The sequence below is a fragment of the Schistocerca serialis genome, chromosome 9 (genome assembly GCF_023864345.2).
Source record: "Schistocerca serialis cubense isolate TAMUIC-IGC-003099 chromosome 9, iqSchSeri2.2, whole genome shotgun sequence".
Lineage (NCBI taxonomy): Eukaryota > Metazoa > Arthropoda > Insecta > Orthoptera > Acrididae > Schistocerca > Schistocerca serialis.
Window position 1 is genome coordinate 225,514,968 of NC_064646.1, and position 144,179 is coordinate 225,659,146.

The following is a 144,179-nucleotide window of genomic DNA, read 5'->3' on the forward strand; positions in this document are numbered from 1 at the left end:
TAGTTCATTTAAAACAAACTCGACGGGATCCGCAGCATTTACAACCTGCCTAACACATGTGGAACACCTAGAAATGGAAGAGGTAACGAAATGAATCTTCACGAGTTGAGAGGCTATGTGATGTTATACAACTAACTACGGTATCGCAACAAATTTACAAAGAATTTCACAGTATGTACCCCACGTATCAGTATGACGTTTCACCCCCTCATGGCCTGAACGCATAAACTGATTCATTTCGGAAGGAAGTCTTAAGGTCTTTGTATCTTCTCCTGAGGCAATGAGATTCACAATTTTTGTAATTGGTCCTTACTATCTTGGATTATGGCACTTTAATGAGTGGTCTCCGAGCTGGTCGCAAAAATGTTCTATCGGGCTAAGTATGAGGATCTTGCAGGCTATGGGAGTATCTCAATATTATACACACAATTAATAGAGACGCTCTCCACATGTGGACAGACATCGTCCTCTTTATAAATGGTACTATGATACTGTCCCATGAGAGGAATGACATGATGATACACAATATCCAGGACGTACCATTAGTAGTAGACCAAAGCCATTTATGGTGCAATTTGTTAGTGACACTTGCCTATATTTGTGGCAGGTACGCACTAAGGGCAAACCTATTGTTCTCCTTTGATTGACAGGTACTTAACCTATTGTTCTCCTTTCATTGACAGGTTCTTAATTTGTTGTTCCCCATTCCCTACCACTCTCCTCACCCCCTTAGGAAACAATCAATCCACCCACTCCCCCTCACTGCTACAGGTACACTTTCAGGTCTCAGTTACTGGAATAGCCCCTCCCACTCTTATAAATTTGATTGAATACTTGATTAGACCGATCAATTAATTAATTTCTCCCCCTCTGGTAAACCCCCCTCCTGAAAATTGGCGGGAAAACACTCAGTGGATTGGTCATTTGGAGGGAATTCGAGGCGTGTACATTATATATTTTGGAACAGTTTATTTAGGGAAGGATTTCATGTGGTTTATTTATTATGCTGATACAAAAGACTCGCCATGACGTGCTTGGGGTAACAGTAAATAGTCTGCAGACCTGCGAACTACTCATAAATCACCGAAACAATGAAGTACACTGATGTATAGACACACAAACGTCTCGTAAATTACCGAAAAAATGCATAGCACACCCAACAAATCTACAAACTACCCGTAGATCGTCCGCAGCTCGTGGTCGTGCGGTAGCGTTCTCGCTTCCCGCGCCCGGGTTCCCGGGTTCGATTCCCAGCGGGGTAAGGGATTTTCTCTGCCTCGTGATGACTGGGTGTTGTGTGATGTCCTTAGGTTAGTTAGGTTTAAGTAGTTCTAAGTTCTAGGGGACTGATGACCATAGATGTTAAGTCCCATAGTGCTCAGAGCCATTTTTACTCGTAGATCTCCGAAATAATGCAATACACAAAAACAGCTCGTAAACTGTCAAAAAATAATGTATGTGTAAAGCAATGCAAACGCTTACAACGCTTAAACAGCCAAAAATAATGCAGTGCACGAACAGTCATTGCACATAAAATCGCTTCAGAAGTATAGTCAAACGCGATGTATCAGCAAACAGCACCCCCTACAGAACACCAAGGTGCACACGTCAGGTGGCGCATTCACGCCAGTCCCATGTGCAAGATGCCTCTGGCCTGCATGCATGTGGCCGTTTGGAGTGGCCAAGCGGTTCTAGGTGCTACAGTCTGGAACCACGCTACCGCTACGGTCGCAGGTTCGTATCCTGCCTCGGGCATGGATGTGTGTGATGTCCTTAGGTTAGGTAGGTTTAAGTAGTTCTAAGTTCTAGTGGACTGATGACCTCAGAAGTTAAGTCCCATAGTGCTCAGAGCCATTTTTTTTTTTTTTTTTTGCACGCATGTGTTTACTGTTGGTAGCGCGATACCTCTCTACCTGTGGATAGTGACGCCACAGGTCGCGAAATATAAATCTGTTCCAATGCTTCCTAGAATAGCACAGGGTGCATTGTTCCTGGTGATCCTAATGGGACATGTGAGCTGCATCTAGCGGTGCACGCGTGCTTATCTGTCCAGTGTGGCTGATGCATTACCGCGAAATGTTCGTACAGCGACGAGGACCTGTTTACGAAAATATCCCAGAATAACACCGATTGCATTCTTCCCAATAGTCCTAATGAGACATCACATGATCCCTTCCTGTAAATCGAGATGTCCTTCTGTCAACATACGTCTCAGAAACATTAAACGTTCTCACCATGAAAAGCCTTCTCATGCCTGTGCGCGCTCAAGAAATCACCATTAATCAAAAAAGCTTTCTTGTTGTTTGGAAAGAGAACAATGTCTAAGCACAGATAGGGGGGGGGGTGAAATCAGAACAATTACGCAAACAAAGTTCTAAGCATTGTCTTACAGAAGAGAAAAATGGCGGGAATTTTCTGTATCCTACAGCTACTGGTCTGGAGGTGTCCTATTGCCATAGTGGCGGATGAGTGATGGCATCCACGTCAGAGATGCAACTTGTCTTTGAACACTTGCTTTCTCAGAACTGTCTGTAGATACCCTGCCTCCATCTTGTTCAAATCAGTTTGTAGATGCTCCTGTGCCCCAACACAAAGGACATCTCGTGAACGAATGGAGCATTCTGATTGAATTTTACTGAATTTACCCTCCAAATTACCGATGCTGCTGGTGTGGAAACACTGTCCGCCTTTTTTTTCCATTCTGCAGACGAGACTTTCAATGGCAAGACTATTTTTTACAGATCATTATATTGCACAGACAATTAATCCCTGCAATGTGGCCTACAGATCGTCAAATATGGATAGACTTACTCAATTACACTGCTCTGCCTCTGAGGACAGAAGCTTGAATATTGGAGTCTGAAACAGATGTCCAACCAGATAATGTATCACCTCATTTTGTGTCGCTGTAGTAAACATACAAATCTTCCAGTTTCCTTATGTTGTGACTGTCTTATTTAAAATCATCCAGTGTGTGTTGCGTGTTATGGTAGGTGCGGTAACAACATGATTTACACTATGCGATGTCTAGTTTTCTGCAAGAGGCAATGGATCAGAATGTATTGATGTCAGTTTAGAACCTGACACAGTCCTCGAAGTCAAGGAGGAAAAAATAAAATGTATGACAGTGTACAAAGCACGTTACAGCAGAAAAAGATCAATGTTTCAAACAAAGACACAGGGTGACAGGGAGGGTCTCTTCGACTAATAGTATAGTTTGTGTGATACGGTCATCCACCTGCAGTACAGATGATGCAACTTTACATTGGTCTGTGCAATGGATGAATAGCTATATATTTAATAGGATTGTCACATGTGCTCAATGTCGCCATGCTGGTGGTATGTACGGTATTCTTTTTCGATGTATGGGAGGAGAGAGAAGTACTAAAAATCTTATCGAGTTCTCTAGCCAATGAAGGTAGTGGAGCTTTTAAAGTTCGTAATTTTTCTCTGTTGAATGGTACAGAGTGACGAAGATTGCATGTTGAGCTGGTAGACCTGAATGGGCCCTGAGAGATGCGGATCTGCTTTGGACTGCAGTACTGGTATGTAGTTTGGGAGCATACCACAATGCAGTAGCAAAATCCTCATCCATCCCCCAATTCGCGTACTGTTTTTTATACTTTCTCATGTTGCAGAAGCAGGCTTCATTTGGCAGTGACATTACACATTGTACACTGTTGGCGGAGCTATGACAATATGTTGCCATTTCCACCGAATGGTCAAAACACGATCCTGTCGCACTAACGTAGTTCACTCTGTTTCTACATGGGCTGAAGAAGGTGTTGGATATAGCTCTCTCTGACTTCTGCTCAATCCCGACTTAAATTGGAACGATTACATGTGCAAAGCTGGATAAATGGCAGCAGTTGTAGAAGGCCTAAGGAATATATAAAATTTTACTGTAGCTGAAAGGTTCCAAAAAGATGTCTCGTTTCAAGATATGAGAGTGCCAGAAATATGATTCATTAGTGGCAGTAATAAAGGACTTCTCCATAGGATCCAACGCAAGTATGTCGTTGAATGGAAAGACTTGATTCCTAATCCCAGACAGCATTTCTACCCGAGAGTGTAACGGTAGAGATATGAAAAGCCTGTGTACATTTCTTACGACCTCAGTCACCATATTTTCTACGGTTTGTGATCCTTCTCAATCACCCTTTGCCTATAATCCACTGGATATATCACAGAACCTCTTACATGGCATTGAGACAGAATACATTACAAATACTGGAGAAATATCTAGTGGTGGCATTAGGGGGGTTGCCAATACTGGTTTCATACCACGTTCCTTAGCCAAATCACTTTATAAACTCTGTGATTTTATCACGAGGTTGCATCGTGGTCTACGAGTAACCACACAGTTGGTCTGATAATATATACACTCCAGCGATCACCGTCTATATTCAGTGTCGCGCTATTTGTATGGAAAACCAATTCCTTCGGAGGTAATGCCATAAGTCGATTTATAAAGCGGGTATAGCCTTTAATATGGATACTTGTATGAACCTGTAGAATCAAGATCGCTTTGTCGTCCTCTGGACGGCCGAATAACAAACTAATACTTAGTATGTGTTGGACAGCTTTCGTGATCACGTGGAAGTTTGAGAAGGTTCAATATGGACTTGTGTAATCACTGAACCATTATTCCTTCCCATGTAAATTGTTCAGTTGACTACTTCTGCACATTTCCTGCCCTTATTTAGTTGAGGCATAAGCCAATATGAGTTTGAGTGTTACTCGCAGGAGGTAATCAGTACGAGCCTGCTCTGTAGTAAAGACGAAGTTCCGAAGAAGCTAACAATAATTCAGTTACCTTCCAGTTCTGTTTACGCCAAGAAGTCAGTTACTTTCGCAGGGGACCTCAGCCGTCTGATGTACATTACGCGTCATTGCTTAGAATACACATATTAATGGACATAAATGACCTTAGAGCATTTTGTAATTTTCTTCAAATAAATATGACGAGCATTGTTTGATCAAAGTACATTATTATTTGCAATGTACTTCAAATGTATTCGGAAGATTGCAGATGCTCTGAATAACTGTTTCAGTTGCGAAACTGACACGTAAATTGAAACATCGGTGGTAGATAAAATACCAAAAAATACTGTCGTTCCAATTTGCTCAATATTCCTACTTTAGAAGTAAACACGAACTTAGATACTGTTTTGTTAGCTGCTGGAATGATTGCTTTATTTACAGGGCGAAGAGTAGTCTTCAGCAAGCAAGTTCCGGGCGAAGGGTTGTCTTTAGCAAGCAATTTCTGGAATGCAATAAACAAGACAGAAATGAGAGATAATTGGCACCTAAGGTAAATGAATAATTTTGAAATGAAACTGACGACCTGATGAATCAACATTGCTCTGTGCTTTCCTGATACAGAGCTAACGAAATGGTTCTTGAAGCAGTGAAAATTCCTACATACCTGGAAGCTTGCATTAGCGTACACACCGACAATATCAAGAAGTTCTGTGGAATTTTCTCGGACGGATTCCACAAGATTCCCGGAAACAATTTCGCAAAAGAACAAGTGCGCATGTTTCATTGTATGCACATGTGAGTTTATACTGGTAATTTTCACAGCCGCGTTCCTCCAGGTTCGCGGAAATAATTCCACTTGAAAACAAATGCAACCATTTCATTGTGCCATTTCAGTGAATCTGTAAGAGCGCGTACACGTACGTATGCGAGTAGTACTAGTGAAAGTAATACGTCTTGGATGCTTCAAAAAGACAGAAAACTTCAGATAGAGCAGAATCTACTACCAAGTAATTACAGTGTCCCGCTAATACATTTATATCACTTTACATCATTAGAGAACACTGGATGCAAGGAAAATGAAAATATACGATTGGCCACTTCAGCATCCTGGTACATCCCTGGAGAAGTATCCGGGAATGCACATTGTTGAAAAAGTTCTAGTACTGATTTTATTCCTTGCTTGTAAGCGAGGTCAGCGCAGTAGCCGCGGTGGCAGCTTGAACTAACAACTGAACAATGGACGTGCGTTCCAGCAGTCAGTTGTGAGCATCCAGTGCGCGGCCGTTGTGTGTCAACGTTGTTACGCCGCAAATTGCGATGAAACACTATTTCTAAATCAAATGTTCAACAAGATATTTTCCAGAATGTTTTGCAGACGAGAAAAACACGTGCGATGTTTGTCCCTCAAACCGTAACTCCCTACCAAAAACAACGACGCATGGGCGCCAGCCGCGACAGGTTGAAGTGCAGGTGCAGACAATTCTTTTCTGAAAAAATAATCGGAGGAGCCGTGGTGTTATCAGTATGAACCTATCATAAAACGACGAAGGTGAGAAATTCAAGTGAAGGGTCAACGCTTTGACGACACAACCGACATTCAACCCAATGTATTCACAGTATGTACGTCTTAAAAGTGGAAGGACACAATAGTGAGCTGCAACATTACCTGACACAGACGGATAAATCATCTGGAGTAAATATTTTCTAAACCGAGCTCGTCAGTCGTTGTCGCCATGGAACAGTGAAGTCCAGTCGCGAGGCAAAACGCAGACATTGCCTCTTTGTGACTGACTGTTAGGGAAAGAACATTAGTAAAAGTGCAAGCGGTGTCTCCCTTGATCGCATAGTAGAAATAAAAATTTGTTCAGTTTATAATATGAACTTTGTGGAGTTTGTCATAAATAAAAAAAATCTTTTATCTCCTCTTCCCCCCTTCCCCCTCCCCACCGTCTTTACTAATTACTGGTTGCTACTGCAACCTGTTAACCAGTTCGTGTAAACGCGTGTCGAGCTTGCTTGCGAGACATGGAGGTGGGCCAGAGCCAGACTGAGTCCTAACTGCGGATTAACGACTGTTGATCTGGTACAATGGTCAGTGTGAGTGTACTTTTACGCGGTTAGCCACACTGCTTTAGGCAAATACTGGACAGGTTCCCAATTTTCACCTCAGAAAATTCGAGACGCAAAAGAGTTAATACAATAACACACAGAACAAAGTTCAGAAGATCCGCAGACTTCCTCCCTTATGTTAACAGACGACCACGGATACACAACAGGTATCCGGCCACTAAGTTAAAATAAAATTGCCAAATGAAAACGGTAGCCGCCGTACGTCGAGATAAATGCTGGGAAAGAGAGAGGCTACGATTGAGACCGATGTAATTTACCAGTGAGTCATACAGGACTACGATTTGCTGTATCCGTTAGTCTCGATACTTACTTTTATCCACGCCGACTCTATACGAGATTGATGTTTACCAAAATTTCCAATTTGTCAAGTGTTGTTTCCCACCTCCGTTGATTTTTTGAGACTAAATGCGATATTTTCTAATAGTTCATAGATTAATGAAACAGTTCCGAAGTGCGGCCAGAGTCATAATGAATCTCTTGAGTGTGAGGTCACAAGTTCAATCTTTAGTAAGATCATTTGAAAGTGTTGTGTTAAAAATTATGACAGGAAAAATATTAGCAGCTAATGAGTCCCCATGTGCATCTGGAGGGCGACTGAAAATAACGTCTGGGAGTGCAGAGATCAACCTTCTGGGGGATGTATGTATTACGCTTCACAATGGACGTCGTTGACATTCAAGAAAACTTCAAATGAAAAAAACCATTAACCTGGACCATGAACACCGAATAGAAAATGGAGGTATATAATGATCACAAAGGGTCGCACCATCAAGATCGAAGGCTAACTTCTTGGGAGTTACAAATCGTGCAGTATGTTCAGCTAGGTGTCCACTCTTATGGAAGGCATGTAGAATCATTGGTCTAACGCGGCAATAGGAACTGATGGAATGTGTTGCCATGCAACCGAATGTCGTAGAGCTATCCTTGAAGCGGTAGCTGCAGATAGTGCGATAATATGTTTTACAGGCACTGTAAAAGCAAGTATCGAGAGGCTGAATTTGTCCAGTACTTCCAGGTGATATGAATTGCCATGTTACACACTTTTCAGGAGGGGTAGTTTGCCCTAAGGAAGTATGACTTTTATGCGCAGATCAGTAATTAAGCAAAAGAAAGTTATTTTCACCAGGTATTGGCCAAAAGCAGCGCTCGTACCATAGGTGTAGTTCTCTTACGCCAATTTTCCCACTCTTACTTGCTATGACGTAAATATCCCTTACTGGCCTTGCATGATCACGCACACGAGATAGAAGCGTAGGGGGCAGAGTACATTCAACTCCTTGCAGCACAATAGCACAATAAATAATTTTCCAACCAATTTGCCATCCAGATTAACAGTCGGCGTAATTGTATACGAATGCTTTAAGGCATTGCTGTTAGTTCATCTTGATACAACTCTCTTGGTACTTTGGTACATTTCCAGGGTTCCTTTCGTATGCGTTTCCTATTTGTATCCCGATTGGTCGGAGTTGAAAACAAATTTCTTACTGAACTATGGGAGAAGTTGGTTTATTTCATCTATAAATTTTCAGGCAGATTCAGAAGTTTGCTCCGAGTCGTAAAGTTGAAGCTTTGTTTGAAATTTCGTTACCTTACGTCTTCCGGTTTTGTAATACTGTTTGAAGTTACGCAACCATCCTCTGCTTCCCTTGAAATGACTAATCTACTTCGCGTGCACTTTGATGTACGTAACGTAGCAGGTCACTATCATGCACATTCTGTAAATCGTATCGAGCATCCTTGAAACGCGCAAACCCCGGTTTCTGAAAAATGTGCCGGCCGCGGTTGCCGAGCGGTTCTAGGCGCTTCAGTCCGGAACCGCGCGACTGCTACGGTCGCAAGTACGAATCCTGCCTCGGGCATGGATGTGTGTGATGTCCTTAGGTTAGTTAGGTTTCAGTAGTTTTAAGTTCTAGGGGACTGCTGACCTCAGATGTTAAGTGCTATAGAGCTCAGAGACATTTGAACCAATTTGAACCTGTAAAATGTGCACCTTATCCTCTGCTGAACATCCGTAAGTTTTCTTAAGCACTACACGTCATATTGCTGAGGACTTATTCGAGATCTGTTCATAACTGTTATTTTACTATGCTGAGGATGATCTTCCATGTGCGTAATTATATTTAGTACCCTCTCCTTGGACAATGACTGTCCTTTACTGTATTTCGTTGGATACAGTGTTCATGGCACCCCGTCTGACTATGATGATGAACTACATGGCTCGACACCTCTTTCAGTATCAATTCACTTGTTAAGCACGTATCGTCATCATTGTACTTCTCATGTACATTATCCGCACAGTCGAGCGCATACCGTATGACACATTACACTTATCCATCTTGCAGAAATGATAATATTTCATCTGCCAATTCTTTCTCAGTCTGCGAAATTCCTTGGTTTCCTTTCTGATGAAATGTTAACCTGGGCAAATGTTGTAGGTATAATGCAATTTTTGCTTTGTTTATCGTAGCCATTGCTGTGCTTTCTAACAATACCGCTAGCGCTGTTGTGAGTTATTCGTCGATTAAGGGTTGGGTTGTTTTGGGGGAGGAGACCAAACTGCGAGGTCATCGGTCTCATCGGATTAGGGAAGCATGGGTAAGGAAGTCGGCCGTGCCCTTTTCAAAGGAACCATCCCGGCATCTGCCTCAAGAGATTTAGAGAAATCACGGAAAACCTAAATCAGGATGGCCGGACGCGGGATTGAACCGTCGTCCTCCCGTCGATTAAGCTGTTAAATTACACTCCTTTGCCTCATGCCGGATACCTCTAGTCCCGCCCCCTGTTACCATTAGCAACTAATATTGTGGTTGCCTTGCAGACAACATGTGGGGCGTCGAATGCTGTAGACATCCCTGGCCTTTTGCGACCTCGCATTAAGTGGGCTCCTTGTCAGTTTTTTTCTAGAAAGACGCTTTCTCCGCACGTTGTTGTAAGTCTTATGAATGCCGAATTAGCTAACTGACTGTTGTTTGTTATAATCTTCGACTGATATCAGTATAATAAAAGCGCTGCGTTCTGTTACACCACAGTTAATATAGTCTACGGAGTGTGCAGGGTGTTTACATCACTATCTTCAGGCGGGGAATGTGGTTATGTGTAGAAGCGATTATGCGTGCCTGCAGCCTTGTAGTGGGTCACATGCTGATGTGCCTTTTTTTTCTTTTACTAAGTAGACGTTTTATACAGGATTACTATAAATGATTAACTTGTTTTCAGAGTTCTGTGCTTCCCAAAGTATTGCATGTACAAGTACGATCGATATATGAACAAGCCGGCCGGAGTGGCCGAACGGTTCTAGGTGCTACAGTCTCGAACCGCGTGACCGCTACGGTCGCAGGTTCGAATCCTGCCTCGGGCATGGATGTGTGTGATGTCCTTAGGTTAGTTAGGTTTAAGTAGTTCTAAGTTCTAGGGGACTGATGATCTCAGACGTTAAGTCCCATAGTGCCCAGAGCTATTTTTGATATAGGAACAGACAATAAACTCACCGAGCTTGCGTTGTGCCCAGCAGTTGGTTTACGTGTGCACTGCTTTGACAAAATGGCGACAAAGCAAGAAAAGAGGTTTTTGTGTTGGAATATGTATGATGTTCATCTTTTGCAAGAGTTCAGCAGGCTTTCAGAAGAAATTATTGAAAAGAACAGACACGTAAAAAGAGCATTGGAAGTTAGCATCAACAATTTAGGAGAGGGTGAGGATAAGTTTCTTGCGCAGCCCAAAACCATCAACAGTCCGCGGAAGCCTCGAACGTAGAATACAGCTGTAAACGCTGAAGATTTTGTGATGACGGTCGTATTTCAAACCCTATCGTCTACAGCTCGTTCAACAATTACAACCGGAAGATAATGGCCCGAGTATTCAGTTTCACGTCACAATGCTCGAAGCACTTGAGGATGAACATTTCGTCTCCAAGCTGATATTAAGCGGCGGAGCAATGTTTCATTTACTTCGGTAGGTTAATCACTGCAATACGAGAGTGTGAGGCACTGAAAATCCCAATGAAATTTTTGCGCACGAATGAGGTTCACCGAAGTTAATGTTTCCTGTGCACCGTCACAGACGAGCTGAATGGGCCGTTTTCTTCTGTGAGGAGATTATGGCAGGTATCTCGTACCTCGACATGTTACAGTTGTGGTTGTTTCCACAACTGACTGTTGATTCCGAGAATTTCATGTTCCAACAAGGCGGGACTTGTCCTTATTGGAGCATCAATCTTCGTCGCTAACTAAACGAAAACTTCCGCGGCACTGGGCTGGGTGTAGTGCTGAAGATGATATGTGTCTGTTCCCTTGGTTCCTCACATCGCATGACCTAACGTCTTGTGACTTTGGGGCTATATTAACGGCCATGTTTACGTAGTCTCACTGCCAAGAATACTGGAATAGCTCAATGGTGCTTTGATGACCGCTGATAAGATTTTGCTGCGTATGCTATGGAACGCTTGGACGTGTGTTGTGCGATTAGAGGGGCACTGATAAAACATTTGTAGAGTGCAAAATGCCATCTTGTTCAGCCTACGGTTCTAATCAGGATCCAGCCACATTTGGACACATAATACTTTGGAAATTACAGAGTTCTGGAAACGAATAAATCACTTACGGTAGTCCTGTATTATATGAAGACGTCGGTTGCAGCATATCACATTCACTGTATCTATATCTACATCTACATGATTACTCTGCAATTCACATTTAAGTGCTTGGCAGAGGGTTCATAGAACCACAATCATACTATCTCTCTACCATTCCAGTCCCGAACAGCGCGCGGGAAAAAACGAACACCTAAACGTTTCTGTTCGAGCTCTGATTTCTCTTATTTTATTTTGATGATCATTCCTACCTATGTAGGTTGGGCTCAACAAAATATTTTCACATTCGGAAGGGAAAGTTGGTGACTGAAATTTCGTAAATAGATCTCGCCGCGACGAAAAACGTCTTTGCTTTAATGACTTCCATCCCAACTCGCGTATCATATCTGCCACACTCTCTCCCCTATTACGTGATAATACAAAACGAGCTGTCCTTTTTTGTACCCTTTCGATGTCCTCCGTCAATCCCACCTGATAAGGATCCCACACCGCGCAGCAATATTCTAACAGAGGACGAACGAGTGTAGTGTAAGCTGTCTCTTTAATGGACTTGTTGCATCTTCTAAGTGTCCTGCCACTGAAACGCAACCTTTGGCTCGCCTTCCCCACAATATTATCTACGTGGTCTTTGCAACTGAAGTTGTTCGTAATTTTAACACCCAGGTACTTAGTTGAATTGACAGCCTTGAGAATTGTACTATTTATCGAGTAATCGAATTCCAACGGATTTCTTTTGGAACTCATGTGGATCACCTCACACTTTTCGTTATTTAGCATCAAGTGCCACCTGCCACACCATACAACAATCTTTTCTAAATCGCTTTGCAACTGATACTGGTCTTCGGATGACCTTACTAGTCGGTAAATTACACCATCATCTGCGAACAACGTAAGAGAATTGCTGAGATTGTCACCCAGGTGATTTACATAGATCAGGAACCGCAGAGGTCCCAGAACGCTTCCCTGGGGAACACATGATATCACTTCAGTTTTACTCGATGATTTGCCGTCTATTACTACGAACTGCGACCTTCCTGACAGGAAATCACGAATCCAGTCGCACAACTGAGACGATACCCCATAGGCACGCAGCTTGATTAGAAGTCGCTTGTGAGGAACGATGTCAAAAGCTTTCCGGAAGTCTAGAAATACGGAATCAACTTGAGATCCCCTGTCGATAGCGGGCATTACTTCGTGCGAATAAAGAGCTGGCTGCGTTGCACAAGAACGATGTTTTCTGAAACCATGTTGATTACGTATCAATAGATCGTTCCCTTCGAGGTGATTCATAATGTTTGAATACAGTATATGCTCCAAAACCTTACTGTAAACCAACGTCAATGATATAGGTCTGTAGTTCGATGGATTGCTCCTACTACCCTTCTTAAACACTGGTGCGACCTGCGCAATTTTCCAATCTGTAGGTACCGATCTATCGGTGAGCGAGCGGTTGTATATGATTGCTAAGTAGGGAAGTATTGTATCTCTCTCAAATAGGGATTTTTTCAAACAATCTTGGTCTAAACCTACATTCGACGCTAGTAAAAATGGTAGTACGTTGCTATATTTGACTTACTGAATCAAAAATATCTTAGCCTTTTTCCACAGCTAGCTCATAGACACGTGTACGAACCTAAACCTGCTTCTTTAGATAGAGACAAGCTAAATATAAACGGCGGCCACCATGAAACCGGCCAACACAGCTGACTACCCGATGCAAAGAAATACCGGCAGTACCGCGAATCTGTCAGCAGTAAAAAGCACGGGTTATTTCACGTAATTCTCGCACGGACGTCGTAAACAGACAACGAGAGACACGAGAAAGAGATCGCCGCTAATAGGCGAGTTTTTCCTCGCGTCTGCCATCTGAGAATTTAATACGACAGCGCGTTATTAGAAGGAAGACACTTCTTTGGATCCATCTTACGAGGGAACGGACACTGATGATGATTAACGAGCCATTCAAGCGTTCGTCTGAAGCAGTTTAGGAAGAGCACAGGAATTTCATCCCAGAGTTCTTAATACCCACTGATTTCATTTATGTGCACCCTCTGATCTTGTGAGAGCAAGGACTACGATGAAATTTCCATTTCCCCTTTTTTCATATACTGTTGGAATTGTATTTAACCTTGTCTAGTGCTGTTCTCTATTTTAAAGTTTCAAAAGGCCTTAAATTGTTAACACATCTATATACGGTTAAACTGAACAATTCTCATTAAATGTCTTCATCGTTAACTGTGGAAATGCTTCGACATGAGTTTATACACTCACCAGCCAGAACATTATGACCACTGCTCACCGCGACGAGACACGAACAGGGAATAACCCTAGCGAAGATATGGGCTGAAAATGGTGAAATCCATCGAGATAAGTGACTTTGACGAAGGGCAGATTATTATTACGCAGATCCTGTGAACGAGTATCGCGAAAAAGGCGAAGCAGATCGAATGTTCACGTGCTACTGTCGTTAGCGTCTACAGAAAGAAGTAGGACAATGAAACTGCCACTAGGCACTGAAAGGTTGGACGTCCACGACTCTTCACAGAACGTGGGGTTCGGAGGCTTGTCTGTTCTGTACAGTAGGACAGATTGTGATCTGTAGCATTTATACCAAACGAGCACAATTCTGGTGCACGCACACGTGTTTCGGAGCACACCATCCATCGTACGGTGTTGAACATGGAGCTATGCAGCAGACCATCCATTCGTGTTCACGTGTTGACACAACGACGTCGTGAGTTACGACTGTAGTGGCCACGGGACCATCGGGATTCGACAGCCGTTCAATGGAAACGTGTCGGCTCTTAGGGCGAAACACATTTTTGCTACCCTAGGTCGATGATCGTCTCCAAAAATTTCGTCATCGAAGTGAACGGCGTCTCAAAACATACAGCTCAAATGTTAAAATGTGTGTGAAATCTTATGGAACTTAACTGCTAAGGTCATCAGTCCTTAAGCTTACACACTACTTAACTTAAATTACCCTAAGGACAAACACACACACCCAAGGCCGAGGGAGGACTCGAACCTCCGCTGGGACCAGTCCTACAGTCACATAGAGCGCGCCACGTACGCAGGCTGGTGGGAGCAGTATTGTGCTATGGGAGGCATTCCACAGTGTTTGCATGGGAACCGTGGTAGTAATGGAAGACACGCACAGCAGAGAACCACTTACATCCCTTCATGCTTGATGTCTTCCCCGACGGCGATGTCATCTTTGAGTAATAAAATTGTCCGTGTCTCGGCACTAGAACCATGCTACAGTAGTTTGAAGAGCATTATAGTGAACTCACGTTGATTTCTGGGGACCGAATTCGCCTGATGTAAGTCTTATGGAAAACATCTGCGTCGCTGTCGGGTGCCATCACCTCGTACGCAAATCAGCGGCCCTTTATTTATGCGAATTACGTGACCTATGAGTAGACATCATAGCCAAGCACCCCCAGAAACCTACCAACAAACTGTCAGATCCCTGATATGCAGAATCAGTGATGTATTTCGTTCCAAAGACGGACAAACAAGTTATTAAGCAGGTGGTCATAATGTTTTGGCTCATCAGTGTACCTAACTAACTAACTCCGACCGAACAGGCCTCAGAAGGCCCAATCGCATTAACTGAGCGCCGTGTCATCCTCTGCTGTTAGACGTCACTGGATGCGGATGTGGAGGGGCAAGTGGTCAGCACACACCTTTCCTGACAGTTAATGGTTTTCTTGACCGAAGCCGATATTTCTCAATGAGGCAGCTCCTCATTTTGCTCACAAGGGCTGAGTGCGTCCCGCTTATGAGTGCTCGGCAGATTCGGTCGGTTAGCCATGCAAGTGCTAGCCCAGCCCGACAATGCTGAAATTTGGTGATGTGAGGGGATCCGGTGTCAAATGGTCCAAATGGCTCTGAGCACTATGGGACTCAACTTCTGAGGCCATTAGTCCCCTAGAACTTAGAACTAGTTAAACCTAACTAACCTAAGGACATCACACACATCCATGCCCGAGGTGGGAATCGAACCTGCGACCGTAGCGGTCTCGCGGTCCCAGACTGCAGCGCCTAGAACCGCACGGCCACTTCGAACCGGTGTCACCACTGCGGCCAAGACCTTGACAAGCCGGCATTATAAGAAGTCTTTTTCATACAGCCTGCTAGTTGCTTCGAATAAAGGATTTTATTCCATAAGAAGGTCAGGTGACTTTAATAGCACAGCGTCTACATAGCTGAAACAGAAATTACAATAAACAAAATTTTACCATTCGTAGAATAAAAAAGTGTCATAATGGAGTGATAAGTATGTGCTTCGGCCATTGAAACACACTAAACATATTAAAAATTGCGGCACATATAACGTATGAAATTACAATGAAATGAACACCCTTAGCTGCTTACAGGCGTTGACATACGTCAACGGGGACAGATGAAAATGTGTGCCCCGAGCGGGACTCGAACCCGGGATCTCCTGCTTACATGGCAGACGCTCTATCCATCTTCTTTAAAAAAAATTTTTAATCTCATTTCGTTCGTTTTCGTTCATTGTATCTGCTCGGGGCGGACGTCGCAGTTCGTCGTTGATCCATTAGCTCAGTTTTTTTATTACAGAGGGCAGCTAACCCTCTGACCGAACACGCTGAGTTACCGTGCCGGCATCTGAGCCACCGAGGACACAGAGGATAGCACGACTGCAGGGATTTATCTCTGGCACGCCTCCTGCGAAACCTACATTTTCAACGTATTGTCTCGCACTACATTCGCAGCGCCCCCGCCCATTATACTCATTACTCACGGCGCGTTGCCGATTCCCGTAAGAGTTCGGGCACTGCTTGTGGATTCGCACAGAAGAAGAAAATGGTCAAGTGGTCGGTGAGCCTTAACTATATATATACTAAGATGGTATCTGTTCTTTCGGACATGTCCGAAAGAACAGATACCATCTTAGTATATACATATAACGTATACCCCAATGAATACACATAGGGAGGATAGGCAGAAATGTATGTTAGCAATGTGTAATTAAGAATGGATAAAGACATCAAAAGGTACAACATCGGCATGAGTGGGACATTATGACATGTAACGGTTTCTGGCAGCATTGAATTTAAAACGCGATGTAGACTCCTACGAATTATGGACTAACTTACCAACATCAGGAAGTTTTAGGAGATGCTCGAGGTATTGCGCACTCTTCAGGCAATGTCACTGAAACTAAATAACAAGGACAGGTCACAAGGATCAGCACACAAGGCTGTGGAATGGAGGTATTAGCTCGACGACGGCAACATCATTCATATCTTCCATTATAATAACAAATTTATTTGTACAAATTTTCATCAATTACCGTATGGGACCCAAATTAAGAAATTATTTCTTTAAATAGTGACTAAGGACAACAAGAATCGCACAGGTTCACATTACATTATTTACGAAACGGGCCACAATATTCAGTTACATTACTGACAATCCTGCAAATTTAATCAACATGGCATTGGCCACTTGCGATCCGGGAAAACCTTCGATGGAAAGGCAGAGCCCGAAGGCTGCCGCATCTCTATCGTGTCCAGCGGTGATACTGGCGTGCAAGCACTTTACACGTCAACACGCAGGCCGCAACTGGCTGACGGTCAAACATAAAAAGCTGAAGTACCGTATACCATGTCACATTCAACTGTTTACACTGATTGTAGTGACCATACCTGTGGCAAACCGAACACCCCCCCCCCCCTCATCCACTATCTCCCAGGGAAAAGAAACATGTAGTGTAGTCAAATGTTTTTATTTCAAGAAAATGATTCAAAGTCAGTTTTATGCAGGTTTTTCACAGGATCAGAACTGCAGGTTTTTAACAGGATCGAAACTACAATTTCTTATGGCTACTTAGGATACTCTAAACCCACGGCTAGCAGCCCCCACCCCTTCTATGAACCATCTTATGGACGACCTTGGATTGTGGAATGTTTTAACAAATGAATTTAGGGAAATGTGATACTTAGGTTGAGGGAGGACAACTCACTCCCTAAGGGTATTCTTCAATATTGTTATTACAACGCAAACATCATTTTCTGTGAGACAGCAGAAAGTTGTTAACATGAACAGGCAATGTTGGGGGCATGCACATTGTTAATGAATGTGGGACCTTTACGGTAGCTCTCCTTCAAATAGCATTTTCTGGAGTTGAGAACAAGCAGTTGATTTGGTTATTTAACAGTAAATCATGGACTGGACGTTCAGGATTTGGAAGCCACAAGCAGCTGTTATGCAGAAGAGCATGTCGAAGCACTTACTAGGGGCACAATGCTGGTCCCAAAAATTTCTCGCATCGGTGTACAGAAAATGCATTCGTCCAAAGAGGCGAGCAAGTGCCTTCCCGGATCTAATTTTTGGGTGTTCTGACCAGGGCATGGACAGGGCTGCAAGAAAGAAAGTAGGTCACCTTGCCAAGGCGTTTCAACAGCGTCGTAAATGCCCGTTGCGTAAAGAGCTGGTTACGATAAAAATCGTGTCCATTTTCGCCTTGGATCAGACGCTACGGACGGAGTCATTAGGTGGTGTCATCCCTCAGCCTGGAAAGTTTTTTTGGGAAGCCTCAGGCCTTCAGAACAACTTTATAGTGGGACATAACATTTTGTGGCAACCCTGAAATGTTCTATGTTGGGACATTAAAGTACTTCTCACAGTTTATCCGACACCTCTGGTCAGTCATACTGCAACATTCAACCCAGCAAGATAAGGATCTCTGTGATAAATGTAGTGTTCACTCCAGGCCTAAACGACAACTCTCAAAAAATGCTGCCTAATGTGGCTGTAGGAGGTAGAATTCGGGAGTGTAACGTCTTCTCCTCCATGTGCGGAAATTTACCAGTCACTGATTGGCTGCTTCTCCAGCAGGGAGAAGAATATTATTAACTTTGGTTAGGATTGGCCGGAAGATAGAGCAGGAGAGCTAGAAGGGAGAGGTGGTGCTCAAGGAGTCTAGTGATTGGCACAAAATCCGCGTGGGGGCAATTCGTTTGTGCACTATTGGAGTTTACTCAGTTTCGATGGAAGCGGGTGAGCAGAGATATACTTCTTCTGATTTAGACTCGAGTCTGGAGAGAAGATTCTGGTCTAGATTGTTGATATGATTGGGTAGTACTTGGGACACGTGTCCTAAGCATCTTTCCGCTGGCACTGGTCTTGACTGGGGAGCCTGTTGTGAAGTATTAACTGTACTGACTGTTTATACCTCAATCGTCTCGGACAACTCACTGTGCTGAGGACAGTCTTATTTGTACATGTCTGCTTTGACGTTTGATCCCCTTGCGTACACTGCCTTTAAGTGAGTCAAATTGGTCTCTAGCTTGACCACTGAATGGGAGTGTCATAGTCTGGAATCTGGCAAGAATCCATTGCTCCATTAGAAGGTGATTGCGATCCATCTGACAGGTTGTCTGCACATGGCTTTGATTATTTCGTGACAACAGTAACGAATTACAGGCATCGCACATCACTACCTTGCAGGCGCTTACACCACGATCATCGCCAGAGACAACGCTACATGTCGAGGAACAAGTATAGTCTTGCTGCTCTGGATTGTCCGGACAAACAGAATCACAGTCTCACCACTTGTTCTCAGCTACACCAATATAGTGTAACTTCTGTGTAGTCAACGTCTAATCAGCAGTAGATAATTTCAGATTACGTTATCAATGCTTTGAGAGAGGGTAGAATAGATTAAACAGGTAACCCTTACTCTTTGCCAACCAAAGGCCATCCAGTGGAGTGTTAATTATTTGTTGCTTCTATGCTTGATGCCAACAGTTCAATATTTATTTATCATCTCGCGTAACTTGTGTTGTTTGTCCTCTTTTGTCATTTTTATAAGACATTAATCCTGTATTGATATATTAACTGAAAGGAATGCTGGTGAGAAAAAATAACACATTTTTATTAACTTCTGTCTGAAACTTCAATGTAATCACAAGGCATCAGAGCACGAAGAAGATTGAAGTATATCAATGCTGTTAAGGAAGTAAGTTCAGTGCTATCGTCACATCACCAAAGATACCTTTAGATATAGAGCAGAAGCTGGGACTACGGAAGGGTGGGGATGGAAGTCGCGGATGCATTTTCAAAGAAACCACCCGGAATTCACCCAGAGCTATTTAGGGAATTCAAGCAAACATTAAATCTGGATGATTGGCCTGGAATTTAAGACACTGCTCTCTCGAATACAAGTCTAATGACTTACCAATGTGCTGGCTTGCTGATTTAGCTCTAACAATCAAACAGAAGCTTACTTTATTGCTTCTGTTATTTGCTCATATAACTTCATCTGAAGCACTCTACCTTGAATGCTAGCTAGATCTGTTTTGAGTTGTGGCTTTAGGCGTTTACACACATCCGTTTATGGAAATTTGAAGCTTGATGATAGACGATCTCCACTGCTTGGCCTATGGCACTATGGCACTCTGGGAGGAAATGTATTCGATTGCAGTTTGTACATATAGTTGTAATCTGAATGAAAAAGTACATTCTAAAAATTCAATTTTCATCAGTTTATTATGGATGTAAATAAATTAGTTTCTTCACATTTTCATATTTTATTTGAAGAGATGAAATGTAAATGACATGTGAATGTTTCTCACAACATTCAAAACAAGATTTTAAAAGAATGTTATAAGTCAAAAACAAAGTATATTCCCATACTGTTATATATGGCGACTGCTCAGTGCCATCTCTGAATGAAGTTATGAGGTGCTTAGTGAAACGTCAGAATGTGAAAGTGAGATGGAGAAAACAGGAAAAAGTGGTGTACAGCCAGAGGCAGCATATCTCATTTCCTCTGATGGTAGCACTGAGCACTAATTCTGCTACTATCTTTCATACCTTCAACTTTATTTTCTACATCTTCGACTTTATTTTCTAAATATTGAATTTTATTATATAGTTTATATTCCTCATGTTTTCTAACTGATGCTAAAACTCCATGTGGAACCCATTTTCTAACTTGTTTGCCTTCTTCTTTTTTAGATTTTAAATTAACATATACAAGCCAGGTTTATTAATAAATATTGCTGATTTTTCATTGCCTTTTAAAGAATCCAAAGTGGACAGCTTTAATTTTTGTAATATAATCATCAATATGTTTAAATACTCCAATATCTCTGAAACATCCCTAGCCTTGAACCATGGATTATTTTCTATATCAGTTATCACAAGTACTTCTTTACTGTTATAAAAAAATTATCTAGACTTGTTTTGAGTGAAATGAGTAAATATGAAAGTATAAAATTTATTTGTGATTTAGGTTTACTTCATTTCACTAGTAATGAGAAACTGGATAATCACACATCAAGCTGTTTAGTAAACAAACCTTTAAAAGTAGAAATGCAAAGGAAGGTTCATATTTTCATTTTAAAATTTAATAACGAACACAACAGTTCCATTAGTTATTTATGCTGATTTTGAATTTTTTTTATTAAAAGTGGTGAATTTTTATGCCAATACAGAAAATTCTTATAGAATGAAGTACCAAAAACATGAAAGAAATGTATTCTTTTATTATATTAAGTACACTAATGGACATTATAAAGCACCTGTGGTTTATACAGGACCAAATTGTCATAAGAAATTTATTGAATATATTAAAAAAGAGGTTGAAGAAATAGGAAGAACTTATTCTAAAACTGAAGCAATGAGACCATTAACTCCTGAAGAAGAAACATGATACGCAAGATCAAAAAAATGTACACTGTCCAAAAGTAATTACTCAACAAAAATAAAAAGGTTCATCATCATGTCATTTAAATAGAAAATTTATAAATCCATTATGTAGTAATTGTAATTTACGGTTAAAACATCCTAATTTTGTGACAATTTATTTCCATAATTTATCTGAATATGATTCTCATCTGTCTGTAAAAGAACTTGGTTATGATAACAAAGAAATAGATTTAATACCAAGTAATGAACATAGATACCTTAGTTTTGGCAAGAAGACAGAAAGTCTAAAAATGAGATTTATTGGCACCTTTAAGTTTACAGCTTTTCACTTGACAAACTTTTATCAATTTTGAAAAAGGATGGAATGCAAAATATTGAAAAGCTTTTCAAAAAGAGTTATTCGATCTAGTGATCAGAAAAGGCACATATCCATTACATGGATTCTTGGAAAAAGTTTGAAGAGACACAATCACCAGCAAAAGAAGAGCTTTATAATAAACTGACTGACTATGAAATAAGTGATAAAGATTATAAAAATGCAAAATTAATTTGAGAAAAATTTAATATGAAAATTCTTGGAGAATATCATGATCTCTATGTCAAAACTGATGTAGTGTTATAATTAGATGTGTTTGAAAATTCTAGAAAAAAAATTGTATTGAAGCTTATGAATTAGATCCATCTTGGTATTTTACAGCACCAGGTTAATCTTGGAATTCAATGTTGATAAAATAACCACTTGATTTATTACACAATTATGATATGGTTTTAATGGTTGAAAAGGGAATAAGTGGGAGGAATATCACAGTGTTGTAAAAGATATGTCAAATCAAATAATAAGTAGATGAAAGATATTGATAATAAAAAGATATCAAATTATTTAGTATACTTACGTAAGAATAATTTATATGTTTCTGCAATAATTCAATAGCTACCATATGGTGGATTTCAATGGCATGAACCAAGTAGTTCTGATTGCACAAAATTAGGCAAAATATCAGATACTACTTTAATTGGATATATTTTTTAAGTAGATTCATAATATCCAAAAGAGTTACATGATTTACATAAAGATTTACCATTAGCTCCTGCAAATAAATTTGTCCCAGGAATTAAAGAAAGCAAATAGTTAACTATTTTAGAAAATAAAAATAATTGTGTAGTTCACTACTGAAATCAAACAATATCTATTGTTAGCAACTGAATTAACAAAAATACATGGCATTTTAAAATTTTAACAATTGGATTTGTTAAAGAAGTATATAGATTTAAATACAGAAATGGTTTTGGAAATGACTTCTATAAATTATTTGGTAAGACAATGGAAATTATTATAAACAGAGGGGATATAAAATTAGTGCCAAACAGATAAATGTGACATGAACTTATTGAAAAACCAAACTTAAAAGGGAAGAACAATATTTAATGGAAACCTTGTTGCTATTCGTATGAATGAAACAAAAATTGTATTTAATAAATCAATCTACATTGGACTGAGTATTCTTGGTTTATCTAAAGAACTGATGTATGATGTATAACGAAACTGAAATATGGAGAAACTGTTGAGTTACATTATCAAGATAAGGACAGTTATATCAACAATATAAAAATTGAAAAATTTTATCAAGACATGAAGATGTGATTGATAAATTTGATACTAGTAATTGTCCTGAAAACACTATTTATGGTGTTCCACAAGTAAAGAAGGAATTTATAGGAAAAATTACAGATGAATGCAATGGAAAAATAATGGAAGAATTTTATGGTTTAAGAGTAAACATATATGCTTATAAAGTTGGTGATAAAAAAGAGAAAAATGTAAAGGTATTAAGACATGTCTTATTAAAATAGAGTAAATGTAGAAGATTATAAAGATTGTTTGTTCACCAACAGGGAACAGTACAAAAAATTAATGTGATTTGAAGTGAAAAACATGAAGTCTATACATTTGAAATAAACTTGAAAGCATTGATCCTCATAATGACAAAAGATATATTTTGGAAAATAGAATAACTACTTTACCACATGGACATTATGACTGTAAAAAAGTCTAACAAAATTTCTTCTTTATAAATGGAGACTCTAATCAAGAAGCTGAACAATGGAAGTGTCTCAAAAGACATTAAAAAATAAGTGAGTTAGAGATAAATGTTTTATGTAATTTTTGGATATTAGTAATTAAATAATAATAATAATAGTAATAATAATAAAGGATAAACTATTGGACCTTAATGATGAGCTTAAGATTATCTTACCAGATAGATATTCCAAATTAATTTCTGATTGGGACTTTCAGTTAGTTGAAGGACAGATGAAACTGAAATATAAATGAATGAAGAAACTTAAAAATAGAAATAATGTATTTCATGATCTGGAATTCACTCTGTGAATTTTTAATGAAATTAAGTGAGATAGCCCTGAAACTTGGACTACAGTAGAAGACAGGTGTTGGTCCTGGGTAACGTTTTTAAAGAAGAGTGAGCGAGTGAAATGAGCGAACGAGTTAGCTGTAAAAAAGTGAGCCAGAACCCACACTTATCTTCTGCTAGTAAGAGCACAGAGGAAAGCTATAGACAAGCGAAAAAGTGTCCGTTCTGGTAAAATCTGCTATATCGTTCCTCCAATAACACACAGTAAATTGGTGAAGTAGCCAACTTATGATCTTATTGATTCCGCTGAAGTACAAAAATATAAAATATAAAACATAAAACATATGAAAAGCATTCAATTAGTACAGTCCAATAGTTAAATACGAGAGAGTGCTAGGACAGAAATAATGGAGAGCTTTGTTCACTAGTGTGAATGATAATAGAGGCCTGGGCAAAGCACTTCTGATAACTGATATGGTGTCATCTTAAGGGGACGTGCTCGAGAAAATAACCAAAAATTTGAAAAAAAGATTTCTTGGTCCATACAAAAGAGCATTTCATGCTGATTTCAAAAATCTATAGTTTATGGGCGTTATCATTTTCCATTTGTTGTGGATTGGCAAGACAGCCAACCCACTATGAGAGGAAGCCGAAAGGCACGCGTTTTAGCTCACGCAGGCTGGTGTGAGGTCTGGAACAGGTCAAGGAAATGAGACTAACAAAAAACGTACGTAGCTGCTGGAATACTTAACTTTAATCCATAATTGGTGAACATCGCTCTTGACGGTACATGTTTTACAGCATCAATAATAACTGGTAATGGCGCCTTGCTAGGTCGTAGCAAATGACGTAGCTGAGGGCTATGCTAACTATCGTCTCGGCAAATGAGAGCGTAATTTGTCAGTGAACCATCGCTAGCAAATTCGGCTGTACAATTGGGGCGAGTGCTAGGAAGTCTCTCTAGACCTGCCGTGTGGCGGCGCTCGGTCTGCAATCACTGATAGTGGTGACACGAGGGTCCGACGTATACTAACGGACCGCAGCCGATTTAAAGGCTACCACCTAGCAAGTGTGGTGTCTGGCGGTGACACCACATTCCTCCCCCGCAAATCGGCGTACGGTTGTGGCATAAGGCTTCCGCCCGCCGAGGGAAGGATCCCATGTTGACGTATGCGACGAGGTGGGGAGCCTAACAACAGGCGAGGCTGTGCCACCCGCACCCTGCCATTCGGACCGAGGGGAGCTAGGAAACGCCTGAAAACCTGCTCCAGGGTGCACGTCAATATGCGGTGTATGCGCCCGCAGAGAGACAGGAGGGGCCGAAGGGTCGACCTCCATCGGGCCGGGGCACCCGACGGGCGAAGACGCCATATGGTCCGGAGCGGGCAAGAGGTCCATGTCGGAGGACAACTGGTCACGGGAAGCGATCGGCGGCGCGTGACCCAGGGAGGCGCCCGGCGGTTGCAGCGACGCGTCGACTGCGGGCGTCGCCGGCGGGAGAACAGGCGGCGGCGGCGCATCGCCATGGGGCAAAGTGGAAGGCAGCGTCGGTAACACCTGGGGCTGAGGCGAGCCAGTAGATGGGTCCCCAGGGCGCTGACCGGACGGCACCGTCGCTGAAAGCAGACGGGGAGCGGCAGATACCATGCGATGTCAGAGGCGCAGCTGATTGAGATGCCGACGCACCTCACCAGAGGCCCCCAAAACCAGATACATAGCGCGGCCGAGGCAGCGAAGAATGCGCCCTGCGAGCCAACGCCGTGAACCTCGATAGTTGCGATAGTAGACAACGTCGCCTGCAGCAAAAGCAGGTGTCTGCCGCTGCACAGGAACCTGATGCGGCGGATGTAGCAAAGACATCAAGGTGCGATGAGGGCGACCGTGCAGCAACTCAGCCGGCGAGCGACCATCTTGGGGCTGAGAGCGATACGAGGACAAAAAGAGCAATAACGCGTCCTCCCGAGAATGCGACGCTTTCAACTTCAACATCTGTGACTTGAAAGCCCTGGCCAAACGTTCAGCGGCACCGTTTGACTGTGGCGAAAAAGGCGCGGACGTCAGATGTTGAATACCATTGGCCTTGCAGAATGACTGAAATTCTGCGGACATGAATTGTGGGCCATTGTCGGAAACAATAGTCTGTGGAAGACCTTCAATGCAAAAGATAGCGGATAACGCTTGGATGGTGGCAGATAACGTCGTGGAAGACATCCGGACAACAAAAGGAAAATTACTGAATGAATCTACCACAACCAACCATCGAGCATTCCAGAATGGACCAGCAAAATCGATGTGTAAGCGTTGCCAAGGGGAAGTGGCTTTTGGTCATGCAAAGAATTTCCGCGGTGGTGCTGACTGTTGTTCGGCACACACAATGCAAGAAGAGCACATATTCGTAATCGCGGCATCGATTCCGAACCAAGTACAGTGCTGACGAGCAAGTTGTTTCGTTCTCACTATACCCCAATGTCCTTGGCGGAGAAGCCGTAAGACAGAGGATGTAACGAACGTGGGACCACGACCCTGGACTGATCATTATCAGAACGCAACAGCAAAACACGACGTCGTACAAAAAGTCTCTCCTTGTGAGCAAAAAATCGGCGAACCAACGGATCCCCGATCCGTGACTTTGGCAAGGGCCATTGAGAAGCAACGAAACGCAGAACGGTAGCGAGGACAGGGTCGGTAGCTGTGGCTGTAGCTACACGACGAAAATCAATCGGAAACGAGTCGACCACGTCATCGGTTTCCGAATCAATGAACATGCAAGCAAGTTCGGAAGAATCGAATGCTCTATCCTCAGCAACAGGCAAACGGGACAACGCATCGGCGTTTCCGTGCTTAGCAGTGGACCGATACAAGATATCGTAGCGGTACTGCGAGAGGAAAATAGACCAGCGAATGAATTTCTGCGCTGTACGTGGAGGTACAGGCTTGGTCGGATGAAAAAGCGATGTCAAAGGTTTGTGGTCTGTGATGATGGTAAAGTGACGACCATACAAGAAATCATGAAACTGTGTAACACCAAATACGAGAGCCAATCCTTCTTTCTCGATCTGTGAATAATTTCTTTGCGCAGACGAGAGCAATTTGGACGCAAAGGCAATAGGGCGATCGTGCGATCCATCTTTGTGCGCAAGCACAGCACCGATCCCGAAATCCGATGCATCCACCATCAACAAAAGGGGCTTCCGGGGATCGAATGGCGTAAGGCAAGTATTGGAAAGCAACGCCGATTTCAAATGGCGAAAGGCGCATTCGCATTCTTTCGTCCAGACGAAAGGAACACCCTTACAGCGTAAGCGATGAAGCGGAGCTGAAATAGAAGAGGCGTGCGGCACATATTTAGTATAATAATTAATTTTTCCCAGCACACTCTGTAGCTGCTTCAGATTCTGCGGCGAAGGCAAGTCTTGTATAGCACGGAGGTGCTCTGGACTGGGATGTATGCCTTGGGCATTGAGTACATGTCCCAGATAGGGTAAGTCACGAGCAAAAAACACACATTTGTCCTTCCGCAAGCGAAGACCATTTTGTCGCAAGACCTGAAATAATGTTCTGAGATTGGCTAAATGTTCTTCTTCCATCTTTCTGGAGATCACAATATCGTCCAGACAGTTTGCTGCAGTAGGGACCGACCCACAAACAGTTTGTAGGTATTGCTGAAACAATGCAGGGGCGGATGCACACCCGAATGGCAGTTGTTTGATGCGATACAAACCAAGATGCGTGTTAACCACTAAAACGCGCTGGGATTCTTCGTCCACCGGTATTTGCAAGTACGCATCTGCTAGGTCCAACTTCGAAAAATATTTACCCGGGCACAGTTTGTCAAAAAGATCTTCCGGGCAGGGTAAAGGAAAAGTTGCAGTCACTAGTCGTGGATTCACTGTTGCCTTGAAGCCCACGCAAAGTCTCAATTTTCCAGAAGGTTTTTGCAAAATTACTAAGGGTGATGCCCAGAGAGAAGCCTGCACACGTTCAATTACACCTTGTGATTCCAAATCGTGTAATGTTTTTGCGACCTCATCACGGAATGCGTGGGGAACATTGCGCGCTCTGAAAAATTTCGGTTGCGAGTTGGCTTTCAGTTCCAAATGTGCTTTATAGTTCTTAGCGCAACCAAGGCCCGGTGCAAAAATGTCTGCAAACTCTTCACATAGACGAGAAACACTGTCTGAAGGCACAGTCTGGTTCACTGATAGGACCTAATTTACGATAGACAAGTTAAACAACTGAAATAAATCGAAACCAAACAAGTTCACCGCAGAAGGAGAACGAAGGACGTAAAATGACACAAGTTTTGTTTGTCCCTTGTATGTTGCAAGAAGGCTGCACTGTCCTATCACAGGGATCGCTTGTCCTGAATAACTACTTAGCTTAACATTTGCGGCACGCAACGGAGGTGTGCCCAGCTGTTTGTACATGTCGTGATTGATCGGTGAAATGGCAGCTCCAGTATCGAGCTGGAATGGTATCACTTTGCTGTTAATGTCCAAGTCTACAAAAAGTTTATCGTCCTGCTGACGACAAGAGCATCTGTCTCGTGCAACGTGAGCCGACACTGGTACAGAATCACTTGCGACTTGACGGGATTTCCGGCGATGTCGACGCACACTATTTGTGGGACGAACACAGTCACTGTTAGAGAGAGTGGCACTGGGCGGAGTGGCATGAACTATATGAATTTCCATGGGCAACGTTTCGCGAGCCTGAGTATCCTTGGTTCGATTCCGATTCTGGCACGAAGCAAAGGGCCTGGAATGGTTGTGAGTGTCCGATCTGAGCTTTTTCTTGCAAACACTCTGAACATGTCCTTTTTTACTACAGAAAAAGCAAATAGCTTGGCGTGACGGGCAATTCTCACGCGAATGGCTAGTAGCACACCGTGGGCATGATTTTAGCACTGCATTTGCTTGCCTGCGTGGCACACGTGGCTGAGAGCCTGGTGGCAGCTGCGTGGACGGGCGCGAGAGCTGTTTACTGTTTCGTGCAGCGCGCCCAGCGGGCCGGTTAATGTGAGACAGAGCTGGTGAAGTTTCAAATGATTCCTTAGCAAAGTCAAGTGTGCCCTGTCGATCCAATATGTCCATCACTTGTTGAAGGGAGGGATTGACTAGTTTCAAAATCTGTTCCCGTATACGAACATCAGAAACGTTCTGTGCAATTGCATCACGCACCATAGTATCTGAATAAGGGAGTTCACATTGACACTCAACAGCACAATCCCTAGTAAGGCCTTGCAAAGTTGCAACCCACTCCCTATTAGTCTGACCTGCCGTACGTTTTGTACAAAAGAAGGTATACCGTTTGGTAACTACGTTGACTGATTCTTTGAAATATGCATCTAATGCAGACAAAATTTCGTCGTAGGACAGAGTTGCTACGTCGCGTCGGGGAAATAATTTGACTATCACACGGTATGTTTGGACGCCTAAGGAGGAAAGGAGAAAAGGCTGCCGCTCATTACCTTGAATTCTGTAGGCGGCGAGATGGAATCCAAATTGGTGTGACCACTCCGTCCAGCTTTCCAGTGCAGCATCAAAAGGACGAAAAGTTGGTGCAACAGCGTGTTGTGGCTGCGGTAGCGGTGGAGCAGTGGCTGCCGCATCGTTTTGCATTGCACATTGACCCTGGACGAGCTGTCCAAGGGCATCCAGTAAGGCCTGCGTCTGCTGATTCTGTAAGCGGTAAAATTCGGACAGTACATCTGGAGATGGTGGCGAAGCCATTACACAAGTAAATCACGGCAATATCGATACTAACGCGAATTGGCCTCGTCGCCAAAATGTTGTGGATTGGCAAGACAGCCAACCCACTATGAGAGGAAGCCGAAAGGCACGCGTTTTAGCTGACGCAGGCTGGCGTGACGTCTGGAACAGGTCAAGGAAATGAGACTAACAAAAAACGTACGTAGCTGCTGGAATACTTAACTTTAATCCATAATTGGTGAACATCGCTCTTGACGGTACATGTTTTACAGCATCAATAGTAACTGGTAATGGCGCCTTGCTAGGTCGTAGCAAATGACGTAGCTGAGGGCTATGTTAACTATCGTCTCGGCAAATGAGAGCGTAATTTGTCAGTGAACCATCGCTAGCAAAGTCGGCTGTATAACTGGGGCGAGTGCTAGGAAGTCTCTCTAGACCTGCCGTGTGGCGGCGCTCGGTCTGCAATCACTGATAGTGGTGACACGAGGGTCCGACGTATACTAACGGACCGCGGCCGATTTAAGGGCTACCACCTAGCAAGTGTGGTGTCTGCCGGTGACACCACACCATTCATTCTAAGATTAAGGTTGAAAGTAATGTTGCACAGGGGGTACGCCCATTTGTTAGTTTGAAGTGCGTCAGAATACTTGGTGCATTATTTTGTTTTTCCGTTTTTTCCATCGTTAGTTACGGATCGTTAACACAGGTATATTCTAGAAGGCACTGACTCTCAGAACCAATGTACTAGCATGTCGAGGGGGCTTTATTTCGAATGTAAACAAAGATCTGAGAAAATATGATTTCGGAATTTGGTTTTGTAGTTATTGTGTGTTATTTTGTTTCTGTGTTAGTGTTTCCTGTGCTACAAATGCCAAGAGTGAAGAAATTTAGCCCCAAACGAAAGTTTCGTGACAACCACTTCCAAACACAACCGAATGATACACATCACTTGCTTCAAAGGTGTCCTGCGGATACTGTGTCTATAGGCAGTGCTTCTAGACATAAACTTTCGTTTTCTGAATGTAATAAGAACAAGGCTAGTAGTATTGTGGGCAGAAATAACGACGGGAGTGTTATTGTGAACCTGAATATGCTGTCAAGACTTTTGAAGAGTGCTGTGAAATGTAAGTACTGCATTTGTGAAATAGTATTGAGAATTTTGAGGACGTTTCAGCAAGTCTTTCAAGTCGGTTAGTGATTGCCTGTAACTCGTAAGATGCACAGTGATACTATGACATCGTCAGTAACTGATAGCCGACATTACAGTGTAAATATTCAGCTGTCTTATGCAATGCGATATTTTGGGAGAGGAAGGAGAGGTGCCCAAACTTTTTGTGCAGTGATGGATTTGCCTCCACCTCCACTGATGTTTGACAGATACAATATATTAATACATAATGCTTTATGTGGGGTAAGTGAACATCCAGTTGAAAGAGCAGCGGAAGAAGCAGTAGCCTTGTCTGAAAATACAGACGTTGTAACAGGATTTGATGCATCTTGGCAGAAGAGAGGTCCTACTTCTCTGGATGGAGTTGTAACTACTACATTTATTGAAACTGGTAAAATACTAAATTATCATTGTCTAACAAAGCACTGCCAGGGTTGTTCAAGTAAATTTATTGTCATTCATGTTTGCGTAAAGAACTTTGATGGCCCAAGTGGAAACATGGAAACGAAAGTTGTTCTAAACATTTTTAGAAGATCAGAGATCAGTCGTGGTGTGAGGCATATAGACTACCTTGGGGATGGAGACTGTTAATGACAGACCATATGGGGACAATCTGATAGTAAAGCTTGAATGTGTTGGGCATGTACAGAAAAGAATGGGAGCACGGCTGAGATAATTGTGTAAAGACTTTAGTGGAAAAAAAACTGTCAGACGGAAACCACATAGGTGCTCCAGGTCGTTTTACAAAAAGTTAAATTGATTCAATATTATGGACTAGCAATAACGAGAAATGTAGGAGATTTGTAGAACATGAGATGAGCTGTTTGGGCAACATAGTTTCACACAGTGTCAACAGATGGAACCCCACAGCATGGTTTGTTTCCAAAAGGGGGAGATCCGTGGTGCAAGTACTGGTTGAGCAATGCTACAGGCATACAATATACCCACAAGCATTCGTTACCACTTGCTCTAATGGAGGCAAGTATATCTATATATAGGGATATGGTCTCTCTCAGAATGCAATGAAAGCTTTAGCAGCTGTATATGGGAGAGAATACCCAAAATTGTATTTGTTGGGCTGACAGTGCTAAAGACTGGTGTAATGGATGCAATAATAACATTCAATGATGGTGCAATTACAAGGAGCAATGTTATGAAGAAAATGAACACCCAGACGGGAAGGAATATGGCTTCAGTTCTAACTGCTATTGATAAGTGGCAGGTAACTGAAGCAGAGACGGCAGCAGAAACTGCTACCAAGGAGACAAGGATAAAGAAAAGAATGAAGAGAAAGAGTATGGAGGATAAGGGAACATGAGGACAACTGGAGTATGCAGGTGGAATGTCCTAACGAGCATAGTGGTATGTTAATAAATCTGTAAATCTTCTTTTGCGATTTAAGGAAAACTTGAATTTTCCTCATTCAGGTACACTTTTCTCCTAAATGACTGGAGTTAAGCCCACAAAAATTTGCACAGATATTTAGAATGACCTCCTCTACCTCCCTTGCCTAGTATTTCTGAAAAATTTATTACATGATGATGATGATGTCGGTGAATATTTGAGCTACATTTTTAAATATTTTTGTTGTAGTATAATAAATTACTTGTCTTTTTACATATCACCATCAGGGAAGGAAATTGATGGCATAAAACACTTACGTGAATGTTGTCTGTACTCTGACTCTTTTTCCAAGCTGTGCAGTCACTAGTTGCAAAGAAAATGGTACCGCAGTGAAACAGTGTTCAGTTTTTATACTATTATAAATATTGTTGTCAGTACCAAAATATAACAAATATCTCAATGATTTTTTGCGAAATGCTTTGACTGATAACCCTAATTGTGTGTAAGGATTTTGGACTGTCTCTCATTTTTAGATCAGTTGCACTATGAGGGTGTAGATAATGCGAAAAATACAGCCCGTTCAGGAGCGTGCCCGCTGAAGCAGAACAAGGTCTATTGCGTTCCGAACGATTGGCAGCACAGCTATGAACGCTACTCAATGCGAACTCGAAGATGAATTTAACTGTCTGTAGCCTCCAGAGGGGAATGGTCCTTGCCGGCAAATGGCGCACTAAGCATGCTCGCCGAAGCTAAAATGGCCGCCGGTCCCGAACTCAGGACCCTCGTATATGCTCACCTGCGCTCAACTCGATCAATTAGTCACAGCTGGTCGATAGTGCAGTCTCTCGACACTTTTGTGGCCGAGACACCCTCGACACAGTAAGTTTCCACCGACAAGAAGAGGGCCGTATAGGCGCCCCAACCAGCGCTGCTGTGAACTTTAGCTTCCGCGTGGAGCAGTGAGAGTCCGTTGCCCACGCGTTGGGACTACTGACAAGGCGACAACCTCCGCGAAAACAGCGGGCAGGCTTGGATCCTTCCGCGGCACGCAGTCTTGCCCTGAATTTGAAATTAATGGCTGGGCAACCTCTGCCATTATTACCCTTCATGGGACATTGTACAATTACTGAAAATAGGACAGAAAAATTTCGTCTGCCGCCAGGAGCCCATACTCTGCTTGTTGGGCAAATCGACAGTGATATCATATCGTCGGGGAAAACTAGTCTGATAGCAAATATATAAAGATTAATTGTGAAGACTTTTGAAAGGATAATTTAATTAAGTCGAGACGCATATGAAACGAAAGGTACACTACCGGCCATTAAAATTGCTACATCACGAAGATGACGTGCTACAGACGCGGAATTTAACCGACAGGAAGAAGATGCTGTGATATGCAAACGATTAGCTTTTCAGAGCCTTCACACAAGGTTGGCGACACCTACAACGTGCTGACATGAGGAAAGTTTCCAACCGATTTCTCATACACAAACAGCAGTTGACCGGCGTTGCCTGGTAAAACGTAGTTGTGATGCCTCGTGTAAGGAGGGGAAATGAGTACCATCACGTTTCCGACTTTGATAAAGGTCGGATTGTAGCCTATCGCGATTGCGATTTATCGTATCGCGACATTGCTGCTCGCGTTGGTCGAGATCCAATGACTGTTAGCAGAATATGCAATCGGTGGGTTCAGGAGGGTAATACGGAACGCCGTGCTGGATCCGAACGGTCTCGTATCACTAGCAGTCGAGATGAGAGGCATCTCATCCGCATGGCTGTAACGGATCGTGCAGCCACGTCTCGATCCCTGAGTCAATAGATCTGCACGAACAGTTGGACAACGTTTGCAGGAGCATGGACTATCAGCTCGGGGGCCATGGCTGCGGTTACCCTTGACGCTGCATCACAGACAGGAGTGCCTGCGATGGTCTACCCAAAGACGAACCTGCTTCAAATGGCTCTGAGCACTATGGGATTTAACTTCTGAGGTCATCAGTCCCCTAGACCTTAGAATTACTTAAACTTAACTAACGTAAGGCCATCACACACATCCATGCCCGAGGCAGGATTCGAACTGGCGACCGTAGCGGTCACGCGGTTCCAGACTGTAGCGCCTAGAACCGCTCGGCCACCCTGATCGGCGACGAACCTGGGTGCCGAATGACAAAAAGTCATTTTTTTCGGATGAATCCAGGTTCTGTTTACAGCATCATGATGGTCACATCCGTGTTTGGCGACATAGCGGTGAACGCAGATTGGAAGCGAGTATTCGTCATCGCCATACTGGCGTATCACCCAGCGTGATGGTATGGGTTGCCATTGGTTACACGTCTCGGTCACCTCTTGTTGTATCACCCGGCGTGATGGTATGGGGTGCCATTGGTTACACGTCTCGGTCACCTCTTGATCACATTGACGGCACTTTGAACAGTGGACGTTACATTTAAGATGTGTTACGACCCGTGGCTCTACATTTCAGCAGGATAATGCACGACCGCTTGTTGCAGGTCCTGTACGGGCCTTTCTGGATACAGAAAATGTTCGACTGCTGCCCTGGCCAGCACATTCTCCAGATCTCTCACCAATTGAAAACGCCTGGTCAATGGTGGCCAAGCAACTGGCTCGTCACAATGCGCTAGTCACTACTCTTGATGAACTGTGGCATCGTGTTGAAGCTGCATGGGCAGCTGTACCTGTACACAGCATCCAAGCTCTGTTTGACTCAATGGCCAGGCTATCAAGGCTGTTATTACGGTCAGAGGTGGTTGTTCTGGGTACTGATTTCTCAGGATCTACGCACCCAAATTGCATGAAAATGTAATCACATCTCAGTTCCAGTGTAATATATTTGTCCAATGATTACCCGTTTATCATCTGCATTTCGTCTTGGTGTAGCAATTTAAATGGCCCGTAGTGTAGTTATCTGATTAATCCGAATCTGATATCGAAGGTAGTGATTTAATTTCTTCGGTACACTCTTGCTTTATCTCTAAGTTGGACAATGCAGCGTTAGAGACTGATAGCAAGATTTCAGGCCAGTCCATAAAAAATCTACGTTCTACACGTTCGATCAAATTTTACGTAAGAAGAACGTGGAGTGAGTGGTTCGTAAAAGTAAGTTGTTCTACATTTTTCATGTCCATCAGTTGTTATTTCGGAAACCACCCGATTGGTCTCAAACGATCACGATAATTTGCGTAGCCGGTTAGAGAGGGGGGATAAGGTTGAACGGCAGGGGTGCGTCGCTCCTGCAGCTGTGCGTGCGGCCTAGTGACAAAGACAGTGGCAGCCGGAGACGAGGCCGTCTCAGGCGGTCGCGACGGGGCACGCGTCCTTGCCCGGGCGGACGCGCCCTTCCCACAGCACCCAGCACCCGGCTGCCGGCGGCCTGCCGCTCGCCCTGCGCTGTCACGGAAGCTCCGCGCTCCATTGTACGTGGCTGCCGCCGTGACGGATGTGCCGCCCACAGGGTCAGCGCGGCGTGGCCAAGAGGTCGCGAGGTCGGGGTCTCTCCCACACTCCTTATGTAATTGGCCGCCTCTGTGGCCTCTTCTTGCCGAAACTACGCAAATTTCCTGAGATTTCTTTTCCTTGTCCCTATGTCACGCATTGGCGTTGGGTCGCTAAGGCTATTAACGGATTTGGCATGGTTAATTTAAGGGTTAAGGGTGGCCGGATGTCCTTCCTGTCACCCCCCCGCCCCCCCCCCCACCCCCCATGGGACAGAATGCGTGTACCCCAACCGTTTCTACGTAGCGTTATTCACGCTTCACTGAACGGAAGTCTTCCACACTGAAGCTCCAAAGAAACTGGAATAGCATGTGCATTCAAATACAGAGATATGTAACCATACAGAATACAGTCCTGTGTCTGGTGCAGTCGTTAGATCGATTATTGCTGCTACATTGGCCGGTTATCAAGATTTAAGTGAGTTTGTAGGCGATGTTATAGTTGGTGCACGAGCGATGGAACACAGTATCTCCGACCGAGCGAGGTGGGGCAGTGGCTAGCACACTGGACTCGCATTCCGGAGGACGACGGTTCAATCCCGCGTCCGGCCATCCTGATTTAGGTTTTCCGTGATTTCCCTAAATCACTCCAGGCAAATGCCGGGATGGTTCCTTTGAAAGGGCACGGCCGACATCCTCCCCCGTCCTTCCCTAATCCGAGAAGACCGATGACCTTGCTGTTTGGTCTCTTCCCCAAAACAACCCAACCCAAAGGGCACAACCGACTTCCTTCCCCGTCCTTCCCTAATCCGATAAGACCGATGACCTTGCTGTTTGGTCTCTTCCCCCAAACAACCCAACCCAACTGCATCTCTGAGGTAACGATGAAGTAAGAATTTTCGCGTACGACCATTTCACGAGTGTACCGTGAATGTCAGGAATTATGCAAGTTTCGGTATTCTACTATGCCATACTCAGGCCTGAAGATGGCATAGTGGAATGCAGGAGGATCTGCAGCGAATTGACGCATGGTGCAGGGAATGGCAATTGAATCTCAATGTAGACAAGTGTAATGTGATGCGAATACATAGAAAGAAAGATCCCTTATCATTCAGCTATAATAAAGGAGGTCAGCAACTGGAAGCAGTTAATTCTATAAATTATCTGGGAGTACGCATTAGGAGTGATTTAAAATGGAATGATCATATGAAGTTGATCGTCAGTAAAGCAGATGCCAGACTGAGATTCATTGGAAGAATCCTAAGGAAATGCAATCCCAAAACAAAGGAAATAGGTTCAAATGGTTCAAATTGCTCTGAGCACTATGCGACTTAACTTCTGAGGTTATCAGTCGCCTAGAACTTAGAACTAATTAAACCTAACTAACCTACGGACATCACACACATCCATGCCCGAGGCAGGATTCGAACCTGCGACCGGAGGGGTCGCTCGGTTCCAGACTGCAGCGCCTAGAACCGCACGGCCACTCCGGCCGGCAAGGAAATAGGTTACAGTACACTTGTTCGCCCACTGCTTGAATACTGCTCACCGGTGTGGGATCCGTACCAGATAGTGTTGATAGAAGAGATAGACAAGATCCAACGAAGAGCAGCGCGCTTCGTTACAGGATCATTTAGTAATCGCGAAAGCGTTATGGAGATGATAGATAAACTCCAATGGAAGACTCTGCAGGAGAGTTGAGACCATTGCTATTCTAAATATAAATAAATGACCTTATGGATGACATCGGAAGTTCACTGAGGCTTTTTGCAGATGATGCTGTGGTGTATCGAGTGGTTGTAACAATGTAAAATTGTACTGAAATACAGGAGGATCTGCAGCGAATTGACGCATGGTGCAGGAAATGGCAACTGAATCTCAATGTAGACAAGTGTAATGTGCTGCGAATACATAGAAAGATAGATCCCTTATCATTTAGCTACAAAATAGCAGATCAGCAACTGGAAGCAGTTAATTCCATAAATTATCTGGGAGTACGCATTAGGAGTGATTTAAAATGGAATGATCATATGAAGTTGATCGTCGGTAATGCAGATGCCAGACTGAGATTCATTGGAAGAATCCCATGAAAATGCAATCCGAAAACAAAGGAAGTAGGTTACAGTACACTTGTTCGCCCACTACTTGAATACTGTTCAGCAGTGTGGGATCCGTACCAGATAGGGTTGATAGAAGAGATTGAGAAGATCCAACGGAGAGCAGTGCGCTTCGTTACAGGATCATTTAGTAATCGCGAAAGCGTTACGGAGATGATAGATAAACTCCAGTGGAAGACTCTGCAGGAGAGACGCTCAGTAGCTCGGTACGGGCTTTTGTTGAAGTTTCGAGAACATACCTTCAACGAGGAGTCAAGCAGTATATTGCTCCCTCCTACGTATATCTCGCGAAGAGACCATGAGGATAAAATCAGAGAGATTAGAGCCCACACAGAGGCATACCGACAATCCTTCTTTCCACGAGCAATACGAGACTGGAGCAGAAGGGAGAACCGATAGAGGTACCCAAGGTACCCTCGCCACACACCGTTAGGAGCCTTGCGGAGTATGGATGTAGATGTAGATGCCGAAACTGTTAGTGAAAATGAAATAAATTAACATCCCAATTATTCGGTTGTTCGTTAATTTAGTTGCTAATTGCGAATCAAGTCTAATCTACCTGTGCCTGTGTTTTTGACTGGTCTTCTGCGAGCGGGTCTGACTCACTGTGATGTTGCTCTCTGATGGTGATTCTCATGTGAGACTGAGGTTACATCTGACAATTTGGCTTAGTATTTGCTTGCTGTATTTCCGTATCTTTAATGTACATTTTCTTGTGTTCATTATCAATGCTCATTGTTCAGTGTGACAGTGAGTTTAAGATGAATCTGGTACAGTCTTCAGTTTCAAATGGTTCAAATGGCTCTGAGACTTCTGAGGTCATCAGTCACCTAGATCTTAGAACTACTTAAACCTAACTAAACTAAGGACACTACACACATCCATGCCCGAGGCAGGATTCGAACCTGCGACCGTAGCGGTCGCGCGGTTCCAGACTGAAGCGCCTAGAAGCGCTCGGCCACTCCGGCCTGCTCTTCAGTTTCCGTTAACTCATCCGAATGGTCGGTGTGTTGAAAATACATCAAACACTCATTTATTTACATATCACACACTCGTTTATTTACATGATTCCAGAATTCTCTAATGTATCTAGACTTCTTCTGTTTTCAGTTCTTTCTTATGTGGTTGCTCTGTGTTCTACGTGGAGCATGTACAAAAAGTTGTACTCTTTCTTGTATGAATGATTATGGTTAGGTTGAAAATAATGACAAACTGAACTGAAGCTTACATGATTTATTTACATTTCGATGCCACTGATGAATTCACGTTTAAGGATACCACTATTTGCACTTAATTTCGAGTAGGAACTCTAATCTGATGCTGCATTCAACAGTAATGTTAGCCGATGCGAAGCACAGCAGCAGTGAGTACAAACAAGGAGAAACGTTTTGTTGTTCTTTGCGTGCTTTACAGATTATAAGGTAGGTGGCCGTGTGGTGATTCCGAGACTCCTTGCTGTTAATCACATCATGCTCGATATGACTCTTTCAGTCTTCATATTTCATGTTTTCTTCAGAAAGGTGTTAGGTTATCAGATGGAGATACGCATGCTCATTGCGCACGATTCATCTATAAAGCGTCATATATACGTTTTCCGAATCAGATTATTAATTTGCTAGAACTAACCGTGACTATAAATTTCACTCAATTATTCATTTGTGCTCACAGTTCTTTCCACTCTGCCAAGTTAAAAGTTGAGAGTGAGGAACTGGAGGTGGAAGTTGCCATGCCAAGAAAACATGTATTCCAAAGCGAAAAATTCTTTTAGTTTTTTAAGGCAGTACTGCATAAAAACAATAAAGGCTGTGCCGTCTTATTCCCCTGAGGTTAAACAATACTCATTTATTCATTTATTTACTGACATTTACAAATGACATGCCATCTTGTTACAGCTCGTACTTTCACAATACGAAATAATACATGTACAGAATATGACACTTATTTGTTTTTTCTTGTTTTTAAAAAGAATTAATAAAGTTGAAATTTTAAATTCTTATAAACTTAAAAGTAATTAAGAAACGAAAATCTTAAAATTAGCGAATTATAAATGGAAGATAGGAATTTATGAAGACGGTGAAAAGGTTATGACATATTATAACTTTAACACATATTATGAATTCGGAAAAAAATTTCTAAAATAAACAAAATTCTAACATTTAAGATGGATAGATAAAAGATAGTAAACATTTATGAAATTAACAAAATTTTGGAAAATCGAAATATAAACCACAACCGTGTTTTTAGGAAGAATAAAAACAGAAGATCGGAAAGATGATAGTGGAAGTATGTCCATTCAGCAAGTGTGTATGTCTATGAGTGTCTTGGAATTGTCCATCAAGCCACCGACCGCCGGTCACAGCTCTTCATCCAAATCTAACATCTGCTCTAGATTTCTTAGTAACAAATCGTGAATTTCAATTTTTTAAAGGCTGTTGAGTCGCTTATTTAGGGTATTTCTTCATTTCCATTTAAGGTCACGTCGGGATCAATGTCATCACCTGAGTCCACGTCTGAATCAATGTAGTTTTACAACCTGTGAATTGCTTCCTGTCTTTGCATATAGGCTCTTTTCCTGGCTCGGACATACTCTCTATAGGGCTCTTTGGATGTATCGTCAGTGAGTGTGTTTAACATTGGTCTTCGTCTCTGAGCACTGCGCCTATGGTGTATTGTTGAGGTTTAAGTGTACGTCTGATGTCTGTATACCGTTTGCAGAAAAAGACGATATGTTCTGGGGAGCCGTCTTCCCCACATGTGTATGTTGGTGTCTGCCTCAGACTCAAGTGGCTTAAGTGCGTGGGATAAGGGCCGTGTTCTGCTAAGAAGTGGACCATACCGCGGCTGGGATCGATATGTTTAAGTCTCTCCCTTACATCGGGAAAGAACTGTTCTAGCTTGCGGCCCTTATTACTTGGTGATCCGCTCACCTTGTCAGGTATCCATCCTCTAATTTTTTAGTTGGCGTTTAGTGTCAATTGGCACTCTAGTAATCTTGCGAACCTGGTCGTTCCTTCTACCTTAAGTCAGTACAAAGCAGTTCTATATCTTATCGTATTATCTATCGGATAGATTCCGAGAACCACACAGAGTGATTCCACCGAGGTGGTGCCGAAAGCTGGCGATAGTCTGGGTAAGCGGCTCTCTTGTCCTCGTCAGTAAAGTGTCCGGTTTGTTGATAGGCTCAGTCTGTGAACCCATGTGCTGGCGGCCAAGCTAAGTACCGACTCGAAGAGAGCAGAATGCTATGTCCGTGTAACTGACAAAGGGAGATTAAATTGATCTGAATTTAGTCTTTCCAGTTTGTGTACTTTTTTTCTGCTTTGTTTGTGACAATGTGCAGGTGTTCATGGAAATTTTGCTTTTCGTCTATGCGTATCCCAAGATAGCGTGTCGTGACCGCCCGTTTAATGTTTGTGTTCCCTATTTTTACCCTAGGGTTTCTCTGAAGAGACCCTTTCACTGCAGTGTATGTTGTTTTGCTATCGGCTATCTTGAGTTTGTTGTTGTGACACCATTGTGCTATTGTTTTGAGTGTTCCATTTGCTCTTTCTTCTAGATGGGACCTATTGTTAGCAGACAATACGACTAAAAGGTCGTCTGCGAATGCGACAACTCCATCTGTCGTTACTGTTCCCTCCAGTAATTGCAGGAGGGACTCAATAGTAATGTCCCAGAGGATGGGACCACAGATCGACCCTTGGGGACAGCCTTTTGTAATACGCTTGATTACTTTTCGGCCGTTCATCTGCCATCCGACCACTCTGTTCTTACAGTGGTCTAATAGAGTATTGTATAGTGTTTCGGGTACCTCCAGTTTCCTGAGCCTCTTGAACACTGCGGGCCACGAGAGATTATCAAAGGCACCCGCAGTGTCAATCATAATCGCTATTGCATGCATAGTCCACGTGTTGTTGGCAAATTGTAACGCTTGGTTGATGGCGTCATCAATCGACTTTCCGTCTCTGAAGCAGAGTTGGTTTCGACTTAGGCCATGGTGAGCTCTGTGCACTTGAAAATCCCTGCACAGCAGCTTTTCCTGCACCTTGGCAAGTGTATTTATAAGACACATAGGCCTATATGACTTGAGATCTGATGGATCCCTGTCAACTGCCTTCTTTATTACGACTGCCTTGGAGACCCTCCAAACTGTAGGCACACGAACCAGCCGTAGAGTGTCGTTTAGCAGAGTTGTAAGGAATGGGGTGATCTGTGGTATCATCTGTTTTAATACTTCCGAACGAATTCGCTCTTGTCTTGGTGCTTTTTCGTTTTTGAGCTCTGAGATCGCTATCGCCACTTCTTGCGTAAAAGAACAGGTGACTGTGGCAGTATTGTATGGTGCGTTCAGTTCATCTCGCAGTGTCACTAGTTGGTGTGTGTCAGTGTTGGCGGCGTCATCAGGTAGGAGCTTGTGCAGCAGGAATTGTGCTGTTTGCCTCCATCCCTTTGTCATCGCGCCGTCATCATGTCTTAGCGTTCCCAGAACTAGTGGGCTCTTTATTTTTTTAGTAGTTATTTTGTATGGTTCCCCGAAATGTTTGTATCTGCAATGCCACATGTCTGTCCCAGTGTTGTTTATGTTTTAAACAATTCGTTTTTTAACTGGTCTTTTACGAGCCTATATGCTTTCAGTCTTGTTTGTCTATCTCTATCTGATATTGACCCTTGATTTAGTCGTCTCGCTCTTCGAGTTTCTTGTTTTAGTCCGTCAGTTTATTTGTTAGTGGTATTTGGGTGCGTTTTGTGTTCTGTGTTTTTGGCATGGATGTATTTTGTGCTTTTGTGATGAGATCGGTAAGCATGTGTGCCTTGAAGTCAATGCTTCCGTCGATGGTTTCAAGGTTTCCGGCTTGTTCTATTCCTCTTACTCTCTCCTCGTCAGCTTTATGGATTAGTAAATGTTGGGTGTGTACTGTGTTAGTTGTGTTGTTTGGTCTTGTTAGTCTGAAAGTGATTGCCTTGCGCTCACTTGCAGTAATGTGGTCTTGTACTATCCAGTCCGTTATGCGTTTTCTGGCAGCGTTATTTACGAGTGTGATGTGTATATTGCTTCTCGATCCGTCATGACCAATGTGTGTCGGTTTTTACCTTCTACGTTGAGTACTGTCCCCGTATGACGTTTATTATGCGTCCTCTGTCGTCTGTTGTGTTGGAATTCCACAGGGTGGACCGGGCGTTTATGTCCGAGGGTATGAGAACCTTCTTACCTCGTGCGTATTCGGCTTTTAGCTTTATATAATTTGCATAGTGTACTATGGAATGACTGCATTGGGCATACAGTGAAGCAATTATCCATATACACTCCTGGAAATGGAAAAAGAACACATTGACACCGGTGTGTCAGACCCACCATACTTGCTCCGGACACTGCGAGAGGGCTGTACAAGCAATGATCACACGCACGGCACAGCGGACACACCAGGAACCGCGGTGTTGGCCGTCAAATGGCGCTAGCTGCGCAGCATTTGTGCACCGCCGCCGTCAGTGTCAGCCAGTTTGCCGTGGTATACGGAGCTCCATCGCAGTCTTTAACACTGGTAGCATGCCGCGACAGCGTGGACGTGAACCGTATGTGCAGTTGACGGACTTTGAGCGAGGGCGTATAGTGGGCATGCGGGAGGCCGGGTGGACGTACCGCCGAATTGCTCAACACGTGGGGCGTGAGGTCTCCACAGTACATCGATGTTGTCGCCAGTGGTCGGCGGAAGGTGCACGTGCCCGTCGACCTGGGACCGGACCGCAGCGACGCACGGATGCACGCCAAGACCGTAGGATCCTACGCAGTGCCGTAGGGGACCGCACCGCCACATCCCAGCAAATTAGGGACGCTGTTGCTCCTGGGGTATCGGCGAGGACCATTCGCAACCGTCTCCATGAAGCTGGGCTACGGTCCCGCACACCGTTAGGCCGTCTTCCGCTCACGCCCCAACATCGTGCAGCCCGCCTCCAGTGGTGTCGCGACAGGCGTGAATGGAGGGACGAATGGAGACGTGTCGTCTTCAGCGATGAGAGTCGCTTCTGCCTTGGTGCCAATGATGGTCGTATGCGTGTCTGGCGCCGTGCAGGTGAGCGCCACAATCAGGACTGCATACGACCGAGGCACACAGGGCCAACACCCGGCATCATGGTGTGGGGAGCGATCTCCTACACTGGCCGTACACCACTGGTGATCGTCGAGGGGACACTGAATAGTGCACGGTACATCCAAACCGTCATCGAACCCATCGTTCTACCATTCCTAGACCGGCAAGGGAACTTGCTGTTCCAACAGGACAATGCACGTCCGCATGTATCCCGTGCCACCCAACGTGCTCTAGAAGGTGTAAGTCAACTACCCTGGCCAGCAAGATCTCCGGATCTGTCCCCCATTGAGCATGTTTGGGACTGGATGAAGCGTCGTCTCACGCGGTCTGCACGTCCAGCACGAACGCTGGTCCAACTGAGGCGCCAGGTGGAAATGGCATGGCAAGCCGTTCCACAGGACTACATCCAGCATCTCTACGATCGTCTCCATGGGAGAATAGCAGCCTGCATTGCTGCGAAAGGTGGATATACACTGTACTAGTGCCGACATTGTGCATGCTCTGTTGCCTGTGTCTATGTGCCTGTGGTTCTGTCAGTGTGATCATGTGATGTATCTGACCCCAGGAATGTGTCAATAAAGTTTCCCCTTCCTGGGACAATGAATTCACGGTGTTCTTATTTCAATTTCCAGGAGTGTATCTCCTTGGTATGAAAGTTCAACTTTTACCAAGTGTTCGTTACATAATTCGGTTATTTTAATAATATTTATATCTTTATTTAATACGGAAACTGCTGCCTTGCTGTTCTGACTACTGGTTATGTTTATCAGACTTGTCGGGAACCATGTCAGTTTGCCTTGATGGTGTATGGCTCTTGTAGACACAGGATATCAATGTTTAGATCTTTAACTATTTTGGGGAGTTCATCACTAACTTGCTTGCTCCTCATTGCATTCAGATGAAGAATGTTGATTAGAGATGCTATGGGCGTTTAACGTGAACGTGGCATTTGCTAGCAGTTTGCGCATAGTCGAGGTACGTCAGTCCGTGTGCCCTGACGTGGTCGGCATAAATCTTATCCATGTCAAATGGTTTTTCCTCTTCGTATACGTACTTGTATCATTAAGTCTAACAAATGTTCGGGATCGGTTGGTATGCTTTCCGTCTTAAGGGTGACTGTCGGCTCGTTCGTAGTTGTGGAAACAGATAGAGTCACCCTTTGGATGCAACTGCCTAAGCAGCATTTTTCGAGCTGCCTGTAATATTTCCTTTCTTTCTAATCTACTTAACTTAATGTTAATTTCTAAGTCACTATAATTAAAGATATTCTTGGCTGCGATGGGCGCTGCTTTTGTGGTACTAGATGCCATCGGGCTGGTGCTGGGTGAGAGCATCTCTGGGACAGTTGTCTGGTTGTTGTCGCAATGACGCCATTGGTGGTGGGTGCGTTGGAGCTCGTGCCGGCACACTGGGACATAACTCTGGCGTTGGGTGGTGTGCTGAGGTCTTCATTTTGTGGCGTGTGCCGTGTATCTTGCTGTTGCACTACCCTCACTACGTGACACGCATAAATCACCTCTTTTGTCACACGAAAAGTTCTAAAAATGCTTTGTGCCCTCTGTAGTGGAATCTTTTTGTGTGGTTTTACTGGTGTTACGATACCAGCTGCTACACTTGGAGTAGGTTTCTTCTGATTCGGTTTGTTGTTGTAAGATTGAGAATTGGACGTTGAGGGAGTGGGGGGGGGGGGGGGGAGGGCTAATGCTTTGCTGTTTTTTGGCGTTGTTGGATTGTGCAATGGCGGCAGACTGTCCTACTGGGGGTGTACCGGATACTGTTGCGGTGGTCCCATCTGATGGTGTGTTTTGATTTTGTATGTTACAGGCATCAGTTGGACACCTGTATTCATCATAATTTTCGTTTTCATCGTCACTACCTTCGTTTTCATAATGTATTATCTTTTGTGTATTCACAGTCTCCGGTTGTGATTTTGGGGTCAGTAGGACTTCATGCGTGGATGTTTTGATGTCTGTGTCTCCCTTTTCTACCGTCTCTTTCTGGCCATTTTTGTTGTTGTTGCATTCTGTAACATATTGTTTGCTCACAGTACTTGATGGTATTGTTTCCGTGTTCGGTAGTCCGCCTGATACAAAAGCCACAGGTCTTATGTAGCGCTCACACCTGCTTGTATCGTATTTACTTCCCTTCTTACTTGCCCGCATCTCGTGGTCGTGCGGTAGCGTTCTCGCTTCCCACGCTCGGGTTTCCGGGTTCGATTCCCGGCGGGGTCAGGGATTTTCTCTGCCTCGTGTTGGCTGGGTGTTGTGTGCTGTCCTTAGGTTAGTTAGGTTTAAGTAGTTCTAAGTTCTAGGGGACTGATGACCATGGCTGTTAAGTCCCATAGTGCTCAGAGCCATTTGAACCATTTGAACCCTTCTTACTTGATATTTATAGTGTTTGGTTTTCGATACTTGTGTATTTTGTGTGTTCTCTCACGTTGGGTCTAGTGTTTGGATTGCCTGTTCTCAAGGCTGTTGTTGAATCGGCGGTGTGGTTTCCACCGCTATCAGAGTGTTCTGGATCATTTATTAACTCGTCGTCTAGCTCCTCTATTCTTTGGTTTAACGAGGTTTGAAAATTAATCCAGGAGAACATCTATTTCTTTATTAGTTTTGGTACCTCGTTGTGTATCGATTCATTTAAGGTCATGTCGTCATTGTACTCCATTGTGTTTGCGTAACTCTCCGCTAGCGCTGTTGTCCGTAATGGTGCGGGTATATGATCGTTATTGTATGCGCTGTCCGGTAGTGGGTCCAGCTGTCGGCACCATGAGATGGCACGCCGGATGGTTCTGCTCCTAGTGGACGCAGATTTGTGCTTCCTTGGAGTAGTGTCGTGTACGTTTTCATTCTGAATGTTGTTCACTGTGAATTGATTAATTACCATAATCAGTACTGTCTATGAGCTTGTCTAGTAACTGTCTGTACATCTGACACTCTCCTCCTTTTGACTTATTGCATTGTCTTCTCCTGTTTCTACAGGGAGTACATGCTATGGGTTTCATGGTCCTACATTCGAACTTTTTGTTGCCGGCTTGGCCACATTTGGCGCATATAGCTTCTTGGTTTCTACATGTTTTGGTGGAGTGACCATAGTCGCAGCACCTATAACATTGACTCACAGCGGTGAAATCTTTGACAGTAAGTGACTCGATGTTAAAGTAGACTTTTTTTGGTGAGGTTCCAATAAAGTTTTTCTGACACCTGTAGAACCTGATGGTTGTAGCCACGCCCTATGGGACCTGATATGAAACGAATTTCACGTCTTGCTCGAACTCTTCTCTACACGTTTCGTTGTTTCGGTTCTGGTCATAGAGACTCACGAAAGATTCGTTGTCAGTGATTGTGTCAGGGACTCTGTGGACTATAATTAGGGGCTCTCATTTTCTGAGACCTTCACATACGATGGTGCTCAGTTCTTTCGTCTTTTCCACAATTTACGATAACTGTTGCTAGAACTGATTTGATACGTAAGTCCTCTTTTCTACGATTTATCTTTTGCGACAGTGTTTGCCTGGCTGATTTTGCATCTTGATTGGCTGTTGATTTGATGAACAGTGTTGCGGCTTGTTTGGATTTAGCCACTTCGACACGCTTTGCCTATTTTGTTTTGGGTTAAGATGTCAGGGTTGCTGCATATGCAAATGGCTGGGCTTGATTTTCTGGTTTCTCCGTCACCTTTGTGGTAAATTCCCTAACTTGTTCTTGCAGCTCCCTGTACTGAGTGCTCAGTTCATTATTTTCAATCTCTAATTTCCCTAATAGCTCTTTCAGATATTCTGTTTGCATCTCTTTGGCATCTCTTTAAACAGTAAGTACAAGGAATTAATCACCTGCCAAACCAACAATTAAAGAACTATTAAGAAGTTTTGTTATCGCAGGGCTTTTACAATGAGGATCCCGCCTCCGTCGCCTTTACTGAACGTGCTCTCTGCCTGCCACACTTCACAAATTCATTTAGCAAACTGGCCATACATGGTAGCTACAATATTGACAAAGCATTTTTAACTAAACATAGGAGCGGATAAAGGACACTGAATAAATATGAAAACGGACAACTCGGGATTACATATAAAACATGTAAAACCCCAGGAATTTCAGGGTGCTCTGAATAAATATTTACGAAAATCAGATGATATGAGGGGTGTTCAATAAATAATGCAATAAATTTTATCCTCGGCCACTATCAGTTGAAAAAATACAGAATTTGCTGTGGCACACCATGGACTATGGCCGCTTCAGGACCTTTAGTCCCATGAAGTTCCGATAGGTGGCGCTGCTTTATGTAGCCTTCAAAAATGCGCCTGTCCCGAAGGTGCGTTTCTAGCAGAGAGCTGTCATTGAGTTTCTTTTGATGAAAAACCAGATCATCGAAGATATTCATAGGCACTTGCAGAAATTTTAAGGAGATCTAGCAGTGAACAAACGCACTGATCGCCGTTGGGCGAGGCGTCTGTCTTCATCACACCCACTAGTTGGGGTTTTCAAAGGTATTTCTCTGCTGGGTTCCTCACTGCCTAACCCCCTCCTCAGGGCTCCCTCTCCTCCCCCTCCCCCCTTCTGAGCGGATTTCCCCTCCTACTCCCCGTCCATCTCTTGTGCCTTCTTTCAGTGTCTCTGCGCTCCCTCCTGCCCTGTCTTCCCTATTCCTCTCCCGCCCCATGTGTCTCCTGCCTCTTCGTGAACCCACGGTTGCCCCTCCTCGCTTCATCCCGCCGCTTCCCAAGCTGCCCCATGCTCTCCCCTCCTTTTCCAACCTCTCCGACCTTTCCCTCGGCAGGTCCCGCCTGGTAGTTTTATTCTTCGTCGTGTGTGCTCCAAGTGGGTTTTAAGTGTGTTTCGGAGTATTTTTAATACTGTGGCCAACTTTTAACCTGTGCATGCGCATCTAGTGTCTTCTCTGTGTTTTAAGAATCGCCAACTGTGTTTTTTAACTTTCTGGTGACTTTTTTAACTGTCCCCAATGAACTTCTACATGTCAGTGTATTTTTACCTCCATTTTCTCCCCTTACACTGTTTTATGTTCCCCTTTTTTACCTCCTTATGTATGTATTATTTTATTCTTGTTTTAGTTGTCATGTCACTCGGCTGAAGAACGGCGGATTGTGCTGCTGACAGCCCTCCCCTGCCCATATGGGGCAGGGGCATGAAATCACAATAAAGAAAAAAAAAAAAACACTGCCTAACAGGAGAACATAAAAGCAACAAAAGATCATCTCTGTGGAGTAGTTTGCGCATGACACTTTTTTGTCGAATGTCGTCACAGGCGATGAAACATAGGTTCATCACTTCGAACTGGAAACAAAACGACAATCCATGGAGTGGCGCTACACTACCTCTCCTCAGAAGAAAAATTTCAAAGCCGCTCCCTGTCAGTAAATTCCAGGCGACAGACTTCGATACTCTGAAAGGGGTTATTCTGTTTGGAGTTCTGCCTCATGGTGCAACCACCAACTCTGAAGTGTAGTGTGCTACCCTCAGGAGATTGAAGAAACGACTTAAACGATCTTTGGCCGAGCGGTTGTAGGCTCTTCAGTTCGGAACCGCGCTGCTGTACGGTAGCAGGTTCGAATCCTGCCTCGGGCATGGATATGTATGATGTCCATAGGTTACTTAAGTTTAAGTAGTTCTAAGTCTAGGGGATGGTGACCTCAGATGTTAAGTCCCATAGTGCTTAGAGCCATTTGAACCATTTGAACTTATGCGTGATCGTCGCCACAAAAATGGAAACGAACATTTCCTTTTCCATGACAACGCAAGGCCTCACACAAGGCTGCTCACTCGAGAGGAGCTGACAAAGCTTCACTACACTGTTCTTCCTCATCTATCCTACAACCCGGGTCTCACGCACCCGACTTTTGAATGTTTGGCCTAATGAAGGATTTACTCCGCGGGAAGTAGTAAGTGCATGATACGGAGGCTATTCATAGAGCAGTACAGAGGTACCATTTGGGCATACAGGCCCTTCCAGTAAGGTGGTGTAATTCACACTGGAGATTACGTTTAAAATAGAATTTTGTAAGTTTTGTATCCAAAAGAAAGGGGAATAATATGGTCGACTGGAATCCGAATAAATTTTCAGAAAATAATGTGTTGCATTACTTATTGGACGCCCCCTGTATGACAAATATCCTCCCTTAAAAACCTGAAAAGTAAGAAGGAAACTGCACCTTGGCTAACTGAAGAAGCAAATGAGCTCTTGAGGCTCAGAGAAACTGCACATCGGGCATACAAATACGCCCCATGCCTGAAAATCATTTTGTTTACAAGCAGAAGCGGAGCAGAGTCAGTCAAACAGTGAGAAATACAAAGCTCGGGTGTGCCCATACATTAATCGACAACGGAAAAAGACCAGCTGTCCTATCCTGTTGGGCTTGGTATAGTCGAAGCAAAAGCTGCAACTGATTTCATTGTCCCCGCCGAAGGACTGCACTGGTACTTCACATCAGCTACAAACGCAATTGAATCACATAGACATAGAGACTCACTGATCACTTTATGCAGATGAACGACTGTGGGCATGAAAAATTCTATCTAAAGCAAGTTACTTGCCGGACCGTCAGAAAAGCCATCGTGTGTATCAGATCAGCATTCGCTGGACATGATTGTATCACAGTCCAAAAGATGAAGCTTATTACTGACCCACTATTACCCACTATAACAGACATCTTCAACCACTTCTTAACTACAGTTGTTTTCCCTGAGGCATGGAACTAGGAAGTAGTTAAGTCACTGGCTAAAAAGGACGTTGTCGCAGCACTGTCCAAGGACTTACCACGGCAAGTTAACAAACTACCTAACTACAAAACAACCTATTAGATGAATAGCAATCAGGTTTCCGAAAACTTTGCAGCACAATATCCGCCTTAGTAACAGTAGCAGATGACGTGAAGCTTGCCATGGATGCACAAGAAGCAACTGTTATGTGCTTCTTAGATTTCAGCAAATCTTCTGACACTGTGGACTCCGACATTTTACTTGTCAAACATAGCAGTCTAAATTTCTCGCCAAGTGCGGTGGAAGCATTTAACTTAATACCTGATGTCTCGCCACATTGCGTCATGTCCGGCACTATGAGGTCACAACGGAGGCAAGTAGTATTAGGTACTCCCCAGGGTTCGGTATTAGGTCCTACAGTACATAAATGATGTGTCAACAGTTTTCTCCTACCACAAATACTGCAAACAGGACGTTTCGAAATTATTCGTTCGGATTAATACAGGAGGTAGAGAACATCAAAACAAATATACTTTGATGAAGAACTTGTGGTCTCTGAAGACATGTTAGGGAACATTTTGTTAGTGGTGCTGACGTAAACTGTTTTATCGGTGTCGTTGAGTGGAAATTCGTACCGGTATTCAAAACTGGTCTGAGTATGGATGGCTGGCTCCGAGGTCTGCTTGGAAATCTACCACCTGTTTCGCAAGCTTCACCAGCTTGTGACAACAATTGTGACTTCCCTGTAAACAACATCGATTCACTCGTAGTCATCACCGCCTTGTGTCAGCAACAGTGAACCTTGTAACACCTCCGTTTATTTATCCCGACCTGATCTGATAGAATAGCAGCCCAATATTTATTATTAATATGACCGTGTACCTAATGGGGCTGGTAATCGGAATTGACTGCTACGAAAGTTGTTACTTTCCAGTTCGTCCTGTTCAATACTGTAATAATGAAATGTCTGGTAACAAGAAAAACACCAACACATTTTCACTAATTACGAACCTATATTCTTCTCAAAAAAAAAAAAAAAAAAGCACAAAAAAGGAGACAGCCACTGCCTTCGTCATACATATCTAATTACGTCTAATCTCAGCACATGCTTCTTCGTTTTCCATTATCGTCACACGCTAATCCATCACTGCATGCAACACTGCAATCCAAGGTGATGCCGGCGCGGTAGACGCGAAACCAAATATCGGCCCTAGAAATGTCACTGATCACTTTCGTAATAATACTTCTTCACCTTCCCGGTATTATTCCAGTACAAAGGGGTCTAACCACGGCGATGGCGACTCCCTTCTCCGTTAAAACCTTGCATTTCAACAACTGGCCCCCACACAACTCTACCCGCAACATGGCACTCGCTCAACTCCACACTTGCTCTCGCAACACGACACAATCGATTGTTCGCCCTATCGACCTGTGCCGAGTGCAAATTTATAGTAAGGGCCTACGGACCCCTTACAACCTGGAGCAGTTTAGTCTGCTGAAATGGTAGACATGCATTTGTTATACGGCTCTATGAATGGAAATGGACGAGTTGCAGTGAGAGATTTTCGACAGTACTTTCTCAGTTGATGGGTTCTACAACACCAAACGTTTGGAAGTCAGAATCTCCTGCTACGTAGCACAAGTACTTTCCGTGTAAGTATTCATGACGCACGTTGGTATCAAAGAGCGCGAAATCCCGAAATGGAAGACGAAATTCTGTGACATTTGAAGACACTCCACCTACAAGTGCACTACGTATTGTACACATCCTTGGCGTCAGATATAGCCTTGTGTGTAATGTGTTACTTGATCAGCAGCTTCATTCTTTCCATCTCGGCACGTAGCAACTGAAAAGTTCCCCCTAAGCGTGCAATTCGCATAATGGTTTTTACAACTGACTGCCCTGCATCTCTGAGCGAGGTCCTGTAAATTGTCAAGACTTTGTTTACTCGCGAAGGCTGTTTCAGTATCCACTATTCTCAAGTCTGGATAGTTGCGAATTCACGAGGCCTTCGACCAAGTGCTCATCATTGGGTGTTATAGTGTGGGCCGGCATTTCTCGGTGATAGTGAGTTTGGACCATACATTGTTCCATTTAGCCTTTGTCGAACATGTGTTGCCAAAACTGCCAGAAGATCTACATCTGGATGTTAAATGGATGTACTTTCTGCACGACGGGACGACAGCCTATTTCAGCGTTGCTGTGGGAAATCATCTGAGAGCCACCTTCAAGAATCAATGGATCGGACCAGGTAAACATTCCTGAATTCCAATCAATAACAACTGCCAAGATGAGAAACGTAGAAGTAGATATCCTCGGAGTAACGAAATAGCTTAAATCGCTTAATTGAAGCAAGGCCTCCGTCCAGATTGTATGCCAGTCAGGATCCTCTCAGAGTATGCTGATAAAATAGCTCCATATTTAGCATTTATATACAACCAATCGCTCACAGGAAGTTCCGCACCTAAAGACTGGAAAGTTGCTCAAGTCACATCAATACCCAAAAAGGGAAGTAGGAGTAATCCGCTGAATTACAGGCCTATATTACTAACGTCAATTTGCAGTAGCGATTTGGAACTTATACTGTATTCGAACATCATGAAGTATATCGAAGAAAACGATTTATTGACACATAGTCAGCACGGATTCAGAAAGTATCACGTAACTAGGTGGCGCAGTGGTTAGCACACTGGACTCGCATTTAAGAGGACTACGGTTCGATCCCGTGTCCGGTCATCCTGATTAGGTGTTCCGTGATTTCTCTAAATCGCTCCAGGCAAATGCCAGGATAGTGTTTGAAAGAGCACGGCCGACTTTGAAAGGTCTCTGTTGGATTCCTTTCATGATAATTTCTTAAATCTGTTGTCATTTACGGCATAAATTCCACTTCCAAATTTACTGTGGTGTTTCTGACTCTATCTGGGAGGAGACTGAGTAGTGGAACGTGTTACTTTTACACATAAATAAGAACGATCTCTCACACTACTACACTTTAAAACACAGTTTATATGTAATTAATGTCACACAGTCTCATACGGAACCTAGATCCGCTTTCTTTTATATACTGTATATGATAAGATACTGTCATCCCCCTTCCTTCTGTGTGAAAGGATGAATGAGCAAATGTATTTCTAGTTGCATGCTTGATGGTTGCAGACAAGCCTCTCTGCTAGAGAACAGTAGGACCAACGTCGGAACAGGTAGCTACGCTTCCTAAAAGCTAAGAAGTTTCTATTCTTAGTATGGTTCTGTCCGTCCCTTGTCATTATGGTATAGGAAGCTACCTCTCTGGTCATTTCCGTTTGTTTTTGTTAAGCACCCACGATAGGGGCCCAGGCAGTCTGTCCGCGGCGAGCGTCTGAAGTGGTAAGACCTCCGGCTAAGCGCGTCTCTGCTAAGTCCGTAGGACAATAGATTTCCTAAGTTCAGCCTAACTGAAAATTTAATCATCTTTATTTCAGATTTAGATCTAAAACATCTAATATTACCTTAAATTGCAACGCAGTGTAATTCGAGTGTGAAGTTCAGAATATCTTCCAGTAGTTGCTTTGTCACTACTTTGTGAATAAAGTGGAACCACGTGTTGATGATCCGTAACTCTAAGATCATCAATCTTAAATGCGAATGTGCGTGAGGGTATAACGTCTCGTCTTGACAATAGTTTTCAACACAGCAACTTTTCTTTATGTTCAACCCACGTGTTGTGTACTTTGTGAGACCAGTACCACGTGCTTATACAATTGTATGACCCATCAGGTTAATAGTTCTAGGTTTTTCTTTTGTAATTTGTGTTTCGATGTGATTTATTTTAACTATCAAAATTATTGTGGAGTTACACTCTTTGTGTAAACCAAGTTGACCACGTGAAGCATGTGCTGTAATCATCAAAGTAGCCCTCAGCTATTCTTTTCGGGAAGATTTCACAGAGAGTTAGTTTGAATTTAGTATACCAGTGTGTGGTAATTTCATGACGGACAGGATTGCGCTACGAACGTAACTTCTTTGGGTGAAAATTGAATCGATTGGTTGTGGTTAATTTCCTCTTGCATATGCTTCAACGTTCTTCGTGTGTTATTTTATGAATGCAGTGTTGTATGCAGTCTCCTAATCTTGGCTCCATATTTGATGTGTTCCGTAAGATTACAAACTCACGTTTTCACAATCCTAAATAAGGCACCAGTTTAGTTATGAATATAATATGCTGAAATTTTAAGGGAGCAATGATCAATGTTAAAATAAATGTCAAAATATAAACTGATTTATTTTTTTTTATTTAAATTGTCTTATATATCACCGGTTGTCGTAAGACGACTATTAAAAGATTATAATTAATGTTAGTCTGGTTGGAAATTTGGTAAGCTAGACGGGATATCTGTTGAAACAGTTAGTCAGTAATGCAAGGTTAACTTACCCAGATAGCTCACGGCTTTTAACCCGCTTTTATTGTCTTGAATATCAGCACCGCTTTCAGAACAAATTAATGCATCAACATTACAACTTCCTTCCCCGCCCTTCCCTAATCCGATGAGACCGATGACCTCGATGTTTGGCGTTCTCCCCCAAACAACCCAACCCAGCCCCCAGAAAATATTGTTCTTGCGAATCACAACTAGCTCTTTATATTCATGAAGTAAAGAGTGCTACCGTCAGGGGATATCAAATTGATTCCATATTTTTAGATTTTCAGAAGGTTTTCGACACCGTTCTTCACAAGTGTCTTGTAACCAAACTGCATGTCTATGGAATATCACTGCAGTTGTGCGACTGGATTCGTGATTTCCTGTCAGAAAGGTCACAGTCCGTAGTAATAGACGGAAAGTCATCGAGTAAAACAGAGGTAATACCCGCGTTCCCCAAGGACGTGTTATATATATAAAAAAAGAAATGGTTCAAATGACTCTGAGCACTATGGACTTAACTTCTAAGGTCATCAGTCCCCTAGAACTTAGAACTACTTAAACCTAACAAACCTAAGGACATCACGCACATCCATTTCCGAGGCAGGATTCGAACCTGCGACCATAGCGGTCGCGCGGTTCCAGACTGTAGCGCCTAGAACCGCTCGGCCACCCCAGCCGGCGGACGTGTTATAGGCCCTCTAGTGTTCCTGATCTATATTAACGACATAGGAGACAATCTGAGTAGCTGTCTTAGAATGTTTGCAGATGATGCTGTCATTTACCGTCTTGTAGAGTCATCAGATGACCGAAAATAATTGCAAAATGATTTAGTTAGGATATATGTATGGTGCGAAAAGTGGCAATTGACCCTAAATAAAGAAAAGTGTGAAGTTATTCAAATGGGCACTAAAAGAAATCGGCTAAATTTCGATTACTCGATAACTCACACAAATCTTAGGGCTGTAAATTCAACTAAATACTTAGGGATTACAGTAACAAATAACATAAATAGGAACGATCACATAGATAATGTTGTGGGTAGAGCAAACCAAAGAGTGCGATTCATTGAAAGAACACTTAGAAGGTGCAACATGTCTACTAAAGAGACTACTTACACCACACTTGTCCGCCCTATTCTGGAGTATTGCTGTGCAGTGTGGGATCCGCATCAGGTAGGACTTACGGATACCGAAAAAGTTCAAAGAAGAGCGGCTCGTTTTGTACTATCGCGAAATAGGGGAGATAGTGCCACAGAAATGGTACGTGAGATGAAGAGTCAATCAGTAAAACAAACGCGTTTTTCGTTACGCCGGGATCTTCTCATGAAATTTCAATCACCAGTTTTCTCCTCCGATTACGAAAACGTTCTGTTGGCACCCATCTACGTACGGAGAAATTATCATCACGATAAAATAAGAGAAATCAGGGCTCGCACAGAAAAAGTTAAGTGCTTGTTTTTCCCGCGCGCCGTTCGAGAGTGGAACGGTAGACAGACAGCTTGAAGGTTGGTCATGGAACCGTCTTCCAGGCACATTATTGTGAACAGCAGAGTAATCACGTAGATGTAGGTGACTCTATGGCATGGTCATGCTGGTCACCTGACTTCACGTGCCTGGATTTTGTCCCCTGGAGGCACGTGATGCAGCTCGTGTACGAAACGGTTGTGGAAACAGTAGAAGACCTCGTCGCTATGATTGCCTTCGCAGATGGTACCATTGCGGACATGCCAGAAATCCGTAAACGAGCACGACAGTCGATGGTCCGACGATTTACTGCTCGAACACAGGCCAATGGTGGCGCATTCGAGCAGCTCCTGTGAATGCCACTGCTGTAATTAGGATGCTAAACTACGTCTGTGTAAATCGTCCCCAGCAGAAGAAATTTCGGTCAGGAACTTTCTCTACCATAACTAAGTACATTTGTTTTGATGTTCTCTACGTTCTGTTTTACTATGAACGATTAGTTTTGGAACACTCAGCACATACTGACGACCTCCAGTCATGTTTAAATGCAACACCAATAAACCTGAAGACAACTATCGACAACCCAGTGCTGGCACGTGTCCATTATCAGAAAGGTCGAAGGATGTAGAGTTAAAGTTCAACCCACCGAAAACCCAAGCGCTACAGTTCGTAACTCTAGGCTCATTAGCCCGAAATATAGGAATCCCTACCATCTTTCACCCTAAATGGGACAAATATCAACTTCCCTCCTTCAGCAAAGAGTATAGTAATAATAACTGATAAAAATCTAATTTGGACTGAGCACGTAACTGGAATGTGATAGAAGGCATCAGCCTCTACCCATGTCCTACAAAAATATAAAAACCTCTTCTATCTTGTCCTGAAAAAAAAAAACACTTATAGCTCGAATTATCGATTACAGTGATTTTATCGGGCAAGGCCTTTCTCAGGAAAGCCCAAGACCCGTGGAACTGGTTATGAGTACCAATGCCGGTTATATCTGTAATGTTCGATTCTTTAATCATATTTCACCATCACTTGCATAGCTCTCTTGGCTACGTGCTGACAATCGCATAGATATCCATACCCTCTGTCTTCTCTACTGTCTTATCTACGAACACTGTCTCCATATCTCTTCCGGATCTTAATGCTCATCTATGAATAACACGGCAGAAATACCCGTGTCCATCAAAACAAAATCGTTTCTGTTTTATTCAGTCGTTCAGTAACTTCCTCGAACTTTTTCTCAGTAGCGGGAACGCGACTCTGGAATAACCTCCCGCATTGTATTAGACAACTGTATAATATCTCCAGCTTTAGAAGACAGTTAATGACGTATCTACTGTAGCAAGTGTAAGAATTACCATGATTTATTTAGGCGCTCGTTCCCCTTGTACCTCCTTCTGTCCAAGCAGATCTTCCTCTTTTCCACTACTCTTAGCTGGTACAGTCTCCTTATATTTCCTTTTCCTGAAACTTGCTGTATCACAAAACATCCACCTTGTACACCAAAAAATTCTTTTTATACCTGCCACTTTCATTATTCTTATTGTCGTGTCAAGCGAAAGCGTATTGGATGGCGAAGTGGAGGTCTGTTGAGATTTTCCTTGGGATTTTGCTTCCAAGTAAAGAGTAAAATAAAGATGAATTTTTCATAATACACAGCGTGATTTTGCTAAATGGGGAAAATCCAAGAGACGCTCCCTGAGAAGACAAGGAGCAACACGTCACATGGACATATGGCTGGAAATGCGTTACAAAGAGGTACACTTACTTAAAAGTGGTTCAAATGGCTCTGAGCACTATGGGACTTAACTTCTGAGGTCATCAGTCCCCTAGAACTTAAAACTACTTAAACCTAACTAACCTAAGGCATCACACACATCCATGCCCGAGGCAGGATTCGAATCTGCGACCATAGCGGTCGCACGGTTCCAGACTGTAGCGCCTAGAACCTCTCGGCCATCCCGGCCGGCTACACCTACTTAAAGGTGACCCCAACATAACCACCAGCTAGGCGTCCCACGGGCATGGGGTAAGTCAGACGATCGTGTGGAACATTGTCCACGACAACTGCTTCTATCCGTATTACAACGATGGAGATCTTGCCTCCACAGCATTCGTTTTTTCGCACTTTCATCGCACAGGCCGCCACGGTGCTGGGATTTCTGTCATCCACCCTACTAGCAGATGAAGCTACCTTTACGAGTGCGGTACCGCCAACGTTCACAACACTCATGTATGAACTATGGAGAATTCACACGATATGACGGCAGCGAACCATCAGCACCGGTTTTTCTGCAGTTAGTGGGCGGTGACTATCTGCGAACGTCTCGTGGGACTAGTTATCCTCCCACAGCGCCTCACAGGTGAAGGGGGATGTACGGGAGACCCTACCTCCCCTGCTGGAAGACGCTCGTTTGGTGGTACGAAGGGTACTGTCACTACTATAAGATGCGGCTCCACCTTACCACCATTTTGAATGTGGAGCTAAAACCCTAGTAGAAGCATGTCCTAAAGGGCAGACATCATGAATAAATATAACTGAGTAGCCTCGATGGGAAATGAATCCACAATCTTCAGGGTAGATGCACAACTATGTTCGACCTCCGTAGGAATCTCAAAGTAGCGAGCGTGGAAGACACAGAAAGGGACAGTGCAAAGGTGGCGGTCGGTGGGGATGTGGGTCGACCGAAAGGCGAGCCGAGATAATCCGGGCAATGAAGACAAGTATTGTGTCCGCATGGCGCAGTGGCTAACGCAACTGCTTGGTAATCGAGAGACTCCGGTTACGAATTCCGGTCCAGAACGCATTTTCGCTCGTCGCCGCAGATTCTGCATAAAGTTCCGATGTAGATGACATCAATAGGCTTTCTTTTTGCTTTCCATTCCCCCCCCCCCCCCCCCCGCCCTCAATCACATTCAATGTGCATGTCTTATATCGACTTGAGCACTGTGTATAATGAAAATGGAAACAAGACTCTGGTCCAAGGAATGGTAAATGGTTCAAATGGCTCTAAGCACTATGGGACTTAACGTCTGAGGTCATCAGTCCCGTAGAACTTAGAACTACTTGAACCTAACTAACCTAAGGGTATCATACATGTCCATGCCTGAGGCAGGATTCGTAAGTGCGACCGTAGCAGCCACGTGGTTCCGGACTGAACCGCCTTAACCACTCGGCCACAGCGGCCGGCTAAGGAATAGTAAAAAACATTTTACAATGTCGTAATACTACACACAGAACCTACTGCCTCCATCAACTTCCTCCGAATGGATAGTCAAAGCCGGCCGGTGTGGCCGTGAAGTTCTAGGCGCTCAGTCCGGAACCGCGCGACTGCTACGGTCGCAGGTTCGAATCCTGCCACGGGCATGGATGTGTGTGATGTCCTTAGGTTAGTTACGTTTAAGTATTTCTAAGTTCTAGGGGACTGATGACCTCAGCTGTTAAGTCCCATAGTGCTCAAAGCCATTTGATAGTCAAAATTTGAATAACTAGTTCGAATTAATTTTCCCTCGTATTGAAAAGAAGACACATTTACGCGAAAATGTGTTACAATTGCTCAATCATTATCTATAACTTTGAGATATCTGGCAGTACTAATTCCTATTACAGATTCTACTTGATTTTCTAAAAATGTCAGCTTATTCAAGAGCATCAAAAAGTGGTCACATATAAATCGAGTGTGGAAAAACAGGAGTCTTTTGTCTCCTTATTTTGTTGCACTCTGGCTTAAACATCATGCTCGAGTCCACCCACGGAAACTGAGTAGTCAGCGCAACAGAATGTCAATCCTAAAGGGTCGGGTTCGATTCCCAGCTGGATCGGTGATTTTCTCCGCTCAGGGACTGTGTGCTGTGTTGTCTTAATCATCATCATTTCATCCCCATCGACGCGCTAGTCCGCTAGTCGCCGAAGTGGCGTCACATCGAGCAACTTGCACGCGGCGAACGGTCTACCCGACGGGAGGCCCTACTCACACTACTTCATCATTCATCATGCTCCAAATGTTAACTTTTCTCCTTTATCTCTTCATCCGTTATATGATTATGATGAAAGCGCAACACGTCTACAGTTTTCGTAATATCCTGTCATTTATTAATCCTACGTTTTTGGTGTCCACAATTGTGGAAACTCACATTTCAGCGGGATGAACCAATAAGTGTTTTCACAAAATGACCTGCGAAACAATAACAACGCGTGTATTGTCCACCATCTCTGAAGTCTGACACGTAGTATAGTAGGCTTTTGTTTGACGAAGCAAGTGTGAACGGTCAAACTTGTTTGACAAATACGTCATCAGTCAAAGTATCTCTTCAGCACGTCAAACACATTGTTTGTTTGACAAAAGGTTTTAAACGGAGCAGCCTACTTCCAAATGACACCGAGCGAGGTGGCGCAGTGGTTAGACACTGGACTCGCATTCGGGAGGACGACGGTTCAATCCCGCGTCCGGCCATCATGATTTAGGTTTTCCGTGGTTTCCCTAAATCACTCCAGGCCAATGCTGGGATGGTTCCTTTCAAAGGGCACGGCCGACTTCCTTCCCCGTCCTTCCCTAATCCGATGAGACCGATGACCTCGCTGTCTGGTCTCCTTCCCCGAAACAACCAACCAACCAACCAAATGACTTGAAAAACGCACCAAATCGAACAAACTGTTCGATCGTCTACAGGGTGAGGGCTTTAAGGTGCATCACAACCAAGTTTCATTACTTGAAAATTTACGGTCATGATGAACAGAGAGGTTTTCCGCTGATCAGGTGAAGGTCGTTCTTGAACTGAAGAGAAAAGAGGGCAGAATTGAACGGAACTATATTACGATGTCCTCATGTTAGAAGTTCCGTTCTGCAGGAACACAGAGCGCGGTGACTCTGGAAGGAAGTTCGCCTGACTCGGCAGCCTGGCGTGTTTATGATGGCTGCGGGGCGTCGCCTGCGCTGTCACGCGACTCTGTCCCCCGAGAGCAGAGGTGGCGGTCTGTCATGTCGAGGACTCGCTGCCGGAACACATTATTTCACGAGTCAGGTGCGTAGCGAGGCGACACGCCATCACAAACGTTCCCCACTTATAATTCTTCGAAACTCAAATTTAGGCACATCCAGCTATATACATTAATGAAGGCGTTATTTTGCGAAGCTCATCCTTCATCATTTTTAACATCAACAACTGTTTTCTTTGCTTCTACATACCACTTCAAGCAGTTCAATTCCTTACAGTCGCTACTACTTCACTACCCTTCACAATACTGTAGTTAACTTTGTAAACCTGTTGCACAGATTCTCCAGAGCTATAACTGACAGACCTACATATGCACCTGTAGGCCTCGTGCTTTTATGTTGTTGTACTTTATTTTCATATTTTAGATTGATTGTTGCTTAACTGCGGAATTTGAGAATCAACATTGTTAACCTGCTATTATTAACCATTTATAGTCTGTTGGCTCGCGACATACAGCCACTTAATTGAGCGCTTGCACACACACACACACACACACACACACACACACACACACACAACACAGGGAGAGAGAAAAAGAGAGAGAGAGAGAGAGAGAGAGAGAGAGAGAGAGAGATGTCTCTCCTAAGACAGTCAAACTACATTAATTTGGGGCTGATTCGTCCAGTGAGTGCATTTAATTGTACTATCAAACGATTTCGTTTCTAGTAAGAAACACGGATGACTGATGAGCAGAATTTGGTTGGCGGTGACTCCAGCTAGACACTGCAAAAACGATAGTGCACATCTAACGAAGCAGCTATACGAAATCTTTACGATGCAATTAAAGCACTTGTGAATTATTATTCCGTTCGTCCGTAAAAAAGAAAAGTAACGATAGTTTTCTCAGTACAGTCATTAATTACATCACACTGACGTGACAAAAGTCGTGGGATACCACCTAAATCGTATCGGACGTCCTATTGCCCGGCGTAGTGGACGAACTCGACGTGCCGTCGAGTCAACAAGTCGTTGGGAAGCCGCTGCAGAAATATTGAACCATACTGCCTCTGCAACCAACCATATTTGCGAAAGTGTTGCCGGTGCTGGATATTTTGCAAGAACTGACAGCTCGATTATGTCCCTTGAATGTTCGATGGGTGACCAAATCTTTCACTCGAGTTGTCCAGAATGTTCTTCAAACCAATCGCAGTTTATTGTGGAGTGGTGACATGGTGCGTTGTTGTCCATAAACTTTCCATCGTTGTTTGGGAACATGAAGTCCACGAATGGCTGCAGATGGTCTCCAAGTAGCCGATCATCACCATTTACAGTAAATGATCAGTTCATCGGACAAGAGGACCCAGTCCTTCCTACGTAAATACTGCCAACACCACTGCGGGGCCACCACCAGCTTTCAGGGTGCCTTGTTGGCAACTTGGGTGGCTTCGTGGGGCTAGGTGTAGACTTGGAACCTACCATCAGCTTTTATTAGTTGAAATCGGGACTCATCTGACCAGGCCACGGTTTTCCAGTCGTCTAGGGGCCAACCGATGTACTCGAGAGCCCAGGAGGGGAGCTGCAGGCTTGTCGTTCTGTTAGAAAAGCCACTCGCATGGGTTGTCTGCTGCTCATTAACGCCAGATTTGACCACACTGCCCTAAGGAACACATTCGTCGTACATCCATTAGACCGACAATATCAACGCAAACACCGCTGCTCTCGGTGTTTAGTGAAGGACGTCGGCCACTGTGCTGTCCTAGTGAGAGGTAATGCCTGAAATTTGGTATTGTCGACACATTCTTGTCACTGTGGATCTCGGAATATTGAATTTCCTAAAGATTTCCGAAATGGAATGTCCCATGTGTCTGGCTCCACGTTCAAAGTATGTTAATTTCGGCCGTGCGGGAATAATCACGTCGGAAACCTTTTCACATGAATCACTTGACTACAAATGGCACTTCCGCCATTGCACTGCCTTCTCATACCTTGCGAATATCGTATCATATGTGGCGATAGTGCGTCTGGTCCGTACATCTTCATATTTTCACAATGTTGTCAACTCTATGTAAATAAATAAATAAAACCCAAACCATAATCGACAGCCCACGGCGTTCTACTGTGTGTAGAATTCACTGTTGAGCCACAACGTTTCCTTCAGATCGACTAAAAAATGTCCACCTTCTGGTACCAAACATCTTGAATTTCGAAACTTCCTGGCAGATTAAAACAGTGTGCCCGACCGAGACTCGAACTCGGGACCTTTGCCTTTCGCGGGCAAGTGCTCTACCGTCTGAGCTACCGAAGCACGACTCACGCCCGGTACTCACAGCTTTACTTCTGCCAGTACCTCGTCTCCTACCTTCCAAACTTTACAGAAGCTCTCCTGCGAACCTTGCAGAACTAGCACTCCTGAAAGAAAGGATATTGCGGAGACATGGCTTAGCCACAGCCTGGGGGTTGTTTCCAGAATGAGAAATGAGGAGACGAGGTACTGGCAGAAGTAAAGCTGTGAGCACCGGGCGTGAGTCGTGCTTCGGTAGCTCAGAGGGACAGTCTGCCTTCGGCAGGGCAACAGAGCGGACGCGTACGTGTTGACTTCGTGCGGCGCGCGAGCTCGCCTTGTTTACTTTCTGACGGCCGTTGCTTAAGTGCCGGCTTACCTTGTACGATCCATGGCGAACCGTTACCGTAAATCAACACTCCGATTTACTTTCTGCAACGATTATGCCCGACCCGAAGCACTTGAGGTGGAGCGTTTTCTGCGAGAGGAAGTGAAGATCCCGGCGACCGATATTATAGGCATACATTTGTCCATCGTGAGCAGCACGGTCTATGTGAAAATCATTAACGACGCGGCGTGCGAACGCATACTACGTGAGACCAAACAGGGGCTCCGCTTCTGTCACGCTGATGGCAATGTGGGAGAGGTAACCGTCGACCACGCAGGCTTAGGCATGCGAACGATACGCATTTTCGAATTGCCATTCGAACTTCCAGCTGAGGAAGTCGTCGCGGCACTACGCCCATACGGCACAGTCCACGGCCACACTGCGGAGAAGTGGACACAGTTTCGGACGTATCCTGTCCTAAACGGGGTCCGACAGGTCACCATAGATCTCCGAAGCCACGTCCCGTCCTACTTACAGATCGGCGGATGCCGTGCCATAATTATATACGATGGCCAGCCTCGGACCTGTTCCGGGTGCGGCAAAGAAGGCCACCTTAGATCCGAATGCCTACAACGGCGTATTACGCAACTTCCAGCTGCCGAAAAACCACCCACGTCGCAACCTACAGTGCTACCGGTGACCTATGCCGCTGCTCTGGCTTCTCCTACCACTTTGCACCGTCACCCGGTCACCACAAACGACGCCACCAACGAGCCCGACCAGACACTGAAGGAGAGCGCCTCGGACGACCCGCCGCCTCGGCCGGCCATTGACGCCGCTCCGAAGATGCCGACGCAACCAGACGCTGACCCTGATCTCGGAAACACGATGGAGATCGACTCGCTCATCGTTCCTACAGCGGCCTTTCTGCCAGAACGACGTGACTCCCTTCCGTCGTCGGACACGGAGAGTCGCACAAGGAAACAACGTTCCCCGAAACGTCGCAAGCGAAGACGTCGCACCGTTTCCGGCCAAGAGGAGACGTTACAAGTCGAGGAGGACGTACCCGTCGACCAGCACGAAGCCTCAGAACCCGCTACTGCTGACGAAGACGTCATGAGCGCGGAGACATCTATCGGTGTGCCTGCGCCCCGTGCTGACGCTGAACTAAATCATGAACGTCTCACAGGTGACACGACACCACGCGCAATTACAACATCTTCTGAAGACAAAATGGACGATACACCAGTTTCCGCTTCCACGGCGTGGCACGAGGAGGAGGTCACGGAGCAGGAGCCGTTACGGGACCCTGCGCCGTCACGGCCGCACCACTAATCATACTCTCCCCAGACTCCCCTGCGGCCCAGCGGGATAACGTTCCGCTGCGACGCCCACACCCTTGCGCGGACGGCGGAGTGGACCAGCCACCAGCAATCCGACATCAGGCCTACCGGATAGCAACCATCAACACCAACAACATCCGTTCCAGGGTGAAAATCCGCCTTATGCAGGAGATGTTCTGGGCTTCGGATATTGATTTCGCCCTTCTGCAGGAAGTTCACTTGGCTAGTCTCCCGGATATTAATGGCTATACCGCCCACGCCTCCGCGAGTGATCCAATGGGCCGCGGGGTGGCCATCTACGTCCGCCACGGGATTTCTGTGACCGATGTCGCCTTCCTTCCATCAGCTCGGGGCATGGCACTCACTGCCATGGGGACACGCATCATTAATGTCTACGCTCCCTCAGGCACCGAACGACGGCATGAAAGAGCCCAGTTTTATTCCGAGGAAATCGCTCCCCTGTTTTTAGGGCGTTATGATCATTGCCTACTAGGAGGTGACTTTAACAGCGTTCTGCATCCTAAAGATCAGATTCCCCACTATACTACATGCCAGGAGCTACGTATAGTGGTGCGAGACCTCCTGCTTCACGATACCTGGGAAGTACAACACGGCGACCTTTCTGGCCATACCTTTCTTACAAGTCATTCCGCAAGCCGACTAGACAGGATATATGTCTCACAAACTCTTAGATCTGCGATACGGGGCGCCGAACGCTGGCCGCTGGCCTTTTCCGACCATTGCGCTTACATCTGTACGGTCCTCCTTCCGCCGCAATCAGTATGGCGCAGCCGTGCGCCATGGAAACTCAATACCTCACACTTGCATGATCGGGCGTGTCGCCAACAAATCACTGACACGTGGACAGCCTGCGAACGACGCCTTCCCCGCTACCGCTCGACATTGACGTGGTGGTTGGACTGCGCCAAGCCGGCGATCCGGAGGACACTGATGAGATACGGGAAGGAGATGGCCGACTGGCATCGCACCACTGTTGACTTCTATTACGCGATTCTCCGAGATCTGGATGCTCAACCGCCAACCCCGGACAACCAGTTGGAACGGCAAAGAACTAAGGCGAAGATAATTGCGCTGGCACGCCGGAAATTGCAAGGGGTCGTGATACGGACGCGGCGCCACGATCACGCGGATTTAGAAATTCCATCCATGGATGATATAGTGTCCGACAACCGAAGGCGTCGTCGGCAGATCATCAGCACTCTGACAACGCCTCATGGAACGCAGGTGACCACTCAGAATGACATCGTCCGCGCATTCGTCGAGCACTACCGTCGTACTTATAGTGATGACGACGCTGAAACTGCAGCAGACGACTCCATTTTGAATTACGTCACGCGCACCCTCCCCCACACGGAGGCGGATGCTTTGACAGTGGCGGTCACGCTAGACGAAGTCAACAACGCAATCGCCAAAGGTGCAGTCAACAGATCGCCCGGCATTGACGGCTTACCGATTGAGTTTTACCGTACCTTTCGGGACCTCATGGCCCCACGGTGGACGACTATGTATCAAGAACTGATAACATCTGACCAAGCAATCCCACCCGCCTTTGCTGAGGGCATCATTATACCAGTCCACAAACCAGCCCGTGGTTCGATGGTCACGAGTTACAGACCGCTCACCCTCCTCAATGCCGATTACAAGATTTTCGCGCGCTTACTGGCAATGCGGCTCCGAACTACACTCCCTCATATCCTCTCGCCAGAACAAACGACGCCTGGCGGACAGATTAACATACAGACTGCCACAGGGGAATGCCGCGACTTAATTGCGATAGCGGCGGCCTGCAGGCTCCGGGCAGCGGTCGTCGCTATAGACTTCGACAGCGCCTTCGATAAAGTGCGTCATCGTTTCCTGTTTTCGGTGGCAGCCCGAATGGGCATCCCCCCTCCGTTTCTCGACGTCATCCGGCGTCTTTACGACAGTGCCAGTTCACGTGTCCAAGTCAATGGACGTATAGCAGGGCCGGTACCTATCTGCCGTTCGATACGGCAGGGGTGCCCCCTCTCTACCCTCCTGTATGCTATTGCCCTTGAGCCCCTTATTGGGGGCTTGACGACCAAGCTTTCTGGCCTCACCCTACGCCAACACACTTTTCGCTGTCGGGCATATGCTGATGACCTCCTCCTCCTCATTCGCTCCGGCTCTGAGATTCGGGATGTCCTCGACTTGATTACCCGTTATGGGGCTGCCGCTGGCAGTGCCATGAATGTCGCCAAATCTTCTGCAATGCACATTGGACGAGGCCTCCAGGAGGGTGAAGTGGCACCACTGCCGCTTGTGCGGACTTTCCGGTACCTGGGCATTACCTTTACCCCCACGGTCACACGCACGGCGGCAACGAATTTCCGTCGCCTGTTACACGTCATCCGCAACGATGTCCGCCAGAACCTCTTGCGCCGCCAGGACACACTTCAAAGGGTTGCGTTTATTAATCTTTATGTGGCATCAAAATTGGTTCACATCGCGCAAGTTCTCCCTCTGCCAACTGCAATTGGGCGCAACCTTCAGGCGGCTTTTGGCTATTACCTCACGGCTGGTTCAATGTTTCAAGTCCGTTATGAGACACTTACCCTGCCCACACGGTATGGTGGCGTCGGGCTCGTCAATGTCCGTATGCGATCTGCAGCCTTGTACATGAGTACCATGAGAAAACAGTGGATGGGCCAGGGTACATCTCTAACACGCAGCTTGCTTGAGGTCCTCCTACCAGCTTCCACCTCACCACCAGTGTCTGTCGGCCATATCGTGCCTCATTTGTCCCATCTTTCGACCTTTTTCGTCGACTACAGTTATATACATACCAGTCTCCCAGATACACGCCCACCTAGGACTAAGGATTTTTACAGCCTGTTGCTGCGCTGTGTTCCCCGGAATGTGATGGAGACCAAACACCCCTCCATCCAGTGGCCCATAGTGTGGACTACCGTCCACCAGCCCTTCCTCCCTACGAACGTCCGGGCGCTGTGGTATCACATAGTCAACAGGAAATTTGCCACGAAGCAGCGCCTGCACAACATTGGCTTGTCAGAATCCCCTCTTTGTCTCCTTTGCCAGCAACTGGACACTGATGAACACCGTCTGACATGCGCCTCATCGCAAGATGTATGGCGCTTCGTGCAGCAAATCATTGCCTGCTATCTCCGGGTGCCACCAGACACAGTCGAGCCTCGAATGTTTCTATACCCGGAGGACCGACATTTTGCCGCCGCCAAATGTCATGCTATTACGTGGGTCAAAGGGTGGGCGGTCGCTTATCTCTTTAATGAGGGACCTAAATCCCGCCTCGACTTCTGGACCTATTTACGAACAGCCCATGCAGCTCTCGAAAACACGCCACGTTACCGAACATTATTTGCTAACTATCTTCGAGCGGTCCTAGTTAGACCTCCACTGAGTTGGGGGGTGCCTGGCACAGAGGGCACCCACCCCTCCTCCCCCAGCGGTGTCTGAGTTTCAACCGCCTACGATCTATTCTACTTCTGACCTCCGCGGATGGGAGAGCGCGTCGCAGATTGCGCGGATTTTATTTCTTTTTGCTTTTCCTTTTTCCTTTCTTTTTCTTTACCTAGAATTTATATTTCTTTTATCTTTCGCATATGTGTTCCCAAAATTTCATGCTATTAGTGAATATTACAAAAACACATGCAAATAAATAAATAACAACGCCTTCCACTACTGTTGATTCCTGTTTTTCCCACTTCCCTAAGCACCACAAGCTCGGTGGTGGTGAGGGGGACACTGTGGCCAGGCCTCAGGTTTCGACCCCTGCCCAGATGGTAGAGCACTTGCCCGCCAAAGGCAAATGTCCCGAGTTCGAGTCTCGGTCGGGCACACAGTTTTAATCTGCCAGGAAGTTTCATATCAGCGCACACTCCGCTGCAGAGTGAAAATCTCATTCTGGATCTTGAATTTCGATTCATTTGTAAATGGCACTTTCTTCCATTCTTCATGTGTCCACTTAACTATGTTACCTAGCTTATTCGTGTCGCTTCTTTTCTTTACGACCTTCAGAAGAATTTTCCTTGTTGCCACGCATCCTTTTCAGCCAACATCAGTCTACTCTTTACTATTGGAAGAAGTAGTTGTTCTTGTTCATTTCTACCAGTTTTGCGCGATTTGGTGTTGCTGTTTCGGATCTATTTCTCTTTATTGTAAATCTGATAAATGTGTCACAATTTTTAGTTGTTTTATTGCGAGGTCGTCCTGGTCCTTTTAAATCCTTATTGCTTTGTGTCGCCTTCCAGCTGTCAGGGGCGTATCGCATTTTCCCTACAGACACATCACCAAATTCTTCCGCAATTTGCGGCACAGATGAATCTGCTTATTTGAGTGCTGCAACTGCAGTACGTTTGCCTGTGCGTATCTCCACTCTTAGAGCCATAATTACGATGTGCACGCAGTTAGCTGTCACTAAGGAACATAAATACAATAACTATGTAGTACTTGTATGTATCATAACAGTGTTTTAACCCTTTCAAACCTGAACTTTTTCTGGGGGAAGTAAAATTTTCCTTTCTGTGGTAATGCTCTTAGGTGATTTTTTAATGATTTTAGACGCAATATTCATGCATCGTTAGATCCACTATTCATGACATCGTACGAGTAATATGATAAGAATATACACTCCTGGAAATTGAAATAAGAACACCGTGAATTCATTGTGCCAGGAAGGGGAAACTTTATTGACACATTCCTCGGGTCAGATACATCACATGATCACACTGACAGAACCACAGGCACATAGACACAGGCAACAGAGCATGCACAATGTCGGCACTAGTACAGTGTATATCCACCTTTCGCAGCAATGCAGGCTGCTATTCTCTCATGGAGACGATCGTAGAGATGCTGGATGTAGTCCTGTGGAACGGCTTGCCATGCCATTTCCACCTGGCGCCTCAGTTGGACCAGCGTTCGTGCTGGACGTGCAGACCGCGTGAGACGACGCTTCATCCAGTCCCAAACATGCTCAATGGGGGACAGATCCGGAGATCTTGCTGGCCAGGGTAGTTGACTTACTCCTTCTAGAGCACGTTGGGTGGCACGGGATACATGCGGACGTGCATTGTCCTGTTGGAACAGCAAGTTCCCTTGCCGGTCTAGGAATGGTAGAACGATGGGTTCGATGACGGTTTGGATGTACCGTGCACTATTCAGTGTCCCCTCGACGATCACCAGTGGTGTACGGCCAGTGTAGGAGATCGCTCCCCACACCATGATGCCGGGTGTTGGCCCTGTGTGCCTCGGTCGTATGCAGTCCTGATTGTGGCGCTCACCTGCACGGCGCCAAACACGCATACGACCATCATTGGCACCAAGGCAGAAGCGACTCTCATCGCTGAAGACGACACGTCTCCATTCGTCCCTCCATTCACGCCGGTCGCGACACCACTGGAGGCGGGCTGCACGATGTTGGGGCGTGAGCGGAAGACGGCCTAACGGTGTGCGGGACCGTAGCCCAGCTTCATGGAGACGGTTGCGAATGGTCCTCGCCGATACCCCAGGAGCAACAGTGTCCCTAACTTGCTGGGAAGTGGCGGTGCGGTCCCCTACGGCACTGCGTAGGATCCTACGGTCTTGGCGTGCATCCGTGCGTCGCTGCGGTCCGGTCCCAGGTCGACGGGCACGTGCACCTTCCGCCGACCACTGGCGACAACATCGATGTACTGTGGAGACCTCACGCCCCACGTGTTGAGCAATTCGGCGGTACGTCCACCCGGCCTCCCGCATGCCCACTATACGCCCTCTCTCAAAGTCCGTCAACTGCACATACGGTTCACGTCCACGCTGTCGCGGCATGCTACCAGTGTTAAAGACTGCGATGGAGCTCCGTATGCCACGGCAAACTGGCTGACACTGACGGCGGCGGTGCACAAATGCTGCGCAGCTAGCGCCATTCGACGACCAACACCGCGGTTCCTGGTGTGTCCGCTGTGCCGTGCGTGTGATCATTGCTTGTACAGCCCTCTCGCAGTGTCCGGAGCAAGTATGGTGGGTCTGACACACCGGTGTCGATGTGTTCTTTTTTCCATTTCCAGGAGTGTATTACCGTCGCAAGAAAAAGTGATGAGTAGCGAGAGCAGTCGAGGTGCTGCACAGACCTCTCACAGAAATGAAAACAACAAAAGAACGGGTGTGAACTATGTTACAACGAACGGATTCAAGAGTCTAAACTTCCAAAACGAACGTAAGAGGCGTAACATCTGGTACTTATGTACAACAAATAAAAGCTACGTACGTCTGGAGGTCCCTTCGTTACACGTCTCTGTTGCAAACGGACATAACGCCACGACACTTACTCAAATATGAATACAGCGAACAGACACGTATTTGTATTTGTGAACAAAAAAAAAATAGCGTTTCGCGAGGGAGATTTGAAACCAGATCTCGGCCTTCGCAGTCTAGCCAGCCGTTGTGGCCGAGTGGTTCTAGCCGCTGCAGTCCGGAACCGTGCTGCTGCTACCGTCGCAGGTTCGAATCCTGCATCGGGCATGGATGTGTGTGATGTCCTTAGGCTAGTTAGGTTTAAGTAGTTCTAAGTTCTAGGGGACTGATGACCATAGATGTTCAGTCCCATAGTGCTCAGAGCCAAACTGTTTTCCGCCCTGAAGCCCTACATTCCTCAGAATGCTTGAATCTGAACAGGAAAGGCTTGACTGATAAACTAGAGTTTCAGGAGAGGAAGATCCTGAGAAAAATTCTGGGACTGGTCAAAACATATGGTGAGTACAGAAGACAATCAAACCAGGAGCTATACATTCATACCGAGAAAATCGCAGATGTTGCCAGGAAGAGACGTCTCGCTCTCTACGGACATATCACAAGGATGGACCAAACAAGACTGACCAACCGACTTCTCAACTACTGGAAGATCTGGAAGACCGTGGCACCATGGCTGGTAGTAGTCAAGAAAGACATCCAGAAACTGAACATAACTGGAAGTGACATTAGATACCGAGCACTTCTAAGAACGATATTAAAAGAAAAGAGTTTTCAGGACAGAGCAACCCGTAAAAAGACCAGCATCCTGTGGACGAAGGAGAGAAAAGAGAACCATACCCAGAGAATGCTGGATTACTGGGCAAACATCAAGTCCGTCTCCAGGCTGAAAGGTTGAATATCGTGGTCCTTAGCTGGCCCATTCGAAAGAAGAAGAAGAAACTAAAATGATAGAAAATGATTAGGTTCACTCTTCTGCCCGCCCTATGTTAGTGTGGATGTCTTTAGCGACAGTCTATCTGAATAACTTCATCACTATATGTAGGATTCAGTATCCTAAATTACTGTCCGACGCATTGCTTAATAAATTTTTTCACTGGATTTTAAGTGACAGAATCACTACAACAGTAAAAAGCACAATTTAACATTTACTTTGGAAATTACTAACTTTCATAAAAAATTGTCACAATCATAATCACAATGTGATTTGACGAGACACGTCTCCTGCGGCAGTAAATGATACATGAAAAGTTTCATCAGTAAACGAAATCGAAGCTTTTGATGTAGTTGTAGCTTGTAAGGGGTTTGCTCTTTTAGAAATAGTTTTACTAATGCAAAGTAGTAACATATGTTTACCTACTACGAAGGCACTATGCCTTGTAATAATCTCAGTAATGACCCAAGTAATTCATTAATCTAGCAGGTCTCATGATGATGTAATTTGAAGGTTAACTAAATGCAACACACGCAGAAGAGAGAGAGAGAGAGAAATGACGCAAGGGTAAAGTAGTAGGCTTAGCGTCAGTATCTGAACTTCAGGCAACGTGAAAAATCCATAAAAATTCGAAACATGTGCAACGATTATCGGAGCAACAACTGCGACAAAACTTACCTTTTCCGCTGAAACATCCGTGTAGACAATGAGAATATACACTCCTGGAAATTGAAAAAAGAACACCGTGAATTCATTGTCCCAGGAGGGGGAAACTTTATTGACACATTCCTGGGGTCAGATACATCACATGATCACACTGACAGAACCACAGGCACATAGACACAGGCAACAGAGCATGCACAATGTCGGCACTAGTACCGTGTATATCCACCTTTCGCAGCAATGCAGGCTGCTATTCTCCCATGGAGACGATCGTAGAGATGCTGGATGTAGTCCTGTGGAACGGCTTGCCATGCCATTTCCACCTGGCGCCTCAGTTGGACCAGCGTTCGTGCTGGACGTGCAGACCGCGTGAGACGACGCTTCATCCAGTCCCAAACATGCTCAATGGGGGACAGATCCGGAGATCTTGCTGGCCAGGGTAGTTGACTTACACCTTCTAGAGCACGTTGGGTGGCACGGGATACATGCGGACGTGCATTGTCCTGTTGGAACAGCAAGTTCCCTTGCCGGTCTAGGAATGGTAGAACGATGGGTTCGATGACGGTTTGGATGTACCGTGCACTATTCAGTGTCCCCTCGACGATCACCAGTGGTGTACGGCCAGTGTAGGAGATCGCTCCCCACACCATGATGCCGGGTGTTGGCCCTGTGTGCCTCGGTCGTATGCAGTCCTGACTGTGGCGCTCACCTGCACGGCGCCAAACACGCATACGACCATCATTGGCACCAAGGCAGAAGCGACTCTCATCGCTGAAGACGACACGTCTCCATTCGTCCCTCCATTCACGCCTGTCGCGACACCACTGGAGGCGGGCTGCACGATGTTGGGGCGTGAGCGGAAGACGGCCTAACGGTGTGCGGGACCGTAGCCCAGCTTCATGGAGACGGTTGCGAATGGTCCTCGCCGATACCCCAGGAGCAACAGTGTCCCTAATTTGCTGGGAAGTGGCGGTGCGGTCCCCTACGGCACTGCGTAGGATCCTACGGTCTTGGCGTGCATCCGTGCGTCGCTGCGGTCCGGTCCCAGGTCGACGGGCACGTGCACCTTCCGCCGACCACTGGCGACAACATCGATGTACTGTGGAGACCTCACGCCCCACGTGCTGAGCAATTCGGCGGTACGTCCACCCGGCCTCCCGCATGCCCACTATACGCCCTCGCTCAAAGTCCGTCAACTGCACATACGGTTCACGTCCACGCTGTCGCGGCATGCTACCAGTGTTAAAGACTGCGATGGAGCTCCGTGTGCCACGACAAACTGGCTGACACTGACGGCGGCGGTGCACAAATGCTGCGCAGCTAGCGCCATTCGACGGCCAACACCGCGGTTCCTGGTGTGTCCGCTGTGCCGTGCGTGTGATCATTGCTTGTACAGCCCTCTCGCAGTGTCCGGAGCAAGTATGGTGGGTCTGACACACCGGTGTCAATGTGTTCTTTTTTCCATTTCCAGGAGTGTATAATATTTAATGTAGAGGATGCCATCGGTGATAATGTTATATGAAAGTCAGCAAATACATCAATCAGCTTTTTCAGTTCAAATCAAAGAAAGTATGCAATGTCTTTGTTGTTTAATTAAAGCAAGAACAATGGACACGATAGTACATAATCTCCTAGCAACATAATGCGTACACAGCAAATACGCCAAAGTCCATGAGCGTTGCAATACATGAATGATTTAAATGGAATGGGAGAATGTTTTACTTGAATAGACGACTAACTGAATTCGATTTCTGCATCACATGTAACAGTCACAGTCTTTGTTAGACAAGGAGGTAGTAACGGCATACCGACACCTTAACACCGTAAAATAAGACCAAGTAATATCAATATTTCGATTACCTAACAAAAGCACTCTGCGAATAGGCAACGCTGCAGGTGACCCCGATAATCTGAACCGTCTCACCCGAAATTGAAAATCGACAACACCGCATTCGACACCACGCTGAGCAGTGAACGACAGAACGTGGGAAAGACGTTAGACCGACTGCTCGCGTACCGGCTAAAATGATCATTCGTCTACATCTACATCTACGTGATTACTATGCTATTTACAATAATGTGCCTGGCAGAGGGTTCAATGAAACACCTTCAAGCTATCTATCTACATTTCCACTCTCGAACGGCGAGCGGGAAAACCGAGCACTTAAATTTTTGTGTGCGAGCCCTGATTCCTCTTATTTTATCGTATTGATCATTTCTCCCTATGTAGGTGGGTGCCAACAGAATGTTTTCGCAATTTGAGGAGAAAACTGGTGATTGAACTTACATGAGAAGAAACCGTCGCAACGAAAATCGTCTTTGTTTTAATGATTGCCACTCCAATTCACGTATCATGTCTATGGCACTATCTCCTCTATTTCGGGATGATAAAAAATGAGCCGCCCTTCTTTGTACTTTTTCGATGTCGTCCGTCAGTCCCACCTGATGCGGATCCCACACTGCATAGCAATACTCCAGAATAGGATGGACAAGCGTGGTGTAAGCAGTCTGATTAGTAGGCCTGTTCACCTTCTGGGTGTTCTGCCAATGAATCGCAGGCCACAACATTATGTGATCGCTGCAATGTAGGTTATTTGCAATTGTAATCCTTAAGTATTTAGCTGAATTTACAGCCTTCAAATTTGTGTGACTTATCGCGTAATCGAAATTTAGCGGATTTCTTTTAGTACTCACGTGAATAACTTCACACTTTTCTGTATTCAGGGTAAATTGCCAGTTTTCGAGCCATACAGATATCTTATCTGAATCATTTTGCAAATCTTTTTGGTCATCAGATGACTTTACAAGACGATAAATGACAGCATCATCTGCAAACAATTTAAGACGGCTACTCAGATTGTCTCCTATGTCGTTAATGTAGATCAGCAACAACAGAGGGCCTATAACACTTACTTGGGGAACGTCGAATATTACTTCTGTTTTACTCGATGACTTTCCGTCTATTACTACGAACTGTGACCTTTCTGACAGGAAATCACGTATCCAGTCGCACAACTGAAGCGATATTCCATAGGCATGCAGTTTGGTTAGAAGAAACTTGTGAGAAACGGTGTCAAAAGCCTTCTGCAAATATAAAAATATGGAATCAATTTGACGTCCCCTGTCGATAGCACTCATTACTTCATGAGTATAAAGAGCTAGTTGTGTTTCGTAAGAACTATGTTTTCTGAATTCCTGCTGACTATGTGCCAATAAATCATTTTCTTAGAGGTAAATAATAATGTTCGAACACAGTATATGTTCCAAAACCCTATTGCAAATCGGCTTTAGTGACATGGGCCTGTAATTCAGCGGATTACTCCTATTTCCCTTTTTTGGGTATTGGTGTGACTTGAGCAGTTTTCCAGTCATTAGGTACGGATCTTTCTGTGAGCGAGCGGTTTTAAATAATTCCTAAATATGGAGCTACTGCATCTGCATACTCTGAAAGGAACCTGACTGGCATAGAATCTGGATCGGAGGCCCTGCCTTTATTAAGTGATATAAGCTGCTTTGCTACACCGAGGATATCTAGTTCTATGTTTCTCATCTCTGCAGTTGTTCTTTATTGAAATTCAGAAATGTTTACTTCTTCTTCTTTGTTGAAGGAGCTTCGGAAAACCATTTTTAATAACTCTGCTTTAGTGCCACTGTCATCAGTGACTTTACCGTTGTTATCGCACAGTGAAGGTATTGATTGCATCTTGCCACTGAAGTGCTTAAAAGCATCTCACATTGAAGTACGCGCTATATTTCGAACTTCTGCAGAACTTTGCCGATCTTGGGAATTTTGCGTTCTTTTAAATTTGGCATGCTTTTTTCGTTGCTTCTACAACGGCGATCTGAGCCGTTTTGTGTACCATGGGGGATCAGTGCCATCACTTATTAATTTATGTGGTATACATCTCTCAATGGCCGTCGGTACTATCTCTTTGAAATCATTCCACATCTTTTCTACGCTTATGTGATCAGATCGGAAGGAGTGGAGACTGTCCCTTAAAAAGGCGTTAACAGCATTTTTATCGACTTTTTTAAATATATGTACTTTGCGTTTCTTTTTGATGGTTGTAGGTGTTACGTTATTCAGCCTACCAGCCTACCAGCCTTGTGGTCGCTAATCCCTGTATTCGTCACGATACTCCCTATTTGTCCAGGATTATTTGCTGCTAAGAGGTCGAGAATGCTTTCGCAACCATTTACGCTTCGAGTGGGCTCATGAACTAATGGTTCAAAACAATTTTGTGAGAGAGCATTCAGTACAATTTCGGATGACGTTTTATGCTTGTCGCCGGCTTTCAACGTATACTTTTTCTAGCATATCGAGGGTAGATTGAAGTCACCACCGACTATAATTGTATGATTTGGGTACCTATTTGAAACGAGACTCGTGTTTTCTTTGAACTGGTGAGCAACTATATCTTCTGAGTCGGGCGGTCGGTAAAACGATCCAATTAATAGTTTAGTCCGATTGTCAAGTATAACCTCTACCAATACTATTTCGCAGGAACTATCTACTTCAATTTCACTACAAAGTAAACTACTCCTGACAGCAATAAATACTCCACCACCAACAGTATTTAATCTACCCTTTCTGAACACTGTTAGATCGTTTGAAAAATTTCGCCTTATTTCCGGCTTCAGCCAGCTTTCCGTACCGTTCGCTAAGACGCTTTAAAAATTTGTCACGCTTCCATCATATTGCAGAGAGATATCACTACATTGACGCTGACTGTCAGTGGTCGACACTGATACAGAATGATCTTCGCACTACTTTCCAAAATAAAGTGATAATGGAAGTGTGTCGTTACTACACGAGGCATGCCCGCGTCAGTTTCAATGGTGGTGGGAATAGAATTGTAGCGCTACAATTGCTGCATGAAGTCACTGCCAGAGGGAGCCACGCTACGCCAACATTATTTGGAGCCAATGTGGCGGGCCACTGTGTGCTACATGCACGACGTTGAGTACCACAGAGAGAAAAAAATTGACCATCAGATGGCAGCGCAGAACGGTCAAGCAGAAAGCACTGATGGAGACCGTCAGGTAGCCATAATACCTAGGTGACAGTATACCTAGGAAGATTTGATGCTTTTTGGCCAGTACTTCACTCTGGTGACTGATTCTTAGACTCGTACGAAGGAATGCGCACTAGAGACCGTCTTAAGGAGTTTGTCATTTTCTCCAGCTTTTGTTGTTGTTCGACATGAGATTGTGTTCTCCACAGCATACGTAAATAATTCGCCTTCCAACCAGTTAAGTGCTGTATAATGTATTAAGCTATTCGGGAAGTACTACGAATTCCTCAGACACAGGATTTTATGGTGAGTGAAAACCTACATATTTTCTACAACTATTCATAGAACATATGGACAGTTGGGTCATACGTAGTCTGTCGTCTACCATCTTGTTCGCTGAAAGAGGTTTCTTACCACTGAACTTTTGGTACTTGCATGAGAACTAAGTTTCTTTAATGTCGTAACAGTTTCACCTATAGTGAAAATGGGAATTTGCGTTAGTTTCTACTCCGAAATTCATCTAACTTATAACTGGTTTTCGGTAATACTTCTTCTTAATTTGACTTCTCATCTGATTGTTTGTATGAAGTACAGTGATACTGTAAATTTTAAACACAGTATTCACAAAATTTTCTCGACTGCAACACTTTTTAATTTCGAACGAATATATGTTTCTTAACACGTCGTCACGCTGTACCTTGGAATATGTTTTCATATTTAGAAAAACCTTAGCTTTCTGCAGTGATTTTTGTAATTTCATAAAAGACAGTATTTAATAAAAAGTGAATGCCTTCGTTTAAAAATGGGAAAACAAAATATATTGACCTGTTACAGGACTGGCTAGAAGTGCAAAGCTGGAAAGTGTACCAAGATCTCCGTTACTCAATGCAACTGTGCCTCACAACAAATGACATTCTTTCTGAAGACAAAATACGGGTGAGAATTCGTACTCAAATTTAATAGCAAAATGCATGAAGTGCCACGTAAATAGCCCTCTCCTTAAAAATGTATTCATAAGTGACATGGGAAGGTAAAAGAACCATATAAACTTTAGTTAAAATTGTAAATATTTCGACTCGACCCATGATCATTGTTGGAGTTACAAAATTTTTGTAGACAAAATTGTTAAACAGTCCAGATCGCTAGTTTCCGCTGAACGTTCAGCCATCTTCATATCTGAAATGGGAATAGAAAACTGTATTTAAGGGAGAAGAACAATGAAGAATTTATTAAAATTAATAAACATAAAACCGAGTGGAATAAACACCAAGTTTCAATTCGAGAGTAGCGTCTGATTGTAAGATTAGATAAACGTACTTTATCAACATCACAATAACTCACATCTAAGACGAACCACAATGAAGTAGAGCTCTGTACCATTACAACGAAACATTATGCAAGCAAAAGCTAAAAAATAAATAAGAAGAACTTGCTGTTTGGTGGAATCAAGTACAGCACAACCTGTGTGACAGTCTGTGCTGCGTGCTTACTGGAGTGTGAGAACTGTGGTAGAGTTGAGTTGTTTCTGTGTGTGCATCTGTTTTGCATGCAGCTCTCTCCATACTCCATCACGTCTTGTAAGTCTGCCGGTGGCACGGACGGGTTGGGAAACTAACATTGCTTCTCTATAGCTCATTGCTGTAATTCAGCTAGATACTTACCTTATTTTATGTTGTTCAAAAAGTGAACTGCTTTTGTTCTACTGATTTTTCTTTATTTTTAACTAGTTTTCGGTTTACTTGGCCATCTTCAGGAAACAACTGAGTAGCATCCGCAAGGGAAACTGGTTCTTAGGTAATAAAGACATAGTAAGTAAAGATACAATCCACTTGCACTGAATAAAGAGCACCAAACTTGTTTTTTTTAACATTGTAAATTACACCTTAAGCAATGGACAATGTTTAACACAGTAAATAATTATAAATACACAATATTACAGTATTATAAGTTACATGATTATAGTGCTATAGTTTGTGAGGTCGTGACATTTCCTGAGAACTCTCTGACTGCTAGTCACTTATGTTGTGCAACAGGCATGTTTTAAATTGTACATAACAGTTTACATAGTGGACAATATTAAGAACATCATGTAGAAACCTGTTCAAGGAACTCTGTATTCTAACCACTGCTTATCAGTATATTCATTCCTCGAAATTTGTTGCAAGTAATATATCTCTGTTTCCAACCAAAAGCACAATACACAGTACCAATACTAGGAACAAGAACAGTCTACATGAAGACCTAAAATCACTTACATTGGTCCAGAAAGGGCCTAACTTTCAGGAACACACGTTTTCATTAAATTGCCAGCTACCATTAAAAATTCAGATAAAGCACAGTTTAAACAGAGCTTGAAAGACTTTTTGATAGGCAGCTCCCGGCTAGATTTCAGTATCGACAGCACTTTGTCACAACAGTCAGGATTATGTATTTTGTGTATGATAAACTTACTAAAAGTGCATAAGTATGTTTCATTCTGGCGGTGTATTAATTCCATAAACATTAACAATTGCAGTTTGCTGTAGCGTATTCATCTCCTAACAAGTGATCAGGGTAATGAGAATTATATTCAAATGTTTTGTGTTTTTTATGTTATACTTCCTGATCGTTCCACACCCACGAGAACCATCTCATTTTTGGATCTATAGAACGAAAACTGAATCTAATCTAAGCACATTACATGATTAAAACACACAATAATGTAGTATACAAGTTATATTGTTACACTATTTAAGTTTCTGAGGTAAACAAAGTAAGGAATATGAAATTCTATTGTATTTTAATTTTATGTAGTAGTATGTGTGAATATAGCCAACAAAGGAAGAAAACTGAGCCTGTTAGAAGCATCAGATATAAACAAACATTTACTTCAAAATCCCAGTCGATTTTAAATGATCGAGTACAGCCAAGCACATCCCCACTTTTAAGCTTCACTTGATGCAGTCAACTAGCTGCATACCCACAGACCATCACAATAACACATGTCACTACCCAAAGTTAAAACACAATAGAATTACATATTCCTTACTTTGCTTACCTCACAAACTACAATGTTATAACATTATAACTTGTAATATTGTAATATTGTGTGTTTTAATCAAGTACTTTAGTATTGTCCGTTGCATAAGCTGTAATTTACAATGTAAAACATGTTTGTTGCGCAACATAAGTGGTTAGTGCTCTGTTAGACACTTCTCAACCAATGCCATAACCTCACAAACTATAGTATCATAAGCATACAACATGTAATGCTGTAATGTTGAGTATTTTAATTATTTATTTTGTTTAATATTGTACACTGCATAAAGTGTAATTTCCATCGTTAAATATATATTTGGTCCTTATGTCAATAATAGTGCTCAGTCTGGCGGTTTCTTAATCAATGACACTACCTCACAAACCGTAGAACTATGACCACATAACCTGCAAGTTTGTAACATTATGCATTTGTAATTATTTACTGTGTTTAGTATTGTACATTGCTTAAAGTGTAATTTACAATTTAAAAGAAACGTATTTGGTGTACAACTTTCTGTGGAAGTGTATTGTGTCTTTGTGTATAATGTTTGGTTACTTAAGAACTAGTGTCCCCTGTGAACGCTAGGTAGTTGTTTCCTGAAGATCACCCAATAAGCCGAAAACTAATTAGAAATAAATAAAAATCACTTTAAATGCGAACATTTTTAGGTTAGGCTTTACCGTGACTGTTACTGACATTAAATGAAACAACAAGTTCACTGTTACCAGTCACCGTTTTATTTATTTCCACGACGCGTTTCGAAGGTTTAAACCTCCATCATCGGGTGGATTTACATAAGTAAGTATTACATTTGTGTGTGTGTTGCGTTACGATTTTTTGGAGGAACTTGTGGCACTGCCTAGTGGAGAAACGAGACACTATTTCAGAATATGGTTTATGATTACTTTTGACGAAAAATTGAACTGATATCTAAGGTAAACATTAAATAAGTAAACTACAGTACCTTCAGTGATCACAGGTTCCTTTTGCCATCGTAACACATCACATGTATACTGCCACATTTGTAAACAAATATGGCGTCTGGAATCAGCTGGGTGCAAGGTTCGTATAGCAGAAGTGAAGACATAATCGCAAAGTGCAAAGAATATACATCATAACAATATTATTAGAGAATAATTGCTTTAAGCATTTGGTGGTGTTTGTTTTGAGGTGTCAAATACATGTGTGTGTACTTCAGGTGGTATATAAATCCAATTCTGACAAGTTAAAACAGCAAACATTCGTACTCGTTTATACAATCAGGTGAAATGTTAAAATGGCTTAAGCTTCATACTTATTGATAACAATTAGGTGAAATGTTACAGACTGTAATTACAGTGATCATATTGGCTACAACAATAAAATCATACATACATTACACTCTTTGATTGGGGTTAATAAACAGATGTGAAGTGAGGGGCTGGAGGCAGAAGGAGAGGTAGAGTACAAAAACAGTGCAGAAAAGGTCGCAATGACGACACAACACATACACTTTAATAGGAATTGTCTCAAGAATAACGTCACCCCAAATTATGTCAAGATTGACATCAAAACAAACACAACAACTGCGAAGAAAACACTGGAAATCGCACGAAAACCCTGGGTGAAAAATGAACTGGAAGAACTTTATATTAAAAAACAAATGTTCAATACACAGCTTTATAATGCAGAATTACAGTTGGGAAAGTTGCTTCATACATTAGAATATGATTCCATAACCAAAAAAGTCAAAGAGTGCACCGAGTTCATCGTACAGAAAACGAAAACTACACAGAAGAAAAAACTAGCCAATCTTATAAAGCAACAATTACCTCCCAAACCGAACCAAAACAGCCAAAAGAAACACACATTCTACACACCATTCCTCAACAACACGAACATAACATTCACTCCAGAAGGAGAGGCACTACTCTGCAAAGGCTTAAAACACAATGTTCAAGCTCCGCTGGATCAAAAGAATCAATAAAAGCTCATCACTTGTGCAACACAGATCTCGACCATCGCCCTTAAGAAGCAAACTGACAGAATATCAGCCTGCCACAAAATTAACGAAATCATTGAAAAGGAAATTGCAAAACCTTTCCCAGCATACAAGAAAAGAGAAGAAGCCCTTACACCTACCATTAAGACTAAATTAAAAGTAAATAATTCAATAATTGTAAAAGCTGACAAGGGCAACACAACTGTTGTAATGGACAGAACAACATACATAGAAAAAACTTTAGACTTCTTCCAAACCAGCAACATAACTAAAATACATAAAGATCCAATAGCCAGAATACAAAAGGAGATTAAACACATTTCAAACAACATTAACTTCCTACTCACCATCCAAGAAGCAAGAAACATTGTAATAATGAGCCCACAAGCACCTTGCCTTAGATCACAACCAAAGATCCACAAAAATGGGACCCCCATCAGGCCCATAGTGAACTGTAGGAACAGCCCAACATTCAAGCTCAATAAAATACTCTTCAGAATTCTCAAACAAACATACACATTCAATAATGAGAGAACACTTAAAAACACAACATAATTTACACAATATGTCAAAAACATAGAAGTACCTGATGGAGCCACACTTGCCTCATTTGACATACAAAACCTATATTCCTCTGTGCCAATAGATCCCACACTACAGATAATTAATGCCAACCTACATAAACACAAAAATATCCCTTCAACTCACATTAATGAACTAATGGATCTGCTTGAATTCACACTTTCACACAACTATTTTAAATTTAACAATAAAATCTACCAACAAACAGATGGTCTGGCAATGGGCTCAAATCTTTCTAAGTAACCTAGAAGACAAAATCCTGAATTCCAATCACCCCCTCCTCAAAAATATCATCTACTACTACAGATATGTAGATGATACCATTATTTTAATCCAAGGCACTAAAGATGACATCAGTGAGTTGAATCAGTTTTTCAACAACTCCCATGAAAACATAAAATTCACAGTTGAACACCAAGAAGACGACAGTATAAATTTCCTAGACCTTACCATTAGAATAAAGAATAACAGACATCAATTTGAAATTTATCGGAAGCCTACCACAACACATACCACAATCCACAGCTCCTCTTGCCACCCCGCAGCACACAAAATGGCAGCATTCCGGTACATGATTAATAGAGCTATCCAACTACCACTCTCAGAAGATAAATGTGATCAAGAAATTGAAATAATAAAACAAACAGCTATTGAAAATGGTTATAACAGCTCCATAGTAGACACCCTAAAACACTCAATAATGGCAAAGGAATCACAACACAAAAAACAAAAAGAAAATAACACCTTCCATACAATACCCTTTCTGGGTAACATTTCATACCAGATTGCCAATGTCTTCAAACGGAAAGACATAAGCGTATCCTTTATAACAGACAACAAGATTGGAGAGAAGTTACCCCACAACATCGGCACACGAAACCTACTTCATCACACAGGTGTGTACAAAATTGAATGTTTGGACTGTGACTGCTTTTACATAGGCCAGACAGGCAGATCATTTGAGATTAGGTTCAAGGAACACATGGCAGCACTAAAAAACAAAAAATATCACACATCAGCAATAGCTACCCTCCTGCATGAAACAAAACACCATGTTAACAACACAAGTATTAGCATCTTACTCATCCAACCAAAAGGCAGAAAACTAGACATCCTTGAAACACTCCAAATATACAAACATCAAATGAAACAACCAGAATCCATCTTAAATGACAAAAATGACAATATTTACAATAGTATCATCTCCGTTTTGAGCAACTGCCTACACTCATAAAAATACACACACACACACACACACACACACACACACACACACACACACACACACACACCTAATATTTACCATAAATATTTACAGCTGCCAAGAGTACAAGAGATTGACCTCATTCACATATAATTCATCACACCAACAGCTTGCACCCCTTGTCAGCTTAAAACTGTATGTACATCAACTACTGGCACAAATGTATAACTATCTGCATATTTTATAGCGCTAACCAATGTATTACCCCAACCTTTAGGCAGCTAATATATGCAACATGCAATCTTAAAACTCCTTGCCATGCAAATGATTCCTCTCATATAATCACTCTTTCCTCTCCCCCTCTCTCTCCCTCCCTCCCTCTCTCTATCTCTCCCTCTCCCTCCCTCTCCCTTTCACTCACACACACACACACACACACACACACACACACACACACTTTCTCTCTCTCTACCTCTCCTTCTGCCTCCAGCCCCTCACTTCACATCTGTTTATTAACCCCAATCAAAGAGTGTAATGTATGTATGATTTTATTGTTGTAGCCAATATGATCATTGTAATTACAGTCTGTAACATTTCACCTAATTGTTATCAATAAGTATGAAGCTTAAGCCATTTTAACATTTCACCTGATTGTATAAACGAGTACGAATGTTTGCTGTTTTAACTTGTCAGAATTGGATTTATATACCACCTGAAGTACACACACATGTATTTGACACCTCAAAACAAACACCGCCAAATGCTTAAAGCAATTATTCTGTAATAATATTGTTATGATGTATATTCTTTGCACTTTGCGATTATGTCTTCACTTCTGCTATACGAACCTTGCACCCAGCTGATTCCAGACGCCATATTTGTTTAAAAATGTGGCAGTATACATGTGATGTGTTACGATGGCAAAAGGAACCTGTGATCACTGAAGGTACTGTAGTTTACTTATTTAATGTTTACCTTAGATATCAGTTCAATTTTTCGTCAAAAGTAATCCTAAACCATATTCTGAAATAGTGTCTCGTTTCTCCACTAGGCAGTGCCACAAGTTCCTCCAAAAAATCGTAACACAACACACACACAAATGTAATACTTACTTATGTAAATCCACCCGATGATGGAGGTTTAAACCTTCGAAACGCGTCGTGGAAATAAATAAAACGGTGACTGGTAACAGTGAACTTGTTGTTTCATTTAATAAATAAAAATCAGTAGAAATGTAACAGTTTACTTGTTATTGAACCTTAAATATGTAACTGTTCTGCCAGGACGAGATGGAAGATTTCATAAGTGAGACATACTTTCCTTATTCTTTCAACAGCTAGATATTATGTGACCTACTATACTACCGACGCTAACCAGCCGCTCTGCATAATACAGAAATAAATAATATTACATGCAGTGTATTAACTATAAGTCGGTTGATTACCTAACGGCGTTGCAGGGAGCAGACGAAGCAAACTCAGTTCACACAATGACTGCAGTGATGTGAGGAGCCATGCGGTGGATACACAATCTGCCTCTCACAGTGTAGGCACCTTAATCTGTGGTTCATGATTCTGAAAATGTAGAAGACACCCAATGACGCAAAAACTGCTTAAATGTTGTTGTTAATCGAAACTGAAATCATCTTATACACTAACATGTTTAATAAAGAAACTAAATGCAGCAGTTATGCATGGTGGTCAGAAACAGCCTTTAAAGTTCGTAAGGGTGTTGCAGAGTAGAGTGTTCCGAAAAATACCGGTTACGAAACAATTTCGATACGTTGGCCGTTTCTGAGTAAATTAACATTGAAGTTAGCCAATCAGTGGTTGCGTGCGCAAATCCAAACGGTCCGTCTGATACAATTAGTGCCAGTTGTTCTCATAACGTGGACGATTGCGCACGAGACTGCTCAGCCTTTGGCTCGGTTTCGATTCTTACTTCTGTCCCATATCCAATTTTTATGTCGCTCTGTTGTTGGAGTTAAGGAAACCAAACGAATAACAACCAAGTGAATAACACGTTTGGTGACTCTGTTTTTGGTGGACGGCTAGCATTTGCGCGCGAAATGTCCAGATTGACTATCTCCGATATTAATTAACTCCGAAATGGCGCAACGCATCGTATTCTTTAAATTATTTCTCAGCACAACATACCCTGCAACATACTTACAAACTTTCCAGAATTTTTCCGGCCGTCCTGTGTACACTTACCACAAGGAAAGGTAATAGTACAAAATAGAGTGAAATACAAAACAGTAACTGAATGGCCAAAAATCGCTGCCAGATATAGTACTGTCAGCTAGGTAACATTAATTACAACAAAAAAACAAATGACTACAGGCATAACCCTTTCGACTTCACTGACTTCTACCGATTCAGCTCTAGAAAGCTAACGGGCCAACTTACACTTAAAAGCTACATAAATACGAAGGGCGAGTGTAGAAAGACACTCTATGTCTGGTTTTGGTTTTAGTTTTGTACTGTGTGTCGGTAATGAATTATTTGTTACGTATGCAATGTTTATACGCTGTTTTTCAGTGCATTGCCTACCCTGTATATTAATTTATTGTGATGCAGCAGTTTGTTGAGATTTTGTCGCTTGTTTTATTTTCGTCGTTTTTTTTATATCTGTTGTCGTCGCATCAAATTGTTTTCTCGTGTATGCAGCTTTCTGGTCCTTTATTTTTCTGTTAAATTTATCTGTTAGTGTTCGTTTGTTTTCATTTTTAATGATATCCCCTTTATTGGGACTAGCTCTTTTTGGTAATAGAAAATATTTAATCGGACCTTATTGAGCCTGTTTAACTTATATTTGAATGCAGCTTGTTTCTTATTCTGGTCATAATATGAGTTTGCATTTATTGCATCTCTTTTGTTTAGGCTTTCTGTGAATCTCCACGTATCCACAATACTGCCATGTTTCATATACATTGGCGGTCATGAATGAGGGAGCTGCACTGTCGTAACTTATGACTCAAGGACTGTTAAGGGGCTCCGGAAAGGCTCAAAATCATGAAAAGTTCAATTTTTACTTTTTTGCGTTTTCTGAATCTGCAGACTATTACCTTTTAATAGATATCTAATTAATTCAATTCCGAAGACTACAACTATTTTTAAATTTTTTTTGAAATGTGTTCTACATGGGCGTGACCCACTGTGGCGCTGTTAAACTGCTGTCAAATGGTGTTATTATTAACGTCCGTGTTCATCAGGTACCTTTTAGTGATGTGAGATAAAGTATGTGTTGTGGCTAACCTGTGATGGTTCAATATATATCGCTGGTGTGATTGCCGATTGTTTCATGTTTATTTACTCTGTCGTTATCTCGAAAATATTCGTAATTAATTCTGTTTCTTTAGTCTCTGTTTTGTTGAAGTATAATAATGAGTAAAAGTAAAGTTATTGGAAATCCTCTGAAGGCTTTTAAGAAAAGGAGAAATGTTGGAAAGCCAAAGGTATGTGTTATTACTGTAAACAATAAAGACGATAACCAAGTGAGTGAACCTAACCTCTCAAGTACACCTGCCCATAGCAGTCAACGTGGGAAAGAAAATACTTCACAGAAGAAGCTTGGTTCAATGAGTGAAAACTATGAATGTTTTATGGGCGAATCGGATGTGAATGAAATATTTGATATGTCGGTTCTCAAAGGAATTTTTTCAAACTGTGTAAGATGTATTCATTGTAGTGAAGTTGGTCTGGAACTCTCCATAATAAAGCACGTAGGACTTGCTAGTGAAATACAACTGAAATGTGATAAGTGTTCATACATGACCACCTTTTGGAACAGTGTTGCAGTAACTGCAACTGAAGAAAATGGTAGCAAAATCTACGAACACAACAACGAGCGATGCTTGCTTTAGACAAGGAACGCCTTCGGGCTGCAGACAGGGCTGTAAAGAGTCTAGAAATACAAGCAAGAGTAAACAGGAGGAGGAATAAGAGGAAGCTCGTGGAGGAGTTTGCAGAGGATGAAGATAATCCATCCTATGGACCTGGAATGCACTAAAAAGTTAATCCAATCTTTGTCGCTCGATTCTCAAAACTTTTATTTTCACATACTAATTACATGTTTTCTAAGGATCTTCCAAACATATTTGTTTCAAACTTTCAGTAAATGTTACACAGTACATTCTGCATAATTTAACACAGCCTTTTTCCAAAAAACAGTATAGTTTTGAATATATAAATAAAAAATTGCAAACAAATGTTGCGAATTTTCATTACAATTGAAAAAAAAATCATCTTTAATAACTGAACTAAAATTTTGTAAAATCCCTGTGTTAAGTTGTAGCCCATATTCCAGTAAATAATCTGTAAAAATTTCAACTTCCTACCTCAAATACTTTGTGAGGAAAGATGTAATTTATAAGCGTTATTTTAACATTGCAAGTATAGGGCGTTCCGGAGCCCCTTAAGTTTGAACACGGGTCGTCGTGACTGGAAGACGTCCGGACTAAGTGCACGAGAGCTGGCCATAGACCGCCTCATCTCGCAGACAGGCGCGTCAACACAAAAGTGTGTCGAGGGTCTCTTTACTGCTCGGCGAGGCTTTCCTGAGTGCCTGCGATTTGCATACGGCCGGAAAATGTCACAAGCACGGGCACAAGCTACAGGCCCAGCGTTTTGGGTGCCCCATAATGTCAGAATTAATTAGCATAATCAGGGGTAAAGTTTATTTTATGTTCTTCCAGCACTCGGCCCAAGCGAAAGCGCTCAGTTGGAAATGAAACAGTATCCAGTGCAGTGTAACAGAGGCATTCCATACTCTGAAATGAGGATAAAGATCGATCGTCGGGGTTCGGGTGTTTTAGAATCTATTATAGAAGAGATTCTCAAACGTTTTTTATTTGCTACCGCTTTTCCCCGGTGGGAAGTCAAAGTAACCAAGTTTTCTATTTTAGAACTTTTATTTTATGAACATATTTTCAGGCATTTTAATCAATATTTATCTCCCTTCATGCTGACTGATAGAACTGAAATTTAGTATTTATGCGTGAAACTGAAGTGATTACCACACTACACTTACACATGACAAACATTTCACAATACCATTCCCCAAAAGAAGACGAACTCCAATAGTTCGTATGCAATTTTACTAAAATTTCAGAGACTGTTCAGGAAAACTTTTTTAAGTATTTTGTTGTAAGGGATTCGTGGACTCTGGTGCCTTTCTATTGAGTAATTGCATTTCGCATTATTTCTCACACCTAGTTATCGATGCAGCTGTATTGCACTGAAAATATCTGCACAGCAGTGCAAATGTCGACGGTAGGCGCTGAGTGTTGTACTTGGAAACAAACTTGTTTCATTCATTCATGGATCTTGCTGATTACAACATTAACGGCAACTTTGCACTTCAGCCTCAGGATCATTTATCTCTTTGGTTTTTTTTTCGGCAGTGTTAGTTGTGTTTTAACATCTATACGGTGTGTAAAAGATATAAGTACAGATAATGGTGACTAAGGACGGTGTACTGAACAACATTACACCAGTATTTATGCCATTTACAGACTCATAATTGTGATTACTGCAGGTCGTACATTTTTAGATATGTTGTACCTCCAAAAATTGTGGCAAAAGCGAGCTACGACGGGTGCTCGGAAAGTCAGGTGCGATAGGTGGCGAAATGGAAACGACAGTGAAAATCCGATGAAGGTTTACACAGACGTGTTGGGCAGTGTCTCTAGTATGCTTGTCGATCGCGCCACGTCGCTGCTTTCAATTTTGAGCACACAGTGAGCATCCAAATATGCCCAGAACAATAAAGTCTCCCGCAAAGTGTGGGTGCCCGCTGCAACATTTCGCCTAATTTCATACATCCCCATGCAACGTGTCTGTCATGCAGTTCCTTCTTCGTGCCAACTCTCGGCCGCACACTGCAGGGGCTAGGAGGACGGCCCTGCAGTGTTTACGATGGGAGTGTTTGGTCACGCACCATAAAGCCCGGTCTTAACTCCCTCTGATGTTTGTCTGTGCTTACATGAACCACTGGCTATGAAGGCAACACTTTGGCACAGACGACGAAATGCCGACCACTGTAGAGAAGTGGCGGCTGGTTTTTGTGATGAGGGTACTGGAGAGTTGATAGAGCACTACGACAAAGGTCAACGTCAGGAGGGTGACTATTTAGAGACGTAGCAGGAACGTGTAGTAAACTGTTCTAGATACAACGTTTTTGATTTTCTTTGTGGTTGTCATTTAGCGGCCAGTCGGACCTTATTTTCCGAATAGCCCTCGTATTAATGCTTAATTTCTCCTCAGCAGCAGGTCAGGTATGTTAGTGTGGACACATGGGCGCGGGAAGGTTAGTCTATACTGACACCTGTAGTCCACTCTTGGTTCATTTACGATAGTTGAGAAAATATCAGGTAGCAAATAGTGTGTTGTGTTTCTGGGAGACTGTTAAACGCAGATAAAAAACAGCCAAAGCACTGATGTGCGTTCGGATTAAGATGCCACTTATAAAAATACCTGATCTTACCCCCGTTCCATCCTAATTATAGCAGCTCGTTTATGTCTTCACTGAAAGCAATGGAAGGCGGTACAACGACGCTATGGTGAGCTGTTCCCGCTACGACGGCAGCCACATCACAGTAATTTTGACCTGCCGGAGGGTTGTTGCATAAATACACTCCTGGAAATGGAAAAAAGAACACATTGACACCGGTGTGTCAGACCCACCATACTTGCTCCGGACACTGCGAGAGGGCTGTACAAGCAATGATCACACGCACGGTACAGCGGACACACCAGGAACCGCGGTGTTGGCCGTCGAATGGCGCTAGCTGCGCAGCATTTGTGCACCGCCGCCGTCAGTGTCAGCCAGTTTGCCGTGGCATACGGAGCTCCATCGCAGTCTTTAACACTGGTAGCATGCCGCGACAGCGTGGACGTGAACCGTATGTGCAGGTGACGGACTTTGAGCGAGGGCGTATAGTGGGCATGCGGGAGGCCGGGTGGACGTACCGCCGAATTGCTCAACACGTGGGGCGTGAGGTCTCCACAGTACATCGATGTTGTCGCCAGTGGTCGGCGGAAGGTGCACGTGCCCGTCGACCTGGGACCGGACCGCAGCGACGCACGGATGCACGCCAAGACCGTAGGATCCTACGCAGTGCCGTAGGGGACCGCACCGCCACTTCCCAGCAAATTAGGGACACTGTTGCTCCTGGGGTATCGGCGAGGACCATTCGCAACCGTCTCCATGAAGCTGGGCTACGGTCCCGCACACCGTTAGGCCGTCTTCCGCTCACGCCCCAACATCGTGCAGCCCGCCTCCAGTGGTGTCGCGACAGGCGTGAATGGAGGGACGAATGGAGACGTGTCGTCTTCAGCGATGAGAGTCACTTCTCCCTTGGTGCCAATGATGGTCGTATGCGTGTTTGGCGCCGTGCAGGTGAGCGCCACAATCAGGACTGCATACGACCGAGGCACACAGGGCCAACACCCGGCATCATGGTGTGGGGAGCGATCTCCTACACTGGCCTTATACCAGTGGTGATCGTCGAGGGGACTCTGAATAGTGCACGGTACATCCAAACCGTCATCGAACCCATCGTTCTACCATTCCTAGATCGGCAAGGGAACTTGCTGTTCCAACAGGACAATGCACGTCCGCATGTATCCCGTGCCACCCAACGTGCTCTAGAAGGTGTAAGTCAAGTACCCTGGCCAGCAAGATCTCCGGATCTGTCCCCCATTGAGCATGTTTGGGACTGGATGAAGCGTCGTCTCACGCGGTCTGCACGTCCAGCACGAACGCTGGTCCAACTGAGGCGCCAGGTGGAAATGGCATGGCAAGCCGTTCCACAGGACTACATCCAGCATCTCTACGATCGTCTCCATGGGAGAATAGCAGCCTGCATTGCTGCGAAAGGTGGATATACACTGTACTAGTGCCGACATTGTGCATGCTCTGTTGCCTGTGTCTATGTGCCTGTGGTTCTGTCAGTGTGATCATGTGATGTATCTGACCCCAGGAATGTGTCAATAAAGTTTCCCCTTCCTGGGACAATGAATTCACGGTGTTCTTATTTCAATTTCCAGGAGTGTATGTTTTTTTTTAATACGAAACGTTTAGGTGATCATTTACTGTAGGTGTTTCCGCTGTTATGAGAGCGTTTGAACAGAAATAAAGGTAACGGGGTAACAAATTTAATAAATCATAATTACATTATAGTTCTCTAAGGACAATGGAGACCACGAGTCGTTTATACGAATATACTCTAAAATATCCCTGAACAACCTCTGTAAATATTGTTGGTGGGGTTCAGGTTTGCCCTGTTTGTATTCCGGTCTTTGTCTTTCCCAACAATGTCTGTATTTTATGACTCTCTGTAGCATTATGGCTGTCATTGCTTCGAATCTTAATAAAGTCGCGCGGGTTAGCCGGGTGTGTGTGTGTGTGTGTGTGTGTGTGTGTGTGTGTGTGTGTGTGTGTGTTGTCCTTAGTGAAAGTATATTTGAGTTAGATTAAGTAGTGTGTAAGACTAGGGATCAATGGTCTCAGCAGTTTGGTCCCACAGGAACTTAGCACCACCACCACCTTAATAAAGGAGCAGAAAACAGCACACAAGATGAAACAGATAATATATTCTTGTCTCTACTTGCAGCTAGCCTTTCCACATATTCATTTCATCGCTGATTCTACGTAGGCTGTTCTCATTTATTATCAGTTGATTTAATTTTCTACAGCCTTCTCTCACAGCACATTTATTCTACGACTCTCCCCTCGGGATTTTCTCACATTTCGTGATTGACATGTCATTGTACATTAACAGTGATACACAGCAATGTGAATAGGTTCTCTGATGAAGATCTGTCCGATATGGCTCAAATGGTTCAAATGGCTCTGAGCACTATGGGACTCAACTGCTGAGGTCATTAGTCCCCTAGAACTTAGAACTAGTTAAACCTAACTAACCTAAGGACATCACACACATCCATGCCCGAGGCAGGATTCGAACCTGCGACCGTAGCGGTCTCGCGGTTCCAGACTGCAGCGCCAGAACCGTGCGGCCACTGCGGCCGGCTGTCCGATATGAACATCGTATATGGGTTCACTGAGTGAAATGAAAGAGCGGCACAACGAAGTTACACTGAATCGTTCCCAAAGAGACAGCTTCCACATCACAGTCGTTTGCGTCTGTAAACAGGCGCCCACGAGTAAACGGACCAGTCCGTGCTAGAATGAGTGCTTATTACAGGCTTTTTCACTATAGTGAAAGTATTTTCAAAGAAAATAAAAGTAACTGCTGTAACAAATTCGAATAATTACATTATTACTCAGTGACGGGCCAACGAAGAGCATGGGTCCCTTACGCCGCAGTACCCCTCCAAACGCAACTCAACACGTTCTGAAATTCTGCCGGTGGAATTTTGGTCACCCTGTAAATCAGAGTGAAGTCATGCTGTACGACTTAAAGAACTTTCATTTTATGGTGAACTCACATTCAGAGTTTAAGGAGGTAGGTAGGTGGCAATAGTAAACATTTATTTGTGAGAAAATTAAGTAGTAATTAACGGCTTAGGTCATTTCCTCGGTATAGTTTTTCCTTTAATTTCACTTAACCTTTTCGTAATATTTTGTTTAGTTGCGTATTACACAGTAATAATCTCCAAGATAAGTATAACTTACGCGTATGTGTAGTATAAAATAAACTACAGTATGAAACAGGAATGGTATACGTACCTGGATGTTCAGGCAATAGATGTAGAACATAACTGATGTAGCAGCTGAGGGAAAAGTCTAAGTGAAAAAGAAATGATTGTGGTGCTACATACCACTCCAGAGGAATGATGTGTATCCCAGCGTGTTCTTACCGACGATTGACAATCGCGAATGAAAACTATTATATATGATGTCGTAGGTAACATATACATAGTGCGTGACTGTTATTTTTATTTGTGTGACGAATCATGCCGGGGAACGATGCGCATCTTCAGGACTGCATGGCGATCTCTGCAACTTCGGGAGAGTAAAATACCTGCTCGAATGCGAGTGTGGAAACAAAAGTTCCAAATATGGCCTGATTTGATGAGGCGCAGATATTTTTGACAATGAAGGTTACGCTATGTAAGAAACAAATGAAAATTTATTTTAATATTTTATTATTTCTATGTTGAAGACGTCATGGTTGAACGTTAACACTGACGAAAGTTCTTGATATGATCTGACTCATGAATATGTGTAATGTCAAATATGGGTTATTGTGAAGGCGTAGATTTTACTCTAACTAAAGGAACAACATCGGCCTGAAATATGAAGTGCATAATTTATTTCCAAACATAAAAATACAATTTTTGACTCAAAAGTATAATATGGGTTATTGATACCAGTGGGCCTCTTATGTAATTTGAAACTGTAGATTCTCTTAACAGCAACAGAACTGCAGTTGGGAGTACGAGTCTCAAAATAGCCTTATAAGATTTCACGATCAAGAACATAAAAAGCAAGAAGCTATAAATTAACTGATTTTACAACAGCTAGATGAACACCACATGCTACAAGTACTTCATGACCTTCGTAAAAGGCTATGCGAAATTACAAACGAAAAGCCTCTTGGCTTGCTCACGGGTTGGAGTTCCTGCATGACGGATCCGTGTTGCGGGTTGCATACTTAATCTTAAAATTTGTGATGACGTCATACAAGTGGTCACCATCTTGAAACAGTTGAAGTTTCAAAATAGCCATAGGACTTTGTGTGACCCAGACATGATATCTACGTGAATGCACCAGTTCAGTACATTCGCTTCATTGTTTTATACGTCACTGGCGAATGCACGCACATATATCCAGCCAACTCCATCTTTCTACCTGTTAATGTAACCATCAGCTTCTATGAGCAGTTAAACAGTTAACATCATTCAGCTGAGTTCACGACGTAAAGGGGCATAGTCCCGTAGAACTACCGCCTAAAGTGCCCGTTTCCGAAGTCTATATGGACAGCAGTCACATTAAGTATACGATTACTTCTAACGTCGCCAAGGTAAAAAGTTATCGCTTCCGGTAATAAGTCTCGTTTTGGAATACTTTTGAGTCAAAAATTGTATTTTTATGTTTGCAAATAAATTATACACTTCATATTTCAGGTCGATGTTGTTCCTTTAGTTAGAGTAAAATCTACGCCTTCACAAATCCTACGGATACCAAGAACAGCTTGCTAAGAAAATAGCACATCTGCTGATTGCATATGTGGTGCGTATAATTACTGTTATCTCTAAGTATAGTAATTTCTGACCTCGTGTTCGAAAAAGAAACCATTGGGAGGCAATTAGTCTTCTACTTTCGTCTTCTTCTGCGCTTTAATACTTGGCCTTTGCCTACTACTTTGGTCTTCCCTAACTTCTTCGGCCTACCGCATTATAATTGCTGGCTTGTAAGGTAGTTTGTCGGGGTTCGTTACATTGAGATGTTCACTCCCTTTTATTCTATGGTCTTTAATACTTTTTCTTAAATATGTTTAGTCACTTTCTAATGTAGCAGTTTCTTAATCTGTCTAGTCTGGTATATCTTTACACAGCCCTAAAAAATCTGATCCCGGTTGCCTGGATCTTACTTCCTTGTCGTTTGTAAATGACCCACGACGCACTTCCATAGAAAAGTGCGGCGATTGCCATTAGTTTACAAAACATCATTCGTATTATTTTTTTGTTTTCTTTCGTAAGTGCCAGTTTATTCTTCCACGCATGTATCCAAATTTTGCTAGTTTCTTGTCTGTATCTTTGTCACACTCGAGGGTGATATCACACCCCAGATAACTGAAACGGCTGACCTACTATTGAATTGTTCATTACTGCTTTTGTTCATATGCGGTCCCTTAATATAAAAGCCACTGTTTCATTTTTCTTCAGCTGTTTTGCGTAGTAGATGAATTCTGTTTTCGGGTTATTCTCTTTTTTTGGGAAAATTGTGACATCGTTTGCGTAAGAACTCAATTCACTTTGTAGGGGATTGCGCAATAGTACGAAACTTCCTGACAGATTAAAACTCTCTGCCGCACCAATACTCAAACTCGAGACCTTTGCCTTTTGCGGGGAGGTCCTCTACCAACTGAACCTGCACGACTCAAAAGCCGTCCTCACAGCTGTGCTTCCGCGAGTACCTCGTGTGCAATCTTTCAAACTTCACAGAAGTTCTTTAGCGAACTGAGTAGTTTGTTGGTCTCTTGTAATTGCAGCATGAAACTTGGATTTCATCACTTAGTGTATCATTTAAACAGACATTAAAAAGCATGGACTAGAAAATACATCCTTGTCTGACGTTCTTTTGGGGGATGAAAGGTGCTGCCAGCTTTCCATTATTCCTAATGTGCGTATTGTTATAGGCTTCTTAGGGTGTTTCTTAACTGGTGTGAGTATCTACATCTACATCTACATTTATACTCCGCAAGCCACCCAACGGTGTGTGGCGGAGGGCACTTTACGTGCCACTGTCATTACCTCCCTTTCCTGTTCCAGTCGCGTATGGTTCGCGGGAAGAATGACTGTCTGAAAGCCTCCGTGCGCGCTCTAATCTCTCTAATTTTACATTCGTGATCTCCTCGGGAGGTATAAGTAGGGGGAAGCAATATATTCGATACCTCATCCAGAAACGCACCCTCTCGATACCTGGCGAGCAAGCTACACCGCGATGCAGAGCGCCTCTCTTGCAGAGTCTGCCACTTGAGTTTATTAAACATCTCCGTAACGCTATCACGGTTACCAAATAACCCTGTGACGAAACGCGCCGCTCTTCTTTGGATCTTCTCTATCTCCTCCGTCAGACCGATCTGGTACGGATCCCACACTGATGAGCAATACTCAAGTATAGGTCGAACGAGTGTTTTGTAAGCCACCTCCTTTGTTGACGGACTACATTTTCTAAGCACTCTCCCAATGAATCTCAACCTGGTACCCACCTTACCAACAATTAATTTTATATGATCATTCCACTTCAAATCGTTCCGCACGCATACTCCCAGATATTTTACAGAAGTAACTGCTACCAGTGTTTGTTCCACTATCATATAATCATACAATAAAGGGTCCTTATTTCTATGTATTCGCAATACATTACATTTGTCTATGTTAAGGGTCAGTTGCCACTCCCTGCACCAAGTGCCTATCCGCTGCAGATCTTCCTGCATGTCGCTACAATTTTCTAATGCTGCAACTTCTCTGTATACTACAGCATCATCCGCGAAAAGCCGTATGGAAATTCCGTCACTATCTACTAGGTCATTTATATATATTGTGAAAATCAATGGTCCCATAACACTGCCCTGTGGCACGCCAGAGGTTACTTTAACGTCTGTAGACGTCTCTCCATTGATAACAACATGCTGTGTTCTGTTCCCTAAAAAACTCTTCAATCCAGCCACACAGCTGGTCTGATATTCCGTAGGCTCTTACTTTGTTTATCAGGCGACAGTGCGGAACTGTATCGAACGCCTTCCGGAAGTCAAGAAAAATAGCATCTACCTGGGAGCCTGTATCTAATATTTTGTGGGTCTCATGAACAAATAAAGCGAGTTGGGTCTCACACGATCGCTGTTTCCGGAATCCATGTTGATTCCTACATAGTAGATTCTGGGTATCCAAAAACGACATGATACTCGAGCAAAAAACATGTTCTAAAATTCTACAACAGATCGACGTCAGAGATATAGGTCTATAGTTTTGCGCATCTGCTCGACGACCCTTCTTGAAGACTGGGACTATCTGTGCTCTTTTCCAATCATTTGGAACCCTCCGTTCCTCTAGAGACTTGCGGTACACGGCTGTTAGAAGGGGGGCAAGTTCTTTCGCGTACTCTGTGTAGAATCGAATTGGTATTCCGTCTGGTCCAGTGGACTTTCCTCTATTGAGTGATTCCAGTTGCTTTTCTATTCCTTGGACACTTCTTTCGATGTCAGCCATTTTTTCGTTTTTGACACTGTTTCAGATACACTGGTACCTAAAAAAGTGCGAGCGTAAATTTGTCATTTTTATGGCATTCCAAATTTGACAGTCTCCTGACTAAAAAATATACTGGTCTAGTGGGAGGAGACAAGTGAAAACTTACATCCTTACTCGTAACTCAAACTCGAAAATGATGCCTTCTCGTGTAGAGATACACGTTTAATGCAAACAGCGGAATCTAACTGGCCGCTACAACTCTTCGACATTACGAACTCATGCCGCTGTACCTCGGATGAATGCAAGCCGGTTAAGGATAACTTACGAATTTTAAGCCCTACATGCAGCCTTATAGTTGACAGAACTTTAGGGAAAGCATTGCAGACAGCACAGTATTGTCCGTTCATAGACAAATAAGCGTATTTTGTATGCAAACCGCACCACCGACCGACAGTAGCGCTCTAGCAGCGGAGGCGTGCGCATCACTGATGCAGCGCGCTATCTGTGCTAGGCTAGAAGAAGAGCTGCGAAGCCTAGCTCCGACTGTGGCGTGACGCTGAGCAAATTGTCGTGCGTCGTTATTACGACACAGCATCTGTCGTGTTCTCGTACCATAGAATGAGCAGAAGAAGAAGGCAGACACAGAGAAGCAGCTTTCGACACCGCAACCCACTAGGAATGTGGAACGGAAGCGCGACGAACGTCATGCACCTGATCCCCTCTGTACATTCAGGGTCGTTGACAGAGGTGTATGATATCATAGCCAACTGCTGCAGGGAAGAAGTAGGGGTAGAGTGACTCGACTCAGACGCCATCGTCCAGATGCAGGCAGTGAGCGCGGCCGACCATCGCGCTCTCAAGAGCGCTGTGGTCGCCCACATTGTTAAAAAAAAAATGGTTCAAATGGCTCTGAGCACTATGGGACTTAACAGCTGAGGTCATCAGTCCCCTAGAACTTAGAACTACTTAAACCTAACCAACCTAAGGACATCACACACATCCATGCCCGAGGCAGGATTAGAACCTGCGACCGTAGGGGTCGCGCAGTTCCAGACTGTAGCGCCTAGAACCACTCGGCCGTTCCGGCCGGCCCCACATTGTTGATCCTCCTACTGTGGGGAAAACGACCGCGCCGAAACAGCGCGAGAAACAATCCAAGGCTCTGATCAGGGGGCCGCCTTGAATCTGTGATGAGGAGACGGTCCAAGAGGGGCTGTTACGTACCGGATTCCGGGTTGCAACTACTAAGCTGCACAATCGGACGAATAGGTATGTTTGACACATATTCAGTTCCGGATGGCGACAATCAGGGACTACTACCTCCATCGCAGTTACGTCCTAGCGATAGCCACCAACAAGGCACGCACGTCGAAGCGCTTTTACCAGACACTTCGCGGCCAGCCCACACCTCATAAACTGGAAGACAACGACCGTCGGTCATCTGGCGCCAAGCTTGGGCCAATATCAACCATCCAGCCCTTCCCACGGAAGTTTCGGCGCTGTGGTACCGCGTGGTAAACAATCTCATACCCACTAACCATCGCCTGGCGGCCATCCGCCTGCGGCCCTCGGCTGCTTGCGGCCGATGTGGCGACGTGGACACCAGAGAGCATCGTCTCTTATCCCCTCACGTCACGGAAGTGTGGGACCTTGCGCGTGTGCTGTTAGCGCTGATCGGTGGGACTACACCGGACAATGTGTCAATCTATTGGTTTCTCACCCCTAACATTCAGACAAACCCCCGAACACGACGTAGCGCAATGGTGTGGATCTTGGACCACACCGTTTTCACGATTTATGACCTTCACCTAACTGATGCTTTCATGGACCACCTTTGGAGGCAGCATCGTTTGGCGGAAACCAACCGGCACTATACCACCATCTTTGCACGGTTTCTTTAAGTAGCAATGGTTCATAGCTATCAAAAGGTATTCCGGGTTAGCTGAGGTGCCTTGTACGAAGATTGCCTGAGAGTGGACTTTCGAACTACACTTGATTGGACTTTGCCCCTGATTTGAATTTGCCCTTCTGGGCGTCACTGGAGCATACTGTCTTATGATACTGGTAATATGAAACTTGTGTGAAAAAATTCTCGGAAAATTGGAAAACCCGTAATCTATCGTAGAGGCTTATAACTTAGTTCTTTCTTATAGGCGATGGGATTATATCTCGCCGGCCGAAGTGGCCGTGCGGTTAAAGGCGCTGCAGTCTGGAACCGCAAGACCGCTACGGTCGCGGGTTCGAATCCTGCCTCGGGCATGGATGTTTGTGATGTCCTTAGGTTAGTTAGGTTTAATTAGTTCTAAGTTCTAGGGGACTAATGACCTCAGCAGTTGAGTCCCATAGTGCTCAGAGCCATTTTTGATTATCTCACCAGTTTCGTTCCATTTGAGTGAGCCGCCCTCCTGTGTTTTTTATTTTGCCTTCATTTCTGTCTTTATTTATTCTTCTCCTCTTAGTTTCTAAATTCATCTCTTGCTTCACACCCGCAGAGGGAGGTGTGTTTTCCGAATAGTGTGTCGTCGCCCCTTGAGGCATAGTAGAGTATGCTTACCCTTTTTCGTTTCGTTTATGGCAATAAGTCTTGCTACTGAAAGCACCCAATTTTGCGTGTTGCGTCGACACCAGAGGATGGCGGCATTTTTGGAGAGGAAAAGGTAAGGCTGTAGGGGAGGTAGGAGACCCACCTCAAAAAAAAAAAAAAAAAAAAAAAAAACCGGAAGAGACCGCTGAAGTTCATGTGGCTAAGTACTGCCGCAACTCGCCGCGATGCGTCAAGTGCGCCGCCGAGTACGACAGCAGCGCCTGTGACAGGCGACGAGGTGCGGCAGGCAACTTGTGCTCGATGCGGCGGGCCACATGTGACAAACTGGCGTGGCTGCCCGTCCTTCGGCAGCGACGACTGCGCTACGGACAGGATCAGCCGAGCGGTCAGAGGCACTGCAGTCATGGACTGTGCGCCTTGTCCCGACGGAGGCTCGAGTCCTCCCTCGGGCATGGGTGTTGCGTGTTTGTCCTTAGGATAATTTAGGTTAAGTAGTGTGTAAGTCTAGGGGCTGATGACCTTAGCAGTCAAGTCCCATAAGATTTCACACACATTTGAACACTTTTTTGCGCTGCGGACAAGGCGCAAACTGAGAAGAAACGACGACGGCGCCGAAAGCGCTGCCGAACAAAGACCCAACCAAGAGGGGAGAAGACAGCCATCACTGCCCGCAGGCGGACGGAATACCGCGCCAGCGAGAGTGACGCGGGGACAGACCGCTGACGGTAGCACAACTGGCGCCGGAAGTGCAGGAGATGGGCGCCGTGCTGGCGGCTGCGGCGGAGGAGGCGATTGCGGCCTTCAAAGCCACCATGGATGCAAATAGGGCAGCTTTTAAGGCCATCCTGTCTGCAGAGACGGAGGAAGCATGCCAGCAATTGCGGCAATTGCCCTCGCAGCTGGCTCACATCTGTGCGGACGCCAAAGGTGAAGAGAAGACACCTGCCGCCGCTCCCCTTATGGAGGGGACTGGCAAGCCTAAGAAAAACACGGGTGCCGCTGCAACAACGCCGAAGCCCATGGGTTCCAAGCAGCTCTGCTCCGACGAGTGGGCTATCACAGCGATCACGACGCGCAAGGACATCTATCGGCTACGTCGTCCGCTACACAGGGAAGACTGAACCGCGACCCACACTGAGCCTGTCAGTGCAGCCAACGAGTGAGGAGTGATGCCACTACGCGACCACACATCTCCAAACGCTTGGCTTCGACGCTTGCCCACGAGACACCGATGAGTGACCGCCAAGCCACCCATCCCCCCCCCCCCCACCCTCGCCACCACTGACGCAGCTCGATAGGGGGCTCTCACAGCCTAAACTGCAGCACACTGTGCTGCAGCAGAGTAACAGGCTGATCTCTTCTGACCAACGACATGGTACAGGGTGGCCCACGAAATGTGTTACTATTTTGTTTTCGAATATAAACTTTATTGTCAATACAATCTGAAAGGTTCGGCCGCTGTGGCCGTGCGGTTCTAGGCGCTGCAGTCCAGAACCGCGGGACTGCTACGGTCGCAGGTTCGAATCCTGCCTCGGGCATGGATGTGTGTAATGTCCTTAGGTTAGTTAGGCTTAAGTAGTTCTAAGTTCTAGGGGACTGATGACCTAAGATATTAAGTCCCATAGTGCTCAGAGCCATCACAATCTGAAAGGAACGTATACTACAATGAAGCGCCATCCATGGAGATTTGTTCTAACTCAGCGCATGCTCAATATGTCCACCATTTAGTTACCTAACTTCCTTCAAACGAACGCTGAAGATAGTGATTACCCTACGGCACTTGTCTTCCGTAATTTCACTGCAAGCTTGAGGAATGAGTCTTCTGAGCTCCATTAAATTCCACAGCTCCTTGCTACTGCCTTGCCCCTCAACACGCAGTGGTTCATGCAAGATGGAGCAAGGCCACCTACTGCAAACACTGTGTTGGAGTTTTTACACGAGCATTTCGACATGCGGATTATTTCACTCAGGTTTACAGGTTGCTTCAGTGACGGACAAAATTGGTCGCCCAATAGTCCAGGCCTCAATCCATGTGACTTTTTTCTGTGGGGGTACCTAAAGGAAAAAATTTTCCCGAAACGTCCACGTGATTTAATGGAGCTCAGAAGACTTATTCTTCAAGCTTGCAGTGAAATTACGGAAGACATGTGTCATAGGGTAATCACTAACTTCAGTGTTCGTTTGAAGGAAGTTAGGAAACGAAATGGTGGACATATTGAGCATGTGCTGAGTTAGAACAAATCTCCATGGACGGCTCTTCATTGAAGTATATGTTCCTTTCAGATTGTATTGACAATAAAGTTTAAAACAAAATAGTAACACATTTCGTGCGCCACCCTGTATCTGCTTGCATGTTACCCACTTCTAACTGCATCCATCAGTAGGTGGGAAAGGCAGTTTGTGATGCACTTTTTGTGTGGGTTGCCTACATCAGGGGCAGGTACAAAGTTAAGGGGAGACCTACCGTTCTCCTTTGATCGACAGGTAATTAACCTATTGTTCTCCTTTGATTGAAAGGTGCTTAACCTATTGTTCTACTAAAAGGATCCTTCCTTTTGATTGACAGGCACTTAACCTATTGTTCCCCACCTCCCATTCCCCTGTCCTCCCTCAGGAAACCACCAACCTATCCTCCCCCTCGCTGCTATAGGTACACTTTCAGGTCTGAGTTATTGGAATAGCCCCTCTCACTCTTATCAGTTTGGTTCACTACTTAATTAAGTTTATCAATCAATTAAACCCCTTCTGGTAAACCCACTCACCTCCCACCCTCCCTCTGGGAAATTGGGGGAAAAAGAATGATTTGATCGATCATTTGGAGGGAATTCGGTTGTAATGTATGGAATATTGTTTAAACAATTTACACATTGCGTGGAAATTTGTATATTTAAACAAGTTAGGAGACAATCCTCGCATAACTACCGTGCGAGGATAGCAACATCTTTTTTAAGCGAACATTTGGTGTGGTAAAGTGGACAGTCTGTTACTCAGACCGCATGTTATTCCACAGCGCCTGACTGGCAGAGAGTATCGACAGTTATTGGAACATGAATTTTGTGGTCTACTTCACTATGTCCCACTCGCCACAAGAAGCAACCTACGGTTTAGGAACAACGTTGTTCCTGCACATTTCAGTCGGGAGGCAAGAGAGTGTCTCGACGTTGCTTGTACGATAAGTGAAAAGGTCGCGCAGGGCCACTTGCTTGGTCCACAATGTCTCCGGATGTTAACCCCGCTTCGGGCCGTCTCATGGAGCTCGTGATGGTGTAGAAATCGACAATGTAGCTCAACTACAGCAGCGAAGTCAAAATGGCTCTCAGACCATGCAGCTGTCTTCGTCTTGACATAATTTTGAACCTGTTCTGCGGTAAATGAGCAGTACGTAGTATGTTGAATTTCGAGTCCCTTCGTGTCGTTGCTTTCTGAGAAGAATTAGTTTTGTGTTGTTTGTGGTGCACTTACATCCCCCACTCTATAGCATATCTCTGAAATTAAGCAGTTTCAAACAAAACTCTATTTAACATTTTACTCTTATTTTTATGCATACATGACACCAAAGAAGTGTGTACAGTTACTTTCGAGTCAATCTGTATAAACACTTTCAGCAAATTGTTCCCCCTCCCCCGCCAGCCCCCACCCCCTCACCAACGCGCCCTCGCTTAGATCCGCACTTGGTCTATAGAGGCGTTTCCTGCCTCTGGTGCACAGCGTCGTTGTCTGATGGACACTGTGGTGATCAGAGTAGATAACCTCTAGTCAGGATGTCCAACAGTGCCGATTTCAACAGCCATTTCTCAGGCCTGCAGCGTCCCATCTCCACTCGAGGTTACAGATAAGCAGGGTAGTACCACCGACCCACATCGCGGGTAATGCCAGCTGCCAAGCGACGCACACGTGCTCCCCTCTTTAGCAAACCTAGAAATAAAAAAAGAAACAAAACACGAAGAGCCGACCGCAGCGGCGCGGATATTACTGCTGGGCCGGCCCTGATTGCGAGCCGGCGGCGGAGCCTTTGAGCGGCCAATTAACCTCGGGATCCCTGGCGCTCGCTCTGCAGCCGAGTACTCCCAGCTGGAGAATGTCGGCCAGCCGTAAAACGGGCGCCTATTAACGCCGCTTGTACTTTGTTTTTGAATCCGCACTGGCACTTTCCGCTAAGGTGGCTGTCGTACACTGCGCGAACGGCCAGCCGCGAGTATATTGTGGTGCTGAATGCGGTGGACCTGTGTTATCCCTGCGAGGCCTCTGAGAGGTTGGTAACAATGCCAGAAGTCGCTCACCTCTTCGAGTGTAGGGCGCGCACCTGCGTGGGGAACGGATATGCCGGCCAGGCAGGCGAGCTGGTGCGGTTGAGCGCTGATCGAAGCTAGCAACAGCCCGTCCTTTCTCTCACTAGCGCTGCGTGCGGGATAATTCCACCGCGGCGCTTAATAAGCATACAGGTGCAATCATTTCAGTGTCATCAGTTCCTAATACACTGAAGCGCCAAGGAAACTGTGACAGGCATGCGTATTGAACAGGCAAAATACGGCGCTACGGCCGGCAACGCCTAAATAAGACAAGTGTCAGCACAGTAGTTTATCTGCTACTGCTGCTACAATGGCAAGTTAGCAAGATTTAAGTGAGATTGTACGTGGTGTTATAGTCAGCGTACGAGAAATGGGACACAGCATCTCCGAGGTAGCGATGAAGTGGGGTTTTTCCGTACGACCATTTCACGAGTGTACCGTGAATATCAGGAAGTCAGTAAAACATCAAATCTCTGCCGTCGCTGCGGCTGCAAAAAGATCCAGCAAGAACAACAAGTGTCAGTGTGCGAAGCATTCAACGAACATAGTCGTTATGGGCTTTCGGAGCAGAGGTCCCATTCGTGCACCATTGATGACTCACGACACGAAGTTCTGCTCCTCGCCTGGGCCCGTCAACACCGACATTGGACTGTGGATGACTGGACACATTTTGCCTGGTCGGACGAGTCTCGTTTCAAATTGTGTCGATTGGAGGGACGTGTACGGGTGTGGAGAGAACTTCATAAATCCAAGGACCCTGCATGTCAGCAGGAGACCGTTCAAGCTGGTGGAGGCTCTGTAATGGTGTGGGGCGTGTGCAGTTGAAGTGATATGGGATCTCTGATACTTCTAGATACGACTCTGATAGGTGAGACGTACGTAAGCATCCTGTCTGATCACCTTCATCCATTCATGTCCATTGTACATTCCGACGAACTTTGGCAATTCCAGCACAACAATGTGACACCCACACGTCCAGAATTGCTGCAGAGTGACTTAAGGAACACTCTTCTGAGTTTAAACACTTTCGATGGCCACCAAATTCTCCAGACATAAACAATATTGAGCATATCTGGGATGCCTTCCAACGAGCTATTCAGAAGAGATCTCCAGCCGCTCGTAATCTTACGGATTTATGGACAACCCTGCAGGATTAATGGTGTTGCTGCCCTGCACCACTACTTCAGACGTTATTTGAGTCCAAGCCACGTCGTGTTGCGGCACTTCTGCGTGCTCACGGGGACCATACACGATATTAGGCAGGTGTACCAGTTTCTTTGGCTCTTCAGTGTAATTCTCAGGATCATTCTTGTCTTCCCACGATGCTGCAGAAATATTTTAATTGTAATGGGGATTCTTTTCACTATTAATAGTTGTAAAAGATGTCAGATTTATTATTGTATTAGAGAGATTTGGTTTTATGTCAGTTCCGTCCGCTAGTGAGGCATATACGAGGGCAGTTCAATAAGTAATGCAACACATTTTTTTCTGAAGCAGGGGTTGTTTTATTCAGCATTGAAATACACCAGGTTATTCCCCAATCTTTTAGCTACACAACACTATTTTTCAACGTAATCTCCATTCAATGCTACGGCCTTACGCCACCTTGAAATGAGGGCCTGTATGCCTGCACGGTACCATTCCACTGGTCGATGTCGGAGCCAACGTCGTACTGCATCAATAACTTCTTCATCATCTGCGTAGTGCCTCCCATGGATTGCGTCCTTCATTGGGCCAAACATATGGAAATCCGACGGTGCGAGATCGGGGCTGTAGGGTGCATGAGGAAGAACAGTCCACTGAAGTTTTGTGAGCACTCGGGTGCGAAGACTTGTGTGAGGTCTTGCGTTGTCATGAAGAAGGAGAAGTTCGTTCAGATTTTTGTGCCTACGAACACGCTGAAGTCGTTTCTTCAATTTCTGAAGAGTAGCACAATACACTTCAGAGTTGATCGTTTGACCATGGGGAAGGACATCGAACAGAATAACCCCTTCAGCGTCCCAGAAGACTGGAACCATGACTTTACCGGCTGAGGGTATGGCTTTAAACTTTTTCTTGGTAGGGGAGTGGGTGTGGCGCCACTCCATTGATTGCCGTTTTGTTTCAGGTTCAAAGTGATGAACCCATGTTTCATCGCCTGTAACAATCTTTGACAAGAAATTGTCACCCTCAGCCACATGAAGAGCAAGCAATTCTGCACAGATGGTTCTCCTTTGCTCTTTATGGTGTTGGGTTAGACAACGAGGGACCCAACGGGAACAAACCTTTGAATATCCCAACTGGTGAACAATTGTGACAGCACTACCAACAGAGATGTCAAGTTGAGCACTGAGTTGTTCGATGGTGATCCGTCGATCATCTCGAACGAGTGTGTTCGCACGCTCCGCCATTGCAGGAGTCACAGCTGTTCACGGCCGGCCCGCACGCGGGAGATCAGACAGTCTTGCTTGACCTTGCGGTGATGATGACACACGCTTTGCCCAACGATTCACCGTGCTTTTGTCTACTGCCAGATCACCGTAGACATTCTGCAAGCGCCTATGAATATCTGAGATGCCCTGGTTTTCCGCCAAAAGAAACTCGATCACTGCCCATTGTTTGCAACGCACATCCGTTACAGACGCCATTTTAACAGCTTCGTACAGCGCTGCCACCTGTCGGAAGTCAATGAAACTATACGAGACGAAGCGGGAATGTTTGAAAATATTCGACAAGAAATTTCTGGTTTTTTCAACCAAAATTGGCCGAGAAAAAAAATGTGTTGCATTACTTATTGAACTGCCCTCGTAATTAACGCCAATGAACTGTGTGCGACGCGTGCTGACAACCCGACCATCCAATGTACCAAAATGAATTTGCACGTAACGCAACCGAAATTGTATACATGTTACCGCTCAACCGTCAAATCAATGCCTAGACAATACATAGAATGCCTATAACTTTTTGGCCAGGTTTTCAATTTAACAATAATTTGATACTTTCCCCAGAAATGCATAAACTGCCTAGCTATTTTACAAATTGCGAAATAGACAAAGGCGAATTATAAAATTACAATGAAATTACCTCTTGAAATATTGAAATTATTACAAGTGTTTGTTTCTGAAAATTGTTCAAGTCTGAAGTGGATGTGTTTTAACAGATATTTAATCATTACTAATAAGTAATAAGTAATTGAAAAAACCGTTTTTAACAATAAGTACAATTGTATAACGAACAATAGTTTAATCTAAACTTTCAATTTTGATACACGTGGAAGCTGTACTTCCTTTATGCTTTATTTATTTGCAACAAGCACAACTGAAACGACTTTTTGAGTTGGAAATAACTTTCCCACATTTCTTATTATTTCCTTACCACGTTCGTCTTTTAAGAAAACACCGTTTCTTGAAAAATGACGCCTCATTATGTGTAACTCTCTAAAAAATCTTTGTTTCATTGAATTTCCGCAATCATCAAACACAACATGTTCACAATCCAAGCGTTTCTCTTGACGGGACAAACACAGCTGTTATTCATTGTGATTGATAAACCCTGTAACAGTGGTAAAAATTATTTATTTCTAAAAAGAAAAGCACTAGGCGGTTTTGGGACGAATGCCCCATATCTAGGTGCATATTAAAATGTGAGTCCACAAAGGATGCATAATTAAGGTTAAAATAGGTTAAAATAATATATCCCTGGTAGATTCTCTTAGATGCCATGTACCAGGCAACAAGCACTGTTACAACATGTATTAACCTGTTTTAACCCTACTTATGTATCATTCATAGACGAACATTTTAATATGCACCCGAGATAGGACATTCGTTTTTAAACCGGGTAATGCTTTTCTTTTTAGAAAACAACATTTTTTTCAACTGAGTGGATTTTATCAGTCACAGTGTTCACAGTCATCAGGTGCAGCTACTGTTTTGGCGAAAGCGACACGGCTGACACATTTGAACTCCAACCGGACTGAACTGACACTGTTCCATAACCGATGTCTCTGGATCTTGTAATTGTCAAAACATTGAAACCGTCTTTGTTTCGTACTCTATCTTAACATAACCGGCTTTCCATTAAATACCTAGGCAAAGTATTAAGCAAGATGCATTTCATACCCTGTCCAATGATTTTTTATATTCTATATACTGCCTAGGTATTCCGTAAAATGCTAGACTTTACCGTTGGCGGTAACATATAAAAGATACCTATAGGCTTTGAGGAATTATGCAAGAACGAACTGAGATTAAGAACCCATTTATCTTGACGTCAATACTTACACTACAGGGTGCCGAAGGTATAGAAAACAACGCCAGACGCAAGGCCACCCCATTCTCGGCAAAAATGAATTTGTACACAGAAGCGCCGCAAGCGGAAGTTCTGGCAGTGGAACTGATAACGTTAAGGACGTTAGATGACTCTGAAAGCGCCCACTTTTCCTCCTAAAACACTTTAGAGATTTTTTTTCTTTTCTCTACCTTTAAAAGCTGAGCTAGGTGGTCGAGTAATAACCCATTTATGACTCATGGGCTTTCCAGATATCACGCCATTTCGTAGTGGGGCAAAGAGGAAACAAATCGGGATCACTTAAGGTTTTTTTTCCAAATGCGGCATTTGCCTCACAACCTAGGTAAACCCCTAGAAAACTTTGTCATAACAGGGGAAATTTTGTAATATATTTCTGTCCCAGACAGAAAATATGAACCTTGGTGTATATGCACGTATATTTTTTCATGTACATACTAAGTAAAGGCTTTGACATGTCCCACATACAAAGTGTACCTGACATGAATGATCGACAACGAAATGGCAGCAGACGTTTCCCGACGTATCGCTTTGTACTGCAGGAGACATCTTCGGAGAATAATTATGGTGTTTGTAAATCTCTATAGCTTCTCTACACATGCGTGCATGGTAGTATGTTGCTTTCGCTAAATACTATAACGGTTCTCCTACGTCGACCGTTCATGTGCCTCCTTTACCCCCTGTAAGAAATAATAAAGTTAGGAAAATTTAACAGGAAACAATATTGTACAATCAGACTAAGTAACGAGTGGGGAATAAACAATACATTAGTTCGTTCCAGAAAGATTTGTTAAAACGCCACGCAGCGGGAGGAAGCGCTTAAGGAACGAAGTACCAGGCAAGTCTGTGCGTGCGGTGACAGCAGGGCGACAATGGCCCAGTCGCAAAATACTGTCGGCATGCCATGCTGCTGATCAAGAAATGAAATTATCTGTGTAAAACTCCATTCGTTGTCTCGCTTGGTTTTCTGACTGACATAATGCTTTGCGTTGCATCAGACTAAATCATTACATGAAATTAATGTTCAATCTTGAAAGGAGTCCACTGGGGCACACTTGTATGTGGCACCTGAATACGATAATAATAGTACTGTAAACTAAAATGAAACTATGATATTATAATCGATGTATGCCTCCGATAGGCTTTATAATGTGTATCGCTGACTGTGTACGACTGCAGAGCCGAAGATACTGGTTCTGGTCTGAGATTGTAGCGTCAGAGTGAGAGAGCGCTGGGCGCAAGGTTGTAGGTAGCTATCTGTGAGCGAAAGGAGATGGAGTAAGGCATTGTGCTTGTGAAGCCACCAATTGTTAGGTTAATGTAGGAATTACGAGAAAATGTAAGCAAAAGTCTCCTCGCAAGCAAGATAAAGATGTTAAATATCTATGACTTTCGTTTTGCCAGCGCATTAGTATGGTAGAGTTGGCTGATAATTTGTAATTGTTGAGAAATCCCAGAATGTACGTAAACTGATTTGATAAAAAAAGTCTAGTTAGCTGTTTCACTTTTGTAATGTTTCTAAGATTTGTTAACGGGGCTATATCTAATTTTATGATTTACATTTATGCTGGTTTAGTGAGATTAGATAATACTTGCTGTTTAAATCATTGTTTGTGGATCAATTGGTAAATGTGATGTATTTTTCTAGCCAACTTCAATATCTCAAGTGTTTTTGAAAAGACAAATTTAATTTGCCATACAATTTCGCTAAAAAAATTATGTGTTAGTAATTCACCACAATCAGTAACACCTTCCTGTTTGGGTCATATGTTTTTCAAAGAAGTTGGATTTTTTCTTAAATGTTTCCATTTATCAACCAAAAGAATTTCATGTACATTCCAAAGTATCATGGCCAGCATTGCACACTGTTGAGTCCATAGCTAGCATTTTTTTTTTTTCACGAGAAACCTTAATATACCGCGTTTCACTGTTGGTGCTTTAGAGATAAGGCAATTTAATTTCTTTGTTATGTGCACAGGGACCAAGGTTATCAGTTTGAACAGGGCCAGAGGATTCAATACCTAAGGGGCTGAATGTATTTTGCAGTGACTACTTCTTTGCTGGTATTGCATTGCCAAGTCAATTCGTTTTGCTAACAGTGGCAGAGAGTAAGCACAGCACTTTCAGCTACAGCACACTACACGATAATTTGAGTTTTGTATCCATCTTACAGTCCATTCATTCAACAGAATCGGATTTTTTTTTTTTTTTTTGAAGAACGGTACAAACTGAATATTTAAAGGTTAGACAGGGAAAATAAAGACACAGTGCGTACCTAATTTATTCGAAAGTATATTTAAAATGTGTTTCTATAGTTCTTTGTTTTTATTAGTAGACTGTGGTGAGTTCTGTGAGAGTAATGAAATATAGGTATTGTACTGAGAGATGAGTAATAATCGGTGCAATATTTAATTAATCTGAAGATATTTACGTAAAATGAGAAATACTTTTTCTTGGAAGTGACAGAAACTCTGAAAAAGCCGAACTTTGTAGATATCGTGTAGGAAATAAATTATTGAAGCACGCAACCAGATATAGATCCAGGGTCCAAAACATTGGAAAGTGCAATAAAATATTCATTGTGCTTATTTGGGGACTTGAATATTAGAGCTCTACTGCGAGTAGTTTCACCTGAGTTTTTGGGCGTTCCGTATTGGGAGTGTGGGAACAGACAGCAGACAGTCTCCACCGTATTTCCACACTCCCAAATAACAGAAACGCCACGATACTAGTCTCAATGAATTTTAATTCATGGTTTACATCTCGGAAAGCATGTTCTTCTACGACTAATTTGCAATGCGTCCCAGGCGGCAGTTCCTCTATGTTCGACTAAGCAGGTATTAACAGTTCAATTTGTGGTTCCAATGGAACTACACGGAATTCAGTGTATGGCAGCTGTCTCTAGTGGCTGCCGTACAATTGCACATCAAGCACAGTGACCAGGAAACCAACAAATTAGTTTCTACGAAACCAACAAATTCGTTTCTACGATACTATGGTTTTATCAAGGTTAATCATTACTATGCTAGAATGTACAGAGAGGCTACATAATTTCAGAAGCACAAAAGAAGAAGGAGTGCAATTAGACTAACAGTGAACTTAGATAAGTTGTGGCCTTAAAGAAAACGCCGCCGCTTCTTTTCCCCAGAACAAGCTCCATAATATACACTGTCGCGGCTTCGTGGTCTTAGGCAGCAGTCTGATGACGTCATGAACGCCCGCATCTCGTGGTCGTGCGGTAGCGTTCTCGCTTCCCATGCCCGGGTTCCCGGGTTCGATTCCCGGCGGGGTCAGGGATTTTCTCTGCCTCGTGATGGCTGGGTGTTGTGTGCTGTCCTTAGGTTAGTTAGGTTTAAGTAGTTCTAAGTTCTAGGGGACTGATGATCATCGATGTTAAGTCCCATAGTGCTCAGAGCCATTTGACGTCATGAACAGGGGATAGCATAGATACGTACGAAAAGTTGGGCGCTGCCTGAAGTTGTTTGAGATTGTGACTGCTTCCTGAGTCTTCATGGCCTCTGATTGCATCTCCAGCTGTTCAAAAAATGGCTCTGAGCACTATGGGACTTAACATCTGTGGTCATCAGTCCCCTAGAACTTAGAACTACTTAAACCTAACTAACCTAAGGACACCACACACATCCATGCCCGAGGCAGGATTCGAACCTGCGACCGTAGTAGTCGCGCGGTTCCGGACTGAGCGCCTGAACCGCTAGACCACAGCGGCCGGCTCCAGCTGTTCTGTAGCAATATATGCCCCAACTATCACATAAACTATTTTATAAGATAAAGTGCAGTTCATAATGGTCAGTAAAGTCCAATCTTTAATGCTGAATGAAAACTGCAAAAATTATTATCTATTGCCAATGACTACAATGCAAATTATTCCTGCCTCTCTTTTTTTCTTAATACGGTGAATGGAGACCTTTTACTACTGCAGCCTTGGGGGTTTTTCAACTGGCTCGTGACAAGGAAGATAACTTGGGAAAGCAGGGACTCTCAGAAAGTTGTTTGAAACTGAAAGCCATCTCCAGGCAAGTCTAGAACAAGGAATGGTAGTGTCATGTCCGCACAGCAGGAGTCTCCAAGTACCAGGAAACGTGCCATAAAACTGCAATGTACAAGAAATGAAAAGGAATCCTTTTTAGCTAGATAAAATCTGGAGGCCAAGTGAAAACACAGGTTTCAGAACGTGGGACCGGCCTTTGAGCACTGCCATGCCATACAGGAACGTTTGTTCTAATCTTAGTAAGGGGTTTTGTGACTAACTCACAGTAATTATTGAGCTATAAGGTATGAGTTCCCGTGTGTGCATACATGCAAAGCTTTTGGATGTGGCTGGAAGTCTGCCATGTAGTGGAAAAGATTTTGTCTTCTTCCCTGCACACCCCATCCTCGTTAACAATGACCAAATCTACAGAAGCAGGAAATTGTTGAACTTACTTATCGAACTATTACTGGTCGGAACCTGCAAGGTCTACTGCAGATGGTCGAAAGATTCTGACAGTGGTTGAACCAGTTAGGTTTCGTAAAGTCAAGTCAGAACTCACTTGGGCCAGGGAGATGGAAGAGATACTCTTGCTTGAGAGACGTCATCAAGAATGCACTTCATCTCAGACAGCTACAGAAGATATCTGAAAAGAGAGATGTCATCGAGATAGAGCAAAGTACAGGTACCGAGCTAAACTTAGAATTTCCAGCCGCTACTGCAGCCATCTTCCACACTTGCACAACTTAAGAGTGATAAGCATACGACTTTCATGTACCCGAGGTGAGCGGCGATGCAAAGCTAGTTTATTTTCATAGGGATTTCATTGTGCAAATTTAACAGTCAAAGCCAGCAAGTTGCGCCAACCACATGCTTTGGCGAAAGTATTGGTGTTCAGTCTTGCTTTTCCGGAAATCTTTCTTTAAATCACTAACTACTTTTCGCAACCATTGACCATATTCTCGACATAGTTTCATACTGTGCTTTTATGAATCCACCAATTAGTGCCAAAGCTATAGTTCGAATTTGCGATCCCTTGCCCACTTATTAAATGTTTATATACTTGATTCAGTGGTTAAATTATTTTTTGCTTGATGTATGAGGACATTAAACCAAACTGTTGTAGTGACCAGCAGTTTCCTTTTGTAGGTTGATGGGTCCCTTCATTACTATGTCCGTGTGAGATGCGGTATTTATACTTTAATTGTACCACCAATAGTAACTGATCGTCTTAAATTTGTTTGATTTGATGAGAAGCTTCCATTCCCCGTAGGTCACTGTGGATCGGGTCTGTAGCATCTTAGGGGTGTGCTAAACAGTTCAACCGATACTTCACACAGCACTGGAAGATGTTAGCTAGAGAATGTACCTTGAACCACGACCTGATGTCCTTAAAATAAATATCACCCCAAACGCAAATGCCGGTCGTGGAAGCCTGGATTGTCTAAATAAATCTATATTCATTTCAGGAACTCGAAAAGGTGAGTGACATCCCAACATACCGTTACGAAAAGTCATTAAATTTTAATAAACGATAACTCTCTATCTCATTGGGACTGTGTGATAAAATAAGAAATAGATGCAGAGATGCATGTACACGAGTAAATTTGTCAGACACAGTGGCTATAATCTTATTGGAGCCTGTGGCCGGTCACTAAAAATGAATAATGAGAACTAAAACTTGATATCAAAAGGGAATTGTGGTGTCAGGGTGACATCCATTTTCCTTCCACCCCGTGATTCTGTCACAGAGGGATGGGGCTGCTGCACCCTCTTCTCTGCACATTTCCCAGAATTACGCACGCAAATCCCACCCAGTTGTCATTTCACCAGTAGCGATCAGTATCACTATTATTTAAGAATCACGTTTCATTCTACAGAATTAGTGAGTTCCCAATAGACAAGACTATCTACGAGTGCTTGAATTTTAACTCAAACGTGTCGAGGTTTACTTAGGAAGAAAACGTTAACCATTTACATCTGGAAAAATTCTGAAGCAAAATTAGACATCTCGTACGGGTGTGCAATAGTTAACTATTGCACACCCGTACGACATCCTATCAGAGTATATGACTGTCCTACCTTTTGAAGCAAATAATACATTGTACGCTGAACCCTACTGATTTCTTAAGGCAGCAGGATATGAAATTATACAGGTTTGGTGGGTGTCAAATAGCAAACGGATTAGATTTAGTGTTTAACTCGTGTCCAGTAACCTGAGTGCTACACATTTAGTGATGTAGGTAGCTGGCCAGCAGAACTGCTACAGACTGTAGCTTCTGTGAGTGCCTCAAACGCCGACACTAAACATTTATAGTTGTCTTTGGCACCCAAGGGCACGCCGTCTGCTCCACTCTCGTTATTAAACACTGTGATTACCCAGTCCTTAGTTTTATGAAGAGGTGGCTAGCGAAGGTCATAGTTATCCACTAGAATAATGTACCAGAGTCTGCAATGGACATGGTACTTAATGTCGAGGCTGGCAGTCGTTTCATGATCATCAACACGCGATTATAAAGAACTGGTAACTATAGTTGTGTTTGACACCTTGAAATTTGCAGTACCACGCGAAAACCGTTGATATCTGGCATAGGCATTCCTGCACATGCCCTTACGACAGATACATCTGTCACACGTACCGGGTGGTTATAATTAAAGTGCATGTAATCACAGAGGTCCAGTGAGTGCTATAATTATCGTATGACAGCAAACCTTGGTAGACACTCTAATGGATTAATGCGGGACCCATTTACAGTGAAAAAAAAGAATAATTCAAATTTTGGCTACCAGGTGCAAATCTGGCACTGCGAATGCAAGAAAGACGTATAGAAATGTTTCGATGTGTAATTGATAAGGAACAGGACGTCGGCAGGAAAGGCGTAACAAGTGAGAAAGGCACAATGTTTATTTTATTATTAACAGCTGCTTTCACAGTTTTTTCAGTATGAGGACCCGAGGCGTCGACGAGATGCTGTACAGCGCCAGACTTGTACCTGCTGGACAAAACTGGAACTAATTTTTTTCCCAGAATAAATCGATTCCGCGTTAACATGTCAGCATATCTACTAAGTTTCGCTCCCATACGACAATTACAGCCCGCAAAGGACCTCCGTGAGAAGCTGCACTTTAATTATAGCCGCCCTGTACATCTGAAAGAGCGTGAGTGAAATACTCACTAGGTAATAAATATTAACACGCTAGACAAAATCTCGCGGAAAGTAAACTTCAACAAGATTCTGAACATAAAAGGTATCTGGAACAATAAAACCACACAAACACTATGAATCAAAAGTCATCCTTGCAATGCAGAATCTGAGGACTTTATGTTCTATTTTTTCTGCCCCCTGGATGCCTTATACTCTGATTGTGGTCGTTTCTGATTCGCAGAGTTGCTCTGGTAGTACAGGTGTAATGAAGTGCCTGAGTTTGGCCTGTCTTTACATATTTCTTTTATTGTATTGCGTCCATGTGAGTTTGTGCGTTTTCCGATCTTTCTCTGTTCGTTCTATGTGGGATATACTTGTATATATTTTCCTACATATTTGAATTTTTCGACTGTGTTATCCTTTCCGTAATGTGTTTGCAGGGCTTGTGTATTGTTCTTTCTTTCCACGCATTGCGTTTTCTCATGTGGTATCGTTTGGCAGATACTTGGTGTAAGTTTTCCTGTGTTTCTCGTGCACATCTCTGTTGTTACCTGAGCACTGCTGGGTCATCTAGGAATACTAGATTTTTATGATTGTCTTGTTTATCAACTAAATCTCTTTCAATTTTTCTTCCCGTTGTTTGACAATTTTGTCAAAGACCATGTTGAATAAAAGAAGTGGGAGCTGATGTCTTATGTTACCGCTGCGTGTATCTCTAACGCTTCTGAAACCTCTCCCATAAATTTTATTTTGGATGTGGTATCTGCGAGCGTCTGTCGTGTGACGACTATAGTTTTTCTTTCAGTGTCATATCTTATAGTGTGTTAAAAAGTGTCTGCCTGTCTATGGAGTCCAAGTCCACGAATGTGACCACAGTGTTATTTGTCTGATAGGCGTTCACGAGTGTTCTCAGTTTCCACATCGGTAAAAAACAAAAACTCTCTCTTCTGAAGCCTGCTTGGTGTTTACCTATTTTTATATCAGCAGTTGGCCACACAGTCACAGTAGCATACTACTCTGACACCCACAGTTATAAACAAAGAATTCGTAAATGAACACACATATTCATTTGTTTTCTTGTTCCATTAGGGGAAAGAAAAGACAGGTACAATGGAATATGCACTGAGGCATTGTAAACATGAGTGAGAAACTCAGAGAAGCAGCAAAGCTTAATGTACTTTGCGTAAGTGCATCTGAAATAAACAGTTAGCAGGCACGTTTTGCGTAAAATACGAAAAATATGTAAACAGTGTCTTATACGAACGACTTAGCTGTTCACTTTTATACCGATGATAATCTACTAATTTCAACCTAAATTTAGGTGCCAGAGATATTGCGATGAGGCTCCTTTCAATAAAATGTCATGAAGAGGCTCACATAGAGATCCTTCAGCAGGCTGTTTCGATCCTGGATTTGGTATCGTGGATTATAATATTTCTTTAGCCTTCTAGCAGTTCCGGAGTGTATCGAAGTATTTTTTTAAGAATTTTACAGTTTTCTTTAGTATTTGTTTCTAGAGATCCAATTCTTTGTCCTCCGTTACTCGACCGATAATTAGCGTGTCTGGACAATTTGAACGGTGTATCTGAAGGATTTAGGGGTGTATTGCTTAAACCTAAATATACTACAAAATTCAAATGACTGCAAGCTCTCTGGGACTTAACATCTGAGGTCATCAGTCCGCTAGACTTAGAACTACGTAAACCTAACTAATCTAAGGACATCACACACATCCATACAATACATTTAATACACATTTACAGTAAACTATAATTGGACGAGAAATATTTTTGACAAATGGTCGTAACTGGTTCCAGTACCTAATTGGTTGTAGCTAACTTGTCAATTTCTCTTCGAACAGCTTTATCAAATTGTTCAGAAATGAGTTTGTCCACAAAGCGTAGCCTTACAGATGCTAATTTATAACAAGATAAATTGTCGTGCTCTCACAGCCATTTTCTCCGAAGTGTTCCTCTAATAAAGAAAGCTGTAAAATGTGATCACATTCGTCCTGATTTAAAGTTTTCTTAACTGCTGTAAGGGGACCATACCTTAACCACCAAAAACACCCCCGTACCGTAACATCACCTCCCCCATACTTCAATGCACGTGATGGCAGGTAACGTTTAAGAGGCATTCGCTAAACCCAAACCTTCCTTCGGACTGCCAGAGGCTATAGCGTGATTCATCACTCACAATCACTCGTTACCAGTCATCAAATCACAGACAACCCAAAAGCAACCTGAATTGGTTTTCTCTCATGCATAAGTAACACGATTCAAGTCCGTTGCCATTTGAATTATCCCAGAATTTCGATAAATTCTTTGTAGAATGTCTCAGAGACCCGCTCACATACTACAAATCAATGAAAACTCTGATCTCTGACATCTGTTTTTTAGCTTCCACTTCCCTAGAAAAGTATCACGCACTTCATTCATATAAATATTAGTATGTATTGCAGTATTTCCATTCAAGAGTAACTTTAGAATAACTGTTTCTGTCTTTGTTATACGGACTTAATTTTGGTGTCCAAGTAAACGTGTAAATAATATTACAAGATATTGTTCTAACATAGGTAGGTTATTACTTTTCCTCCACTTGCTTCCTAAAAAAATATATTATCCTGAATTATATCTTTCTGTGATTCAAATTCATGATTTTATAATACTTCTTGTTCTGTTCCTGAATCATGACCGATTTCATCTATGGAATCTTCGTCCTCTGAGCCAGCGTTGTAACTGACAGGATCTTCTTTATTTAGGTCATAGAACCATTCCAGTCATACACCAGCATCTCTGCTAAACCTTGTCCTAGGTTTTCTTTTACCTTTGACATTTATTTCGTAAACTGAAAGCATTGAGAACATTTAGTTTTTTTAGATAAATATTCTAGAGAAAAAGCAAATTAACTGTAATTAGTTTCGTTACACCTAAAATTAAGGACACGAAAACTGGATCTAATATAGGAAAATAATGAAGTGACATGCAATTACTCCCAAAGGTCCCGAGTTCGAGTCTCGGTCCGGCACACAGCTTTAATATGCCAGGAAGTTTCATGCAATTATTCTGTTTGAGAAGTAAAAATAGATCTCGCACGCATGACCAGTAGACTCCAAGCTACAGTATAATATTGTTTCATAAACAGTGCAATTTACGTAATTGACAGGCAAAAATAGCTGAAGCAAACGGATGGAGAGCTAACGGAGAGGGTCTGAAAATGGCGCGAAATCAATCCAGAGGAGTTAGACAAAACTAAGTGGGAAAATCATGTGGGTGACAGGTGTCATCTACATCTACATTTCTACATCTACATTTATACTCCGCAAGCCACCCAACGGTGTGTGGCGGAGGGCACTTTACGTGCCACTGTCATTACCTCCCTTTCCTGTTCCAGTCGCGTATGGTTCGCGGGAAGAACGACTGTCTGAAAGCCTCTGTGCGCGCTCTAATCTCTCTAATTTTACATTCGTGATCTCCTCGGGAGGTATAAGTAGGGGGAGCAATATATTCGATACCTCATTCAGAAACGCACCCTCTCGAAACCTGGCGAGCAATCTACACCGCGATGCAGAGCGCCTCTCTTGCAGAGTCTGCCACTTGAGTTTATTAAACATCTCCGTAACGCTATCACGGTTACCAAATAACCCTGTGACGAAACGCGCCGCTCTTCTTTGGATCTTCTCTATCTCCTCCGTCAAACCGATCTGGTACGGATCCCACACTGATGAGCAATACTCAAGTATAGGTCGAACGAGTGTTTTGTAAGCCACCTCCTTTGTTGATGGACTACATTTTCTAAGCACTCTCCCAATGAATCTAAACCTGGTACCCGCCTTACCAACAATTAATTTTATATGATCATTCCACTTCAAATCGTTCCGTACGCATACTCCCAGATATTTTACACAAGTAACTGCTTCCAGTGTTTGTTCCGCTATCATATAATCATACAATAAAGGATCCTTCTTTCTATGTATTCGCAATACATTACATTTGTCTATGTTAAGGGACAGTTGCCACTCCCTGCACCAAGTGCCTATCCGCTGCAGATCTTCCTGCATTTCGCTACAATTTTCTAATGCTGCAACTTCTCTGTATACTACAGCATCATCCGCGAAAAGCCGCATGGAACTTCCGACACTATCTACTAGGTCATTTATATATATTGTGAAAAGCAATGGTCCCATAACACTCCCCTGTGGCACGCCAGAGGTTACTTTAACGTCTGTAGACGTCTCTCCATTGATAACAACATGCTGTGTTCTGTTTGCTAAAAACTCTTCAATCCAGCCACACAGCTGGTCTGATATTCCGTAGGCTCTCACTTTGTTTATCAGGCGACAGTGCGGAACTGTATCGAACGCCTTCCGGAAGTCAAGAAAAATAGCATCTACCTGGGAACCTGTATCTAATATTTTCTGGGTCTCATGAACAAATAAAGCGAGTTGGGTCTCACACGATCACTGTTTCCGGAATCCATGTTGATTCCTACATAGTAGATTCTGGGTTTCCAAAAACGACATGATACTCGAGCAAAAAACATGTTCTAAAATTCTACAACAGATCGACGTCAGAGATATAGGTCTATAGTTTTGCGCATCTGCTCGACGACCCTTCTTGAAGACTGGGACTACCTGTGGTCTTTTCCAATCATTTGGAACCCTCCGTTCCTCTAGAGACTTGCGGTACACGGCTGTTAGAAGGGGGGCAAGTTCTTTCGCGTACTCTGTGTAGAATCGAATTGGTATCCCGTCAGGTCCAGTGGACTTTCCTCTATTGAGTGATTCCAGTTGCTTTTCTATTCCTTGGACACTTATTTCGATGTCAGCCATTTTTTCGTTTGTGCGAGGATTTATAGAAGGAACTGCAGTGCGGTCTTCCTCTGTGAAACAGCTTTGGAAAAAGGTGTTTAGTATTTCAGCTTTACGCGTGTCATCCTCTGTTTCAATGCCATCATCATCCCGTAGTGTCTGGATATGCTGTTTCGAGCCACTTACTGATTTAACGTAAGACCAGAACTTCCTAGGATTTTCTGTCAAGTCGGTACATAGAATTTTACTTTCGAATTCACTGAACGCTTCACGCATAGCCCTCCTTACGCTAACTTTGACATCGTTTAGCTTCTGTTTGTCTGAGAGGTTTTGGCTGCGTTTAAACTTGGAGTGAAGCTCTCTTTGCTTTCGCAGTAGTTTCCTAGCTTTGTTGTTGTACCACGGTGGGTTTTTCCCGTTCCTCACAGTTTTACTCGGCACGTACCTGTCTAAAACGCATTTTACGATTGCCTTGAACTTTTTCCATACACACTCAACATTGTCAGTGTCGGAACAGAAATTTTCGTTTTGATCTGTTAGGTAGTCTGAAATCTGCCTTCTATTACTCTTGCTAAACAGATAAACCTTCCTCCCTTTTTTTATATTCCTATTAACTTCCATATTCAGGGATGCTGCAACGGCCTTATGATCACTGATTCCCTGTTCTGCACTTAAAGAGTCGAAAAGTTCGGGTCTGTTTGTTATCAGTAGGTCCAAGATGTTATCTCTACGAGTCGGTTCTCTGTTTAATTGCTCGAGGTAATTTTCGGATAGTGCACTCAGTATAATGTCACTCGATGCTCTGTCCCTACCACCCGTCCTAAACATCTGAGTGTCCCAGTCTATATCTGGTAAATTGAAATCTCCACCTAAGACTATAACATGCTGAGAAAATTTATGTGAAATGTATTCCAAATTTTCTCTCAGTTGTTCTGCCACTAATGCTGCTCAGTTGGGAGGTCGGTAAAAGGAGCAAATTATTAACCTAGCTCGGTTGTTGAGTGTAACCTCTACCCATAATAATTCACAGGAACTATCCACTTCTACTTCACTACAGGATAAACTACTACTAACAGTGACGAACACTCCACCACCGGTTGCATGCAATCTATCCTTTATAAACACCGTCTGTACCTTTGTAAAAATTTCGGCAGCATTTATCTCTGGCTTAAGCCGGCTTTCTGTACCTATAACGATTTCATCTTCGGTGCTTTCTATCAGCGCTTGAAGTTCTGGTACTTTACCAACGCAGCTTCGACAGTTGACAATTACAATACCGATTGCTGCTTGGTCCCCGCATGTCCTGACTTTGCCCCGCACCCGTTGAGGCTGTTGCCCTTTCTGTACTTGCCCAAGGCCTTAAGGCCATCTAACCTAAAAAACCGCCCAGCCCACGCCACACAACCCCTGCTACCCGTGTAGCCGCTTGTTGCGTGTAGTGGACTCCTGACCTATCCAGCGGAACCCGAAACCTCACCACCCTATGGCGCAAGTCGAGGAATCTGCAGCCCACACGGTCGCAGAACCGTCTCAGCCTCTGATTCAGATCCTCCACTCGGCTCTGTACCAAAGGTCCGCAGTCAGTCCTGTCGACGATGCTGCAGATGGCGAGCTCTGCTTTCATGCCGCTAGCGAGACTGGCAGTCTTCACCAAATCAGATAGCCGCCGGAAGCCAGAGAGGATTTCCTCCGATCCATAGTGACACACATCATTGGTGCCGACATGAGCGACCACCTGCAGATGGGTGCACCCTGTACCCTTCATGGCATCCGGAAGGACCCTTTCCACATCTGGAATGACTCCCCCCGGTATGCACACGGAGTGCACATTGGTTTTCTTCCCCTCTCTTGCTGCCATTTCCCTAAGGGGCCCCATTACGTGCCTGACGTTGGAGCTCCCAACTACCAGTAAGCCCACCCTCTGCGACCGCCCGTATCTTGCAGACTGAGGGGCAACCTCTGGAACAGGACAAGCAGCCATGTCAGGCCGAAGATCAGTATCAGCCTGAGACAGAGCCTGAAACCGGTTCGTCAGACAAACTGGAAAGGCCTTCCGTTCAGCCCTCCGGAATGTATTTCGCCCCCTGCCACACCTTGAGACGACCTCCCACTCTACCACAGGTGAGGGATGAGCCTCAATGCGGGCAGTATCCCGGGCAACCACAGTCGTAGTCCGATCGGGGGATGCGTGGGACGAGCTGGCCGTCCCCGACAAACCCCCATCCGGACCCCCACAGTGATGCCCATTGGCAACAGCCTCAAGCTGTGTGACCGAAGCCAACACTGCCTGAAACTGGGAGCGAAGGGATGCCAACTCAGCCTGCATCTGAACACAGCAGTTGCAGTCCCTATCCATGCTAAAAACTGTTTTGCAAAGAACGTCTGAACTAATCTACAGAGAGCGCAAACAAATCGACAAAATTTAAACGGTTATTAAAACACAAGATTGCCTAGTAAATGCAGTAATGCTGCTACTTGCGCACTGCTGACACTGCTCGGTGGTGGAAGGAGACTACGCGAATTTACACTATTCAGGTGCTAAAACGCGATGCTACAACTCTCAAACCCCCATCCGGATTTATGAATTAAACAATGCAAGTACCAAAAACACGCAAAGAAATTAAGAATTAAACTATGTAACAAATGAGTGAGCTAGGAGTATACGACTTGCTGCTGCAGCTACTTATCCAACGGCGGCAGGGAGCACACTGACTGTGACCAACCGACACTGGCCGTTCAAAACAAAAACAGAAGACAAACGACTACGCGAATTTACACTATTCAGGTACTAAAACGCGATGCTACAACTCTCAAATACTATAATACGCCCGAAATTTATGAATTAAACAATGCAAGTACCAAAAACACGCAAAGAAATTAAGAATTAAACTATGTAACAAATGAGTGAGCTAGGAGTATACGACTTGCTGCTGCAGCTGCTTATCCAACGGCGGCAGGGAGCACACTGACTGTGACCAACCGACACTGGCCGTTCAAAACAAAAACAGAAGACAAACGACTACGCGAATTTACACTATTCAGGTACTAAAACGCGATGCTACAACTCTCAAATACTATAATACGCCCGAAATTTATGTATTAAACAATGCAAGTACCAAAAACACGCAAAGAAATTAAGAATTAAACTATGTAACAAATGAGTGAGCTAGGAGTATACGACTTGCTGCTGCAGCTGCTTATCCAACGGCGGCAGGGAGCACACTGGCGCACATGTAACGGAGGAATAATAAGATATTTGGAAGCTGACAATCCTTTATATTTTTCATGAATATTTTGTAGCAGATTGTTATCATTGTTGTTATATTGCTCGTGTACAATGCTTATTCTTATGTAAACTAAAGGCATAGGGGGGCGGTTGGTAGAAAGGGAAGAAACTATTGATGTCAGCTGCATTGGGACTTTTAGCGGAGTCAGCGGCGACGAGTGAAAACGCGTACCGGACCAGGATTCGAACCTGGGATCTCCCGCTTGCTACGCAATCGCGTTAACCATTGCAATGTTTGGACACTATGTTTATCGCAATTGTGTGAGATATCTAGGCACACGTCCTTGCCAACCCTGATTCTCACCTAGCGCAACTTATCCGCAGCCCCAACCATTTTCTCCATGCTCGCCACTTTTGAGAATCCCGCTGGCGATCGAACTTGATTGTGCACTGAAGGTGGTGGATTTAATGCCCATCCCGCCGTATCAGTTAAATCAATGCATTTTGTCTGTTCTTTCGGATATGTCCGAAAGAACAGACACAAAGAATTCATACACAAAGAAACTGGTACAACTGCCTAAAATCGTGTAGGGCCCCCGCGAGCAGGCAGAAGTGCCGCAACACGATGTGACGTGGACTCGACTAATGTCTGAAGTAGTGCTGGAGGGAACTGACACCATGAATCCTCCAGGGCTGTCTATAAATCCGTAATAGTATGAGGGGGTGGAGATCTCTTCTGATCAGCACTTTGGAAGGCGTCCCAGGTGTGCTCAATAATGATCACGTCTCGGGCGTTTGGTGTGCAGCGAAAGTGTTTAAACTCAGGTGAGTGTTCCTGGAGCCAGTCTGTAGTAATTCTGGACGTGTGATGTGTCGCATTGTCCTGCTGGAATTGCCCAAGTACGTCGGAATGCACTATGGACATGAATGGATGCTGGTGATCGGACAGGATGCTTGAGTACCTGTCACCTGTCAGAGTCGTATCTAGAAGTATCAGAGGTCCCACATCACTCCAACTCCACACGCCACACACCATTACAGTGCCTCCACCAGCTTGAACAGACCCCTGCTGACATGCAGGGCGCCTGGATTCATGAGGTTGTATCCATATGCGTACACGTCCATCCGCTCGATACAATTTGAAACGAGACTCGTCCGATCATGCAACATGTTTCCAGTCATCAACAGTGCAGTGTCGGTGTTGATGGTCCAGGCGAGGCGTAAATCTTTGCGTCATGCAGTCATCAAAGGGACACGACGGAGCCTTCGGCTCCGAAAGCCCATATCGATGGTGTTTCGTTGAATAGTTCGCACGCTGACACTTGTTGATGGACCAGCATTGAAATCCGCAGCAATTTGAGGAATGGTTGCACTTCTGTCAGTTGAGCGATTCTCTTCAGACGTCGTTGGTTCCGTTCTTGCAGGATCTTTCTCCGGGCCCATTGATGCTGGAGATTGCTTATCCACGGTGCACTCGTGAAGCGGTCGTACGGGAAAATGCCCGCTTCATCGATACCTAGGAGATGCTGTGTCCCACCGCTTGTGCTCCGACTATATCACGTTGAAACTCACTTAAATCTCGATGACCTACCGTTGTAGCGATAGTATCTGACGTAACAACTGCGCCAGACACTTGCCGACCGTAGCGCCGTTTTCTGCATGTGTCGATATCTCTGTATTTGAATACCCTTGCCTACACCAGTTTCTTTGGCGCTTCAGTGTATTATTCAGATTATAATGGGAGTGGGTTGGGTTGTTTGGGGGAAGAGACCAAACAGCTAGGTCATCGAAATCATTGGATTAGGGAAGGACGGGGAAGGAAGTCGGCCTCGCCCTTTCAAAGGAACCATCCCGGCATTTGCCTGGAGTGATTTAGGGAAATCACGGAAAACCTAAATCAGGATGGCCGGACGCGGGATTGAACCGTCGTCCTCCCGAATGTGAGTCCAGTGTGCTGACCACTGCGCCACCTCGCTCGGTCAGATTATAATGGCCACTCATAAAGCATGTCTGGTTACATGTAAGAGAGAGCCTGAAGGCCGTGATCTTGCCAGGTGTGCAGTCTTAGATGACGAGTGTTCTCGAGCGATCTTCCTTACAGGTGCTTATTTTCTGGAGATCCGTCCGTGCGCGGAGTTTGTGACGGGCCGGCTCGCGCCTGCCGGACTCACGCCGACTGCGGGGGCAGGGTAGGCGGCTGCGGCTGCGGCAGCGGCTGCCGGGTTCCGGGGCAAGGCCGCCCACCGCGGACTCTGCGGCGTGGCTGCACTCCGCTCCTCTCCTCCCACGCTGGGAGCTGAGCTGGACGCGGGTCACGGGGCTGCCTGCATTCCAGCCTCCACGCTACCTGCCGCTACGCCGCGCCACCACTGGACGCGCTTTACGCAAGACTCCAGCCTATTGCGGTCGTTGGCCGTTCTCGTACACTCCTCTGACGTTGAAGAATCTACGACACGCGTGTTAGGCAAGTACACTACCGGGCATGAAAACTACAACCACGCGAAAGCTACATGCAACGAACGTAAATCTGGTAAGAAGTGTACTACACTACAGGCCATTAAAATTGCTACACCAAGAAGAAATGCAGATGATAAACTGGTATTCATTGGACTAATATATTATACTAGAACTGACATGTGATTAAATTTTCACCCAATTTATGTGCATAGAACATCTGAAATCAGTACCCAGAACAAACATATCTGGCCGTAATAACGGCCTTGATACGCCTGGGCACTGAGTCAAACAGAGCTTGGGTGACGTGTACACGTACAACTGCCCATGCAGCTTCAACACGATACCACAGTTCATCACGAGTAGTGACTGGCGTATTGTGATGAGCCAGTTGCTCGGCCACCATTGACCAGACGTTTTCAATTGGAAAGAGATCTGGAGAATGTGCTGGCCAGAGCAGCAGTCGAACATTTTCTGTATCCGGAAAGGCCCGTACAGGACCTGCAACATGCGGTCGTGCATTATCCTGCTAAAATGTAGGGTATCGCAGGGATCGAATGAAGGGTAGAGCCACGGGTCGTAACACATCTGAAATGTAACGTCCACTGTTCAAAGTGCCGTCAATGCGAACAAGAGGTGACCGAGACGTGTAACCAATGGCGGCACCTCATACCATCACGCCGGGTGATACGCCAGTATGGCGATGACGAATACTCGCTTCCAATGTGTGTTCACCGCAATGTCGCTAAACACGGATGCGACCATAATGATGCTGTAAACAGAACCTCGATTCATTCGAAAAAATTACGTTTTGCCATTCGTGCATCCAGGTTCGTCCTTGAGTACACCATCGCAGGCGCTCCTGTCTCCGATGCAGCGTCAAGGGTAACGGCATCCATGGTCTCCGAGCTGTCTGTCCATGCTGCTGCAAACGTCGTCTGTTCGTGCAGATGGTTGTTGTCTTGCAAACGTCCACATCTGATGACTCAGGGGTCGAGACGTGGCTGCACGATCCGTTACAGCCATGCGGATAAGACGCCTGTCATCTCGATTGCTAGTAATACGAGCCTTTGGGACCGACCAGGGCGTTCCGTATTACCCTCCTGAACCCACCGATTCCTAATTCTGCTGACAGTCATTGGATCTCGACCAACGCGAGCAGCAATGTCGCGATACGATAACTCGCAATCGCGATAGGCTACAATCCGACCTTTATCAAAGTCGGAAACGTGATGGTACGCATTTCTCCTTCTTACCAGAGCCATCACAACAACGTTTCACCAGGCAACGCCGGTCAACTACTGTTTGTGTATGAGAAATCGGTTGGAAATTTTCCTCATGTCAGCACGTTGTAGGTGTTGCCACCGGTGCCAACCTTGCGTGAATGCTCTGAAAAGCTAATCATTTCCATATCACAGCATCTTCTTCCTGTCGGTTAAATTCCGCGTCTGTAGCACGACATCTTCCTGGTGTAGCAATTTTAATGGTTAGTAGTGTACATCCTCGGATTTACAAATGACGATCCATCTCACCACAACCGCACGAAGTAGGTAAGTGTAACTTCATTTACACACTATGATCAAAAATATCCCGACACCTATTAGTGGACATCGTGGGGTGTGTCCACCATTCAACATTATAGCCGTTTTAACTCTGCTGATGGTACTTTCAATGATATGTCTTAATGTCTGTGGAGGGATGAAAGCCCATCCATCCTCAAAAGCCAAAACCAGAGAAGGAAGAGATGTTGGAAGCTGGGTTCTGGAACAAAGTCGACGTTCTAACTCATCCTAAATGTGTTCCACTGGGTTCATGTCAGTACTAGAGGCATGCCAGTCCACTTCAGGGATGTATCTGTCCAGAAAGCATTGCCTCATAGATGCTATCACAAGGCACATTGCCCTGTCCTCACACTCATCATCTCCGAAGTGTGCCTCTACTACAGAATGCTGCAAAATGTGTTCACGTCTGTTTTAATTTAGCGTTTTCGTAACCGGTGTAAGAGCACCATACCGTAACCACCAAAAACACCTCCATACTGTAACATCAGCTCCTACACTAAACGTGATGACAGGTAACTTTTTCGAGGCATTCAACAAACCCAAACACTTCCATCGGATTGCCAGAGGGTATAACGTGATTCATCGCTCCAAATCGCTCGTTTCCACTGTCCAGTGGCGAAACTGTTAACACCATCTCAAAAATGGTTCAAATGGCTCTGAGCACTATGGGACTTAACATCTGAGGTCATCAGTCCCCTAGACTTAGAACTACTTAAACCTAACTAACCGAAGAACAGCACACACATTCATGCCGGATGCAGAATTCGAACCTGCGACCGTAGCAGCAGCGTTGGGCTACTGCGGCCGGCTACACCACCTCAAGCATCGCTTAGCAATGACTACAGAGAAGTATAGCTTCTTAAGAGCTGCTTGACCGTTGTACCCCATCCTTTTTAAGTCCCTGCGCACAGTCATTGTGCTAGCTGGAGATCTTGTAGCAGATCCCCAGCGATTACTTTCATTGATTCCATGCGGTTTCCTAGCACTACCCTCCGCGATGCTCCGTGCTCTCTGTCCGTTCTTCGTTTAGTTATCGTTATTACTACTCTTTTCCACTTCACAAACACATCAGCAACAGACGACCTCGGCAACCTTTATAAGTTTGAAATGTCTCTGACGGATTTGTAATGCAGGTGACATCCGACGACCATTACATATTCGAAGTCACTGATCTGCCCAGACCGATCAATTCTGCTGAGCTCTTCTGAGCCACCGATTCTCTGGGTCTGCGTCTCGTGACATAAAATGTGAAAACTTTTTAAACCGACAAACTCCGGGTGTTTGCAGGAATAATTGGACTATGTGTCCTACCTAGGCCTTTGAATGGCAGGTATTTTCTCGTCAGTGCATTGCCAGAGTTCCTGGATGACGTGCCACTCGCTAAAAGACAGCCGTTGTGGTTGCAGTATGACGGGGTGCAGGCACATTTCGGTCGTCCTGTGTGTCCATTCTTGAACTAACAGTTTCCAGAAAAGGGCATTGGCAGTGGTGGTCCTGTACCATGCTCTAGTCGTTTCCCCGATTTCACCCCTCTGGACTTTTTTGTGTGACGAGAGATGTGGACTCTTTGTTTACAAAACCCTGTAGAGAAAGAAGATCTGGTGGCCCGGAGAGTAACAGCAGCAGTAGGAGTTAAGCACACTCCAGCAATCTCTCACCGTGTTAGACAGAACGTGACCCACCGGCGTAACCTTTGTTTGGAAGCAAATGTAGTCACTTTTAACCTCTAATGTAACTGAAGTAATTGTGTCGTGTTAATGTAGTTGTCTCTCGGTAATAAAGAATTAAATCTTGTTTGTGTTATTTCTCGTCCTCACAGGAAAACACTTTAGAAAAAATCTTTTCATTGTCCCATGCAACCTCCCCGAGTTCGTAGTTCAATTAATTTTCACCCAGAGGAAAGGCCCTCTATCGGTTTAAAAAATCCTCTTGGGAAAATATGGTGTTAGATAAAAATATTTGTTTCGGTGGCCCGTGCCACCTTCCTGAGTTTGTCGGTTTAAATAATGTTCACCCCGTATAGTGGTAAATTCCCCATTTGGTAGGGGTCTCTTGATACTTTTGATCGGATAGTGCACATTCTTTATACAGGAAGAAGAAGAATTCGCGCACTCTGACTTCGCAGCACGATTCCTCACATACTAGCAATAGAAAAATGTCTGTCGCACAATTTTGTCCTGCTCGTATTTCGGGCAGTAAATGGACGTTAAAGACTGGCAATCTGGCATCACTGTAATCACACATACGGTGGCAACCTGTGTAAGCATAAAGGAGTTGTGCTTGGCAGTGCAACGGATGGTATCGACATCGGTGGGCCTAACGACAACAGTAGACACAGGTCTGATACCTGGTTGTCTTTTCAGACGAACCCCGCTTCTGCGTACAACAGCGGGATGAACTTGTCCTACGCGCAGAATCAGAGCAGAATAAACGTTTTCACCATGCTTTTGTCATCGTCATACTGGTTCAGAATTTAGAACGATAGTATGTAGTGTCACTGGGTACACCGAGCGGGGTGGCGCAGTGGTTAGACACTGGACTCGCATTCGGGAGGACGACGGTCAAATCCCGCGTCCGGCCATCCTGATTTAGGTTTTCCGTGATTTCCCTAAATCACTCCAGGCAAATGCCGGGATGGTTCCTTTGAAAGGGCACGGCCGACTTCCTTCCCAATCCTTCCCTAATCCGATGAGACCGATGACCACGCTGTCTGGTCTCCTTCCCCAAACCAACCAACCAACCAATCACTGGGTACACAACACATCACCCCAGGCCCACATAACCGAAAATTTGGAAAGCGGGTGTTACATTTCTGACGTGTTAGCTCTTTGGAGCCCCAGTGCTTTCTGCCTCAAACCACGATTCTTTTCATTTCGTTTTGAAGTAAATCCTTGAATCAAGGTTTTATTAGCATCGGTGGTTTCATGCTAAAGCCACTGATATTTCAAAACAAAACGAATAAAGTCGTGGTGGGATGTACGACGAATGTATCCGTTAGGACAGTGAGACGAAATTTGGGATTAAACGGGCTGTGGCAGCAGATGACCGATGGGTGCCCATTTGCTACCACCACATCATCGCCTCCAGCGCCTCCCTTTGGTTCGTGTAGCATCGGTTGAATGCTAGACGACAGTAAAACCATGGCCTAGCCAGTAAAGTCTTGATTTCAGTTGGTAAAAATAGGTGGTAGGGTTCGAATGTTGCGCAGATCCCACAAAACCATGGGCCCAAGTTGTCACCAAGCAGTGTGCAAGCTGACGGTGGCTCCATAATAGTGTCGGTGTGTTTACTGTTATGTTATGTCCTTTGGTCTACCTGAGCGGATCATTGACTGGAAATGATTATATTCGGCAATGTCGCGATACGATAAACCGCAATCGCCATAGGCTACAATCCGACCTTTATCAAAGTCGGAAACGTGATGGTACGTATTTCTCCTCCTTACACGAAGCATCACAACAACGTTTCACGAGGTAACGTCGGTCAACTGCTGTTTGTGTATGAGAAATCGGTTGGAAACTTTCCTCATGTCAGCGCGTTGTAGATGTCGCCACCGGCGCGATCGTTGTGTGGATGCTCTGAAAAGCCAATCATTTGCATATCACAGCATCTTCTTCCTGTCGGTTAAATTCCGCGTCTGTAGCACGTCATCTTCGTGGTGTAGCAATTTTAATGGCCACTAGTGTATAAATTTAAAAAAAGAAAAAAAGATAATATCAATAGTAGGGTTTAGAAGAGGGGTCACTAGAGCGACAGATCGTAACGCTAGCCACTAAGGCACCACTTTTTATCCTCGCGTTAAGAATACCTAGCGAAATGAAACTAAACCATGCCTAAACCTACTGTGCAGCCCACTCTTGACTCTACGAAATTTTTATTCTGCAGCAAAGCGTGCGCTGATATGAAACTTCCTGTCAGACTAAAACTGTGTACCGGACCGAGACTCAGACTCAAACTGCCGGGTTCGAATGGCAGTCCGGCATACAGTCATAATCCGACACGTAGTTAAAAAAAAATCCCTTTTCAAGCTTTATAATCGTAAGTACACCTAAACGTCACCACTACATAAAGATACAAAGGTAACTAAAAGGAGCAATCGTTCGAGCATCAATCCTTAAGGGCGGTAGGAATGAGGGCTAGCAGAGCCCAATAATAATGATAGGATTCTTTTTCGTTTCCCTGTACGCATCAGAGGACTGTAGCAAGAAAGGTGATCACGAATTCGTCATGAAATGAGGATGTGGATTACATTCCAGATTGCAGCGGGGTTAGGGGGGGGGGGGGAGGGGGGAGGAGGTCAAGAAAAACGCTGTCGCTGTGGAGGTATCCTGCGAATGTTCGTCAGTAATTTGCATGATCATAACCCGATTCCAGCAGTTAAGGACCGTATGTAAACCGTTGTGAAACATTTATTCTAAGGCTTGTCTTTGAAACTAGATGAATGCTTGGTATTTTGCAAGATGGCAGTATGAAGTCTAGAAAATTGTACCAGTTTATGGGTCACATAAATATTGACACAGGACACTCGTTGTGGTTGGTTAGAGCTCTGGTGGATATGGCAGCGAACATGGACTTTGAAAGCGAGCAGTAAGCCAATGTCACAGTGCAGTGTGTGTAGCTCATTAAGTTGGTCTCTTAGTAACAGTGGGTGGTACCGCTGGCAATTAGGTCCATTGCTAAAATCTGGACACCACGCCCAACATGCATGATCATCGATATGCAGACGTTAAGGATGCTACCTAAAATATATCTGTATTGCTGGATCCAGTGGATGATGTCGTTGAGATCCAGTAGGGGTTGGATGAGAAGCAGATCATCTGTATAGGCCCTGCAGCGATAAGCATGATCACACAAGGTGAGACCCAGTAGGTGTGTTGTAAGACTGGTGATGAGGGGTTCCAGAGTGACAACATGTAGTACCACCGGCATGGGACATCCTTAATGTAAAGAGCGGTGTATAGGAATCGGTTCAACAAGCCTTCCAGGTAGACGATGGGAAGCAATAACCAGCGAATGGTGTCAAAGAGAGTGGAGGGAACCCCGTACAGGTCGCGACTGTGAGAAGGAATGGGCGTCTAACACGATCGACGGCAATCATAAAATCAATCCAAAAGATTGTGGTATCATGATGAGGTGTCAGCATTCCCTCATAGTCATAATTCCCACCCACATGCAATATGTTCCATTGAAAAGCCATAGATAAAACAGCGAGTATGCGCACCACTAAGAGATGGTAGATTTTCTAATTCGTTCAAATGGTTCAAATGGTTCTGAGCACTATGGGACTCAACTTCAGAGGTCATCAGTCCCCTAGAACTTAGAACTACTTAAACCTAACTAACCTAAGGACATCACACACATCCATGCCCGAGGCAGGATTCGAACCTGCGACCGTAGCGGTCTCGCGGTTCCAGACTGTAGCGCCTAGAACCGCACGGCCACTCCCGACGGCTTCTAATTCGTGTTCACTGATGTAAGTGGGCAGTATGTGAAGACATTTGCTCCTGGAGAAAGAATGCCAGTAACAAATTTGGGTGGTATCAGGAATGACAGAGTAATAAATTCCCAAAGCATATGCATCCAGCAAAGAGCATTAAGGCAGTGAATGCCCAGAAGAACTTCACCAGAAGAGCATGTGGTGCTGTCGACTTGTTCTCCACCCCTGTTGATAGCGTTTGCAATCTCATCCGCAGTGACTGCAGACGTCATTGTTGTCTATCCTGCAATGGTGAGGATCTGTTAATGAGGGGGGGCGGAGGTCGTCAGGAACTGGCGCCACTATCAGATCATCGTTGTAAAAGTGGTGGAAGGTGTCGCCTGTATAGTGTGGCGGGTACCATCGGAGGTGGTGAGGGTAGAGACGAAGAGTCGACGCCGACGACGATGGTCAGATGCAATGTGAACCGCTGATGGCGATTCCTCACGCAGAGGGTCCCGTCATCGCTAACATACAACGATGCTGTAATTATCGAGTTGGAGCCTGAGGAGAAGTGCTTTAGTATCTGCCTTTCCCTATTGAGGTGAGGTGATGGAGGGAAGCGCGTCTAGCTCGTGAAGGATGGTGTAGTGAAAGTTAGTGATGCCCTAGCGCCATGCCACTGCTTCTTGCCACATTCCACAGAGAGCTCTGTGATCGCAGGTTTCGCATATTTCAGCCACCAGTGCAAAGTGGAGCATACCACTAGAGATGATTCCCACAGGACACCTATGTAATGGCAATATATTACCAGCAGTGCAGGTTTCCATGTAGGGGAGCGTTAAGCTTCCAGAACCCTTTCCTGGGCCAGATTTAAGTGCTCATGATGTTTCAATGGTCAAAAAACAAAAAGGGGATATTTTCCTGCACGGGAACTCCTTTTCCAAGGTCGACAGAGACATAAAATCAGTCGCATCTGCTCGCAGGATGTGCTGTATACTGGGTATAATAAGTGCATAGCCATGAATCTTCTCCCAAACGTCGATGAGATGAAAGTCTTTGACCAAGGTGTGAAACATTAGGCACGTTGGATAACCAGGCGTCTGGGCCTTCTGGTGTAGGGCACAGTTGAAATCACCACCCACAACAAAGCGATCATGGGGTCCAGAAAACAGGGCGACCATGTCGTCTGCGAAGAATGTGGACTGCTGACGACAATTTGTAGAGCCAGATGGGGCGTAGATATCGACGACGCGCATGTTGAAGATGGTTACAGCCATACCCAGCCGTCTGCGAGGAATATCATACCAGTGACTGGGATCCCTTCACATGTGTAAGAGCCAATGCCACTCCATGAGTGATTGGCCACAGATGTTTATCAGTCATAGCCATAAATTAGTGGTAGTGTGGTAACATGAATGTCCTGAACAAGAGTGATGTCGATACCAGAGGCCTGGAGCATATCATGGAGGAGTTCCAGCTTTGGTGTGGGGCTAAACATTATGTTCAAAATTGTGAACAGAAATGTCTGTGCTTGCAATGGTGGACATATGTCTATCGTCGCTGGGGCCAATGTGGAGTGGGAACCGCAAGGAGGTCTTGTATCACCATCCACAGAGCATTGATTTCGATATTAAGAAGCAGCTTCATCTGGGCAGGGGGGGGGGGGGTAGACTGTATCATGGAGGAGGTGTTTTGTCCCTTCAAATTGTCACCCCACAATCCTGTGCTGAGGAGTCTTTCTAATATCCACGTGAATGTCGTCGTAATGATAGATGTCATGAGGCACAGGCAGGGAGAGAGACATCTTCACATGGGCAGGTACTATGTTAAAGTTGGTCTCCACTGATTGCCTATCTGGCGAAATTTATTGGTCACCACTAATGCTGTCTACCAACATACGCATGGGACCGTTCATTGGACATCGTTATCCATTCCCTTGAGGAAGAGTGTCATGAGGACCCATGAGCGAGTGGCAATGAAGTCCACGCCGACATGGCGAATGTAGCTTGCACACACGTTCATCAGTGCTGCAGAATGGCAAGGAGAAGCATCGACCTGGTTCGAAGGCCTCTGTCAGTACAAAGAAGGAATCAGGTGTGTGTTGTAAAGAGGTACCCACCTCTGTGGCATTTGTTGCGGAAGTCCATATGGTGGCCATGCCATTGGATGGAGCAAGTGCACCATATGAAGGGTATTATCATGGCATGACATACCATTCAGAGAGACCATGTGCCGCTCTGGGTGAAGCCATAGGCATGGCGAGGACTGGTGCATAAGTTACTGATAGGCAATCAGCATGAGTGGGATGAGTTTCTGACAAGAGGAGCTGTGTGAAAAGTCATTGGACGCAGTGAGACCATAAAACTAATGACCCTTATTCACACACCCATAGCAGGTGTGTGGTTGACCATCATACATTATGACGGCATGTGTATTGCCTCTTGCAGCGGTCTCTCCACAATATTTTCAGAAATTTTATAAATTATATAACTCAGTATATATCTCGAAATATCTCTTCTTATCTTACCGATTATCAATGCAAAGTAGTTTCAAGCCCAATTATTCCTTGGAGCGTCCATTTACTCCATGGAATAGCTTCTCTGCTATCTATATTTTCTCTTAGAAAAAGAATAGAGGACTTCTTGCAGATTAGTCGTGAAAGAAGGATGTATATGTATGTATTGTTGAGCTAGTCGCCATATTGATGAGATTCTGTATGAGAAGGAATTTAATACATGAACTAAACTAAAGTAAGTGTGTTCGCGTATTATTTAACTGATTATTATTGACAGTGTCTGCTTACTACGCTGTGTTGCACGGGATCAGTGGGGAAGTCTGATTTACACTGGACGAACCTGCCGTTTTGTATGCTCAAGATATCCAGTTACTTCAAATAAATAGGCTAACACGTTCTTACCAGCAGATCTCCGGTCTTCCCCATGTGATCACCGAAAGTTAATAATTATTACAAATGTTTTCAGTAGATCGACTGACAATTTTCGTCGCACCGAGACTTCAAAATGGCTTCACTGCCTTATGGAATTTAAGTTAAGCTCAATTTAATCAGGATAGAACAGTACTGAACTGTGTGAATGTGATAAGCCTGGTTTGTGAATGAAAATTCCCTTAACATACGCATGTTTTTACTATCCTGATCAGTGAAGCTAAATCAGGCCGATGTGAGAGAGGTTTTTAAATTGTAGATCCCACACAAAAAATATATTAAACATGGCAGCCTCCAACACAAACGCAGAAGGGCATATGACACAGCAGATCGATACGAACCTGCCTGACACCATGTAAGATAGTGTCGATTCGGAATTGAGCCCATCGTTCAGCGACCTGTTCCAGGAGATTGCGTAGGGTTGGCGCACCGAAATAACAGCGTCCATGAGTAGTATGAATGGCAGTTCGAATATCCATATAGTTCGTGTACCGAGACTGGCATCATTGATGGAAACAGGTTCTACATCGCCATCGGAATGACAGAAACGCAGTCATTGTTTGGTCTTCTGCAGATCGTATTACACACTGCATCGTAAATCATCTTGACACACACAGCACTACTAACTATGAGCAGGTGGATGCAACGAGATCCTGTGGTGGTATTTCAATGTTGTTGCAAAGAAAACGTTCGACGTCAAGCGCCTTGGGGTGGGTAAAATCAGAACAAAAGGTGAAACGTAAAGTCGTTTTGAAATAGCTGTGTGCCATGTGGATCTATTAGGAAGATGGAACTCAGCAGTGGCCATGTAAACGCAACACCCAACACATGCCTCGCCACTTTTGCTCAGGTGCATGACCGCTCCGCGCCCTGCCCGCAGCAGACTGACATTCGCTTAGTGCCTGATAACAGTCCCAGATCGTGAACAAAAGATATGGTTGAACAGAGCTTCTGCAAGCGGCATCTTTCGAGTATGAATTACACTTCTCTTGGACTCTTCCTATAAATCTCAGTCTTGCATCTGCCTTCTTCACCGTTACATTTATGTTTGCAATACGCCTTAACTCACTCCAAACAGTAACTCCCAGATACACCACCATCTAGATCTACATCTACACTCTACAAACCACTGTGAAGAGCATGGCAGAGGGTACTTCCTACTGTACCAGTTATTGGGGCCTCTTCCCAGTCCACTTGCTTACAGGATGGGAGGTATGACTGTTGTTTGCTCTGTAATTAACCTAATATTGTCATCAAAGTCCACATGGGAGCGATATACAGGGCGTTCTAGTATAATCATAGACTCATAATTAAAATCTGATTTTTGAAACTTTGCAAGTAGGTTTCAAATGGTTCAAATGGCTCTGCGCACTATGGGACTTAACATTTGAGGTCATCAATCCCCTAGAACTTAGAACTACTTAAGCCTAACTAACCTAAGGACATCACACACATCGATGCCCGAGGCAGGATTCGAACCTGCGACCGTAGCGGTCGCGCAGTTCCAGACTGAAGCGCCTAGAACCGTTCGGCCACACCGGCCGGCAAGTAGGTTTCCTCAGGATAGTTTGTGTCTATCTTCAAGTGTCTGCCAGTTCAGTCTCTTCAGTGCATCTGCGAAGTTCTCCCACAGACTGAACAAACCTGTGACCATTTGTGCTGCCGTTCTCTGTATACGTTCAGTATCCTGTGTTAGCCTGTTTGGTATGGTCCCACACACCTGAACAATATTCTAGGACGGCAAACGGCGTCTGCCTCGGGTTCTTCGACCAACGTTTGCCTGATGACTTTTTTTTATGTTTCGCCAGCATGATTGTCTGGCACTGTCAAAGCGTCAACAATGCCAGCCACTCATGCCGACGAATCGTCAGAAAAATCATCAAACAAACGTCGGCCGAAGAATGTGGGATAGAAGCCAACAGGTAGTTTGTCGACAAGTGGCCACGAACGCCTCAATTTTATTCTAGGCTGGGTTGTATAAGTGTTTTGCGAGCAACTCTATTTTTAGACAGATTGCATTTCCCTAGTAATCTGCTAATGAATTGAAGTCTTCCTCCTAATTTACCTACGACAGGACCTACGCGATGATCCCACGTCATATCCTTGTCTGTGACTGATTCCAGTTGCTAACCAAACAATATCGGTTCCTTTTCTATATTTGCGTGTATTACATTCTATTTGTACGAATTTTTGCACAGACTCTGCTCACCCTTTCAGTGGAGGCCTATTGCTGCACCACAAGCTTTAATATGGCAAATTATTGCGCATGTGCGATCTCCGCGGCTGCGCATTCTACGCGCGCTTGTTCTAGAAACGGGGCATCGACGTGCGTATAGCTTCAGTCTTACCTAGCCACCCGCAAGATTGAACCACCTGAAGGTGTTGGACAGTTGCTCTGAGGAAATATTGCGGAATATCCACAACGTGATCCGGCGGCAAACACGTGAAGACTGTTTAAAACATGTAATACGTTAAAACTTTATGCCTGATGCTGAAGTTTTACTGCATGAACAGCGAAAATGTAGTAAGCAGTAAACTTTCTATCTTTCATCATTTTGTGGAGAAAACCACTAAATGTTCTCATTCTCAGATACTAAATGAATATAGACTGGGTGTCTGCACGCGTTGACTTACGCTGCATCAAAACATGCATCCAGTTTCCAACTGTAACACTTATCTTACCGTGTCAAATCTTTATCATGAGACTACTGTTTCTAATGAGTAGATTATGACAGCATTTTAAGTACTTAAATTCGGTAAATAATGACGAAAAATATTTACACTCCTGGAAGTCGTTAGATAGGGTTTCAGGTTTAGGGAAATTTGCTTAGTAATACACACTGAGTTGACATAAGTTATGGGATAGTGATATGCATATTTACAAATGGGAGCAGTACCACATACACAAGGTATAAAAGGCCACTGCATTGGCGGAGCTACGATTTGTAGTTAGGTGATTCAAGTGAAAAGGAGTCCGACATGATTATTGCCTTAAGATCGGATGTAACAGACTATGAACGCGGAATGGTAGGTGCAGCTACGTGCATCGGACATCTCATTTCGGAAATCGTTAGGGAATTCAATATTCCGAGACCCACAGTGTCAAGAGTGTGCCGAGAATATCAGGTCTCAGGCACTACTTCTCGCCACGGACAACGCAGTGACCGACGGCCTTCATATGCCGAGTGAAAGCAGCGGCGTTTGTGTAGAGTTCTCAGTGCTAACAGACAAGCAACACCTCAGAAATTAATGCGGAGTGTACGACGGACGTATCCGCTAGGACAGTGTGGCGAAGTCTGGCACTAATGGGGTATGGCAGCAGGCGACCGACGCGATTGCCTTTGTTAAAAGCACGACATTGCTGTAGCACCTCTCCTGGACTCGTGATCGTATCGGTTGGACCCTAGACGACTGGAAAAACGGGGTCTGATCAGATAAGTCCCGATTTCAGTTGGTAAGAGCTGTTGCTAGATTTCGAGCACTGCGCAGATTAGACGAAACCATGGACTCAAGTTATGGGCACTGTGCAAGCTGGTTCAAAAATCGCTCAAATGGCTCTGAGCACTATCGGACTTAACTTCTGAGGTCATCAGTCCCCTAGAACTTAGAACTACTTAAACCTAACTAACCTATTGACAGCACACACATCCATGTTCGAGGCAGGATTCGAACCTGCGACCGTAGCGGTCGTGCGGCTCCAGACTGTAGCGCCTAGAATTGCTCGGCCACTCCGGCCAGCCTGCAAGCTGGTGGTGGCTCGATAACAGTGTGGGCGGTAGTTACATGGAATGGACTGGGTCCTCTGGTCCAACTGAACCAGTCACTGACAGCAAATGATTATGTTCGACTGACTGCTTGGAGACCATTTGCAGCCATTCCTGGGCTTGATGATCCTAAAGAACGAAGAAATTTTTATGGATGACAATACGCCATGTCATCGGGCCACAGTTGTTCACGACTGCTTTGAAGAACGTTCTGGACAACTGGAGTGAGCGATTTTGTCACCCAGATAGCTCTACACTAATTCCTTCGAATATTTATGGAGGGTAATTGAGAGGTCAGTTTGTGCACAAAATCCTGCAGTGGCACTTTTACAGTTGTGGACGGCTATAGAGACAGCATGGCCCAATATTTCTGCTGGGGACTTCCAGCGAATTTTGAGTGCATGCCATGTAGATCTGCTGCACTATGCAGGGAGAAATGAGATACGACCACATGTTAGGAGGTATCCAATGACTTTCGTCACCTGTGAGTATGAGAAGATTAATTTTGTTAGTCAACAGACCATCGCAAGACAAAAATAAATACAACGACGATGCGGACTTCGAGGTAATACCGAATAGCGTCAGTCACCTGCTAAGCAGAGATCTTTTTTCTGCGTACGCACGGTCCTCAGCATACTACACATTCGACACAATACAGGGTGTTACAAAAAGGCACGGCCAAACTTTCAGGAAACATTCCTCACACACAAATAAAGAAAAGATGTTATGTGGACATGTGTCCGGAAACGCTTAATTTCCATGTTAGAGCTCATTTTAGTTTCGTCAGTATGTACTGTACTTCCTCGATTCACCGCCAGTTGGCCCAATTGAAGGAAGGTAATGTTGGCTTCGGTGCTTGTGTTGACATGCGACTCATTGCTCTACAGTACTAGCATCATGCACATCAGTACGTATCATCAACAGGTTAGTGTTCATCACGAGCGTGGTTTTGCAGTCAGTGCAATGTTTACAAATGCGGAGTTTGCAGATGCCCATTTGATGTATGGATTAGCACGGGGCAATAGCCGTGGCGCGGTACGTTTGTATCGAGACAGATTTCCAGAACGAAGGTGTCCCGACAGGAAGACGTTCGGAGCAATTGATCGGCGTCTTAGGGAGCACGGAACATTCCAGCCTATGACTCGCGACTGGGGAAGAACTAGAACGACGAGGACACCTGCAATGGACGAGGCAATTCATCGTGCAGTTAACGATAACCCTAATGTCAGCGTCAGAGAAGTTGCTGCTGTACAAGGTAACGTAGACCACGTCACTGTATGGAGAGTGCTACGGGAGAACCAGTTGTTTCCGTACCACGTACAGCGTGTGCAGGCACTATAAGCAGCTGATTGGCCTCCACGGGTACACTTCTGCGAATGGTTCATCCTATAATGTGTCAATCCTCATTTCAGAGCAAATGTTCTCTTTACGGATGAGGCTTCATTCGAACGTGATCAAATTGTAAATTTTCATAATAAACATGTGTGGGCTGACGAGAATCCGCACGCAATTGTGCAATCACGTCATCAACACAGATTTTCTGTGAACGTTTGGGCAGGCATTGTTGGTGATGTCTCTATTGGGCCCCATGTTCTTCCACCTACGCTCAATGGAGCACGTTATCATGATTTCATACGGCATACTCTACCTGTGCTGCTAGAACATGTGCCTTTACAGGTACGACGCAACATGTGTTTCATGCACGATGGAGCTCCTGCACATTTCCGTCGAAGTGTTCGTACGCTTCCCAACAACAGATTCGGTGACCGATGGATTGGTAGAGGCGGACCAATTCCATGGCCTCCACGCTCTCCTGACCTCAACCCTCTTGACTTTCATTTATGGGAGCATTTGAAAGCTCTTGTCTACGCAACCCTGGTACCAAATATAGAGACTCTTCGTGCTCGTATTGTGGACGGCTGTGATACAATACGCCATTCTCCAGGGCTGCATCAGCGCATCAGGGATTCCATGCGACGGAGGGTGGATGCATGTATCCTCGCTAACGGAGGACATTTTGAACATTTCCTGTAACACAGTGTTTGAAGTCACGTTGGTACGTTCTGTTGCTGTGTGGTTCCATTCCATGATTAATGTGATTTGAAGAGAAGTAATAAAATGAGCTCTAACATGGAAAGTAAGCATTTCTGCACACATGTCCACATAACATATTTCCTTTCTTTGTGTGTGAGGAATGTTTCCTGAAAGTTTGGGTGTACCTTTTTGTAACACCCTGTATATCACTAAAGTCGCCGATCCATTCACCACGTGATTGGCGGCAGATTCACACGCTTGCCTGCGACGCGGACCTACCGCCAGCAGTCGGCTTTGAGCAGGCAGTCACCCGTGTAACCCAAGCACAGCCCACCAGCACCAGGGCTCGCAGTGACGCTGCGGGCGGCTGTCCCTGCTCACTCTCGCCACGCGTGCTTCAGAGCGGCCTTGCGCCGTCCGGCCGTGGCCATCACAGCACATCACGGAGCGCCACGCTGGAGAAGCGAGGCCCGCCCGAGCGTCCCTGGCTGGAGAAAGCGCAGGAAATGCCGACCGAGTCGTCTCATAGGCGGTAGGCCCGATCCCCAGGAGCGATAGCGGTCGGCCTCGTGTATACAGGCGCCGCGTCACTATCTCTCCGGGATAAAACGGAGCAAGCTGGAACTCTTGCACCTGCTGTTGGTGCACTCCTATTAATTTTAGGTTGTAGAAATAATTCAAAAGCCAAGATCGCTTAAATACTGTTTACTGGATAACCGGTTTCAACACTCTAAATGTGCAATCATCGGATCTGAATGTAGCTTAACATTTATAAACCATTTGGGTACAACGATACATGAGGCAGACCAGCTGATATAAAACCACCGCCACAAAACGATAAAAAACAATGTGACAGTGGTTTTATATCAGATGGTCCGCCTCATGTATCGTTATATTAAAATGGTTTATAAATGTTAAGCTACATTCAGATCCGATGATGTCACCTTTAGTTTGTTGAAACCAGTTATCCAGTAAACAGTATTTAAGCGATCTTGACTTTTGAATTATTTATACAACAGAGTGATCGCCCCACGGCGCACTATGGTTCAATTGGTTGAAATGGCTCTGAGCACTATGGGACTTAACATCTGAGGTCATCAGCCCGCCAGAACTTAAAACTATTTAAACCTAACTAACCTAAGGACATCACACACAACCATGCCGGAGGCAGGATTCGAACCTGCGACCGTAGCGGTCGCGCAGTTCCACACTGTAGCGCCTAGAACCGCTCGGCCACCCCGGCCGGCGGCGCACTATGTGTTCACTGCATCATATTAGATTGGTGCATAAGTTCGTAGTGT